The 144,179-nt window shown below is 42.1% G+C and overlaps 1 protein-coding gene, 1 non-coding gene and 1 pseudogene across 2 annotated transcripts; 1 reads left to right on the top strand and 2 right to left on the bottom strand.

Moving 5' to 3' along the window:
- The first annotated feature begins 33,987 nt into the window (after positions 1-33,987).
- On the top strand, positions 33,988-126,673 carry AK4 (adenylate kinase 4). Its single transcript, XM_052637251.1, has 5 exons — positions 33,988-34,132; positions 91,803-91,922; positions 119,392-119,564; positions 122,363-122,481; positions 123,761-126,673. The coding sequence occupies exons 1-5, from the start codon at positions 33,988-33,990 to the stop codon at positions 123,873-123,875; spliced, it is 672 nt and encodes a 223-aa protein (XP_052493211.1). The 3' UTR covers positions 123,876-126,673.
- On the bottom strand, positions 50,285-50,357 carry TRNAE-UUC (transfer RNA glutamic acid (anticodon UUC)). The gene has a single exon. It is a non-coding gene; the product is annotated as a tRNA-Glu (tRNA).
- Positions 52,568-53,166, bottom strand: LOC128044815 (60S ribosomal protein L19-like; annotated as a pseudogene).
- Positions 126,674-144,179: the final 17,506 nt, after the last annotated feature.

The raw sequence follows: 144,179 nt of genomic DNA, 5'->3' as shown, positions 1-144,179 counted from the left end.
ATCTGTATCCTGAGCTATAGCCATACCCGCATCTATCAGTCATACTCATTTTGTCCTCACGTCCATCTTGAGAAGATGCAGAAAATGGTGACTCTTTTCCTTCCTTCCTTCCTTTCTCTCTTTGTTCCTCCCTCTTGCCCTCCATCCCTCCCTCCTCCTTTCTTAGTTCCTCTCTCCCTGACTCCTCTTTCTCTCCTCCCTTTGCTCTCTCTTCTTTATTGTTCTTTGTGTTTAAGTTGGTTATTCACTATAGCTGCTGCTGCTAAGTCACTTCAGTCGTGTCCGACTCCATGTGACCCCACGGACAGCAGCCTACCAGGCCCCTCTGTCCGCAGGATTCCCAGGCAAGAATACTGGAGTGGGTTGCCATTTCCTTCTCCAATTCACTATAGCATCTTTCTCTTAATGAAGCATAGGTTGCAGGTTCAATTCCTATTGTAAGTCATACAGAAAAACTATCTGTTTATTATCTCAGTTTATTCTATTCATCACAGGGGAAGAGAAGCATGAATCTTAAGCATTGAAAATAAACATTATAATATTTGAAAAAATATTGAGTTAAACAAAAGAAAAAAAAGTGGAGATTCAGAAAGCTTAGGTTACTTCTTCAGATTTCACAACTAGTGACAGAGTTGGGATTCCAGCGAGGGCTAAGTAGGATGTGAAGACCCAAACAAGTAGATAGAAGTTAAGAAAAGAGCTCTCAGTGCAGAGGGGAATTCACACATAAATAGGAAATCTGCAGTCCTCATGCAGTGGCAGAGGCTACATTAGTAAATCAGAAGACTGAAAGTCTGGGATCTGAGGATGGTGAGGGCAGGAGCCTAGCGTGCTTAGTGGATTCAGGGAGTAGTGCAATTCCAGATTCTCTGACTCCAGCAAAGCAAAAGCTGAAGCTGGAGGAGCCGCAACTGTCTGGACGGTTAGAGGGTTCCACGGTGAAACCTATGAGAGAAGAAGCCACGGCGGAGAGTGGGGAGGCCTGGTGAAAGGGAATGAGGAGTATTTTATTAACCTGGTTAACGCAAGGATGGGAGAATCTAGAAGGGAAGAAAGAGTCTTGCTTAACTTTTTTTTGGCTGTACTGCACGGCATGTGGATATTAGTTCTCTGACTAGGGATAGAACCTGTGCCCCCTTCAGTGGAATTCTGGACTCTTAACCACTAAATTGCCAGGGAAGTTTCCCCAACTTAACTTCTAACAGTGTTCCTTTCTTTTGTCAAAATTTTTCTGTCCTACCCCAAGGCCACAGGTGCGAGACCTTGTATCAAGGCCACAAAAGCAGAGTCCAGAACCAAGGTCACCTCTGAAGCAGACTGAGTCCCTTTGTGACTGTTGCCAAAAGTCCTCTGCTCATCACTAACAAGCTTCCTGACTGCAAATTAGGCAAAGATGCCCACTCTAGTACTCACCCTACTGTGCCCTCACCAATCACCTAACACCAACCTTCCAGCAGGAATTCTCTTTGTCTTGAGGCTATAAAAATTGGCCACTAACCCATGAAAAGCATTGGCTCTCCCCTGGTCTGTCAGGAAGTCAGCCCCCTGTGCTCACAGTGCCCATATTATCTCTGCTCTTTGTTCTTAATAAGCTCGCTCCCTTCTGAAATGCTCAATGTCTGGAAATTCTTTTCCAGCCTATGCTTGGACTGCCTCAACAATAATAAAATCACAACCTTCTTAAGATGTGTATAGATTCTTTTCAAACTGCACAGTGCAAGGCTCTCTGTACCCATTCATTCATTTAATGTTAAATAGACACTACCCATTGGAGTAGGAAATGGCAACCCACTCCGGTATTCTTGCCTGAAAATTCTATGGACAGAGGCGCCTGACAGGCTACAGTCCATGGGGTTGCAAATGGTCAAACACCGCGGAGTGTGTGTGCACACACACACACACACACACACATACACGCACACACATAGACATTACCCACTTAGTCTCTTCTGGCAACTTTTAACTAAGAAACATTTAAAATATGTTTATTTAGAAATGAAATTGATTCACTTTATTTGTAATGAACTCTGTTATCCCAACCCACTCTGTAATGAGCCATTTAGAACCTTTATCAGAAAAATGGAAGACATATTCAGAAGTCATTTTTTTTTTACACAGTTCTGTATACGTTAGGAACAAGTAGGAATCTCCGAAGTGAACATAAAAATACACTGCCTTTCGTCAAATATCAAAATGACAGCGTTTAGACTGTGATCCGTGCACATGAGCCCTCCCAAGTAGGATATAGAACATGCGAAGTCATGGATGAAGAGACCAGGCTGCTGGAGGAGTCAGATATGTGTATGGATCTCAAGAATGATGATGGAAACTGTGTTGGGGAGGGTCACAGAGAATCAGGAGTCAAGGCAGGGGCCCAGTGTTGGTGGATGACTGCAATCAGAAGGGTATTAGGCAGTGCAGTCTGATGATACGAGATTCACTGCTGGGGCTGATAGGGTTCTTGAAGGATCCTTTAATTCCTTTCACTCAGAGGCTGAAGATAGGAACCTGGTGACAAACAATTGGTGGCTCATATTATAAAGCGTCTGCCTACAGTTCCAGAGACCTGGGTTCGATCCCTGGGTCGGGAAGATCCCCTGGAGAAGGAAATGGCAACCCACTGCAGTACTCTTGTCTGGAAAGTCCTGTGGATGGAGGATCCTGGCAGGCTACAGTCCATGGAGTCACAAAGAGTCAGACATGACTGAGTGACTTCACTTAACCTTAACCTTATTTCATTTTATTTAACAGGTGTATAATGCTTATTATTATTATTTAGAAAGTTAATAGCTTTTTAAAAAATGTACATGTATTTGACTATGCCCAGTCTTAGTTGTGGCACGTGGGATCTTTAGTTTTGGCATTTGAACTCTGCTGCACGTAGAATCTAGTTCCCTGACCAGGGATCGAACTCAGATCTCTCATTGGGAGCACAGAGTCTCAGCCTGTGGACCATCAGAAAAGTCCCTACACTGCTCATTATGAATCAGGCATTGTTCTGAGAACTTTTACAAATATTAAACACGTCCTATAAGACAGCTATTATATACTATTTTACAGACAAGGAAACTTAGACATACAGAGCTCTTAGGGCACTACTTGCACCTTAAGAAACACGTAAACCATTTAACTAAGCCCAAAGAAGTGAAAATATTTGTGCAAAGCCAAAGAGTAACAGGAAAGGATTATAACTCCTCTCTTCTGAGCATCAGCTTACCGCTTTTTAAATACAGCATCTTGTCCACTGTTCACATATAAGATTTTAGGAACAGTTGTGTCATTTCTTTGACAGCCTTTACAGTCCTTTGTGGCTCCACCAGACTTTCAGATACCATTTGTGCACCTACCCCATTGTACTGTGGATATTCATTTTCTTGTCTTTTCCTACCAGACATTTCCTACCAGCAACCACCAGTTGCTGCTGGTGGGCAGCAACTATGTCTTTCTCTTTTCTGAATGGGCAGCACTGAGCGTAGCAACCAGCTAGTGTGAGATGCTCTGTAATATTTATTGAATAAGTGAAAGGATTAAAATCCCAGAAAACCCATCTAATTATTTCCTGCTCTCTTGCATTGGACTTATGTTTCTGTGGGAACCTGGAAGCGTTAGGATGTCACCTGCCTTACCCGATGGCTCTCCGTCCCATCAGTTTCATAACTGCAGATTGTGTGTTGTGTGTTCTTCTAGGCCTGGCACTATGCCAGGGAGGTAGCTCCCTGGTCTTCTGCAGAGCAGTCTTGATCTTCTATTTTCCAGATATTTTGATTCTTGGATCTTGTTTCCTTCACAGAAGCACCAGGAGTGTCTCATATTCGTCTTGGTCTCAGCTTTTCAGACTTTGCCATGTCCCTGAATGATGAAGTTACATATGTAAATATAAGAATTAAGATAGAAAGTAAAATTAAATTAAAAATTAAAATTAGATTAAATTTATTTTAAGTAGATTAACAATCCATCAGGCTTTGTTTTATGTCTTAGGTACTTTGCATCCATTATTTTATTTAATCCTCAGAAAATTTCTGTGGATGAGGTGTTATCATCCTCCTTTTGCAGATGTTGAAAGTGGAGGTTCCAGGGACTTCCTTGGAAGTACATTGGTTAAGATGCAGCGTTTCCATTGCAGGGGGTGTGGGTTTGATCCCTGGTCAGGAAATTAAGATCCTGCACACCTCACAGGGGAGCAAAAAAATAGGGAAAAAAAGGAGGTTCCAAAGTGATGGATCCAAGATTATACGTTCAGTAAATAGTGATGCCCAGATATGTATGTGGCCAAAAATTATGTTCTTTTTGTTATATTGTCCCGGGTGGCATATTGTCCCAGTGGTAAACAATTCACCTGCCAATGCAGGAGTCATAAGAGATACGGGACATGGGTTTGATCCCTGGGTTGGGAAGATCCTCCAGAGAAGGGCATGGCAACCCGCTCCAGAATTATTGCCTGGAAAATGTCATGGACAGAGGAGACTGGTGGGCTCCATGGGGTTGCAAACAGTCGGACACAATTTGGTGACTGAGCACAGAAATGGTAAAGCCTAGATATGTATGTGGCCAAAAACTATGTTCTTTCAGCATATTGTCTCAAGAGGCAAAAAATTAAAGCCTATTTCACAAAAACTGTTTGGGGAAAACCTGCCTGGCTACATACCTGTATTTTTTAACCTCTGTTTTTGGCTGCACCCTGCGGCATATGGGATCTTCCCTGAACCCGCGCCCTCTGCTGCGGAAGCCCAGAGTCTTAACCACTGGACTGCCAGGGAAGTCTGTACCAGTGTTTCTTTCAGAAAGCCTCAGTGATGTGAGGGACAGTGAACTCTGGGTGAGTTGTCAGTTTTGGGGTGGGGGTACTGCTAGTAAAGCTAGCAGTGAGCTTGACTGCATTAGCCAACTTTGACAGCATACAGCATGAGAGTGCTGAGTTGCTCAGTCGTGTCCGACTCCTTGCAACCTGGTGGACAGTAGCCTGCCAGGCTCCTCTGTCCAGTCCATGGGATTTTCCAGACAAGAATACTGGAGTGGGTTGCCATGCGCCCCTCCATGGGATCTTCCCAACCCAGGGATCGAACCCAGGTCACTCACATTACAGGTGGATTCTTTACCGTCGGAGCCCCCAGGGAAGCCCATACAGCATGAGAGTCTTGCTCTATTTGGTGAACAAGACAGACACATTCTCTGCCATCTGGAGTTCTCAGTTGGGTAGTTTTGTTTGTTTGTTTGTTCATTTGTTTGTTTTTCAGCTCTGGCCGTGAAAGTTAAATTAGGAAATTGACAAGCAAGAGATTATACAGAGAAGTAAGGCCAGAATAGTAAGAAACATTCCTGTTGAATAGTTAAAAGCACTAAGAAGAGATAACAGAGAAGACCTACAGATTAGATATATTCTGAGTATGGCCAGCATAAACGAAGACAGCCAGAATTTAAAAAAAAAAAAAAAAAAAAAGAACATCCTCATCATTAGCAATGGACTATTTCTAAAAATAGCAAGCCTCCCATTACTGGAGGTGTTCAAGTAGAGATTGTAATCGTGTTTCAGTGACATCTTTTTAAAGAATATTTATTTATTTATTTTTGGCTACACCAGGTCTTATTGGGACATGTGGGAGGTTTGATCTTAGTTGTGGCATATGGGATCTTTAAGTTGTGCCATGTGGGATCTAGTTCCTTGACCAGGGATTGAATCCAGGCCCCCTGAATTGGGAGCACAGAGTCTTAGCCATTAGACCACCAGGGAAGTCCCCAGTAAGCTGTGTATCTGGGGCAAAGAGCATGGAATCTGGAGGTGGATAGCCTGGTCATAGTATTTATTGACAGTGTGATTTGGAAAGTTTCTTAGCCTATTTCTACTTCTGTCATCTGGAACGATGAAGCCCCTTCTTCCTAGGGATATTGTGGGGATTATATCCAATGACAGGGCTCATAGCTGATAATAAACCCTCAGAAAACGGTGTAAAGTGGTATTAGTGGTAAGTGTATTGATAGCAGGCGGAGTAGATGGCCATTAAGCGCCCTCCAAGTGTACTGATTCTGTGGTTCCATGTTTATTCCAAGTGAAATTTTACAAAAATGATTTCTGAAGGTCCATGATCCCATCCATGCACCGTGGCTGGGAGAGAGCAGAAGAGGTAAGGGGCCAGAACCTCCTGTTGTGGGCTCTCAAGCCCCCCCAAAGCTGCTGACCCAGTTCCTTTAGTGAAGTAACAGAGGAAAATGTCTGGTTCTTTGGGGGATGTGCATTTCCTTGCTGAACCAATAGTTCTTTTGCACTTTATCTATCAATGGTCACGTGCAGCAGTTCTCTATGACATTTGCGTTTTAGAGAGAAACACCTTCTAAATTGGAAGCAAAAAGAGAAGAGAAAGAGAGAAAGAGATAAAGAAAAAGGAAAGAAAAAAAAGAAAAGATTTCTAATTGTGAAAATCAAAGTAAGACCCAATGAACATGCTCCTGTTATGAACAGCAAGGGCCCCGAGATCTTCCTGAATAAATAGGGCTCTCCCTGTAGGAAATGTGATCTGATTTTTCCTCTTCCTTTGCCATGAAAAAATTCCACTCCCACCGCTAGCAGCTCCTTTGGCTAAGAGCCAAGAGGCAATCAGTCTGCCTTTTTCTGCTTTTCTCCTTCCCTAGAACACAGAGTTCTGATGGATGATTCCAGAGCTTGGGCTTCCACAGTCCTCAGCTCAGCAGGCTGGTCAATTAAAAAAAAAAAAGATTTATGCAGCCTAGCCAGAGGGTTTTAGTCTCTTTTTTCTTTCTTCTCCAGGTGTACTGCTTTAACAAGCTAACCAGAGAGACTTTAGGAGAAGTCAAAGGGATCCTGCTTGTTAAACTGTGTTTTAGATTTAAAGCACCAGTTGAGTACTTTCAAGTGTGTGTGCTGGGAAATTTGGGGTTTTCACTTTGAAGTACAAAAGTAATGCCAACTTGAGGCAACAAATCAAACAGTACCACTGTAAAAGAGTCAACAATATCCCCTTCTGCTTAATCTGCCTCTCCCCCACCTCCCATTATAACAAATATGAACATTTTGGTACGCATCTCTTCACATCCTTATCTATGCGTATTATACACACACACTTATATCTATACAAGTAGTTGGAAAAGTGTTAATCGCTCAGTTGTGTCTGAGTCTTTTCGACCCCATGGACTGTAGTCCATGGAATTCTCCAGGCAAGAATACTGGGGTGGGTAGTTAGTCCCACAAACTTGGGTCTCCTGCATTGCAGGCAGATTCTGTACTGTCTGAGCCACCAGGGAAACCTATGTATGTATGTATGCCTATATATATCCACATATTTAGAGATTTTTGTCATACTCTTTCAAAATGGGACTTATAAACTCATAAAAATCACTTGTTTTTTCTCACCTCTATTTCATTCAAACCCCTCCAGGAAATACATAGAGACTTAACGTTATTTTTATACATAATATCCATAGTTTGGATAAACCATATTTTATTTATATATTCTCCTATAATAAATGCCCAAGTGGTTTCTAGTGTTTTGTCTTGTGCCACTTCAAATAACATTTTGTGTTAAATATTCGTGTATCTATCTTCTTACTTATCCATAGTTTAAGTAGAAGAGATTTCGAATTTCAGGGTTCACCTGAGGATTTTAGATATTACCAGACAGAAGGATTCAGTGCCTAGCAAAACACATAGCCCTTTGGCGACAGCTTTTTCCTCTTTGTTGGGAAAGAAGCCTGGAAAAATAATGTCCCTTTCTCTTCCTTCCCCACACCATTATTCTCCTGCAGTAGAATGGGCAGGGATAATATGTCCTTTGTAATTCAGCAAGGAATAAGAATTACCCGCTTGCAGGGCTATTAGAGGATACAAGAGAAGCCCAAATTAAACAACCGCATATTCCTCCAGTAAGTCTTTTGTTCCTTTTTTCTCCTTCATGAAAAGGCAGATCATATGAAAGAGGAGGCAGGGAAAGACTGCATTTCTGGGCTTTAATAGGCAAATAGTTAAATGATGGCACCTGCAAAACCATTGGCTTATTCCTCATTCAGGGTCTGAATATGTCTTTCTTCTCTTTGCAGACCAGAGGAGAGAGGGAGTGAGGTGAACGAGATGAATCACAATCAAAGTCCTCTTTCACTATTATTTTTGAGTTTTCTCATCTCAGACACATCAGAGCTCAAGGTTGGAAGGGGCTTTAGGTCATCTGCTCTGTTCTTCCCATTGTATCTGGACTCATCTTTTCCTAGTTTCTGCATTTCTCCTTAACACAATTGTGTTATTTCTTTCTTCCTCCCTTGGCCCTTCAACAGTATACTTATTGAAAGCTTCCTGTGGGCTAGACCCCAAGCTAGGCTCTGGGGACAAAGAGGAAAGACACTGACCCTGGCTTCAAAGAGCTCACAAATAAGGAGAAGAAAAATCAGTAGGCTTAAAATTGTAAAGGAATGACAGAGATAGGTGCAAGTAGGGCAACACAGAACACGGAGGAGAAGCACTTAGCATAGCTGTAATAGCTCGGACGATGGGCAGTGAAAAGAGGTTGGTAAGATTAAGTTTATGGATTAGAGGTTTGCCAGTGTAAGCAGATAGGAATGACATTCTTGACATAAGAGAATCAATTTTGACCTAAGACATTTGGAGATCTAAGCCTAACCTTAATGCTTACTCTTGAACAGGTCTCAGTAATCAAAGATCTTAAGGGAACAAAGGCATGCAGGAACAGAGAAAAGGCAGTCAAACAATGCAATGATAAAGCAGAGTCCTGGAAACTGCCTGGCAGTCTAGTGGTTAAGACTCTGCTTTCAATGCAGGGGTTGTGTGTTCAATCCCTGGTGAGGGAATTAAGATCCCACATGTGGCATGGCCAAAAAAAGAAAAAGCAGAGTCCTAGTTTCTCCTTAAGGAAGGGCTATACATAATAATATATCTTTGAGTTCTGCAGGAACTAAGGCCCCCACCCAGATGGAGGAGGAAATGATGACATTGACTCTCTAAACTTCAATCAACTGAAGACTTGGACTTTGTGGACCTTTGCCCCAATTCTATGCTGACCTTTCCTCTGCTCAAGTCCCTTAATATGCATGTACCTTTAGCTTAAAACTTCCCCGGTTCTGCTGTGTGGGGAGACACTCCTTTGGGAAAGATCCCTGATGTTCACCTTACTTGCTGCAAGTAATAATAAATTCTTCCTTGAGCCTTCCTTGGTGGTCCAGTGGGTAAGAACCTGCCTGCCAATGCAGGGGACATGGGTTTGATTCCTGGTCTGGGGAGATTCCACATGCTGTGGAGCAACTAAAGCCTGTGCACCACAACTGCTGAGCTTGCACTCTAAAGCCCATGCTCTGCAAAAAGAGAAGTCACAGCAATGAGAAGCCTCACACCAGAGTGAGAGAGTAGCCCCTGTTCCCCGAAACTAGAGAAAGCCTGAGTGCAGCAACAAAGACACAGGGCAGCCACAAATAAATTTAATAATATAAACAGATAAATCTTTGAGGGAACAGTTCCTTCCTTTTCTGGATATTTGGCTTGGTTGTTTCTATTGGCTTGACACCCACCAAGAGGCCAACCAAGTTTCTGGGTAATATTTCTGCTTCAAGAAAAGAAAGATGTGCATCTCACCCATATCAATGTACTTCAGTGCATTACAATGGGGTGTAAAAATATCCAAGCAAAGGGGCAGTTTAAAGTATTGGTGACGATGACTCTACTGACTGAATATCACTTTCTTTTCAAATCAGATGATTTCTAATATTTGTTTTCAGCAAAACTGAAGGAGAAGCTAATCAAGTTGATAGTCAATAGATCATTTTTGATGAAATATAACTATGTGATTCTTGATATGGAACCAAGCAGGACCCTGTGGGCTTCTCCTGGGTACAAATATTTTCCATGTCCCCCATTTCTTGTTTGTAGGAAATAGTCTTTATTCAGACTCCTTGACCTTCCCTGAGTTCCAAAGGGCAGATTCAGTTCAATTCAATTCAATTGCTCAGTTGTGTCTGACTCTTTGCGACCCCATGAATTGCAGCACGCCAGGCCTCCCTGTCCATCACCAACTCCCGGAGTTCACTCAGACTCACGTCCATCGAGTCAGTGATGCCATCCAGCCATCTCATCCTCGGTCGTCCCCTTCTCCTCCTGCCCCCAATCCCTCCCAGCATCAGAGTCTTTTCCAATGAGTCAACTCTTTGCATGAGGTGGCCAAAGTACTGGAGTTTCAGCTTTAGCATCATTCCTTCCAAAGAAATCCCAGGACTGATCTCCTTCAGAATGGACCGGTTGGATCTCCTTGCAGTCCAAGGGGCTCTCAAGAGTCTTCTCCAACACCACAGTTCAAAAGCATCAATTCTTCGGCGCTCAGCCTTCTTCACAGTCCAACTCTCACATCCATACATGACCACTGGAAAAAACATAGCCTTGACTAGATGGACCTTTGTTGGCAAAGTAATGTCTCTGCTTTTGAATATGCTTATCTAGTTTGGTCCTAACTTTTCTTCCAAGGAGTAAGCGTCTTTTAATTTCATGGCTGCAATCACCATCTGCCGTGATTTTGGAGCCCCCCCAAAAAACAGTTTCCACTGTTTCCCCATCTATTTCCCATGAAGTGATGGGACCAGAGGCCATGATCTTCATTTTCTGAATGTTGAGCTTTAAGCCAACTTTTTCACTCTCCTCTTTCACTTTCATCAAGAGGCTTTTTAGCTCCTCTTCACTTTCTGCCATAAGGGTGGTGTCATCTGCATATCTGAGGTGATTGAGATTTCTCCCAGCAATCTTGATTCCAGCTTGTGCTTCTTCCAGCCCAGAGTTTCTCATGATGTACTCTGCATATAAGTTAAATAAGCAGGGTGACAATATACAGCCTTAACGTACTCCTTTTCCTATTTGGAACCAGTCTGTTGTTCCATGTACAGTCCTAACTGTTGCTTCCTGCCCTGCATGTAGGTTTCTCAAGAGGCAGGTCAGGTGGTCTGATATTCCCATCTCTTTCAGAATTTTCCACAGTTTCTTGTGATCCACACAGTCAAAGGCTTTGGCATAGTCAATAAAGCAGAAATAGATGTTTTTCTGGAACTCTCTTGCTTTTTCGATGATCCAGCAGATGTTGGCAATTTGATCTCTGGTTCCTCTGCCTTATCCAAAACCAGCTTGAACATCTGGAAGTTCACGGTTCATGTATTGCTGAAGCTTGGCTTGGAGAATTTTGAGCATTACTTTATTAGTGTGTGAGATGAGTGCAATTGTGCGGTAGTTCAAGCATTCTTTGGCATTGCCTTTCTTTGGGATTGGAATGAAAACTGACCTTTTCCAGTCCTGTGGCCACTGCTGAGTTTTCCAAATTTCCTGGCATATTGAATGCAGCACTTTCACAGTGTCATCTTTCAGGATTTGAAATGGCTAACTTGGAATTCCACCACCTCCACTGGCTTTGTTCGTAGAAAGGGCAGATTCAAACAGTTGCTAATCAGGAAAGGGAGTGACTACAGAAACAAGGGAGAAGTAATAGCGTATCCTTGGCACAGAACTCTGGTTCTTCTTCTGTATATCTTTGCTATATCTTCAAAGATATATAACAACATCCTGAGCTCTTCTGCAGTAACTAAGGCCCTCACCCAGGTTGAGGACCATAACTTCAGGCTGAGTACAAGATTCCTAGAACACTGCCCTGTTACCTCACCACCAGCCAATTAGAAGAAGAAAGTCTGCACATGGTGGAAGATAACGAAGACTCTTGACACCCTCCCCCCAGATGAAAGTGAAAGTGAAAGTGTTAGTCACTCAGTCGTGTCGACTCTTTGTGACCCCATGAACTGTTGCCCACCAGGCTCCTCTGTTCATGGGATTCTCCAGGCAAGAATACCAGAGTGGCTTGCCATTACCTCCTCCAGGGAATCTTCCTGACCCAGGGATCAAACCCAGGTCTTCTGCATTCCAGGCGGATTCTTTACCATTTAAGCCACCAGAGAAACCCCCTAGATGATTCTCCCTTTAAAAACTTTCCTACTTGGGCTTCCTTGGTAGCTCAGTAGTAAAGAATTAGATGGGTTCCATCCCTGGCGCAGGAAGATCCCACACACTGAGGAGCAACTGAGCCTGTGCACCGGAATTATTGAGCCTGTGCTCTAGAGTCTGGGAACCGCAACTACTGAGCCCACGTGCCACAACGGCTGAAGCCCACTTACTCTAGAGCCTGCGTCGCTGTGAGAAGTCCTTGCTTTGTAACTTAGAGTAACACCTGTGGAGAAGACTCTTGAGAGTCCCTTGGACTGAGAGGAGATCCAACCAGTCCATCCTAAAGGAGATCAGTCCTGGGTGTTCATTGGAAGGACTGATAATGAAGCTGAAACTCCAATACTTTGGCCACCTGATGCAAAGAGCTGACTCATTTGAAAAGACCCTGATTCTGGAAAAGATGAGGGCACGAGGAGAAGGGGACGACAGAGGATGAGATGGTTGGATGGCATCACCGACACAATGGACATGGGTTTGGGTGAACTCTGGGAGTTGGTGACGGACAAGGAGGCCTGGCGTGCTGCGGTTCATGGGGTCACAAAGAGTCGGACATGACAGTGACTGAACTGAACTGAACTGAACTGCTTGCTGCAACTAGAGAAAATCCTGAGCAATGCAATGAAGACTCAGTCAAAAATAAATAAGTAATTGAATAAAATTATATATATATAAAACATTCATGGTTTAACAGAATCTTTGAATTGGTTTCACAATGCAAATCTGCTTTATCCCCAAGTTGCCATCCTCCTGAATAAAGCAGCCTTTCCTTTCCAACCAACACTTGTCTCTTGAGCACTGGCTTTGGAGAACGAAACCTGAGTTTGGTAACATATACAACTCAGGAATTCAAAGAACTGAGTGACATGCTCAGTGACACCCACTTCCGTCTACCTATTTATCTATATTTTAATATTTATTTGGCTGTGCCAGGTCTTAGCTGCAGCACATGCGTCTTTATTGCAACATGTGGCATCTAGTTTCCTGACCAGAGATTGAACTCAGGCCTCCTGTATTGAGAGCCTGGAGTCTTAGCTACTGAACCACCAGAAAAGTCCCCCCATCTATATTAGGAATGAAATTGGAATACAGTCTTTATTCTACCAATAGTTTGTATTAATACCTGGATTTAGGAACTAATTGAAAGCACAAAAATTGAACTAGCTCATTGAAAGTTGGATTTCCAATACAATTTGCTTTCAATATGTAATGAATGTTTATCAAAATTTCAACACACTTTTTAAAAATCAATGAAATTGGCTTATTTTTGTTTAACAAGATATTTATGGCTTTTCTGGAACTGGTTATTTTATTAAGATAGAACATCAAACATGAAAATTTTTAAAAGACCCATATGGAAGGGTGATCAACAAATGACTTTCATGCATAAAATAAATCACAGTAGAATACAATTTTGAGGGAGAAATGAAAAAGAGAAATGAGTCCAAGGACAGAAGGGAATAAAGCAAAATTTCTAGCCATTATTCACCTGTTCATGTATTTTTTAAAACAGATAATCTGGATACAAACTCACTTTTGGTTTTAAATTCTATGGGCTATATCTTCAAAAGTGATTCAGCCCTTCCTCTCAGTCCCTCTTCCTCTAACTTGGGTTAGAAGAGGCCAGTTAAGTCTCAAAATGGAAGTCAACCCTCTGCCCAGGTGCCCCACCTGACTCCATCTGCTACTAGAGGGACAGGACCTGTTGGATGTCCCAAAACCTGGTACCCAGCTAACAGTAAAGAAAAAAATGTGTTGGTAGTCTTAAAGAACAAATTTTAAGAAACTATTTTGAAAAGAAGGCTAAGATTGAAACCACAGAAGTTATGGAAGACAAGCAGAGTGAAAGAGGGGTGTGGCAACTTCATGGGTCCTGGAGGGAACTGAAGCCATAGTGGTAACTTCACCGGAGTCAAGTAATAGAGGTGTCAGCCCAGATAGTTATGAAGGGCATAATGGTAGATGCAGATTTGCAGGTGACGGTGGCAACTGTGGCAGATGGTAGCAGAGGGGACTATGGACCAGGATGTGGAGGCCAAGGTGGAGGATAGAATGGTGGCAATGTTAGCTATCGTGGTGGTGGGAACTACGATTTGGGAAATAATAATGGACAATGGCAATGAAATTATAGACCAATGAAGGAGGGCAGCCTCAGTGACGGTGGATCTGGATCTGGATCCAGGGGTAGAAGTAGTGGATATGGGACTAAAGGTTCTAAAAATTTGGCATAAAAGGGCTACATTTTAGCAGGAGAGAGAACTAGAAGCTGTCAGGAAAGTTGCAGAGTACTCTGAGGCAATGTGCTAGAGGAACTACAAAAATCTGCCATGAAAGGGATGATGAATGATGGCCTTCCACAGTCACAAATTTACGCCAGCTTAAATAGGAGACACTGCTTGTTTAGGGTTGTCATAGTCAGTTGGCAAAAAGGGCACTTAATGACTAATGTAATGCAGTGTCAATTAGATGTACATTCTTGAGCTCTTTTAACAGTCACAGCTTTTCCCCTTTTTTTTTTTTATTGCATCAGGCACGTGGCCCTGATTTCCAAATTGTGGTAGCAGTACCAGACATTTTTTTTTTAATTTAAGGAAATTTTAACTACATCCCTACCAAAGAAAGGTAACGAAATGTTTTTAAAATGTCAATATTTATAATACTGAGAAAATTATAGCCTTTGCAATGATTTCAACTCATGGTAAACTGTTCTAGATGTCGACATGGAAAGGTACAAGGGGAACAAAAATATTTAAAGACCACAGGTACAGAGATAAGAGTACAAAGGCTTTGCTTGGAGGAGGCACAGAGACTGTCGGTCAGGTGTGTGTCCTTGGGCAAATGACTTTACCTCTGTTCAGCTTCCTCCTCTATGTAGGTAAGCATAACAGGGATTTGATAGCAGCACACCTCATAGGATTAAGTGAGGCAAGATACATAAAAGAGCATCAAATGTGGTAGATAATAAATAATACTTCCTTCCTCCTCACAACAGAGCTGCAGGAAGGTCAATATCTTGATTCATTTAACAGTTTTTTTAGCTCCCATGTGTCAGTCACTATTCTAGGTATTATAGGACCTACAAGACACTAAGGTAAACAAAGTCCCTTGGACATGGATAAGAGTGAGCTCTTGGAGCCAGATTGTCTGGATTTGAATCTACTCTTTACCAGCTGTATAATCATTGACAACTTGATTTGTCTTGGTTTCATGACCTGCAAAACATGGATCGTGATAGTACCTCAAAGGGTCGTTGTTTTGAATCATAAAGAGCTGACAACGTGCCTGGCCCACAGTGAACCCCTCAGTAAATGTTAGCTGTTAATGTGATTCTCCACACAAAGTTTGCAGGCTCATGTGGAGAGAAGAAGGGTGAGAATACTGGTCTGCATTTTATAGATAAAGAAACTGAGGGTCAGAGAGGTTAAGTAAACTGCCTAAGTCAAATAGATAGCAGGGTGGAGGTGAGGCTTCGTCCTCTGTTCCATCAGACTTCAAAACCTACGTGCTCAGCTATTTCTGTCTGACTGAGTGAACTCTTCCATGGCCTGTCTCCTCCGGGACATTCCCCTTTGCAAATTCCATTGGTGGGGGCAGTAGTTTTAAAGAGTTTTCAATGGAGGACTTAGAAAAATCCAAGAACACAACTTGTAAGCCTCCAGAGCTCTTCATTATCAGATCTGTCCACTGCAAAGTCTAGCTTCTGTCCCTATGGATAAAAGAGCATCAAACAAGTCCTAAGGAAGAAATTCCAGAGTAAGTGTTAGGAAACATGCCATTCTTGGTGGTGGTGATTGCCTGAGATGTGATACTGGTCTCAACTGGTCTTCTGCTTGTCTGTTTTAAATTTTAAAATGGTGCAGGGGAAACCACAAATCCTTACACAAAGTGTTGTCTCCTATGATAAGGATGATGGGAAAGCCAGCAGCAGGACTCCTGAGGAGTGAACTATAGGGCCAGGTGAGACTCCAGAGGAGGCAGCATGTAAACTGGATCTCGAGGCATGATTAGGTTGAAGAAGGGGAAGTATTATAGAATATTCTGGGATCTGAATAAAGATCTGAAGAGAAGGAAGGAGAGTTAGATGAAAGGGGATGAGACACATGGTGCGGGAAGGAATTTGGTGGCAAGGCAAGAGGATGCAGCGCCATGATGGCAGGGGCTGCTCTGGTGTCTCAGATGGTGCTTGATACATGGCTCAGTTCAGTTCAGTTCATTTCAGTCGCTCAGTCGTGTCCGACTCTTTGTGACTCCATGGACTGCAGCACACCAGGCCTCCCTGTCAATCACCAGGTCCCAAAGCTTGCTCAAACTCATGTCCATCAAATTGGTGATGCCATCCAACCATCTCATTCTCTGTCATCCCCTTCTCCTCCTGCCTTCAGTCTTTCCCAGCATGAGGGTCTTTTCCAAGGACACAGTTCTTCACATCAAGTGGCCAAAGTATTGGAGTTTCAGTTTCAGCATCAGTCCTTCCAATAAACATTCAGGATTGATTTTCTTTAGGATGGACTGACTGCATCTCCTTGCAGTCCAAGGGACTCTCAAGAGTCTTCTCCAACACCACAGTTCAAAAGCATCAATTCTTCGGTGCTCAGCTTTCTTTATAGTCCAACTGTCACATTCATACATGACTACTGGAAAAACCACAGCTTTGACTAGATGGACCTTTGCTGGCTAAATAATGTCTCTGCTTTTTAATATGCTGTCTAGGTTGGTCATAGCTTTTCTTCCAAGGAGCAAGCGTCTTTTAATTTCATGGTGGTAGTCACTATCTGCAGTGCTTTTGGAGCCCTGAAAAATAAAGTCTCTCACTGTTTCCTTTGTTTCCCCATCTATTTGCCTTGAAGTGATGTGACCGGATGCCATCATCTTCGTTTTTTGAATGTTGAGTTTTAAGCCAACTTTTTCACTCTCCTCTTTCACTTTCATCAAGAGGCTCCTCAGTTCCTCTTCACTTCCTGGTGGTGTCATCTGCATATCTGAGGTTATTGATATTTCTCCTGGCAATCTTGATTCCAGTTTGTGCCTCATCCAGCCAGGCATTTCACATGATGTGCTCTGCATATAAGTTAAATAAGCAGGGTGACAATATACAGCCTCAAAGTACTCCTTTCCTAATTTGGAACCAGTCTGTTCTTCCATGTCTGGTTCTAACTGTTGCTTCTTGACCTGCATACAGATTTCTCAGGAGGCAGGTAAAGTGGTCTGGTATTCCCAACTCTTTAATAATTTTTCATAGTTTTCTGTGATCCACACAGTCAAAGGCTTTAGCCTAGTTAATGAAGCAGAAGTAGATGTTTTTCTGGAATTGTCTTGGTTTTTCGATGATCCAGTGGATGTTGGCAATTTGATCTCTGGTTCCTCTGCCTTTTCTAAATTCAACTAGAACATCTGGAAGTTCACGGTTCACAAACTATTGAAGCCTTCTTGGGGAATTTTGAGCATTACTTTGCTAGCATGTGAGATGAATGCAATTGTGTCATAGTGTGAACATTCTTTGGCATTGCCTTTCTTTGGGATTGGAATGAAAACTGACCTTTTCCAGTCCTGTGGCCACTGCTGAGTTTTCCAAATTTGCTGACATATTGAGTGCAGCACTTTCATAGCATCTTTTAGCATCTGAAATAGTTCCGCTGGAATTCCATCACCTCCACTAGCTTTGTTCATAGTGATGCTTCCTAAGGCCCACTTGACTTTGTACTCCAGGATGTCTGGCTCTAGATGGGTGATCACATCATCGTGGTTATCTGGGTCATGAAGATCTGTTTTGTATAGTTCTTCTGTGTTATAGTTCTTCTATTCTTGCCATCTCTTCTTAATCTCTTCTACTTCTGTTGAAGTGAAGTGAAGTCGCTCAGTCATGTTAGGTCCATACAATTTCTGTCCTTAATTGTGCCCATCTTTGCATGAAAATTCCCTTGGTAGCTCTAATTTTCTTGAAGAGAAAATAAAGGAATCAAGGTTAGTCAAATGGATCCATATCACCCAGATTGTAAATTGTGGATCTCGGTGTCTAGTTAAGGTTCCTTTGATACTGGACTTCTTTCTTTCCAATTTTTTGTTTTGGCTTTGTTGTATTTTATTGTTGTTGCTGTTATATGTCTGGCTTCTTCATTAGTGGTAAATTGTATTAAAGGTAGCGACCATATTCAACTCTGTAGCCCCATCACCTAGCCTAGAAGATGGAATAAAGTAGGAACTCAGTTATGTTTGTTGAATGAATAAAGTGAATCGTGGCTTATTTATACATATCTATAGTGAGGAAGAAAGGAAAAAGGATGTTTTCTGGATCCAACTGGAGAAAAAACCTTGAGTATAACCTGAGATATCATCTATTTTAAGATAAGGCATTTCTAGGATGCTGCCATTTAAAACACCCCTGAGATTTTTTTTTGAGGGGAGGTCACACGCCATGGCATGGAGAACTTCTTCAACCAGGGATGGAACCTGCCCCCCCTGCAGTGGAAGCAAGAAGTCTTAACCATTAGACCACTGGGAAAGTCCTGCCCTGAGATTGTTGACTCTACCACCAATTCAACTTGGGACTCTGGCTAGTATTTTAAAATATCTTCCTTGGTGAATTTTCCTTCATCTAAGAATTTAAATCATATCTCTTTCTTTCATTTATAAGTTTTCTGGCAGAGGTATTTAAACCATTTCTGACTCTGAATTCCTTGTATCTGATAAACTATAATCAGTGAAAAGGGGACTCTTTTGACCATCATTATATTGAGTGAATGGCATGCAGTTGGCACTCAGTAAATGCTTGTTACATGAATGAATGAAGCAGAAGTAGAGAGTAGAAATCATCTTGTTTCCAGAACCCAGAAAGAACATGCTCCACTCAAAGTCATTCAAAGCCAAACTGTTTAAAAACCTTGTCCTTGGGACTTCCTTGGTGGTCCAGTGGCTGATTCCACACTTCCAATGCAGGGGGCCTGGGTCCCATCCCTGATCAGGAACTGGATCCCACATACTGCAACTAAAGATCCTGAGTATGCCACAGTTAAGACCCAGCGCTGCCAAATAGCTCAGGGCTGGGGCACTGGGATGACCCAGAGGGATGGGATGCAGAGGGAGGTGGGAGGGGGGTTCAGGATGGGGAACACATGGACTCCCATGGCTGATTCATGTCAATGTACAGCAAAACCGCTACAATATTGTAAAGTAATTAGCCTCCAATTAAAATGAACAAATTTATAAAAATAAATAAATAAATGAATAAAATAATAAAATACAACCTCACACTAACCAAACAGAACATGCTTGTGGAACAGATTCATTCTGTGATGCACTTCATTGTGAAGTTTTGTCACTTCTCTAGGTCCTACCTGGGGCTTCTCAGGTGGCTCAGTTGCAAAGAATCTTCCTGCAGATTCAGGACATGCAGTTTAGATCCCTGGGTTGGGAAGATCCCCTGGAGGAGGAAATGGCAACCTTCTCTAGTATTCTTGCCTGGAGAATCCCGTGGACAGGGGAGCCTGGCAGGCTACAGTCCATGGGGTCGCAAAGGGTTGGACACAACTGAGCGACGACTGAGCACGCATGCGTGACCACAGGGCCTAGTTGGGGAAGGGGCGACATACTTCCCTGCATTTGGATCTTCTCCATCTCTCTTTTTTCTTACATCCTCCCTGCTGGGCTCAGTCCTGGGAAGTAAACAGATAGGCAGTTTCCCTTCTTTCTAGGAAATCATTTTCACTTAAATTCTCCTCTGACTCTCATCTTCCTAACCCAGGGGATTTTTCCTAGTTTAGAATACAGAATATAGTAGAAAGCTTTCAACCATTTGCAGACTCCCAAATCAACTGGATTTTTTTCCACTTCTTCTGAGATCCCTGCCCCAAACTCAAAGCCAAGAAAAGACTCTTGATTTCTCTCTTTCTGCTGCGTCACCTTTCTTTCTTTTTTGTCTTAAATGTTATTCATTTTTGGCCGCACTGGGTCTTCATTGCTGAGCGCAGGCATTCTCTAGTTGTGGTGGGCAGGGGCTACTCTTCGTTGCAGTGTTCGGGCTTCTCACTGCAGTGGCTTCTCTTGTTGCAGAGCACAGGCTCCAGGGTGGGCAGCCTCAGTAGCTGTGAAGCACAGGCTCTAGAGCGTGGACCCAGTAGCTGTGGCGCACCGGTGTAATTGCCCCGCTGCAAGTGGGATCTTCCCGTACCAGAGGTTGAACCCATGTCCCCTGCATTGGCAGGTGGATTCTTAACCATTGGGCAACCCATGGTTACCCATGGCAACCCAATCCTGCATTACCTTTCTTAAGGTGATGCATAACATTCCTCAGCTGTTGCATGAAGAAGGAAAGGGATCATGGTAAAATGTTATCCTGCTATGGAAGAAATACAGTGTACAGAACAAGAGAGTGTCATCAGACTACGTGCAGAATGTCTTATTTGTTGCTGTGTATCTCATTTTAGAATATATCCATCCACAGAAGGTGCCAGGGATTCTGAATCACATTATGTAAGTATAATCAATAACACTTTCTGTACAGCATTCAGCATCCACGGCTGAGGATGTAGCACTCAAGATAGATAAGCTTCTGTGTGTGCGTGCGTGCTCATTATGGTAGCTTTTCTTGTTGCAGAGCTTGGGCACATGGTCTTCGAAAGTTGTGGCTCCTGGGCTTAGTTGCTTTGAGGCATATGGCATCTCCCTGGACCAGGGGTCTAATCCATGTCCCCTGCATTGGCAGGGGGATTTTTTTTTTTTTGAAGGATAATTGCTTTACATAATTTTGTTGTTTTCTGTCAAGCCTCAACATGAATCAACCGTAGGTATACATACATCCCCTCCCTTTTGAACCTCCCTCCCATCTGGCAGGAGGATTCTTAACCACAGAAATACCAGAGAAGTCTTATTTTTTAGTTTTTAAAGGTTTAAGTCCAAACTGTTTTCCATAGTTACTGTACCAATTTACATTTCACCAACAGTGTAGGGGGGTTTCCTTTCCTCCACACCCTTTCCAGTTTTTATTATTTGTAGACTTTTTGATGATAGCCACTCTGACCATTGTGAGGTGATACCTCATTGTAGCTTTGATTTGCATTTCTCCAACAATTAGCAACGCTGAGCATCTTTACATGGACCTGTTGGCCATTTGTATCTCTTCTTTGGAGAAATGTCTATTTAAGTCTGCTGACTGTTTTTTATTGGGATGCTTGTTTTTCAATACTGAGTTATATGAGCTATTTGTATATTTTGGAGATTAGTCACTTGTCAGTAGCATCGTTTGCAACTATTTTCTCCCAGTCTATAGATAAGACACCCCTTTTAAATTATACCCTTTTCCTACCCTTTTGGTTTGTCTCTCAGCTGTGTCCATCATGACCTGTCAAATAGATGGGGGTCCATGTCCCTGGCTGGAGATCTGGAAGCCAAGTTTGGGACTGATGTGGTGGAGAGGCTGTGGTGGTGGTGGGGGAGGGCAGCTGGAACTTGATTCCCAAGCTGGTAGGCAGGCCTGTGGTCATGAGATGGAGAGCAAAGTGGAAATGCCACCTGAGAGCCAGATCCACAGTGAGTCAAGCTCCCATCAAAGCATTCTGGCAACAAGATGTGGGACACAGCAATGATCTGGCAACAGGTTGGCAGTGGGAGGCTGACAGGCAGGTTCAGGAGGGAAGATGTAAGTTAAAACCTGTGGTAATTCCTGAGACAGAGGATCTAGTGGGAGGAACCTTTCATAGAACCCAGTTGATCTTACCTGGCTGTTGAGGGAGTGAAGTCAGGTTGAACAGAAGTGACTTTCTCCTGGCTGTTAGCATCTCTCTACTGTAACATCCAGAGAAGCAATCTGGTGAAGATTGCTCCTGACAGAGTAGTAGGACCCTCTTCACTCAAGTACTAGGGAGACTGGGTAGGGTGTAGTGGTTATATGCTTTGACCCATGATGCTGCTGCTGCTAAGTCGCTTCAGTCGTGTCTGACTCTGTGCGACCCCATAGACGGCAGCCCATCAGGCTCCCCCATCCCTGGGATTCTCCAGGCAAGAACACTGGAGTGGGTTGCCATTTCCTTCTCCAATGCATGAAAGTGAAAAGGGAAAGTGAAGTCGCTCAGTCGTGTCCGACTGTTAGCGACCCCATGGACTGCAGCCCACCAGGCTCCTCCATCCATGGAATTTTCCAGGCAAGAGTACTGGAGTAGGGTGCCATTGACCCATGATACCTGGGTTCAAATCCCAGCTTTGGCTCAATGACACCGGGGGATAAACTACCTAACCTCTTAGAGTCTCAGTTTCTTCATCTATAAAATAAAAAGATAACACTATTACTCCAGATGTCTTTGAATCCGCATAGCACAATGATTAAAGAACACTGGTTCTAGAGTCAGGATGCTTGATTTATGTCCTTAAATCTTCTACTTATGTCTATAGGATGTCAGGCAACTTGCCAGATGTCTTGCTTCAGGTTTAAGATCTATAAAGGGGATACAAAATAATAGACTACCTATGGCATAGGGCTGTGGCAAGAATTAATATTGTATATAATATAATATAATATTAACAATTTATATATAATATATATATATAATATATAGATAAGATTGAAGGCAAAAGGAGAAGGGGGAGGCAGAGGATGAAGTGGTTAAATAGCATCACTGACTCAATGGACATGAATTTGAGCAAACTCTGGGAGATAGTAGAGGACAGAGGAACCTGGCATGCTGCAGTTCACGAGGTCACAAAGAGTCAGACATAACTTAGAGACTGAACAACACCAGCAAAACATATTTATATGCACACACATGGAGAGAGAGAGAGAGAAACAGTGGTACATAGCAAATACTCAATAAATGATTATCATAGTCTAGAAATGTTCCTTGGTATCTCTAATTTTCTTGAAGAGATCTCTAGTTTTTCTCCTTCTATTATTTTCCTCTATTTCCTTGCATTGATCCCTGAGGAAGGCTTTCTTATCTCTTCTTGCTATTCTTGGGAACTCTGCATTCAGATGCTTATAGCTTTCTTTTTCTCCTTTGCTTTTCGCTTCTCTTCTTTTCACAGCTATTTGTAAGGCCTCCTCAGACAGCCATTTTGCGTTTTTGTATTTCTTTTCCATGGGGATGGTCTTGATCCCTGTCTCCTGTACAATGTCATGAACCTCCGTTCATAATTCATCAGACATTCTGTCTATCAGATCTAGTCCCTTAAATCTATTTCTCACTTCCACTGTATAATCATAAGGGATTTGATTTAGGTCATGCCTGAATGGTCTAGTGGTTTTCCCTACTTTCTTCAATTTCAGTCTGAATTTGTCAATAAAGAGTTCATGATCTGAGCCACAGTCAGCTCCCAGTCTTGTTTTTGCTGACTGTATAGAGCTTCTCCATCTTTGGCTGCAAAGAATATAATCAATCTGATTTCAGTGTTGACCATCTGGTGATGTCCATGTATAGAGTCTTCTCTTATGTTGTTGGAAGAGTGTGTTTGCTATGACCAGTGCATTTTCTTGGCAAAACTCTACTAGCCTTTGCCCTGCTTCATTCTGTACTCCAAGGCCAAATTTGCCTGCTACCCCAGGTGTTTCTTGACTTCCTACTTTTGCATTCCATTCCCCTATAATGAAAGGGACATCTTTTGTGGGTGTTAGTTCTAAAAGGTCTTGTAGGTCTTCATAGAACTGTTCAACTTCAGCTTCTTCAGCGTTACTGATTGGGGCATAGGCTTGGATTACTGTGATATTGAATGGTTTGCCTTGGAGACGAACAGAGATCATTCTGTCATTTTTGAGATTGCATCCAAGTACTGCATTTTGGACTCTCTTGTTGACCATGATGGCTACTCCATTTCTTCTAAGGGATTCCTGCCCACAGTAGTAGATATAATGGTCATCTGAGTTAAATTCACCCATTCCAGTCCATTTTAGTTCACCGATTCTTAGAATGTCGACATTCACTCTTGCCGTCTCCTGTTTGACCACTTCCAATTTTTCTTGATTCATGGACCTGACATTCCAGGTTCCTATGCAACATTGCTCTTTATAGCATCGGCCCTTGCTTCTATCACCAGTCGCATCCACAAGTGGGTATTGTTTTTGCTTTGGCTCCATCCCTTCATTCTTTCTGGAGTTATTTCTCCACTGATCTCCAGTAGCATATTGGGCACTTACCAACAGAAGATATTAAGAAGAGGTGGCAAGAATACACAGAAGAACTGTACAAAAAAGATCTTCATGACCCAGATAATCACAATCGTGTGATCACTCACCTAGAGCCAAACATCCTGGAATGTGAAGTCAAGTGGGCCTTAGAAAGCATCACTACGAACAAAGCTAATGGAGGTGACAGAATTCCAGTTGTAATGGAGGTGACGGAATTCCAGTTGAGCTATTTCAAATCCTGAAAGATGATGCTGTGAAAGTGCTGCACTCAATATGCCAGCAAATTTGGAAAACTCAGCAGTGGCCACAAGACTGGAAAAGGTCAGTTTTCATTCCCATCCCAAGGAAAGGCAATGCCAAAGAATGCTCAAACTACCACACAGTTGCACTCATCTCACACGCTAGTAAAGTAATGCTCAAAATTCTCCAAGCCAGGCTTCAGCAATATGTGAACTGTGAACTTCCAGATGTTCAACCTGGTTTTAGAAGAGGCAGAGGAACCAGAGATCAAATTGCCAACATCCGCTGGATCAAAATAGGAAAAGGAGTATGTTAAGGCTGTATATTGTCACCCTGCTTATTTAACTTCTATGCAGAGTACATCATGAGAAACTCTGGGCTGGAAGAAGCACAAGCTGGAATCAAGATTGCCAGAAGAAATATCAATAACCTCAGATATGCAGATGACACCACCCTTATGGCAGAAAGTGAAGAGGAACTCAAAAGCCTCTTGATGAAAGTGAAAGAGGAGAGTGAAAAAGTTGGCTTACAGCTCAACATTCAGAAAACGAAGATCATGGCATCTGGTCCCATCGCTTCATGGGAAATAGATGGGGAAACAGTAGAAACAGTGTCAGACTTTATTTTTCTGGGCTCCAAAATCACTGCAGATGGTGACTGCAGCCATGAAATTAAAAGACGCTTACTCCTTGGAAGGAAAGTTATGACCAACCTGCTGCTGCTGCTAAATCGCTTCAGTCATGTCTGACTCTGTGCGACCCCATAGAGAGCAGCCCACCAGCTCCGCCGTCCCTCGGATTCTCCAGACAAGAACACTGGAGTGGGCTGCCATTTCCCTCTCCAGCACATGAAAGTGAAAAGTGAAAGTGAAGTCACTCAGTCGTGTCCAACTCTTAGCAACTCCATGGACTGCAGCCTACCAGGCTCCTCTGTCCATGGGATTTTCCAGGCAAGAGTACTGGAGTGGGGTACCCTTACCTTCTCCAATGACCAACCTGGATAGCATATTCAAAAGCAGAGACATTACTTTACCAACAAAGGTCCGTCTAGTCAGGGCTATAGTTTTTCCAGTGGTCATGTATGGATGTGAGAGTTGGACTGTGAAGAAAGCTGAGCGCCGAAGAATTGATGCTTTTGAACTGTGGTATTGGAGAAGACTCTTGAGAGTCCCTTGGACTGCAAGGAGATCCAACGAGTCCATTCTAAAGGAGATCAGATGTTCACTGGAAGAACTGATGCTGACGCTGAAACTCCAATAGTTTGGCCACCTCATGCGAAGAGTTGACTCATTGGAAAAGACCCTGTTGCTGGGAGGAATTGGGGGAAGGAGGAGAAGGGGACGACAGAGGAAGAGATGGCTAGATGGCATCACCGACTCAATGGACATGAGTTTGGGTAAATTCCAGGAGTTGGTGATGGGCAGGGAGGCCTGACATGCTGCGATTAATGGGGTCACAAAGAGTCGGACATGACTGAGTGACTGAACTGAACTGAACTGATACTGCCCATATCAGAAGACCAAACTTAGAAGGTCCCACAAGCAGGATCCCCTTTACCTATCCAGTCTTGATGAGTAAGACTTGAGCAGAATAAACTCAGTGTTCAGTTCCAGTTCTTTCATCTAGCTGGAGCAGAAAAAAGGTGTACTCCCCCTGGCAGTTAACTCTGCACCGAGAAAGACAGGGTCAAAGGCATCTGGAGTAAAGAGACTTGCCTACTCAGAGACAACTCAGAGGCAACTCAGAGACAGAGTTCTGCTTTTCACTGTGGTTTTAAAGGTGGTGTGAAGAGTGGGAATGACAGAGTCTCGTCCATCTCCACTACCAGATGTGCAAATCAGAGCAAAGTTCTGAGCGAGACATCATCATTAGATCATTATATTTGGAGGGTAGAGCTTAACAGATTCTTACTTTGCTTTTTAGTGTTTCACAGTGGAAAGACCAAGGGTGGGAGTTCAACACCTTCATCTCCTGAGGAAGCACCTCTATCACAGACTCTTACCCCAGGATCAATTTGTAAGTGGTTTGGTGTTGGTGGAGAACGATGGCTTATACCAGGTAAATATGAAGAACGTTGATTTATTTCCTTCCAGTCATTTAAAAAAATTAATTAACTTGGCTATCCCGGCTTTTCTCTAGTTGTGGGGAGCAGGGGCTACTCTTCATTGTGGTGCTCGGGCTTCTCATTGTGGTGGCTTCTCTAGAGCCCAGGCTCAGTATTTGTGGCATACAGGCTTACTTGCTCTGAGGCATGTGGGATTATCCCAGGCCAGTTTGGGAACACTTTTTTTTTGATCTGAGAGCGACCTTGTAAAACAGATAATGCTGCCTCTTTTCATTAACTGTTGAGATGTTATAGTTTAATAACCATGTGAACTAGTAAAATTTGGAAATGACTCGCTTGCAACAATGTGCTGCTGTTACACATAATGCCACGTTAGTCCTCCCTATTTATTCTTCTCTCAATACAACCTTTTGGTGTCCTAAGGTTTTCATGAGTGCCGGCAGGGAGAAAGGAGCCAGGGAATCTGGGGCTAATATCTTGTTCCTTCTTCCATTATTTCACATCTTTCTTTTCTGAAACTTGCTGTATCCAAGTTGCTAGCATTCCTTCTTTCTGTCCCTCCGGGCTTTACCCACTCTGCATTCAGCCATGAGTCAGTCATTTGATAATATTTGCCCTCCAAGTCTGGACTCTATACCTAACTGTGTGGAGGCCCTGACATACAAGATGAAGTCACTATGTAAACAGATATACTGGGGGGCCCTGGAGAAAGAGAACTTCTCTTGACATAAGAGAAGCCATTTTGGCCTGAGCCATTTTTTGATCTAAGCCTAGACATAAAGCTCATCCCTGAACAAGTTGTGGCAAAACTGATCATCTTAAGGAGACAAAGGAATGCAGGAACAGAGAAAAGGCAGTCAAACAATAGTATAGAGATAAAGTAGAGTCCCTGGTGGCTCAGAGGGTAAAGCATCTGCCTGCAATGCGGGAGACCCGGGTTCGATCCCTGGGACGGGATGATCCCCTGGAGAAGGAAATGGCAACCCATTCCAGTATTCTTGCCTGGAGAATCCCATGGACAGAGGAGCCTGGTGGGCTACAGTCCACGGGGTTGCAAAGAGTCGGACATGACTGAGCGACTTCACTCACTCATTCAAAGTAGAGTCCTAGTTCCTCCTTAAGGCTATACATAATAATGTCTGAGTTCTGGAGGAACTAAGGCCCGCCCCCCCAGCCAGGTTCAGGACAGAATGATGCTGACCCTCCAGACTTCAGTCAACTAAGACTTGAACTCTGTGGACCTTTGCCCCATTTCTCCTCTACTCAAGCCTCTTCTTGAATATGCATGTAACCTTAGCTTAAAACTTCTCCATTTTGTTGTGTGGAGAGACACTCCTTTGGGGAAGATCCCTAGTGTTCTCCTTACTTGCTGCAAGCTATAAATTCTTCCTTTTCCGGATCTCTGACTTGGTTATACCTATTGGTTGAACATCCATCATGAGGCAAACTCAGCTTTCATACAACAACTATGTTCAAGGAGCCTACAGTCTTCATCAAATACAACAGAAGGAAGCCTGAATGATGATAGAAAGACAGTGAAGGAGAGTGATAGTGTGAAGAATGGGGGGTGGGGTGGGGACATAGGGGTTAACGTTTGAAATGGGATTGGCATCCTATCTGTGAACTATCCTTGAGGTCACATCATTAAAAAAAATCCTGGTGAGTTATACTAAATTACATTTCAAGGGTACACTTTGAAGTATGTGAAAGCATTCCTGATGAAGCTAGAGATAATTGGATATGGAGATGGAGCTGATTCTAAGTGGTACATGGACCTGGCTTTGGATAATAATAAACTAAAGGTTAAGAAAGTGTTCCCTTTCTAATTCTATTTTGAGCTGTATGTTTGTAGACAAACAGTCCCATTTAGATGCTCCATGTCTTTTTATCTTTTGGCTAACACTTGGTAAACAACATCTTTTTTTTCTTTAAACAAAGATTTTTTTTTTTTTTTTTAATAAAGGTTAAGCTAGAAACTCAACAAGTAGATCTGAGGAATTTGGTAACTTACTTTTATGTTTCTTGCATTTATTTTAGTGTATCCTTTGTATCTATGGTTCAGTTCAGTTCAGTTCAGTCGCTCAGTCGTGTTCGACTCTTTGCAACCCCATGAATCGCAGCACACCAGGCCTCCCTGTCCATCACCAACTCCTGGAGTTCACTCAGACTCACGTCCATCAAGGCAGTGATGCCATCCAGCCATCTCATCCTCTGTCGTCCCCTTTTCCTCCTGCCTCCAATCCCTCGCACCATCAGAGTCTTTTCCAATGAGTCAACTCTTCGCACGAGGTGGCCAAAGTACTGGAGCTTCAGCTTTAGCATCATTCCTTCCAAAGAAATCCCAGGGTTGATCTCCTTCAGAATGGACTAGTTGGATCTCCTTGCAGTCCAAGGGACTCGCAAGAGTCTTCTCCAACACCACAGTTCAAAAGCATCAATTCTTTGGCGCTCAGCCTTCTTCACAGTCCAAGTGAGTTATATATAGTTTCTTTTTCAAATAAATTATTTAAACAAATTGAGTCGATATAAAGAAACATGATAAACAGATTAAGCCAAGATGTTAGAAGATTGTGGCAAAATTGTGAAAGTAGTGTGGAAATTACTGAAGTTTAGTAAATAAGAGCACTATGCCTGGAATGAGAAAATCTGGGTTTGGACCCCACCATGTCACCAGCTAGTTCTGTGATCTTGGGCAGTTCACCTCACCTCTCAGAACCTTGGTTTTTCTCATTTGTAAAACAGGAATGAGAATCTCTGCTCAATCTTCGTTGTAAGCTTGTGAGAATCTGATGAAGGAAGTGTAAAGTATGAACAGGTGTAGTCTTTATATTATGGAAAGTTGCAGAGAGGCCACACAGCTTGATGGTGAGTGTGTTCAGATGAGGGAGGGTGAGATTTGCTAACTTTTACAGATAGCCTACTATGGGCAAAGGGTTATCTACTATCTATATCATTTTTTTTTTTTTTTTTGCCGCACCATGTGGCATGCAGGATCCTCCCCCACGAGGGATTGAACTTGTGCCTCGTGCAGTAGAAGCATGGAGTTTTAACCACTGGACCACCAGGGAAGTCCACTGCTGTATATTTTTGAAGATAGGAAAATAAATTCAATTTGGCTTCAGCCCTCAGAGTTTACAGTTTGTCTACAGACTAACACATAGATGTGAATTATTTTGAAGACTGTTAAAACCCTAGGCAAAGGAAATAGAAGAAGCCAATAGCATGAGTATTTGTGTTAAGAACAGCTACCATTATGGAATATCTTGCAAGGGCCAGGAAGCCTGCTAGGTACTTTGTCATCAGTTCAGTTCAGTTCAGTTGCTCAGTTGTGTCCAACTCTTTGTGACCTCATGAACTGCTGCACACCAATCTTCCCTGGCCATCACTGAGTCCCAGAGTTTGCTCAAACTCATATATATGTAGAGTCGGTGATGCCATCCAACCATCTCATCCTCTGTCGTCCCCTTCTCCTGTATTCAATCTTTCCCAGTGTCAGGATATTTCTCAATGCTGCTGCTGCTGCTGCTGCTAAGTCGCTTCAGTCGTGTCCAACTCTATGTGACCCCAGAGACGGCAGCCCACCAGGCTCCGCCGTCCCTGGGATTCTCCAGGCAAGAACACTGGAGTGGGTTGCCATTTCCTTCTCCAATGCATGAAAGGGAAAAGTGAAAGTGAAGTCACTCAGTCATGTCCAACTCTTAGCGACCCCATGGACTGCAGCCTACCAGGCTCCTCCATCCATGGGATTTTCCAGGCAAGGATACTGGAATGGGTTGCCATTGCCTTCTCTGATTTTCCAATGAGTCAGTTCTTTCTATCAGGTGGCCAACATATTGTATCTTCAGCTTCAGCATCAGTCCTTCCAATGAATATTCAGACTGATTTCCTTTAGGATTGATGGTTTGATCTCTTTGCTGTCCAAGGTTTGATCTCCAACACCACAGTTCCAAAGCATTAATTCTTCGGCACTCAGCTTTCTCTATGGTCCAACTCATCCATACATGACTATGGGAAAAACCATAGTTTTGACTATATGGGCTTTTGTTGGCAACATAATGTCTCTGCTTTTTAATATACTGTCTAGGTTGGTCATAGCTTTTCTTCCAAGGAGCGAATGTCTTTTAATTTCATGGGTGCAGTCACCATCTGCAGTGATTTTGGAGCCCAAGAAATAAAATCTATCACTGTTTCCATTGTTTCCCCATCTATTTGCTATGAAGTGATGGGACTGGGTGCCATGATCTTCATTTTTTGAATGTTGAATTTTAAGCCAGCTTTTATTACTAGCTCATAATCTGGGAACTGAGATCAGAGAGGCTATACAATTCTTTCATGGTTAATCATGATGATGTTCATGAATAAATATTTATTATATGCCCAGTCCTGTGCTAAATTCTCACATACATTATCTCATTTAAGCCTTATCTCACTGCCTGTGAGATAAGTACTATTTCCCTTTTACAGATAAGCAAACTAAGGCTCACAGACATCAGGAGCTTGAAGAGTTGGTGAATGGTGCTGCTGCAATTGAATCCTAGGGTATTTGACTCCCAAGCCCATTTCTTCCAGTTCTCCTGCTTCCAATCAGCAGCTGAATTGTGGGACCCTGAGGATGGCTGAAACATGAAAGGTCCATTAGGGCTCTTGTGAAATGTCAGGTTCTAATCTCAGCCAGGCTTCTCTTAAGTTTACCGATGTCACAACTCCTTTTTTGTTTCATAATATATGTTTGTGCGGGTGGCTAGCAGAGTTGCCTGACACCATAAGGTGATGTTGGTGAAGACATTTCAAAACTAGGCAAAAGAACTGGGTGAGATAGCAAGGTAAGCTATCTACATCTAGTTTGTGGGGGCTAGAAGCTGTCTTTCCTGTGGCAACTTACAGAATCAATTCTTGGTAAATACCAAGGGACCTCTGGCTCCAGCTAAATCCCATCTCATTTTAGAAAGAGGTTAAGGGCCAAAGATCCCACAGCAGGTGGAGGAATCCAGACCACATGTGTCTGAATACTGATTTCCCACTGAGCAGTGGTTTTCAAAGTGACCTCTCGAGATAGGCAGCCCCAGCTCTACTTGGGAACTTGTTAGAAATGTCCACCTCATACCCACAGAATCAGAGACTTTGGGGGTAGGGATCAGCAGCCGGTTTTGATAAGCCTTCCACGCCATTCTGATGCATGCTCAGGCTGGAGAAGGACTGCAGAGTGTCTGCTATATATATCGGACACATGGTAGGAAGAAGAGGGGAGATTTGTCATCCCCTCCAAAGCCCCAGATGCTCTTTCTCCTCTTTGCTTCCAGGAGAAGTGCTAAAAGGGCTCTATATAACAACTCTCTGAGATCCACAGAACTTTGAGATAGTTTTTAATTTTTAATTTATTTTTGGCTGCACTGGGTCTCCATTGCCTTGCTGGGGCTTTCTTTAGTTGCAGGGAGCAGGAGTTAACTCTTAGTTGCAGTGCTGGGCTCAGTAGTTGTGGTACAGGGGCTTAGTTTCTCCAGGGCATTGTGGCATCTTCCCCCATCCGGGAACGAACCTGTGACTCCCTGCATTAGGCGGATTCTTAAACACTGGACCACGAGGGAAATTACTGAGAGAGTTTTGACAGGGGAAGGGGACTTTGGAACAAATACTGGCCTGGGGTTGGCGGCGGGGGGGTTGGCAGCCTGGGGGTGCTGCTGGGTAGCGAGAGACTAGGCTCTGCCTGGCTATCAGTGTGTGGAGGAGAAGGGCTGGGACCTGGGATCCCACGCCAGTCTCTCTCACCGCCTCCCCAGCGCCCCCAACACAGATAGAGCAGCCAGGAAGCTAGAGAAGGCTCTTCTACACGTTGTCCCTCCGGAACCGGTGAGCCACGTGTGGGGGTGCTCAGAATCCTGCAGGGAATTTCTGCAATAGCAGGAGACAGAAGGCCTGTGGAAGGATGGCAGAGGTGTACGGAAGGCCCCTGTGTGCCCCTGCTGACGATTTTTTTTCCTTTATGCTGAAGAGTCGATAATATCTGAGGTGAGGAAATAACGGAAATTGATCACATATGGGCCGCCGGAAGCTGGAGACTTGTGGGCAGGCGGTTATCACACTAAGTCCGAGTGGGATATGAAGGCTGTGTGTGGGGCGGGAACAGATTTAAAGAGAGTGTGGATTGGGATAGTGGGATGCGCTGGGGAGGCGAGGGAGACGAGAGCATCCGTTGGGAATGAGTTGTTAATTTAGTGCCAACGTCCTGGCTTCTTCAGTTCTGGAACCAGTCTATGAGATCCTGAGGGCAGGGTCATTCCTAATTCCTCCCCCCTCCCCGCCCTTTTCCTTCTAACTCAAGAAGCCTGTGCTTTGGAGTCATGCAAATGAGAGTTCAAAAGTCCCGCGGAAATGTAACTTCCACAGGGTAGGAGTCCATCTCTGGTTCGCAGCTATATGCTGAGGGACTAAGAGTGTCTGGCACATAGTAGGCGCTCAATAAACCTTTGTTGAATGACTGACTCAATAAATGAAGGGCCGCACTCCAAGCCTCCTTTTTCCTCCAATGTGCATGTCCTACCTGGAACGGTTGCTGCTTCAAGGAAATCGCCTAGCTCCGAAACTGACGCACAGTAGGCACTCAACAAGTTGTATTTTTCCTTCCTTTCCACAGGAGACCGGCTCCCTAACCTACCGCAAAAGAGCGGTTTCTGGCGCGTGCGTCTTCTCCACGTTCCTTCTGCCCCTCGGGCCCCACGGGGTCTCGGGGAGCAGGATCGCGGAGGAGACGGGTGGGAGCGGAGCGGCAGGGCTGGGGCGGTGTGGGGAGCGCAGGCGGGCGGCTAGCGCGGAGCCGGTCTCCCGGCTTACGTAAGGCGCGAGCCCCGCGCCGCCGGCCGGGGCTCCGAGTGGGGGCGGGCGGAGGCGGCGCCGCCCAGCGGGATCCGGGCTAGAAGCCTCGCAGAGGGCCGCGTCCCGGCCAAGGTGTGTGTTTATTTGACTTCTCCGGGTGGAGAGGCGCCGGACTCTGGCTCCACGGCGAGGAGAGCATCCCTCAGACCTCTGCGGAGGCGGCCGCTGCTACTCCCGGGGATGTGACAGCCGCCGGGGAGAGGAGGAGGCTCGGACCAAACGCTGCCCACGTGCGGGGAGCCGGGTTGGGGCTCAGCCCCCAGGCCGCCGCGGCGTGGGGCTACTGGAGGCGCGCTTGGAGTCACCGCCTGTTCAGGCTGTCTCACTCGGTGGAGATTGCCGTGGGGATGCCCGAGCCTTTCCTCGGACTGGGCGTGGGGCACGAGATCTAGGAAAGGATCGAGGTGGGCCTGGCCGGGCTGACCCCACTCCAAGCTCCCGAGGGCTACCCCCGCCAGGGGCGGGCGCTCGGGAGTTCTCCGGGATCGCAGAGTGGGGGCGTTGAGGGCGGGGAGGTGTAGCGTGGCGCTTACTCCGCCCTCGAGCCGCCCAGGCGCGGGGCGGAGAGGCGGGGTTGTCTCAAAGTCTCTCCTTCCCCTGCAGGGGCGGCGGCGAATCCCCGCGCGAGCGCAGGGTGTCAGAGGCAGGGGCAGAAGAAACAAAGTTCCCGGGGCTTCTCCGAGGCCGCTGTCCCGGTTGTCAGTTCGGCCTCCCCCTCCTCTCCGAGGCAATGGCTTCCAAACTCCTGCGTGCGGTCATCCTTGGGCCGCCGGGCTCGGGCAAGGGCACCGTGTGCCAGAGGATAGCCCAGAACTTTGGCCTTCAGCATCTCTCCAGCGGCCACTTCTTGCGGGAGAACATCAAGGCCAACACGGGTGAGAGGGAGCGGGGGCGAGTGAGCGGACGCGGGATCGGGTGAGGCTGGGAGGCGAAGGGCCAGCCAGGGGCTGAGTCTCTTCGGTCCCCGGGCGCCCTTCCCCCGCCCTCATGTGGTAGTGCAGGCTCCTACGTGCCGGGGCGCATGCAGCTGGTGGCCTGCGGCCGTGCGGCTTAACCGCGCCCGGGAGGAGGCCAAGGCTAGCTGGGCGGAGGGTAGGAGGGGTGCGAGCCCCACTCCCACCCAGCCACGGGCTGCTCTTGCTTTGGCGAAAAGCAGGTCACCAGCCAGCAGATCGGGGCAGCTGAAAACCCCGAGCTTCTCTCTCGCCCGGCTTCCTTAAGGCCAAGCCATCCTACCGCTTGGCCGTCTCCCACCCAGTTCACCGCGTCCCTGGTGACCCGTAGCATCCCCTCTTCTCGCCAGAGCCCCCAGGCCGAGCGCCGCCCACCTGTGGGAGTCGGGCCCTGCCGCGCGCTGGGGAACCTGTGGCGCCGCGGGGCTCGCAGCCGCGCGCCGCTCCAGCCCCTCCGCGCCTCCCGGGGCCTCTGGGCAGAGCCCTGGGTGGCTTTGAAAGGCCTGTCTGTTCCCTGCCGCCTTCTAAGGTAAACTCTCACCACTAACTCCCCCTCCTCCTCAAGCCGGGGCCTGACCATTAGGAGACAAGGAGACTTGATCTGACAAATTACAGTTTGAATCCAGCCTCCTTGGAAATGGCTTCTTGAGAATGCCTCTCTTGGCTTGCCTGGTTAATTTGGGGCTACAGGTCGTCCGCTCTCCTTGGCCTGTCAGTGCGACCCTTCTCCCCTCTGCTCCCACCCCGCATTCACACGAGTTCATAATGAATTGGCGTTAAAAGGCGAGAGGTAGGTAGGTGTGGTGCTGCTGCGAGGTAGTTGGCCCTTCTGGGATGCAGATGCTCACAATTAACAACTCATTTATGAAAACTTGTTATTGCAAACGGGGTGCTTCCCTCTGTCTTCTGTTCTCATCTGGTCCTAGGTGGTTATAGCCTATTACGGTATCTTCATTACCGAAGCACAGATTAGTTTGACAGAGGTGGGTGGAGGACGGTGCTTGGAAAACAGAAAGCCTGAAAGCGGCGGGGAATTAAGAAATATTTTAAAGGCAGAATTTTACTCCTTCTTTCTTAAAGCAGGTTTTAAGAGCAAACTTTTATTTTGATTTTCAATAATCCTGTTCCCCACCCTTCACCATTCAGAAGGCTGCGTCCTGTATACCTCATCGCACCTGGAATAGACCACAACCGGGTCTATTTTAATTTTAATAACACATTCAAATGCATTTTACTCCTTCCCGGTTTGGAATGCAGTTTGGGTGGGGGGAGAACTCTGAAAGGGTAGGCTGGCTCAAGGTGGCCAGGTGGCTTTTGTGGTCAGGTGGGGCTTCTCAGTGGGTATAATGAGGTGAGGAAACTGCTGGGTGGGATTGAGCCCATTTTTCTGCCTTCTCTGTACCTGACTCGGTAACTTGCCTCCTTCTGGCTTGAAGGCTTTGCACCATCCATCTTGGGACTGGATTGGTGGCTCTTTCCTTTTTAAAAAGGTGATTTACTTATTTATTTGTTTGGCTGTGCTGGGTCTTCGTTGCTGCGTGGGCTTTTCTCTAGTTGCAGAGAGTAGGGGGCCACTCTCTAGTTGTGGCACTCAGGCCTCTCATCCTGCCTCTCAAGTTGCAGAGCCCTGGCTCTAGGGCACCCGGGCTTCAGGTAGTTGCCATTCCCTGGCTCTAGAGCACTGGCTGAATAGTCGTGGTATACGGGTTTAGTTGCTCCTTGCCTTTTAGAATTCTCCCGGATCAGGGATTGAACCCATGTCTCCTGCACTGGAAGGAGAATTATCCATCATTGAGCCACCAGGGAAGCCCACGCTGCTTTTTTGAAGAGAATGTGATGGGAAGTCGCTTGTTTCTGCACTTTTTTAGGGGGTTTGAAAACTTTTCCACTAGTTGTTTTCCCTTATTTTGTTCATTTTAACTTTCCTTTGTTCAGAATTTTAGTCTCCGTTCTCTTTCAAGTGCCTTCATTTCCCTGCCAGTGTTTCTCCCTGGAGTAAAAAGTGACTCTGCAATGTTTAAATTATCTTTTTCTGTTGGGAATCAAATAGTTTATGCATGAATCAATTAAAACTTAATCAAGAATGGACTTCCCTGGCAGTCCAATGGTTAAGACTCCGTGCCTCCAGTGTAGGGGATGCAAGTTCGATTCCTGGTCAGGGAACTAGGATCCACTGTGCTGTGGGCCAAAAAACCCCCCAAAACCAAAAGCACTATCAGGGAAAGAAGAAGAGGACAAATAAAGGACAATGACTATTTTGAAAATGGCCTGTTTCTAGTGGACTTGGAGGGTGTTCTTGGGTTATTTTTCTCAGAAGGTATAAGAGTCTTAATAGGCTTGTTGCCTGGTAAATAAGAAAACATTCCGCAGCATTTATTTTTCTGTTACTTGCTGTTTGCTCTTCACTAATTTCCTGGCAGAGAAGCACAATGACCGCTCTGTAGGTACCCCTTTATAGTTGAAGGTTTGAATGAGATGCTAAAGTGCAGCAAAATCCCAGGAAATAAAACCTTGGTAAGAATTTGAATTGGAAAGTAGCTCAGGCCATCTGCTGCAGCCTGCAGGATTGGGGCATACTCCTGTCCACACGGTTTTCCTGCCGTTACTGCCTGGTGAAAAGCTGCTCTTCCAGGAAAGGACTGGCTACTCATTGCATTTGGGCAATTTTCCCTCACCTGCCCTGGCGAAATTCATCTCTTTGCTCTGCACATAGCTTGTGAATTCTATTGCTGCTGTCGCATACACTTCTGATGCAGTGCAGCTAATGTATTCTGATTTATCTAGTAGATATTTACTGAATACCTGCTATATGTCAGGGTTCTAGGTGCTGGGGGCTATAGCAGTATTTTTTCTACCTTCACCATAGTCCAGTTGCCACTGAGACTTAAAGGATGGATCTGACAAATTGCCTAATGAATAAAAGGAGTTCAACAAGCCTGATGAAGACACGGTCATAAATTCTATCTACATCTTTCCCAGAAGAGTCAAACAGCCTGTAGCGATAAGTCCATTCTGCTTAATTAGCTCTGATTTGTGATAAAAGTTTGTGTTTACTATGGATCTCAGATGAGCTTTGTGATATCTGTCACCTGTTGGCTCTGCCTGGTCTGCCTGAAGCTCTGCAGGCTGAGACTTACCAAATACCTTATTTGAAGACCCACCCCCCGATTTTTGGCTTACTTTTTTTTTTGGCATACTGAATGAGTAAATAGATGGGAGAGTTCTCTTAAGTTGCCAGAAGCTGGGACACTGTCATAAAAAATATTAGCTTTTGTGTGTGTGCTTTTGCATACATATGCATGAATGTGTATGTGTGTGCGTGTGCATCACACACAGCTGGCACTCAATAGAGTTCCTTTAAAATCTGGGACTTCCCTGGTAGTCCAGTGGCTAATGTTAATGCAAGTTTATGTGCCGGATTTTGCAGTGAGGCTAAACTGAAACGTCAGAGTTTGGAGCGAAGAAAGGTATATTGCAAGTCCATGCTAGGAGGTGGCTTATGCCCTGAAAATCCTGAGGCTTCCTAAAGGGTTTTTGCAAAGCATTTTTTAAGGACAGGTGAGTGTCTCAGGGTAGAGGATCAGCCAGTGTACAATCTCTGATTGGCTGATGGTGAGGCAGCAGGGTGGTGTCACAGGGGTTAAACTTATTTGTCCTTAGGCTCCAGGAGGCCTGGAGCTGTGTGCTCATAGTCACCAAGTAGTTCTTCCATTTGGTGGAGTGGGGTTTCACATCAGCAAAACAACTCAGGAAATTTGCATCAAATACTATTATCTAGGAGAAGGCAATGGCACCCCACTCCAGTATTCTTGCCTGGAAAATCCCATGGATGGAGGAACCTGGTAGGCTGCAGTCCATGGGGTCTCTAAGGGTCAAATACGACTGAGAGACTTCACTTTCACTTTCCACTTTCATGCATTGGAGAAGGAAATGGCAACATACTCCAGTGTTCTTGCCTGGAGAATCCCAAGGACGGCGGAGCCTGGTGGGCTGCCATCTATGGGGTTGCAGAGTCAGACACAACTGAAGTGACTTAGCTGCAGCAGCAGCAGGTACTTCAGAGAGGAGCTAAAGCAGAGGATATAGGAGAAGGCCTGTGGTTACGCTAAGACTGTGATCCCATCGCAGAGGGCCTGGGTTTGATCCCTGATCAGAGAATTAGAGCATGAATGTGTGTTAGTAACTCAGTTGTGTCCGACTCTTTGTGACCCCATGGGCTATAGCCCACCAGGCTCTTTTGTCTATGGAATTCTCTAGGCAAAAATACTGAAGAGGATTGCCATTCCCTTCTACAGAGCATCTTCCTGACCCAGGATTGAACCTGAGTCTCCCACATTGCGGGCAGATTCTTTATGGTGTGAGCCAAAAGAGTCTGAATGCTGAAACTAAATTAAATAAAAAAAGAAAAAATCCCACATGCCTCAACTAAAAAGCCTCAACGAAGACCTGTCACAGCCAAATAAGAAAATAAATACCCAAAACCACTATCCCCAAATCTTGGGACTTCCCTGGCAGTTCAGTGGTTGAAACTCCATGCTCTCACTTCCACTGCAGGGGTGCAGGTTCAATCCCTGGTCGGAAATGCAAATCCCTCATGCTGCATGGTGTGGCCCAAAACAAACACCCCCCCCCCCCCATTTATATTTAGTGGTACCTTCATTTGCTGAGTGATCAGTGAATGAAACCTCCCTCTAAAAGGTGTGAGACTCCTGTTTTAAGGTTTGTACTGGATCTACTATCTCAAGTGTAGGGAAATTGGAAAGTTTCCATTTGGAAGCATCCTGGACTTGAGAGAAAAGATGTTCAAGAACAAACCTGTTTCTGCTCTTAATTAATATTAACTGCAGCTCTTGCTGAGGTTTGCAGATGGGATTGGCATTTCAAATTAGTCTATGGGCTGAGCCTCTCCTGAAAAAATGATCTAGTTCAGAAGGTTCAGGTTTTTTTTTAAATGCTCATTAAGTATAAATGTGTGTCTTTTCTTATGTAAGAATGAAAACGTCTGACAATTGGAGAAGTTGTATTAAAGAGACTAATGTTCACCAATGTATTTAGAACAACATTAAATATTAATAGTTCGTGTTTTTGGAGATCATGCAAAGTCTTGGCTTAGTCTGCTATTTCTAGAGTATGGGATATTCCATATTTTTTCCTTCGTTTGGTAAGACTCAGGATGTAGGTCAAGGACTCAGGATGCCTAGGTCAAGGACCTGACAAGTTTGGAGGCATCTCTCCTGTCTGCAGGTCCACTTGTACATCCCCCTGTTTTTTCTCATTTCTTTGAGGGTTTTCACGCATACTTTGAGAGAACTGTTAGTTTGACTTGAATAAGGTCCCATGACATTAAGACTGACTTTCACACATGTGTAGTTGAATCTGAGCTTCTTTTCAGTGTGGTCATTTTTTAATGGAAATCCACTTAAAAAATTATTTATTTGGCTGTGCCAGGTCTTATTTGCAGCACACAGGATCTTCAGTCTTCATTGCGGCATGCAGGATCTAGTTCCCTGGCCAGGGATTGAACCTGGGCACCTTGCATTGCGAGCATGGAGCATTAGCCATTGGACCACCAAGGGAAGCCCTGCTCATTTTTTAAAAGTAGTTTTTTCTGACCAAAGTAGAAAATTGTAGAAAATTTCTGACCTTGTAGAAAATTTGAAAAATGCAAAGCTGTGAAAGAAACTGAAAAGGCAAGTGAAAATTACCCACTATTCCACACTGACACTAGGAAATTCTAACAAGTTATTTTTTTCCTGTATATTTGCCCTGCTGTCCCCAGCAAACTAACTTGGCGTCCCACTTGGATATTATGAGCATTTTCCTGTGTTCTTATCACTTCTTCAAAACCATTTAAAGTTTCTATATTATAGTCCATTCAGCAGATAGAAGTGAAAGTGTTAGTCGCTCAGTCATGTCTGACTCTTTGTGACCCTGTGTACTGTAGCCCACCAGGCTCCTCTGTCCATGGGATTCTCCAGGGAAGATTGCTGGAGTGGGTTGCCATTCCATTCTCCAGGGGATCTTCCCAACCCAGGATTCGAATCTGCAAATCCTGTATTGGCAGGGGGACTCTACTGTTGTGCCACCCTGGTGCTGCTTTATTCATGTAAGTTTTTGCTTACTAAATATTTTATTTAATATAGACATAGATACACATACTTTCGTGTATATTTCTGTTTTCCAACATCCCCACCCCCATGCCCCCTCATTTGCACTGCTGCACTTGCAAGATCTTAGTTCCCTGGCTAGGGATTGAATCTGGGCTCTCCACAGTGAAAGTGTGAAGTGCTAACCACTGGGCTGCCAGGAATTCCCTATACTTGTATATTTAAACACTTTCTTTGTTTTTCTTTTCTGTCTTTCTTTTCAGCTTGAAAGCAGCCTCTATTAAGTGAACAGATTACAAAAATAGTGGTAAATACCTTAATTCATCCTTCTAATAAGCCTGTTGATCTGATCTTCCTTGTTGCCAGCATCTCCACCTTCTACAAAATGGGTGGTCCTTTTCTTTACTCCGTCTCATAGAGAAGACAGTTTGAAGGGCCATAGGAGGTTGTTTGCTTCTTTGAAACATTTTTCAGCAGTATAGATCTTATGAATCAGATTCTGCATGTAGATGATGCCATATTTGCCAAGAGATTGAGCATCATGTTATCTGTCAGGGCAATTCTCTTGTTGATTTTGCCATAGCCATACTTGTAGATCAGTTCATTTATTGACTTCAGGTTTGGGTAACACTCATGCAATGTATGGTTCCACAATTCTCAGCATGTTAGCTGAAGCCTTGCTGAGCTTTACAAAGGTGCCTAGGAAGATCTAATGGAGATGAAGAAGCTGCAACACCTTTGATCCTTTGGGCTCACACCAGTGATACCTCCGATCCTGATGACAAAGGCCAGTTTGGGTTCCTCAGTTGCCAGCTTTTCTTGCCATCCTAGCCATTCAAATTTCAGTTCTGTACATCTGCCTGTATTCTTTGTGATACTGCTTAGCTTTTTCATAGATTAACTTCCTCCTTACTTTTTAAAGCATCTTTTGGGCAAAGTTCTTTCTCAGACATTTCATCTTAAGCTCTGCAAAATTCTTTTGCTTTTTTCTTAAGGATTTCTGGCACAGCAGGAACCTTCTTTTTCTTTTCTGTACCCTCCATGGTTCCATCCAGGAAAGAGGCCTTTCATTGATTTTCTGATTGCATAAATAGTTCATGTTAAGTTACCAAAGGTTTAGAAATGCAAGATAGATGAGGAAGTAAGAAATTTGTATTTGCACTAACTAGGAGGAAATAATAACTGTTAATACTTTTCATGTGCAGACTATCTTCCTGACAGTTTTTTAAGAATATATTATGTATTACTGTTTTGAAAATGGCTTGTTTTATTTCACAATGTATCATTTAATATTTTTGAGTGTCATTACGGTCTGTTCTTCAATGTGAGTTTAATGCTTTGTACTATTTCAATATAATTTTTATTACACTGTTGATTTTTTGAAAAAAGTGATACATGTAGAGGGCTTCCTAGGTGGTGCCGTGGTAAAGAATCTGTTGCCAATACAAGAGACGGAAGAGACTTGGGTTCAATCCCTGGGTTGGGAAGATCTCCTGAAGTAGGAAATGGCAACCCATTCCAGCACTTTTGCCTGGAAAATCCCTTGGACAGAGGAGCCTGGAGGGCTGCAGTCCATGGGGTTGCAAAGAGGTGGAGAAGACTGAGTGACTGAGCACACACATAATACATGCAGGTGGTAAAATGTTCAAATACACTAGGAATGGTGTGGAAAATCTCTCCCATCCCTGACCTCGGGTTCCCCAGTTACTTTCCACAAGGATACCTACTTTTTACTTTTCTTGGATGTTCATCCTAAAAATATGTGTATACATATATCATATATGTATGTATAGTGGTACCTCTTTAAAAAATGTACACATATATCAATACTTTGTTTTGCCCTTCTTTCTTTCTTTTTTAAATATTTATTTATTTGATGTGCCATGTCACCTGGGCTTCTGTGGTAGCTCAGTTGGTAAAGAATTCTCTTGCAATGTAGGAGGCCCGGGTTTGATCTCTGGTTTGGGAAGATCCCCTGGAGGAGGGCGTGGGAATCCACTCCAATATTCTTGCCTGGAGAATCCCATGGACAGAGGAGCCTGGCGGGCTGCAGTCCATGAGGTTGCAAAGAGTCAGACGAGACTGAGCAACTAACACACACAGCACATGTCTTAATTACGGCACACAAGATCTTTACTTGCAGCATGGGGACTCTTAGTTGTGACAGATGGGATCTAGTTTCCTGACCAGGGATAGAACCCAGGCCCCCTGCATTAGGAGCACACGTATGGCCACTGGACCACTAGGGAAGTTCCTGTCCTTTTTTAAAAAACTTAGCATTATAGCTTGGACATTGGTTTCTACTAGTGTTTACCAACCTACCATATTCTTTAAAAAAATTGGCTGCATACTCCTATCATACAACTATACCCTTGTTTCTTTAACTGACCCATTCTCAACTGTTTGGGTCTCAGGACCTTTTAGTACATTTAAGAGACATTGAGAACCCCAAAGAGTCTTTGTTTATATAGGTTCTACCTATAGTTATTGACTGTACTAGAAATCAAAACTAAGAAAGTTAAAAAATATTTATAAATTTGTTGAAAGTAAGAGTAACTGGGCTTCTCTGGTCTCAGATGGTAAAGAATCTGCCTGCAATGCAGGAGACCTGGGTTTGATTCCTGGGTTGGGAAGAGCTCCTGGAGAAGGAAATGGCAACCCACTACAGTATTCTTGCCTGGAGAATCCCTTAAGACAGAGGAGCCTGGTGAGCTACAGTCCATGGGGTCTTGAAGAGTCAGACATGATTGAGTGACTAACACACACAAGAGTAACAAACCCATGTTAATCTATTTCTGTTAAAAAAGAACTGTTTCCTAGAACAAACTCCAAAGAAGAGTAGCATATTTGCAGATCTCTTTAATGTTTGGTTTAATAGAAGAAAGCTAGATTCTCACATCTGGTTTCTTAGTCAGTTTGCCATGTTGTCAGGTGAAAGTATTGGAAGAGAATCTGGCTGTACACAAATATGTGGTTAGAGAAAGAGGGGGATTTGCAGACACCAGGAAAGGTCTCATGGACCCTCAGGGATCCTTGGACCACACTTTGAGAATGGTGATTTAACCAGTTGCCTGTGGGTTATTTGCAGTCTTTCAGTATACAAAAAAACGCTTTGCTGACTGTCCCTTGATTATATCTTTCAACAAAGGCTTGAGTGCCAGGCAGTATTGGCTTATGGGATACAAAGAGGTGAGTCAAGGTCTGTTCCCTGAAGGAGATGTAAATTTATTGGGAGAGGCAGGAGAAGGAAATGGCAACCCACTCCAGTGATCTTGCCTGGAGAATCCCAGGGATGGGGAAGCCTGGTGGGCTGCCATCTATGGGGTCACACAGACTATGGGGACACGGCTGAAGTGACTTGGCAGCAGCAGCAGCAGCAGTGAGGCAAACAAGTATGCAGTGGATGAAAGGTTGCAAGGTGTGCATTTGTAGGTGCTGGGCACATAGGGAAGAGGCAGCCTACCCAGCGTTTAGGAGGAAATGGGGTTAAGGAAGAGACTTCCTAGGTGGCAGTAGTGGTAAAGAACCCACCTGCCAATGCAGGAGACATAAGAGACTCGTGTTCAGCCGTAAGAGCTTTATAGTATGTGGTCTCACATTTAGTTCTTTAATCCATTTTGAGTTTATTTTTGTGTATGATGTTAAAGTGTAGAAGGAAATGGCAACCCACTCCAGCACTCTTGCCTGGAAAATCACATGGATGGAGGAGCCTGGTGGGCAACACCCCATGGGGTCGCAAAGAGTTGGACACAACTGAGCGACTAACACACACACATATGGTGTTAAAGGGGGCTTCCTCGGTAGCTCAGATGGTAAAGAATCTGTCTGCCATGCTGAAGACCTGGGTTCAACCCCTGGGTCAGGAAGATTCTCTGGAGGAAGAAACGACATCCCTCTCCACTGTTCTTGCCTGGAGAATTCCACGGACAGAGGAGCCTGGCAAGCTACAGTCCATGGGACTGCACAGAGTCATACATGACTGAATCAACTTAGCATGCTTGCATGGAGTTAAGAAAAGCTTTTCAGAGGATATTTCTGAGCTGAATTTTGACAAGTCAGCTCAACTAAGAGGTGAGGAGAGGTGGATGTTTACATGGAATACCTGGAATTCCTCCTCCAGGGCTTATTTGAAGTCCATGGGATCGTTGCTTTTGTGACTTGATCACACCTTGTATATTATCATTTTAGGCCTCATTCACCTTGTAAATATTGTTGTTCAGCCACTAAGTCATGTCCAGCTCTTTGTGACCCCATGGACTGCAGTATACCAGGCTTCCTTGTCCTTCACTATCTCCTGCAGTTTGCTCAAATTCATGTCCACTGAGTCAGTGATGCTATCTAACCATCTCATCCTCTGCTGCCCCCTTCTCCTTTTGCTTTCAATCTTTCCCAGCTCAGGGTCTTTTCTAACGAGTCTACTCTTCGCATCAGGTGGTCAAAGTATTGAAGCTTCAGCATCAGTCCTTTTAATGAATATTCAGGATTGAGTTCCTGTAAGATTAACTGGTTTGATCTCCTTACAGTCCAAGGGACTTTCAAGAGTCTTCTCCAACACCACAATTTGAAAGCACCAATTCTTCAGCGCTCAGCCTTCTTTATGGTCAAACTCTCACATCTGTTCATGACTGCTAGACAAACCATAGCTTTGACTATATGGACCTTTGCCGGCAAAGTGATATCTCTGCTTTTTAATACACTAAGTTTGTCCTAGCTTTCCTTCCAAGGAGCAAGCATCTTTTCATTTCAAGGCTGCAGTGACTGTTCATAGTGATTTTTGAGCCCAAGAAAAGAAAATCTGTCATTTCTTCCACTTTTTCCACTATTTGCCACGAAGTAATGGGACTAGATGCCATGATCTTCATTTTTTGAATGTTGAGTTTCAAGCCAGCTTTTTCAATCTCCTGTTTTACCCTTTTTATTATGCATATTATCATTCTACTATACATATTCTTTTAATTATACATATTATCAAAGGAAAGGGTTATTATTTTGCTTCATATCACGTTTTCCAGTTTCCATTACTATGCTTACCTTTAAGATCCATACACATATGGTACCAGGAAACTTTTAATCTTCTGTTTCTAACTTCCTGGAACTCAATTCCTGGGTCAGTGATGGCAACTGATCTTGAAACTAGAGTAAATTGGCTCTAGACGATTAGCTATAAATACAGTCATTATGAAGGGCATGAAGAATTGCATATTTAACAATCTACCGGGTAAATTGTTAAATCGTTTTCTATTATGCTAGTCTTCTCTTTAGCACTGTGTGTGGTCCATGTTGTGAGAAGATTTAAGACTTGGAAAATTTTTTTTTTTTTTAAGTTTTAGACAGTATGCTTTTACAGTGAATCAGATATATCAACTGTGTATTGTCTTTTTAGTGAACTAGATATATGTACAAATATATATTTTTAAAATATATTTTAAATCAGGTAATAGAGGCTTTAGATTACTCTGCCTTTTTCCCTCCATCACTTGGTGTTTGGTTCTGATTGGCCTTTAAGACATAGTACAAAAGGTCTCATTTGTAGAGCTTCATGCAGTCCCAATTAGATGGCTGATGTTATATTTTAACAGCTTTACTTCTAAGTTCCAAGGGTTCTTGTACTGGTTAAAGGACAGGTCTGGCAGCAAGCATCTCTTCCTTGGCCAGAGAGACTGATAGTATTGAAATAATGCAAAGTCACTCCTGCTCATCAAATTCCCAAGAAGCTAGAAATCAACTGTTTTCTATTCTAAAGCATTTTTTAGTTGACCAGCAACCTGTGACCCTGGCACTTTGTAATTCTTGTGACTTGATCATCATAACTGACATTTGCAGTGGGTCAAGCACGTGCTAGACTAGCCAATGTAGGCACATTCTCTGTGCAGCACGCTTAGTCGCTCAGTCATGTCTGACTCTTTGCAACCCCATGGACTGTAGCCCGCCAGGCTCCTCTGTCCATGGGATTCTCCAGGCAAGAATGCTGGAGTGGGTTGCCCTGCGCTCCTCCAGGGGATCTTCCCAACCCAGGGATCAAACCCAGGTCCCGTATTACAGGCAGATTCTTTACTGTCTGAGCCACCAGGGAAGCCCATGCATGTTTTCTAGTCCACACACAAATCTGGAGCAGTTGTAAGTAATATCTCATTTTATAAATAAAGAAATGACATCAGAGAGGTTGAGCTGCTTGCCTTACATCAGACAGTCAAATAGAGAAGCTAGCATTCAAACTTGAGACTGCATGGCTGGAATTTAAACTTTCCATTGTGTCCTGCTGCCTTGCAGGTGCTCCAGTAGCCAGTGAATATCTACTTTATGTCTTAGAAATGTCACATTGGGAAGGAGTGGCAGGGAATCTGCAGCTTAGCTCTCCACAAGTCCACTGAGACTGAGCACACCCTTTAATGGTGAGCTGCAGATAATTGGTTTGTTGTTGTTACCACTCTGTCCCTAAAATGTTAAAAAAAAAAAATTCTAAAATAGGAAACACCGACTTCCTCTTTTCTCCCATAAAAATGGGTCAAAAGAGGTCTAAAATAGAAACCATATGTATTTGTGAGTAGGCAGAAATTGTTTCTCATCATAATGGTAAGACTTCTGGAATAATACCTGTACTTTTAAACTTATTAGTCACTTAACATGTTTCTGTGCCTGCGTTAGGTAGGGGGAGGTATGCGCAAGTGTCCTTGAGGCATTTACAGTCAAGGATTCAAGTTCGAGGTTCCATGTTACATTCTCATGAGTCATGGTGGGGTGTATGTGGGTGAAGTGTTGAGGTCATGAACATCGTTGAGGGAGCGTGTTATTCAAATATAACTTTCCCCCTTTCTACCGCAATGCCTTTCACACTTCAGTTAATCTCTCATAGTCTGTTTGCAGTCCCATCATTTCTATGAAGCTTTTCCGCAGCTGTTGTAGATAGATGTCATTTTCTAATCTGGAATTTCTCCCATACCCATCTGTACCTCTAACACGGCATTCATCATCACTTCCCTGTAAGATGATCCATTTCATAACTTAAGTTACAGTCTTTCACTATCTGAAGAGTAAATTCATTAGCTTTAGTTTAGCTCAACAAAAGTTTTGAAATCCTACTAGGGCAGGAGGGAAAAACAACTGAGATAACTGTACACCTTATTCGTTAATAAGTACTATGAAGAAAATATAATAGTGTAGTGACAGAGTGACTGGGAAGACGACTTCAGAATGGGAAGTCGGAGGAGGCCTGTCTGAACAGATGATGTATAAGCTGAGCTCTGAACATGAGCATGGCAGCCAGGTATGTGAAGACTTGGGCAGGGGGATGAACATGTGACTAATTGTAACATAGGAGTGAACGTTCCATCAGTGGAGAAGAGAGGAGATACGTGTCTCGGGAGCATCATGAGTGCAGAGGAGATGGCAGAAGTGGCTGGAAAGGTGTAGGGTGGCCAGAAATTAAGACTTCATTATAACTGGATGCAAGGGAATGGAGTTGTTTTATTTTATTTTATTTTTTAGCTTTACTGAGATATAGCTTTCATATAATAAAGTTTATCCTTTTAGAGGGCATAAGTCAGTGCTTTTTTTTTATAGAGTTGTGCAACCATCATGCGTGTATGCTCAGTTGTGTCTGACTCTTTGCGACCCCATGGACTGTAGCCTGCCAGGATGCTCTGTCCATGGGATTATCCAGACCAGAATACTGGAGTGGGTTGCCGTTTCCCCCTCCAGGGGATCTTTCTGACCCAGTGTCCTGCATCTTCCTGCTTTAGCAAGTGGATTCTATACCACTGAGCCACCTGAGAAGTCCTGTGCAACCACTATATAATTACAGAACATTTTCATTACCCCAGAAAGAAACCCTGGACCTATTAGCAGTCATTCCCCATTCCCCTCCTCCCTCTAGCTCCTAGTAATCACTAACCTACTTTTTGTTTATATGGATTTGCCTCTTTTGATCTTTCATATAAGTTGACTCATAATACATAATTTTCTTTTGCAGATGACTGTTTTAACTTTGCATGTTTTTCAGATTCAACTATCTGGTAATATGTGTCAGAACTTCAATTCTTCTTATTGCCAGTAATACTCTATTAGATGGCTATCCCACACTTTATTCTTTCATTCTTTGATGGACACTTGGGTCATTTCCTGCTATGAACATCAGTATACACATTTTTGTGTGGACATGTTTTCATCTCCCTTGGGTGTATACCTAGAAGTCAAATTGCTAAGTCATGTGGTAACACTATGTTTACCATTTACAGGAACTGCCAAACTATTTTCTAAAGCAGCTTCATCATTTACACATTCCCATCACCAATGAATGAGTTTTCCAATGTCTTCGTTTCCTTGTCAGGTCTTGTTATTGTCTTTTTCTTTTAGCCTCCCCAGTGGGTGTGAAGTGGTATCTCATTGTGGTTTTGAATGGCATTTCCCTAAAGAAAGGCAATGCCAAAGAATGCTTGAACTACCGCACAATTGCACTCATCTCATATGCTAATAAAGTAATGCTCAAAATTCTCCAAGCCAGGCTCAAGTTGGTTTTAGAAAAGGCAGAGGAACCAGAGATCAAATTGCCAACATCTGCTGGATCATCGAAAAAGCAAGAGAGTTCCAGAAAAACATCTATTTCTGCTTTATTGACTATGCCAAAGCCTTTGACTATGTGGATCACAAGAAACTGTGGAAAATTCTGAAAGAGATGGGAATACCAGACCACCTGACCTGTCTCTTGACCTGTCTCTTGTGCAGGTCAGGAAGCAACAGTTAAAACTGGACATGGAACAACAGACTGGTGCCAAATAGGAAAAGGAGTAGGTCAAGGCTGTATATTGTCACCCTGCTTATTTAGCTTATATGCAGATTACATCATGAGAAACGCTGGGCTGGAAGAAGCACAAGCTGGAATCAAGATTGCCAGGAGAAATATCAATAACCTCAGCTATGCAGATGACATCACCCTTATGGCAGAAAGTGAAGAGGAACTCAAAAGCCTCTTGAAAGTGAAAGAGGAGGCTTAAAGGTGAAAAAGTTGGCTTAAAGCTCAACATTCAGAAAACAAAGATCATGGCATGTGGTCCCATCACTTCATGGGAAATAGATGGGGAAACAGTGGAAACAGTGTCAGACTTTTTTGGGGGGGCTTCAAAATCACTGCAGATGGTGACTGCAGCCATGAGATTAAAAGACGCTTACTCCTTGGAAGGAAAGTTATAACCAACCTAGATAGCATATTAAAAAGCAGAGACATTATTTGGCCAACAAAGGTCTGTCTAGTCAAGGCTATGGTTTTTCCAGTAGTCATGTATGGATGTGAGAGTTGGACTGTGAGGAAAGCTGAGCACCGAAGAATTGATGCTTTTGAACTGTGGTGTTGGAGAAGACTCTCGAGAGTCCCTTGGACTGCAAGGAGATCCAACCAGTCCATCCTAAAGGAGACCAGTCCTGGGTGTTCGTTGGAAGGACTGATGCTGAGGCTGAAACTCCAATAGTTTGGCCACCTCATGCGAAGAGCTGACTCATTGGAGGAGACCCTGATGCTGGGAGGGATTGGGGGCAGGAGGAGAAGGGGACGACAGAGGATGAGATGGCTAAATGGCATCACCGACTTGATACACATGAGTTTGGGTGAACTCTGGGAGTTGGTGATGGACAGGGAGGCCTGGCGTGCTGCGGTTCATGGGGTCGCAACGAGTCGGACACAACTGAGCGACTGAACTGAATTGAACTGAAGGATGTTCAACTAATGATGTTGAACATTTTTTTCCCATGTCCTTTTGACCATTTGTATGTTTTCTTTGGAGAGAAATGTCTATTTAAATCCTTTGCCTGTTTTCAAGATTGGCTCATTTGTCCTTTATTGTTGAATTCTTTATATATTTTGGATATAAGTCCCTTATTAGATATATGATTTGCATATATTGTCTCCCATTCTGTGAATTGTCTTCTTGTTTGTTTATATTTTTTTGCCCATGTTCTATGGCTTGTGGGACTTTAGTTCCCCAACCAGGGATTGAACCTGGGCCCTTGGCAGTGAAAATGCCAAGTTCTAACCACTGGTCCACTAGGGAATTCCCTGTGAATTGTCTCTTTACTCTCTTCATGGTGTCTATGGAAAGTTTTTAATTTTGATGAAGTCCAATTTATCTGTTTTTTTTTTTTCTTCTTTTACTGTTTATGTTTTTAGTGATGTGGCTAAGACACCATCACCTAATCTAAGGTGAAGCCATTGTTTTTAAATAGGAAATTGACAGTTTGATTCACATTTTTAATAGGTCATTCAGGCTGTTTGTATACTGGATTGGATGGTTCTAAAGTGAAACTTCCAAGGTCGTTTAAGAGGTTGTTATAGTATCCACAGACAAATGGTTAGACTTTAAACTTCAGTAAGCACTTGTTAAATCAAGATATTCCAATGGCATCTTGTTATTAGGAATAAAAAAAATGGTCTCCACCTTTAAGAAATTCACAAGGTAAAACATACAGCCAATTAATTATCAGGGAGATTATACTGAATACTATAAAAAGGCATGAAAATTTTATTATAAGAACAGTGGAGGGAGTTCATTTTTTTTATCACCACTATCTAACACAGGCAGTGTGTAATAGTTGTTTGTTATACTTTGGGATGACAGAGTAACTGAAAGCTATGGGAGAGATGGCGTTAGAGCTGGGCCTTTACAGATGGGTTAGGTACTGGCAGGTGGAAAAATGGGAGCAGGATGTTTTGTTTAACTTTTTAGTTTTTTGTCACACCATGCAGCATGTGGGGATCTTAGTTCTCTGATGGGGAATTGAACCCATATCTCCTCCATTGAAAGTGCAGAGTCTTAACCACTAGACCTCCAGGGAGGTCCTGAGAAGGGTGTTTTTGAAGGATCATGTCTGGGAGTAGGTGATTAACATTAAGGGTATTTTGATTAAAACCTAGAGTTGGGGATTATAGGCAATAGGCTGGAAATGTTCCTGGTGGGGGCGGGAGAGGGGCTGTCTGTAATCCCAGATGGAGTTTGTAAATAGGAAAACTATGGGGAGTGCCTTCCTCAAATTGCTTTAGTGGTGTGACTGTGACCGGTGGACTGGTGGGAAGGAAGGGCAGCTAGGGTAGTGTCACCACGGTTTAGATCATAGTGGGAAGTTTAGAAATAGTGGGAAGAAGTGTTCGGGAGAAGTTGAAGTGGTGACATTAGATGTGACTGTATGGGAATGGTGGGCCAGGGCAGATCCAATTGCAGCCCTTTGAAGTGTGAAACTTCAGCGATTGTCAGGGACAGTGGGGTCCCATTTAACAGAGGGGTGCAGTCCATACCTGTGGGAAGTTCCAGTTGACAAGAACCCTTGTGGGTTTGGCCTAGCAAGTGGCTGGCATTGAAGCTGGCCCCATGGCATAGTGGAAATACCGTTGAGGTTTGGAGTCACGCATACCTCAGGCCCAACGTCTTATTGACTTTGTAAATTTGGGAAGAGTTAATGAACTTGATTTCCTCCTTTGTAAGGGCTATTTCCTCCTATTTCACAGGGCTTTGGGGAGGGTCAGAGGAGGTTATTTATGTCAAATACCTGGCAAGTAAGAGGAGTCTCTGGTTTGTTCTCCTCCTCTCTGGAGTTACATATTTTCATTTCATTTAAAATCTTCCTCAGTGAATGTGCTGTTTTGAATGGAATCAGTGACATAATCCAGTGGTGTTTGGGAGATGTGTTTGGGTGTATGTATGTGTGTGTGTATATGTTCACCACTCAACCATTCTCTGTTCTGCAGAGGTTATAAGCATTTGCTCATTGTTTTAATTGTGTTGTCCTATTTTGCTTTGAATTTGTCTTATTTCTGTTTCTTTTTTTTATTTTAAATTTATTTATTTGGCTGAGTTGGGTCTTTGTTGCGGTACTCAGAAGCTTTTGTTGTGGTGTCTAATTGTGTGACAGGGGCTCCTGAGCTCTTGGACTAAAGTAGTTACAGCCCGCAGGCTTAGTTTCTCTGAGATGTGCTAGATCTTAGTTCCTGGACCAGGGATCAAACCCACGCCCCTTGCATTGCAAGGGCAGATTCTTAACCCCTGGACCATCAGGGAAACCCCTTGTTTCCACTCTTATCCAAACAAAGCTACTTACATGTATGCCTCTTTTGGAAGGCAGGGGAAATTGCTTTTTAAAAATTGAGTCATCATTAAAAGGACAGTTTTCTTTCTTTCTTTTCTTTAAAAAAAGAATAAGGTTTGTTTTTATTGAATGTGTGATTTATACAATTGCTGAGGCTACTATGTACAGAGAGAGGGGGAGAACTTTATTTCTTGGTCACTTCCTCCTTGGATAGAATCTTGATGATTTCCTCCTGCTTGGCCTGAAGCTGCTCTTCATGGTGCTTGAGGGCTTCCTCGGTCTTAGACCTGCAGGCCTTAGCCTGGTCCGCCAGAAGCTTCTTGCGGGCCTTGTCTGCCTTCAGCTTGTATATTCCCTGGATATATATCCAGCTAGTGGATATAATCCACTTGTTTTTGAACGCGTTACCCTTCACCTCCAGGTACAGGCTGTGATACACGTGGTGGTCAGTCTTCCTAGATTCATGGTATCTTCTGAGCAGCCAGCGCAGTTCTCATCCTCTGCTTCCAGGTTACCTTTTCGTGCATTCGAGCACTGGCAGTACCCTTTCGCTTATCTATGCCCATATGCCTGCCCTTCCAGCGAGCCAGGGTGTTTTTCCACCATTGAGTCCAAGAAGTCATAGGCTTCCAGGTGATCAGCCCATCTTTGATTGGCTTCCGGATCTGCTGATGGGAATTGGCCTTGGCGATTTCATTAGTCTCCTTGGGGTCCAACCAGACCGGTTTGCCACAGCAGGGGGACCCTGGAGGCAAGCCTCTTCTGCAGCCTGAGCATACTCATGGCTGTGGCCACAGCAGTGAAAGGAAAAGGAGTTTTCTTAACTTTACCTCTTTATCTGATAGGTTAGATTTTCTCAAGGTCTTTTAATAAACAGAGTAGCTGACATAACTGAAATTCAACTTTTGCTTTGCTTGGTTTTCCTAAATTTTAACACAGCTGCTTCTGTATTTTTCTTCTACATGACCCCTATAGGTCTTGGTAAAAATAGCCAATGTAGTTTGTAGGAGAGCTATAAAATATTGATTGCATGTATGAGTAGTTTCCCAGTTTTCTTAAATGGTAACTATAAATAGCATCTCAGGACATAATTTAATTTTTCAAAGAGGGAGATTGACTTTCAACTTGCATTACTTCATTGGCTTAGCTTTTTTAAAAAAAATCAAGAATGCAGCTTGGAATAAGATGAAAGTGCAAAACCTTTTCATTGAACTCAGTTTTGTTTCAGTTTTCTAGGGTTCTTAGGAGCTAAACACTATGCATAACAATGACTGTGTTAAGTTTAATTATTTGTTCCATTTCTTAACATCTTAGAATTGGAAGGGATTTTAAGTCCTTCTGTCCAAGTGACCATTCTGTGTTAGATCCCTTCTACAGCAGCTGACAGCCAACTTGCCTCCTCTGGAGGCAGGCTCTTTCATTGCTGGACAGGTCTAATTGTTGGAAGATTTTTTTCTCCCCTCATACTGAGATGAAAGCCAACTCCTTGAAACTGTCATCCATAAACTGTCATCCACTTATCCAACTTCAGTCTTTTGTTGTCACATAAATTAAATTCACTAGCTCTTCAGATAATTGAAAATAGTTGCTAGGCACCACTTCTCTGACTTCAGTTGTCGTTTTTTTTCCCCCAAGAAAAATAGCCCTTGTTTCCCCAGCCATTCTTCCCATGATATCATTTCTAGGTTCTTTTGCAGCCTGATTTCACTGTGGCCCTTTTAATCTGCAGTGGCCATCCCTCCTGACAGCTAGCTAAATGTGGCAGGATCATTGCACCTAAGTTACCAGAAAGCCACGTTCACCTCTTGGTGGATGTTGAGCCAATAGACACAACCAAGCCAAAGTATGGTAGAATGAAGGACTTATTATTACTTGCAGCAAGTACTTTGTGATCTTTCTCAAGGCAGCATACACAAACAGCAAAATCAGCGAAGTTTAAGCTAAGGCTACATGCATATTCATGAAGGGGCTTGAGCCAGGAGAGTTCAGCCTAGAATTGGGGCAAAGGTCAACAATCTAAGTCTTGGTTGATTGTAGTCTGGAGGGCAGCATCCTTATCCTGTCTTCCATCTGGGTTGGGGTCTTAGTTCCTACAGAACTCAAAGATATATTATTATGTGTATCCTTTGAGGAGTAACTAGGACTCTTACTTTATCACTGAACTGTTGTTTGACTGCCTTTTCTCTATTCCAGCATTCATTTGTTCCCTTAAGATCATTATTATTGAGACCTGTTCAAGGGCAAGCATCCTGATCAGGGTTAGATCACAAAATGTCTTAGGCCAAAATGAGTTCTCTCATGTCAAGAAAGCCATTCCTGGTTCTCTTTCTCCAGGGACCTCCTACCCTATCTGCTTAGAGTTATAGTGGATTTACTTCTATGTTCTACTTCCTAAGTGAATACATTATTTGGGAGTATTTCTGAACATTGTCCTGCAATGCAGTGTAGCTCATGTAGCCTCATAAAGCTGACAGTATTTGAAGATTAGTGCGAAGACCTAAGTTCAGACACCAGCTACTCCAGATGATTCAGCTCTGTAGTGCTGTCCTTGAGTGAGCATTCAGAGATCTTGCTTTCTTGGTTCCCTCTGAGAATTAGGGACAAATTAGAAAGATTCCAGGAGAAATTCCGGATGGAATTAATCAGCCTAAATATTGCAGGACACAGATCAGCAATGAAAAACTCATGACTGAATTTACCCAGATTGTCATTAATTATAGCTTATTTGGATTGTTCCCCACATATTATTTTATGAAACCCAGGATTGTAGTGACTTAGGTTACCAAAGGAGAGATGAGGCCAAATCAATTGAAAAATCTGAGCTTGGAGCAAAGTTTTATTGCAGGGTCAAGCAAGCACAGTGGCTTGTGCTCAAAACCCCATGAACTCCCTGATGGCTTTTGCGGAAGAGTTTCTATAGATAAAATTTGGGGTCAGGGCTACAGGATGTGTGACTTTTCTTCTGATTTATTGGTGGTGAGGTAACAGAGTGGTTCTCCAAAATTACCACCCCTCACCTGGGTAGAGCCTTAGTTCCTACAGAAGAACTCAAACATACTCTTAATGTATTCCCTTGAGGAACCAGGATGCTGCTTTAATCACTGTACTAAGTTTCTTGTTTGTTCCTCCTTTGTTTCTGCATCCCTTATGTCCCTGATTGGTAGCTGTTTGAATTTGCCCTTTAGATCTCTGGGAAGATTTAGGAAGGAGGCTGAAGCCTTTATCCTTTAAATAAGAAATGGAGGTGACTTCACTGGGCTTCCCTTGTGGCTCAGCTGGTAAAGAATCTGCCTGCAATGCAGGAGACCTGGGTTCAATCCCTGGGTTGGTAAGATCCCCTGGAAAAGGGAAAGGCTACCCACTCCAGTATTCTGGCCTGGAGAATTCCATGGACTGTATAGTTCATGGGGTCAGAAAGAGTTGGACATGACTCAGCGACTTTCACTGGTGGTTTAGTGACTAAGACTCTGGGCTCCCAATGCAGGGTGCCCAGGTTTGATCCCTGGTCAGGGGACTAGATCCCACATGCTGCAACTAAAGATCCCACAGGATGCAATGGAGATCAAAGATCCTGTGTGCTGCAACTAACCTAATAAATAAATAAAAGAAATAGGGGACCCAGAAAGACTTTGTGTCCAGCGGGGCCCCACAGGATCCTGATCAGTTTCACCCATGCCAGGTACTTTAGTGATGCAAAGCTCTGAGAGTTGCCTTTAATAAGAGTTTGTGCTATGACCCACATAGCTGGGTTTGGAGTCTGACTTGGCCATGAACTGTAGGAATTTGGGCAAAGCATCAATGGCTAACCTTTTTGTGTTTATTCATTTATAAATGAGAGTCATGATAGAGCTGTCTCATCAAGTTTCCTTGTGTGAAATAAGTTAATATGTTTTGGCAGAGCTGAGGCTAAGTTTAAAAGAGCGAGCAAGTCACCCTCCTTAAGTAAAAAATTTAAAGGGCTGCCAAAAAAATCAGTCATCAAGATAAATAGTTTAATGGAGTAAAATAAGCCAAAAGTCAATATTTTAAAAATTGTTGTTTTAAAGATTTATTTTTGTTTATTAATGGCTGGTGCTGGGTCTTCGTTGCTGCATGTGGGCTTTCTTTAGTTGCAGCGAGCAGGGGGCTACTCTCCAGCTGTGGTGCTCGGGCTTCTCATCGCAGTGGCTTCTCTTGTCGTGGAGCATGGGCTGTAGGGCTCGTGGCCTTCAGTAGTTTCGGCACGTGGGCTCAGCAGTTGTGGCTTCCAGGCTCTGGAGCACAGGCTCAATAGTTGTGTTGCACAGGCCCAGTTGCTCCTTGTCATGTGGGCTCCTCCTGGATCAGGGACTGAACCTGTGACCCCTATATTGGCAGGCAAGTTCTTCACCATTGAGCTACCAGGCAAGTGCCAAAATACCAACGTTTTAAATAGAGACCAAATCTGAAAGGACTGAGATTGGGGTGAAGTGAGTGAGTTGTACAATTGCAGGATAGGATCCTGTCTTTATTTAAAATTTTCATAATTTTTCATCACGGATTTTTTTTGCCTTGAGAAATGAAATATTTCCTGCCGTATCAGTAAACAAAGGATGTCATAGTCCTCAGCAATTGCAGACACCACGGATGGTGAGCTGGTGAGCCCTGTGGAACTCGGGAAGAAAAGAATACCTGCCATTTAGCAGCCATCAGACTGTAGCCGCTGCCTATGTTGAGCCCTGAAGAAACTCAGGATGTGACAACACAGGATACAGGCCCCAGATATCATATCCTTCATATCAAAGGAATGATTTCAGTGAGCCAGGACTTTTGTATTTTTCTGTACATAGAAAAGTGCAAAATTCCTTAACTTGGGATATCTTTAATTTCTTTAATCAATGATAATCATTTGATGTTCATACTACCTGCCCTTTCTTGTAAAACTCTACCTGGCTCCTCCCCTCGCCTCCTTAGTGGTTCTCCAGGGTTACTTGAGATGCTGTCTCCTAGACTTGAAATACTAAAAATTCTCTTAACTTTTAAGTTGTGAATATCTTTTAAATCCATGGCCTTAATTTTGATACTTTAAAACATTGGATAATATTTTAAAATATTATTTATCTTGGTTACTAGAGCTTGTTTTCTTTTATATCCTCTCCAATTTTTGGCCCAAAGTGAGTGCCTCACTAATCTCACCCCGGTTGCAGACAGATGTGTTGTGTGTTGCTTGTAGTTATCACAGGATGTTAGTCTTGTGAAGGAAATGCGTTCTAAAAGCCTCATGTAAGGATTTCTTTCCCCAGCATAGATGTTTCTGTTAGGTTATCTCAGAGTGCCAGTCCAAATCTCATCAAGGTCAGCTTTAGGTTTCGAAATGTCGTGTTTCAAATACTGCTAAAGTTCACAGCCAGATAATTAAAAATGCATGTACTGAGCTTATGTCTAGAGGAATCTAGCCAAACCAAATAGCACTGCAACATTGCTTCTCCTCGATGGTAGGGATTGTGAAAGATGGACACAGATGGTGGCTGAGCCGGAGCTGGAACTACTGTTAGTTGGCAGGAGATCTTCTAAGTGACAGAAGCCAGGCCACACTGGGGATTAGGAAGCAGTGTTTCTAGAAGTTAAATTATGATCATAGAATCTTTCTTTAATTCTGGTTCTTCTCCAGTTTGCCTTTAGTTATACAGACCTGATTATAAGCATGTCTTGGAAATCTTTTTCATAGTTAATGACCAGTGAAAGGCAAAAAAAAAAAAAAAGCTACAGAATCCGATGTTTCAAAGCTTTCTTCTTGAAAGTCCAGGTGTTGCACAGGCAAGGCAGGTTGTTAGGGCATTGCTCTGTTGCAGTGGTCGTTCCCCCTTTCCCTCATTCCTTTCTTCTACAGATTCATCCAGTGTTGCTTTTTGGACAAAGTAAGAGACAGAGTCCTTCTTAAAAGGTGGTCCAGTGGTTAAGAATCTGCCTGCCTATGTAGGGGACATAGGTTTGATCCCTGATCTGGGAAGATTCCGCATGCCTCAACTACTGTGCCCAAGTGCCCTTGAGCCCGTGCTCTGCAACAAGAGAAGCCAGTGAAGTGAGAAGCCCGAGGAGTAGTGCCACCTGCTGCAACTAGAGGAAGCCCATGCACAGCAACGAAGACCTCGTGTACCTCCCCCTCAAAAAAGTCACAGAAACGGGATGTTGTTGATGCTTTGCATAAAATACGTCAAGCTAAATAAACTAGTAATCACCATAGCAGTTGTCATTGGCTTTCATTAGGTTTAAATTTACCTGCAGTTTTTATCATTTTGTTTTTAGATTCTAAAAAGGTGGAATCCAATTGTTGCAGTAGAATGAATTAAAAACGTAACTTCATTTTGTTGACTGTTGCCAGACCATGCTGCCTTGCCATGGCAAGGTGGGTCTACTGCCTGAATTTGATCATTTATAGAGACTCCAGGTGTTTTTTGGCTTAGTGTTAAAAAAAGAAAAAAAGAACGGGAAATTCTTGTCTTGCGTGTATGTCACCTTCTTTGTCGCCGTTTTTAGAGAACAGCTGTGGCAGCTGCTAAACTATACATGTCTGCTTTGTTTTCCTTCTTTCATTTAGCAGGTGGAAAAAGTGTGCAAGTTTAAAATTGAGTGTAAAATTGTATATCTGGTGGAGCATTCAAATTTCATGTATATGCATAGCTAGCAGAGAAAGATGGAGAGACTTGAGTGTAGAATAACTGTAGAGGTTGGAATCACTAGTATACTACTGGTACTTTGATTTATAAGGGGGACATCCTCAGATATCCAGGAACTCTTCTTGAAATAGAGGCAACTCTGGGAATAATTATCTTAGCCTGAAAGCCAACCCTTGCTTTAATGTGCAGAGTTTAATGTTTCCTGTTGGGTAATTTATCAGCTCGTTTTCTAATTAGTTAGTGAGGTAAGACTTCTAGAGTCAGAGGATGATATCCAGTGCTTTCTTTTCTTGATTACTTCTGCTTCTGGGCCAGTTCAGACTGAGTTCTAAACGGATTTGCAAACCACAAATCCTGGTTGTTAGCGTTGAGTCATTGTGATGGGTGACCTGGGAGTGACTGTGACATGCTGTCACAGTCAGGGTGATGGGTGACACTGGGGAACAGTCTGTGGCAGTTGACCAGTACTCCGGCATTATCTGTTGAATTTGGAAGACTCAGCTTCCCATCCTGTGTCCTTGATAGCTCAGTTGGTAAAGAATCCACCTGCAATGCCAGAGACCCTGGTTCAATCCCTGGCTTGGGAAGATCCGCTGGAGAAGGGAAAGGCTACCCACTCCAGCATTCTGGCCTAGAGAATTCCATGGGCTGTATAGTTCATGGAGTTGCAAAGAGTCAGACACGACTGAGCGACTTTCACTTTTAGATTCCCATCACCTGCTTAGTGGGTACACAGCACTTCACTCCACCATCCATAGTTCTGACCATTTTCTAATCACTCTTTTTTTTAAGATTAGACTTGGTTTATTTGAAAAAAAAAAAATTTATCTGGCTGCAGCAAGTTTTAGTTGCAGCAGGGATCTTCTGTCTTCTTTGTAGCATGCAGGATCTTTAGTTGCAGCATGTGAACCCTTAGTTGGAGCATACGGGATCTAGGTCCCTGACCAGGGATTGAACCCGGGTCCCCTGAATTGGTAGCATGATGTCTTGGCCACTGGACTGCCAGGGAAGTCCCAATATTTCATTCTTTTCAATGGCTTAGTAGTATTCTCTGTGTGTGTGTGTGTATGTATCACTCACATTTTCTTTATCCATTCATCTACTGATGGACGTTTAGGTTGTTTGCATATCTTGGCTATTGAACTGCAGTGAACATTGTTGTTGTCTAGTGGCTGAGTTATCTCCTGCCTTTTCTGCAACCCCATGGACTGTAGCCTGACAGCCTTCTCTGTCCATGGCATTTTTCAGGCAAGAATACTGGGAGTGGGTTGCTATTTCCTTCTCCAGGGGATCTTCTCAACCCAGGGATCAAACCCGCGTATCTTGTGTCTCTTGCATTGGCAGGTAGATTGTTTACCACCGAGCCCACTGGGAAGTCCCACAGTGTACAAAAAGCTACATAAATCTTTTCAAGTTGGTGTTTTCATTTTCTTTGGATAAATACCCTGAGTGGAATTGCTGGATCATATGGTAATTTTTTTTTTTTAATTTTATTTATTTATTTTTGGCTGTGCTGAGTCTTCATTGCTGAGCACTGGCCTTCTCTAGTTGGGTAAGTGGGCGCTACTCTATAGTTGCGGTGTATGGGCTTCTCCTTGTGTTGGCTTCTCTTGTTGTGGAGCATGGAATTAGCTGCTCTGTGGCATGCAGAATCTTCCCAGACCAGGTTTCGAACCTGTGTTCCCTGCATTAGCAGATGGATTCTCTACCACTGGACCACCCAGGGAAGCCCCAGGTGATTCTATTTTTGATTTTTTGCAGAACCTCTGTACTGTTTTTTATATGGTTGCCCTCTGGTATTATTATTATTGTTGTCCTTGCTGGTGTTAAAGGATGATTGCATGTCGGCCTTCTCAGTGGACCATATACCCCACTGGGAGCCCTAGAGGAAAAAAGAGGTACCATCAGCTGTTTCCCTCCTTTTCTTTTCCTTTGTTTGCAGGACTGTCTGCTACCAGCCCTGGGAGGCTGGTGAACGTGTACATCTTCAGTGTTCTTGGAGTAGTTCTCCATCAGAGTATTGCCAGAAAGCTATGGCAGAGGGAGGGAGATGAGGGAGAGAGAGAGAGGACCCTTCCCCCCCAACCCCCACCGTGGGCAGCAGTAGCAATCCATCCTGTTTGAGCAGATGGCTCTGGAGGAAACAGCAGCTTCCCTTGTGCAGATCTGCAGCCAAGATCCTGCACAGAAAGGCAGCTGACAAGGTGCCTGGCACAGCCAGATCCATATCCAGGCCTTCTGCAATGGGAAGGAATTCCTTTTATCTTGCTTTAAAAGTGAAAATCTCCTCTGTCCTCTGCATGGGGCTAATAGTTGGGTTGTGGTCAGGTCACAAGGGAGGCAGAGAAAATCTAGAGAGCTTGTGAGATATAAAGTATGATCCTGCTCCTTGGGGCTGGAAGTGTCTGTATCGTGGATGCCAAGGCAGACTTGCGGCACTTGAGCTTGAAGAGATGGCTGAACACTGTGGGTCTAAAACTCAGCCTTGATTTTGGCAAACCTTACAGATTCCTTGCCTTTTCCCATTTGTTCCCTTGCCCAGATTCTGTTGCCTTCATCCCAGTCTGCTTTTTCTCCTGCTGCTTATGTAAGGCGGCATGTGGTCCTTCACCAGATGTTCATGGTGCGTCTATAAATGCATGTGTTCCTATTCTGGGCCAAGAAAATATTCCAAAATTTTTTTGGCTTAATGAAATTTACAGTATCTTTTTCCTTTCATGATTTATTTAAAAGTCTTAAAATGAAGTCACTGTGCAGTTTTCTTCTTTGAATCGGTATGTTGGTGGGGGGGGTCACATAATTAACCTGCTGATGGGATGAGAAAGCTTAAAGATATTCTTTGTGCTGAGACATTCGATCACCTTCTTTCTTAGTAATGCAAGCCCCTCCCCTACCCAAAGTCATGGCTTTTGTCCATGCATATTTTTATCTTGACTATTATAGAAAACACACCCACTGCCAACACATTTCTGGACCTAGGGTACAAAATTAGACTAAGTGAATGTAAATATCCAGTCTGGCTAGAGAGGTAAAAAGAAAAGAGGCCAAACAAAGCATTTGCCCTTATTCCCAGGCACATGGGTCAGGCCTGAGTTCTGGTCCAGACCCCACTTGTCATGTCTAGAATGGGTATAGTGGTCAACACCTTGGCGGTGCGTGAAGGCAGGGAGACTCTCCTTCGTCTCACCTGTCCTCACTTTAGAAGTAGAGTCTAGGTGGGTGAAAGGATCCTGCTGTGGTTTCAGATGTGCTAAGCAGCCTGAAAGCCCAAGTCAAAAGCCAGGAATACTTATACCTGCACTCATCTCACATGCTAGCCAAGTAATGCTCAAAATTCTCTAAGCCAGGCCTCAATAGTACACGAACCCAGAACTACCAGATGTTCAAAATGGATTTAGAAAAGGCAGAGGAACCAGAGATCAAATTGACAACATCCATTGGATCATAGAAAAGCAAGAGAGTTCCAGAAAAACATCTAATTCTGCTTCATTGACTATGCTAAAGCCTTTGATTGTGTGGATCACAACAAACTGGAAAATTCTGAAAGAGATGGGAATACCAGACCACCTTACCTGTCTCCTGAGATATCTGTATGCAGGTCAAGAAGCAATAGTTAGAACCTGACATGGAACAATGGACTGCTTCCAAATTGGGAAAGGAGTACGTAAAGGCTGTATATTGTCACCGTTCTTGTTTAACTTATATGCAGAGTACATCATGCGAAATGCTGGGCTGTGTGAAGCACAAGCTGGAATCAAGATTGCTGGATGAAATATCAACCTCAGATATGCAGATGACACCACCTTTATGGCAGAAAGCGAAGAGGAACTAAAGAGCCTCTTGATAAAAGTGAAAGAGGAGAGTGAAAAAGCTGGCTTAAAACTCAACATTCAGAAAACGAAGGTCGTGGCATCCAGTCCCATCACTTAGATGGGAAAACAAGGGAAACAGTGTCAGACTTTATTTTTTTGGACTCCAAAATCACTGCAGATGGTGATTGCAGCCATGAAATTAAGATACTTGCTCCTTGGAAGAAAAGCTATGATCAACCTAGACAGCATATTATAGAGCAGAGACATTACTTTGCGGACAGAGGTCCATCTAGTCAAAGCTACGGTTTTTCCAGTAGTCATGTATGTGCATGTGAGAGTTGGACCATAGAGAAAGAAGGCTGAGTGCAGAAGAACTGATGCTTTTGAACTGTGGTGTTGGAGAAGACTCTTGAGAGTCCCTTGGACTGCAAGGAGATCAATCCAATCAATCCTAAGGGAAATCAACTCTGAACATTCACTGGAAGGACTGACGCTGAAGCTCCAATACTTTGGCCACCTGATGTGAAGAACTGACTAAGTGGAAAAGACCCTGATGATGGGAAAGACTGAAGGCAGGAGGAGAAGGGGACGATAGACGATGAGATGGTTGAATGGCATCACTGACTCGATGGACATGAGTTTGAGCAAGCTCCAGGAGTTGGTGATGGACAGGGAAGCCTCGCATGCTGCAGTCCTTGGGGTCGCAAAGAGTTGGGCACGACTGAGTGAATGAGCTGAACTGAGGTATACAAAATTGAAATTCTGCCTCTGAGATTACAGAGGAAGAAGAGTTCACCTCCCTCACACAAATGAGAAAACTTGGGGCTGCAATCAGTGAAGGACACTGATGTGTTCAGGCCATGGGCAGTGACTTGGAGACAAACTTAAAAGAGTCAAGACTCCAGATTCCCACTCTTGTGGTAATTCATTGTATCATGTTGGCTCTTTGCTTCATTATGAAGCCAGTTCTGTGTTTTTAAAAGGATATATTGTCCCTTGATTAAAAATATAGATATTAGTAATAAATCAACTGAATGATCTCATTTAAATGTGGAATCTAAGAAACAAACAAAACAAACAAACCTTGAGCTCATAGATACAGAGAACAGATTGGTGATTGCCAGAGGTGGGGGTTTAGCCTATCAAAAAGTCCAAACTAAAGTATGAGAGCCCTTGGGATGCACATATAGTGTGGTGGTTATATTTAATAATATTTTATTATGTATTTGAAAATTGCCAAGAGAATAGATCTTTTTTTTCCCCCCTCAAAAGTAATTATTTGTTTATTGGATTTCTGTTTTATCTTCTTTTTTTTGGGGTCATGTTTTGCAGCATGTGGAATTTTAGTTACCAACCAGGGATTGAACCCATGCCCCCAGCACTGAGAACACAGAGTCTTAACTACTGGACTACCAGGGAGGTCCCTTCTTTTCTATTTTGAATATAGAAATATTTATGTGTGTACATACTAATGAGAATAGATCTTTAAGATTCTCTTCATAAGAAAAAAGTTTGTGACTATGTATGTTGACAGAAGTTAACTGGGTTTATTGTGGCAATCATTTCTCAATATATACAAATATCAAATCATTATGTTGTAGACCAGAAACTAATGTTATATGAGTTAGAGCTCAATAGAAAAAAAGAAATCACACTATAAATTCTTTCATTTTAATCTCAGAATTAGTGGTAAAGAGAAACATTTGTACTTTATATTTGGGTTCAAATCTAAAAAGAAGAAATAATTTTTTTGCTATTAACCTCCTTTTAACCTTGGGAGTAGCGATTGATCATATAAATCACAAGTAATTTTCAAATATTTATTCAAACTATTTTCACCACAATTTCTTTCGGTTAAAACACCAATAATAATAATGACCTTGTGCTGTGCTAAGTTGCAGCCTGCCAGGTTCCTCTGTCCATGAGATTCTTCAGGCAAGAATACTGGAGTGGGTTGCCATGCCCTCTCCAGGAGATCTTCCCAACCCAGGGACTGAACCCATGTCTCCTGCAGCTTCCACTTTGTAGGCAGATTCTTATTGCTGAGCCACCGGGGAAGCCCCAGTAATGACCTCATGATGAGCTAAACATTTTATCCTGAGACTAAATGGCAGAGGAAAGGTTTTGAAGACAGGAGTGCCTTGTGTGAAGTTAGGAGAGATGTGGTCAGTGATTTGATCCCAGGGGGAGCTTAGTCTGATGATGTCAAAAGGAACAAAGAGTGGATTGAATAAAGTCTTTATAGTTTCAAAATTTTGCATTGTTTTACATTAAATAGGTTATATATTTATCTCTGGTACCGTTTTTTTTTTTTTTTTTCCCTTGCTGTGTTGCTTGTACGATCTTAGTTCCCTGACCAGGGATTGAACCCGAGGCCTCAGCAATCAAAGTGTGGAGTCCTAACCACCAAACCACCAGGGAATTTCCTCTGGTCTTACTTAGTCTTGGTTTACGATTCCTAGTATCTTGTGATTTATCAGGAAACCACTGGGTAAAACCTAACTTGTGACACATAGACACCCAGAAGAGGAGATAGCTCAGAGAGGCAGCAGGTTTTTGACAGTGGAACCTAGTACAAACTCTGACTTGGGGTGACTTCCAAGCAAGCACCTGCATGTTAGTTTGGAAATGATAAGTTGTTTCCTTAACACTAAACTCTCCGCTTATTCTGTTAGATAATATTTTGGAGTTGCACTCTCAGAATCTTTAAGAGGTGACTCATGCACCTCTTGTGGGTGTTGGAGAATGTCAGGTGGCTTCGGGAGGGGCAGGCATCCACTTGCAGGAACAGATCCTTTCTTGTGAAGAGCTCCAGTTTGGGATCCAAAGACAACCTGTGGTGACTGTCTTTCTGCACCAGCCTGAATAGACTGAAGCAATTGTTGTGAGACCCATTAACAAACTACACTGTGTCCATTTATAATGGTTTGCTTATTAATCCAGTAATTTATTTTACTCAATTATTCAAGGCTTGCCAAAGAATTAGAAAAGATAATATTTAAAGGAAATGTTTCTCTACATAATTCTTACTGTGATTAAGAAGGTCTTTCTAAGCCTTAATTGCCTTAAAGTGTTGACTTTATCAGGACTGCTGAACAATATGATATAAGATATTGTGTGTGTAGTGATAATAAAGTTCATCTGATATGTAGGACCTTAGCGGTGGAAGGATGGAGATTTTAAAGATAGGGTAGCTCTTGATCTCAAGTAGAGTGGCTCTTGCTGTTGTTAAGTCCCTAAATTATGTCCGACTCTGAGATCCCGTGGACTGTAACCTGCTAAGCTCCTCTGCCCATGACATTTTTCCAGGTGAGAATACTGGAGGGGGTTACCATTTCCTTCTCCAGGGTATCTTCCCAACCCAAGGATTGAACCTGCGTCTCCTGCATTGCCAGGCACATTGTTTACTACTGAGCTACTGGGAATCCCATAATGTGTAGCCTCAAGGGGATTATAATCTGGTGTGGAGGATTTCTGAACAGCCGCCATTGAACACAATGAACGGCGTGCAGGTAGATGTGCAACCACATATAGTGGTTCGGGCTGTGAAACTGCATAGGGAGTGGGAGGGTACTTGGCTGGGGAGTGCTGGGGGTGGGCTTACAGTCCAGCTTAGGTTCTGTCCACCGAGCTCTGTTCCCTGGTTTACAGCTAAGCCAGCTTTGAGAAATGGGCATCTTCCAAAGGCAATATCTTTTTTTCTAATGTCTGAAGACACATCATGTACTAGCTTCAGCCCAGGTGCTGGTGGAGTACAGGAGAGAGGATTACTCCTTTGAAGGGAGTAGTAAATACATGGCTGTGAGGTGGCTGGTACATGAAGTCCTTGGAAGGTGATTCTTCCAGGCAACCTCTGTCAGCCCTTGAAAGCCCAGTTCTAGGGAGGCAAGTGTTCTGGGACCTAAGGTCAGAGGGCGGTGACCACTTGTGTGTCCCTGTGTCTCAGGCACATGTCTGCCAGAGCTGTCTTTCTCTCCTGTCTCGCCCTTTCCCCCCTGAGTCTGTGGATCGCTCGAGGGAAGAGACCTTGAGGGAAGGATTTGTGTGGGAGGTCAAGTTTGAGGAATAGTTCCAGGTGGATCAGAAAGATTTTGATTACCATCCTGAGGAGTTTCCACGAGTGCATTCTTAGTGTTGGAGGAGGAAGCGACTTGTGCCAACTATGTTTTCTTTTTTTTTTGGAAAGCCTCTCTGTGAGTTGTGTAGACATGAATCAGAGGAGAGAAGGGGCCATGTGGAGAGGTTGGAGGTATAGGGTTGCAGGGTGCTAAAGAGCTTGGTAGGAAGCAGCTGCACAGAAAGAGTTGCTGTAAGTTTTTATTTAGTTGAAGACATGTATTTCCCACAAGGCGTACTATCACCATTAATGCATATATATACTACACACACACAGACACACACACATACACTTCCCAGGTGCCTCTAGTGGTAAGGAACCTGCCTGCCTAATCCAGGAGACATAAGAGGCATGGGTTCGATCCCTGGGTCAGGAAGATCCCTTGGAGGAGGGCATGGCAACCAACTTCAGTATTCTTGCCTGGAGAATCCCATAGACAGAGGAACTGGCAGGCTACAGTCCATAGGAACTCAAAGAGTCAGACATGACTGAAGTGACTTAGCATGCATGCATATATGACAGAAATGTATGTTCCTGTCCCTTTTGTTAGAGATTTGCTTCACCCTTCCAGGAGAATGTACTCTAACATCCAAAGTGCCGTTATTCAAGGAAATACTCTCAAACACTGGAGAGACAGTATAGTAAAGTGGTTAAGGAAATGGAGACTACTTGAGTTTGATTCCTGGCTCTGTTACTTATTATTAGCTGAGTTACTTTCGGAGAATTACTTACTCTTTCTGTATTTCAGTTTACTTGTTTGTGAAATGGGGAAAACACTAGCATCGACCTCATAGATATTTGTGAGGATTAAATGGGTTCATATGTATTAACTGCTTAGGACAACACCTGGCATATAGTAACATATATTGATTATCTCTGTGCCCTTGAATGAAATTTGCAAAGTAGCATTATTCCAATTCCTTTATACATATGTATTAATCACATACAATTTTTAGCACATTCCTATGTGGTAATATTTCTATTTTATAGATGAAGAAGTGGATGTACAAACATACAAAGTGATCAAGTTGTAAAACCTTTAAGTGGGGTGCCAGAATGTGAACCAAGGCAGTCTAGTGTTAAAGTACATGTTCTTGACTGTGACATTAGGTTCAGAATTGCCTTCATAGCTACAAATAGCAAGTGTCAGGGAGTGATTTAAAACCACTGTCTTTTTGGTGTAAAGGGAGGGAAAGCTTGGTTTTGAGCAAGGGCACTTGACAGATGGATCCTGGACATCTGAAATGAGTCATTTAAATGCCTAAGTTTCTTAAATTCAGAAGTTTCTCCCGTAATTTCTGCCTCCTCAGACTTTGATATCAATTTCTTAACCAAACTTTTTTCTTTTTTTAAAAAAGCTTATTTTACTATTAGGAGAAGTTTATCAAAGTGGTATCAAGGATAAACAGTTCATAGAATAAAGTTTTTGTTTATCTTATTTTTTCCAAGTAACCACTTCAGTACCAAAATGTTCTTCCAAGTGAGTGGGCAGGGGATACAGAACTTGTTTGCAGAATCACAAAGCTATAGTTCATCTCTGAATATTCCTTGTGGTGTGCCCTGACCTGCTTCTTGAGAAACCAGTATGCAGGTTAGGAAGCAACAGTTAGAATTGGACATGGAACAACAGACTGGTTCCAAATAGGAAAAGGAGTACGTCAAGGCTGTATATTGTCACCCTGTTTATTTAATTTATATGCAGAGTACATCATGAGAAACACTGGGCTGGATGAAGCACTAGCTGAAGTCAGGATTGCTGAGAGAAATATCAATAACCTCAGATATGCAGATGACACCACCCTTATGGCAGAAAGTGAAGAAGAACTAAAGAACCTCTTGATGAAAGTGAAAGAGCAGAGTGAAAAAGTTGGCTTAAAGCTCAACATTCAGAAAACAAAGATCATGGCATCTGATCCCATTACTTCATGGGAAATAGATGGGGAAACAGTGGAAACAGTGTCAGACTTTATTTTTGGGGGGATCCAAAATCACTGCAGATGGTGACTGCAGCCATGAAATTAAAAGATGCTTACTCCTTGGAAGGAAAGTTATGACCAACCTAGGCAGTATATTAAAAAGCAGAGACGTTACTTTGTCAACTAAGGTCTGTAAGGCTATGGTTTTTCCAGTGGTCATGTATGGATGTGAGAGTTGGACTATAAAGAAAGCTGAGTGCATAATTGATGCTTTTGAACTGTGGTGTTGGAGAAGACTTTTGAGAGTCCCTTGGACTGCAAGGCGATCCAACCAGTCCATCCTAAAGGAGATTAGTCCTGGCTATTCATTGGAAGGACTGATGTTGCAGCTGAAACTCCAATACTTTGGCCACCTCATGCGAAGAGCTGACTCATTTGAAAAGACCCTGATGTTGGGAAAGATTGAGGGCAGGAGGGGAAGGGGACGACAGAGGATGAGATGGTTGGATGGCATCACTAACTCAATGGACATGAGTTTGGGTGAAATCCTGCCGGGGTCCAGCCCCAGTGGATCCAGGGAATTCGAAGAGGGGACAGCGTTGGCGAGGAGAACTTATTTATTTATTAATATAGAAATATAAGATTAGATTAGGAAGAAATAATGTAGTAGGAAAATTAAGTGGAGAAAGAAGGCTGAATAACTTAGCTTACGGGGAAGGCCAATAAAGTTCCAGACAAGGAGCTTGCACTATCTACGTTGGGCCACCGGCGCCCACTTGAATATCTAAGGGTGCCCCTCCTTAGGCTCCCTTTCGCACAGGTCTTAAAAGCCGGGACAAGTAAGTAGACTTAGTGAGCCGCCCCACTCCAGATGGGAATTCAGCTTGAAATTGGAGTAAAGAGGGGAGACGGGGGAAACCAGTCCAGCGACTGGCTCCGTCCTCTATTGTTCAGAAGGCCTTTTATACTTTTGATAAAACATGGAGATCAATGGGTAACACAAAGTTATGCAGTGTTAGCAGTCCAGACTCTTATTAAAACCAGGCTTTTTTCTCTGCATACGTAATTGTATGCACAAGTCTTAGGTGATTTACATCATCTTCTGGCCAAAAGGACCAATTAACATTTTACAGCCTTTTTTCAGATAAGGGTTTGTCAACCAGAAGACTTATTTGTGTTGATCTTCCCAAAGTCTGGTGCCATTATCAGAAAGCACTAAATAAAGTTACATTCTTACATAGCAAGGACACAAGAGGAGTGCAGTGATATATAACAAAGAGAAAAGTAATTAACTCAAAAGTCTAGTGTTGCTAACATCAAAACTACTATAGATCTTTTTCCATATCCCATTTACATTGATTAACATCCTCCCAGGTGCCTAAAAGATAAAGAATATGGAGGCCTGGCAGCAGTCATTGAGTCAACAGTGAAAACCCTCTACCAATATGATTTTTAACTCTTTAGAAAAGGCTCTGTATCTTTAAGATGCTTTTAAGCTTTGTGCCTCTCCTGGTTGGGGGGCTGTAAGCAATTCACAAGCTGTAAGAGGTCCGGGGGAACCTGTTAGGCAAGCTAGAGAGCTATCAGAGGGGTTTTAAGCTGAAACATCCCTTTCAAAATGCAGAAGACTAAAGCCCTGATTTGACTTTTTCCAGAGAATATAGAAGAGTGGAAAAGCAGGCAGATTCTTATTTTTTGTGGAGGTGGATGCTCAGGAAATTCCAGGGGGAAAACCTGAGGTCTGATTAGCCTTGCCATCAGAGCTCTGCCACATGACCTTGTCACGGGTGGAATTCCTCACGCTGGCTCCCGGCAAAATCTGGCAATTGGTGATGGACAGGGAGGCCTGGTGTGCTGTGGTTCATGGAGTTGCAAAGAGTCGGACACGACTGAGCGACTGAACTGTAGTGTGTGTGTGTATGGGAGAGCGAGAGATAGACAAAGTTGGCCTTCTCAGTGATGTCCTGAGGGATCTCTGTGAAGGGATGATACTGAGAGGGGGCAATGGTTTATCCTACTTTAGGCATCCTTAGGGGATATCAAGCTCTTTTACAGTGGTCTCTTTCACTGTTTTCTAACTTGAACAATGAAGAGAACACAGAGTTGTTACGTGTTTCTGGTGATTTAGCCAGGCATCTTGGCAATTTGCTGCTTTGTGGACATTTGTCCAGCTCTGTCTTCTGTATTCAGTTTGCCATCGCTTTATAGGCAGTCAGACAAAAAGAAGATGAACACGGTGTGTATGATGTAAAGGATAACCATTGTGTATCCACCACTCAACCTAAGGCATAAAACGTCACAAGTACCTTGGAAGCCCCTATATGTTCTTTCTCTATGACCCCAGCTGCTACCCTGCCTCTTGTAATTATCCTCTTGCTTTTCCATACACTTTTGCCATAGTTGTATGGACCCCTCAAAACATCTATGGTAAAAGTGTATGACAAAATAAGAGGATAATTAATAACAAGATGCAGGGTCCCTCAATGGGGCTTCCCTGGTGGCTCAGGCAGTAAAGAATCTGCCTGCAATTATATTTCTTCAGAATAAAATTTTTAGGCACTTTTCTAATAGAAACTCTCTTTAAAATCTGTGACTAATTACAAGCCTTATTTTGCCTTTTGGAGAAGGAAATGGCAACCCATTCCAATATTCTTGCCTGGAGAATCCTAGGGATGGAGGAGCCTGGTTGGCTGCCATCTATGGGGTCGCACAGAGTCGGACACGACTGAGGTGACTTAGCATACATGCATGCAATGTGGGAGACTAGAGTTTGATCCCTGGGCAGGATGATCCCTTGGAGAAGGAAATGGCAACACAGTCCAGTATTCTTGCTTGAAAAATCCCACGGATAGAGGAGCCCGGTGGACTATTGTACATGGATTTGCAAAGAGTCAGACACGATTTGGTGACTAACACACACACACACACGAGTCCTTCAATAGTACTTTGAATAATACAGTGTAATTTAATCTGTTTTAGACTCTTATATAAATGAGAAGATTTTAGGACAACAAAAAATATTCTTATCTCTCGGTCATGCCAGTGAAATATAGGAGACTATTCTCATAACTTGATTTTGTTTTGAAATAGGCCAAGTTGTCAACTTGATCCCTGACCAAACCATCAGTGGCCTGTAACAACTTGTGGTCCTTGTGGCTCCTAAAACAATGGTCCTTTCATTTTTTCCCTGTAGTGAAATGAGCTATGCCTGGCACAGACTAGTTGCTCAGTAAAATTTCTGAATGAATGAATTGTAATAGCAAGGTCAGTGAACTTCACTTGTTACAACTTCCATGTAGTTTGTTTTTGACATCTCTTTGCAACTGAACTGAATGTGGGAGTCCTAGCTGGGAAAGCTATATCCCTGTGTAAATTCTTAATCTAGCATACAGATTAGTGGTTGAAGTGTTTACACATCTGTCTGGTTCTGTCAGAAGTAGCTACACCTGTTATGAAAGGTGCAGTTAGCCCTGCTCCTCTAGGGACTGAAAAGAGCTGCAGGGACTAGCTGGTCTTCAGGTGAGTATCAAGCATCTGCTTTGTATCAGGTGCTGTTCATGGGCCATTAGAGACAGTGGTGTACCAGACAGACACGATCTTCTGTTGTATGCTGGGGAGGACTGACATGAGAAGTAAAATGCAGATGTGATGAGTGCTGTAAGGAGGGAGGACAGGATGCCACGGGACCATATACTGGGGGCCTAGCTTGTTTTGGAGACAGGACCTGGGACTGGAGAGTAGAGATGATGTGGGATGGCCACATGTGGGTGATGGGAGAAAATCTTCAAGGCCACTGAGGCAGGCAGGGGGCAGATCTTGGAGGGACTTGAAAGCCACTGCAGTAGAATCCCTTTGAAGTGTTTTTTTTTTTTTTTTTTTTCCCAACACATTCAAATTTTTAGTTATTTTTGATTGCTCTGGGTCTTTCTTCCTTTGCGAGGGCTGCGAGGGCTACTCTTCAGTGATGTGCTCAGGCTTCTCATTGTGTTGACTTCTCTTGTTGTGGAGCGTGAGTTCTAGGGCAAGTGGGCTCAGTAGTTGTGGCTCCTGGGCTCTAGGGCACAGGTACTCGGGCTTCGCTGTCCAGAGCATGTGGGATCTTCCCCGACCAGTGATGAAACCTTGTGTCCCCTGCGTTGGCAGGCAGAGTCTCATCCACTATGCCACCAGGGAAGCCCTGGCATGTTTTTAACAGGGATGTAACATGCTCAGATGTGCAATTTGTACCAGTCCAGCTGTAGGGTAGAAAACAGTGGCATGAGAGGGTGGGATGTGGAGGAGCTTAGTGTTAGGAGGAACCTATTCAATATCATGGTAATCCAAGCCTATTCCCCAACCAGTAACGCTGAAGAAGCTGAAGTTGAACAGTTCTATGAAGACATACAAGACCTTTTAGAACTAACACCCCAAAAAGATGTCCTTTTCATTATAGGGGACTGGAATGCAAAAGTAAGAAGTCAAGAAACACCTGGAGTAACAGGCAAATTTGGCCTTGGAATGCGGAATGAAGCAGGGCAAAGGCTAATAGCGTTTTGCCAAGAAAACACACTGGTCATAGCAAACACCCTCTTCCAACAACATAAGAGAAGACTACACATGGACATCACCAGATGGTCAACACCAAAATCAGACTGATTATAGTCTTTGCAGCCAAAGATGGAGAAGCTCTATACAGCCAGCAAAAAACAAGACCAGGAGCTGACTGTGGCTCAGATCATGAACTCCTTATTGCCAAATTCAGACTGAAATTGAAGAAAGTAGGGAAAACCACTAGACCATTCAGGTAAGACCTAAATCAAATCCCTTATGATTATACAGTGGAAGTGAGAAATAGATTTAAGGGACTAGATCTGATAGATAGAGTGCCTGATGAACTATGGACAGAGGTTCGTGACATTGTACAGGAGACAGGGATCAAGACCATCCCCATGGAAAAGAAATGCAAAAAAGCAAAATGGCTGTCTGAGGAGGCCTTACAAATAGCTGTGAAAAGAAGAGAAGCAAAAAGCAAACGAGAAAAGGAAAGATATAAGCATCTGAATGCAGAGTTCCAAAGAATAGCAAGGAGAGATAACAAAGCCTTCCTCAGGGATCAATGCAAAGAAATAGAGGAAAACAACAGAATGGGAAAGACTAGAGATCTCTTCAAGAAAATGAGAGATACCAAGGGAACATTTCATGCAAAGATGGGCTCGATAAAGGACAGAAATGGTATGGACCTAACAGAAGCAGAAGATATTAAGAAGACGTGGCAAGAATACACGGAAGAACTGTACAAAAAAGATCTTCACGACCCAGATAATCATGATGGTGTGATCACTCATCTAGAGCCAGACATCCTGGAATGTGAAGTCAAGTGGGCCTTAGAAAGCATCACTACAAACAAAGCTAGTGGAGGTGATGGAATTCTAGTTGAGCTATTTCAAATCCTGAAAGATGATGCTGTGAAAGTGCTGCCCTCAATATGCCAGCAAATTTGGAAAACTCAGCAGTGGCCACAGGACTGGAAAAGGTCAGTTTTCATTCCAATCCCAAAGAAAGGCAATGCCAAAGAATGCTTGAACTACCACACAATTGCACTCATCTCACATGCTCATAAAGTAATGCTCAAAATTCTCCAAGCCAGGCTTCAGCAATACATGAACCATGAACTTCCAGATGTTCAAGCTTGTTTTAGAAGAGACAGAGGAACCAGAGATCAAATTGCCAACATCTGCTGGATCATGGAAAAAGCAAGAGAGTTCCAGAAAAACATCTATTTCTGCTTTATTGACTATGCCAAAGCCTTTGACTGTGTGGATCACAAGAAACTGTGGAAAATTCTGAACGAGATGGGAATACCAGACCACCTGACCTGCCTCTTGAGAAACCTTTATGCAGGTCAGGAAGCAACAGTCAGAACTGGACATGGAACAACAGACTGGTTCCAAATAGGAAAAGGAGTACTTCAAGGCTGTATATTGTCACCCTGCTTGTTTAACTTCTGTGCAGAGAAACGCTGGGCTGGAAGAAGCACAAGCTGGAATCAAGGTTGCCAGGAGAAATATCAATAACCTCAGCTATGCAGATGACACCACCCTTATGGCAGAAAGTGAAGAGGCACTCAAAAGCCTCTTGATGAAAGTGAAAGAGAAGAGTGAAAAAGTTGGCTTAAAGCTCAACATTTAGAAAACGAAGATCATGGCATCTGGTCCCATTGCTCCATGGGAAAAAGATGGCGAAACAGTGTCAGACTTGACTTTTTTGGGCTCCAAAATCACTGCAGATGATGATTACAGCCATGAAATTAAAACAGTTGGAAGAAAATTTATGACCAACCTAGATAGCATATTTAAAAGCAAAGACATTACTTTAACAAAGGTCCGTCTAGTCCAGGCTATGGTTTTTCCAGTGGTCACGTATGGATGTGAGAGTTGGACTGTGAAGAAAGCTGAGCGCCGAAGAATTGATGCTTTTGAACTTTGGTGTTGGAGAAGACTCTCAAGAGTCCCTTGGACTGCAAGAAGATCCAACCAGTTCATCGTAAAGATCAGTCCTGGGTGTTCATTGGAAGAACTGATGTTGCAGCTGAAACTCCAATACTTTGGCCACCTCATGCAAAGATTGACCCACTGAAAAAGACCCTAATGCTAGGAAGGATTGGGGGCAGGAGGAGAAGGGGACAACAGAGGATGAGATGGCTGGATGGCATCACTGACTCGATAGACATGGGCTTGGGTAGACTCTGGGAGTTGGTGATAGACAGGGAGTCCTGGGATGGTGCAATTCATGCAGTCTCAAAGAGTTGGACCCGACTGAGTAACTGAACTGAACTGAACTGAATATTAAATCCAATCTTTTGAGGCCTATCTGTAAATGGGAAATAAAATCGGTTTGAGATTTGTAACCAGGGCAAGATGATAATTTAGAATTTTATAATCATGAAGCTTGTGTTTGAAACTGTTTATTTTCCAAAGTGAGATTGAAGGTTAAATGTAGCATCCTCCCCCTACTCCAGTACTTTTGCCTGGAAAATGCCATGGATGGAGGAGCCTGATAGGCTGCAGTCCATGGGGTCGCTAGAGTCAGACACGACTGAGCGACTTCACTTTCACTTTTCACTTTCATGCATTGGAGGAGGAAATGGCAACCCAGTCCAGTGTTCTTGCCTGCAGAATCCCAGGGACGGGGGAGCCTGGTGGGCTGCCGTCTGTGGGGTCGCACAGAGTCGGACATGACTGAAGCGACTTAGCAGCAACAGCAGCAGCAGCATCCTCAGCATCCTCCTTGGTGAAACCACACCCTTTCACCTCCATGTGCTTGGAATTGCTAAGAAGAACCAAGTGCTCTGGTTATTTTTAAATGGTTCCCTTCCCCCTCACCCTGCCAGAAGCCTGAGGGGATTTTTCTTGATACTTACTGTGGCAACTGGGTAGAGCGTCTGGAGGAAAATCTTATAATATTACGGGGTTCCACCTTTGATTGGGTCCTCCCTGAGTTTTTGTCCACATAGAGCCTTCAGCAGCTTGTCAATTACAGTTCACGTTTTCCTTCCTGGCACTGGCTGTGAGTTCATGTCCAGTTAAGCTGTGGCCCCATGTATTTACCCAACTGTCTCTCCATCCTTGGGGACAGTGGTTTTGCCTGGTGTCCTCCCCTCTCTTATGGAATCAAGAAGAATTGTTGATTTTTCGGTCTGTGCAGGTTCCCACTTGAGAATACAGTTTTCAGTAATTACATTTGTTCATGAGTCTGTCCCTCTCCTCTCATTCTTTGAGGTGGTCTTATATTTGTCACTCTTGTGCTTGCGTGGTACTTGGCTAGTAGTGGTCGTTTTTAGTTACTAAGTTTTGTCCAACTCTTTCGACCCCATGGACTGTAGCCCTTCAGGCTCCTCTGTCCATGGAATTTCCCAGGCAAGAATACTGGTTTGGGTTGCCATTTCCTTCTCCAAGGGGTCTTCCTGACCCAGTGATTGAACCTGCATCTCCTGCATTGGCAGGCAGATTCTTTACCACTGAGCCACCAGGGAAGCCCAAAGTGATAATTGCTGACTATTAAAATTTTTTTTGCCTAACAGTGTAAAATTCCATGAAATTTTGCTGTTGAACACTTTTGTGGGGCTAGGACCTGATCCCAGTGTTCAGGTTCTAAGCTGTTGGACAGGCCTCCTCTTAAGTTGGTACAGAGCCTGGTACATAGTTGATTTGGAATAAATATGGACTGAGTGAATATTAAGTGGATTCAGAGAGTATTTAAGGCCACAAAATCAGCTACATTCCATATTCTCCAGTTTTCCCTTAGTGAACAGTGTTTACCACCCTCTCCCCAAACTCAGTAATCTTTCTTTCACATTTTGGATCTTTATGCGTTTGTTTCTTTTTGGAAGTCATTTAGTCTCTGGAATGTTTGAGCTGGCAGTCGTGAATATTTAGGGTGGCTATAGAATGGATTTTGTGCTGACTACAAATCTGTATGTGTGTTTCTATGGTTTTTCTAAAGAAATGTGATTTTCTTAGTAACTCTCCTAGTTATTTAGACTAAGATATTTTCTTTTTAATTAACATAATTCACAATGTGTGTCCAAAACCCCCTTTTAGCAGTGGACAGTATTTTGCCATATTTGCTGCCCTGAATACAATGATCTATGTGAATATGGACAACTTTAATGTGAAAGAATTGAAGGCAATAAAAAATCTTCCATATCTTGGAAGCATGAATTTTGGAGAAGGGACCAAGTTAATAGGTACACTAAGTTCTGTGTTATCTTAAATTTTTTATTTAAAAAATTTTATATTTATATATTTAATATACATTTAATATATTTAATATTTATATATTATCTTAAATATATAACCTAATGCATGTGTACTCAGTCACTCAGTCATGTCCGACTTGTTGTAACCTCATGGACTGTAATCCACCAGACTCCTCTTTCCATGGAGTTTTCCAGGCAAGAATATTGGAGTGGGTTGCTGTTTACTGCTCCAGGGATCTTCCTGACTCAGGGATCAAACCTCTGTCTCCTGCGTCTCCTGCATTGGCAGGCAGATTCTTTACCATTGAACCACCTGGGAAGTCTTATACAACTTAATAGATAACATTAAATTCTTAAAATGTATTTGTTGTCTGATTTGATCAGAAACTGAAAAAATATATTTCTCAAGGTAACCAAGGCCATGTCTGTTTTAATTTATATTTAATAGCAATTAAATGAAATAGGTTTTTTAGCTGCATTGCCATAAATTTTATATTTTAAAAGAGTGAAACATTGTTATAATACATTTAACATTGAGGATGGTGATATATGTCTGTGCACATACATACATAATTTATAATACATACCATTTTGTATTCTGACACTTAATCTTTCCCTTTCTGAAGACAGTTTTTCCAAATGTGGCCTTAATCAGTGGTGTTGTTGCAGGAAAGGGGACCCCTTTCCAGCGCTAAAAACTGGGCTCTTGTCTAACACTTGGAAATGAATTGTCCAAGGAGACACATGTGCTGACAAAGCAAGAGATTTCATTGGGAAAGGGCATCCGGGTGGAGAGCAGTAGGGTAAGGGAACCCAGGAGAACAGCTATGTCACATGGCTTGCAGTCTTGGTTTTATGGTGATGGGGTTAGTTTCCGGGTTGTCTTTAGCCAGTCACTGTGACTCAGTCCTTCCTGGTGATGCACACTTTGTTCAGTCAAGATGGACACCAGAGAGAAGGATTCTGGGAGGTGGTCAGACATGTGTCTCCTTTTGATCTTTCCAGAACTCTTCTGGTTGGTGGTGGCTTATTAGTTCCGTGTTCCTTACAGGACCTCCTGCCATAAAACAACTCATGCAAATGGTTACTATGGTGCCTGGCCAGGGTGGGTGGTATCAATCAGTGTGCCTCCCCTAACAACTCTCCTCTGAGAGACTTCATACTCAAGATACTTCTTGGGAATTGGGGCAGAGGTCTTTCTTCTGTAACTTTTTCCTGCTGTGCATGGGCGTAGGCCTGCCTAGCAGAGCAGAAGTCTCTCTCTACCTGATCTAAGTCAAGGTATTTTTTTGCCTGAAACCAGCATTCACCCTTGTAATAACAGCAATTTAGTTTGAAACTTCTGGCTCCTCTCAGAAATGAAATAGACAGGGGCCAAACAGGAAACCTAACAGGATGGTCATCACTGGTCTCCAGAAACAGCAGGCAACATTTAGGGTGAGGGCTGCAGGGGACTTTTTTTTTTTTTTTTAATTGGTTGGTGGTGAGGCTACAGAGCTGTGCTCCAGGAATCTTGTGTTTAGTCTGAAGTTACCATCCTCCACCTGGGTGGGGGCTCCAGTTTTGTAGAACTCAAAGACATTGTTATGCATATTTCTTTGAGTAGGAAACAGGACCCTATCTGGAGGCTGTACAACCATTTGATTGTTTCTCCTCTGTTTCTGTATCCCCTCCCTTCCCTGATTAGCAATTGTTTGAATCCACCCTTTGGAACTCAGGGAAGGTCAAGGAGGCTGAATGAAGCCTATATCCTACAGACCATAAATGGAGAACACAGAACAGATCTGTACTCCAGAGCCCCACAGAGTTCTGCTCAGTTTTAATTTAGGGAACTAGGCAACTATGACTGTGATAACTTCCTGTCAAAATGGGGCATAGGACTGCCTCAGCTTGGAGAATGACAGTGAATTGGAAATATTCCTGAGCTCCAAGTTCTAGACCTGAGTCTTGTATGATTAAAATCTCAATCCCTTGGTCTGCCATTTTAGTGTAACAGACCCAATTAGAAGTAGTTGGAGGAGTGACAAACTGGAATTTTAATAGACAAAATAAATCTCATTTCTTTTTAGAAGAATAGGCCTGAAACCCAGTCTGGACCTGGCACTTTGGGGAGACTTGTAGCCAGGTAGCCAGTTGCCTAGTTTTATAAAAAGTAAGATTGCAGTTATTAGCTTCCAGCAGACATTGTTTTGAGAATGGTAGCATCCAAGCCTGACACAACTCAGAAAATGCAAGTGTTTAACAATACAAGGTCTAGTCTGAAAGTACTCCCGTAGCATCACCTAGTTATGTTCCAGGATGTCTGAACCAGCTACTCTATTTTGACTTTTAATTGTAACATTTTCCTTAATAGCCAAAGCAGATGTCACCATTAATGACGTCAGTGTTTCTCTAGGTGTGAGAAGATGCAAGAATTGGAACTCATAAAATATTCTCCTGAAAAGATACAACAATCTGAAGGCCTGTTCTGCTGGTTTTCCCAGAGGGCAGAGTACCTCATTCCTGATTTTCACCCTGAACTCCTTTCAGGGGAGTTGAAGGTCAGCAGTTGCAGTGACCATGATTTAATCTTTGTAGATGTAGGTGGAAAGTGTCAGTTTTCAGTTGGCAGAGCACGTTTTTGCTCATAAACTTGACCATGATTTTGAGGGGGGCATTTCATGACCATTCTATCCCATGGTGCTTTCCATTCTCAGGTTTGGCAAAGATTTGGTGGACAAGCCACTCAATGTGCTGTTACTGGACTAGGCCATAAAACAGTATCCAGAATTCTCTGGACCACCTGTCTTACTAGCCTCTTGGTCCAGGAAAACATTCCTTCTTGTTGCTTCTTCCCATATCTAGAGTTACACTGTTATCATCATCAATCTCATATGAAACTATTATTCTATCAGAGGCCTCAATCACACATTTGGCAGTGTGAGAAACAGCAATTTTGTAAAACAGGTGAAATACAAATAACATAGCCAACAGTATTAGTAAAGTCACAAGTAAGTCTTAAGAGCTTCCATTAGATGTAGCTCAGTATATCCCAGGTCATCTGACTTAGTCTACTCTGTAGAACGTTTATCTTCCAGGGAAATTATATATTGGCACTGTCTATAAGGCACATAGCCCAGTTTTCTAGTGCTACTAGACTGATTATCCTTAGTATGATTTAATTGTTTCCAACATAGAGGAGACTTTAAACCGAAATTACCATAGCCTGGTGTTATCTATATAAATCCATCCCATAATTGTGGGAGATTTTTTCCTCCTTTGCTGAAACTTTACTTGTTGCTCTGACTGAACTTGAGTAATAGAAGAAAACTCAAATTTATGGCCAGAGTCAGAGCAGGCATTATTAATTGGCCCCGTGAGGGGAATATCTAGTAATATCACAATGACCTGAATATGACTATAATTTTTTTTTAAGTAAATTTTCTCAGGGCCAACCAGTTAGAGTTTTATAGTGGAGAATTTTACCAAGATAACTCAGAACTACACACAGGTAATTGGCCACAAACCCAACAATTGGACTGATTTCTAAAACTAGCATAGGATCAGGTCTATTATAGAAAAGCATTTGATTTATATGCAAAGGTCTAAGAAGTCAAGAAAACATTATAAATGATCATATGAATCAGGTCCAGCATCTTGGGCAAGCTGTCTACCTCTGATGTCATTGTCTTCTCATCTGGTGTAGTGTAGTTTCTCCTCTGTTTGAGTATCATTTTAAGGTGAGATCGGTTCAGCTGTCTTCTCTATAGACAATCCAGTGTAGGGGCCTTTGGAAGTGGGAATTAATCTAAGAGTTAATTTCCCTTCAGTTTCATTTTGCATGAGCTAGTTAAGAGTACCTGATAAAAAAAAGTCCTTCCACCCAGGTTGGAGATAGTCCCTGAAATTATGTCTTTTTCCAGTCATGGTTGCAGGTCATGAGGCGGCATCTGATCTTCATCCAAAGATAGATTACTGAGATAAGCTTCAGAAACAAATTTGGGGTGTTCTTTAAGAATTCAATTAAATTTTACATTAATATCACATAACAGCAAAGAACTATTCAAGAAATGAGTCTTACTAGATGCAGACCTCCATTAACAAACTGGGATTTAACATTTATTGAAATGTCTTTTTCTCTATAAAGTTACCCTCATTTTTATCAAATATAACCAAATTAAGGCTAGTTTGTTTGCAAAATAGGCCTGTTCACACAAATTTTGGTCTGATGATTTATATAACTATAATTGATCATAGACTTTTTATTTTGCTGAAACATTTATAGAGTCTCAGACTAAACTTTTAAAATAAAACAGGACTGGGAAACTCACACCAAAGGCTTATCACAGATTTTGCCTAACAAATCTAGGTGAATTCTTCCCTTTTTAAGGTCTCCAAAATTCCTTGAGATTTTTATACCTGTTAGTGAGTTAACCTTCCTAACTCATTTGATAAACTTACTGGAAACCTAAGAGTTTCCAAATTCTGGAGGAGTCAGATAGAAAATATAATTGTTTTGTTTATAATGTGTAACTTTACCAAAGTATTGTCATAATTAGTTTGAGAGAAAGGTTTTCCCTACTCCTGGAAAACAGAAGATTCAAACCTGTAGTTTTTCAGACAGAAACTATAAAAGTTATAAGCATATTCACTGGTTCATTCAGTCCTTTGTTCACTTTTGTGAAGTAATCAGGTTTTTCATTAGAATACCAGGACATATCAGAATGTTAAGAGCTCAATATAATTTCTAGGATATCTATATTAGTAATATTTACTATACATTGTAACATGAGAGAATTTAGTACTCATTTGATAATATTTTTCATGTAATTTAACCAACCAAATAAATACAGTTTAATATCTCTCTTTGGGCTGTTTCAGGGGCCCTCTGAAGCACCCCAAAGTTAGCTAGAGGTCAAAGGAACTTCAAAAGAATTCGATTTAGGAAGTTTTGTCAAAAAAATCAATTAAAAGGGTTTAGAACATTTGGTCAGATTTAGTCAGTGTTGATGGGTGTATCATTTAGCTTGTTGATATGTCACAGTGGTGTATATACCTGAAGGTCTAGTGAAAGTCATCTCCGCCATCTTGGACCTAGTTGGCTCTAACCAGTTTTCCCATGGCTGTGTCATTCCTAACAAAATCCGCGTATCTAACTAATTGTAATCCGATTTTAAAAAAATCCTGATCATGCATAACTCTTTTTGGTATTTTTTTTAAACCTTTTTTTTTTTTTTTTTTTACTGAAACACACTTCCTACTTTCCTTTAGCAGCCAAGAACTAACTTGCATATTAGCATTTTATAGATTGGTGAGCATAAATACCAGTGATAATTTCTAAAACCCTCGCTTTCTTAAAACATTTTAGGATGGCACCAAACATTATTCATTTATAGTCCCAAACTCTTTAGTTTTTCTGTAAAAAGAAATCAGTGTTTAGTAGTAAATGTTTCAAAATCTTATTTTATTTGGATTTCAATAGACTTCCAACACTTAGTTTAGCACAATCCTTAGAAATTCAAGTTACCCCAATCTTGAGAGATTGTTTTAAACAGATATTCCTAAAGCATAATTATTATTAATAGAGCTTATCTGAAAGCTAATATCTCATTTACAATTTTTTAGAAGTTTCTTCACTCGAGGTAATTTCCTTGTTGACAAACTTGTAACAGATATGATAATATTTAACTTATATTAAACCTAAGTACAATGAAAACATTCTACTTAATGTTAATTATTCTAAGACATGTATATATTAGATCAACAAACATACATTAATATCAGGTATTTAATACTGAATATTTACCAGTTCACATGAACCTGGAATTTATTGTTTAATTTAGAATTATTTTATTTGTAAGTGCTTACCTTTCTTTAAGCCAATTAAAAAGAGCTCATTTACAAGTTAATCTCAAAAATATTATCCAGAGACAAAGACATACTGAGACATATTTAGACAGACACAACACAAGATCTAGCTTCATTTTCTAATTTTAGTCATGAATTAGATAGGACAATATAAAATTTAGTAGTTTATAAAAAACAGTTGGAATAAATAAAAATTTTAAAGCCTTTTTCCCATTTTTCCTCTGTCTCAGGAGTTAGAGATGGTTTAAATAAGTATTCCTGAGAGCCCTGGTCCCAAGGCACAGGGAAAGAAAACCAAGTTTTAACAAAATGGTGGCAGGCCTAAACCAAATGGTGGCCAGACAAAGCAAAATGGCCATCAAAAATCACAACACAGAACACAGAGTTAAAACACACATATAAACCTGGCAGTCCTCATCAGACACTCCCTTAAATATAAGAATACAATCTCTCAGAAAACCCATAGACATAGAACTTCAGATCCAAGTACTAACCGAGTAAAGGAAAATATCTCAGGTCTTCAAAGATTTCAAGGGAGGAAAGGAAGCCAGGTTGAAAGAAGAAGGGGGAGGAGGTGGGAGAGGGGGTGGCGAAAGGGGTGGCCTTACAGACGTCTCCTGCCACCTACAGATGCCCAGGCATCATGGGACTTTTCCCTGGGCCTCCAGAGAAGGGAGGACTAGAACTCGGCCCTACTAGAAACCAGACAGAACAGAACCAGAATTCGAGTTCTCTGCCAAGAGGTGATCAGTCTCCAATCCTCAGCTCAGGCTGAGGCTCTTCAACCAGATTCCTGTGTCCAGGACCAGGGGACTAGAAAAAAGGGGAAGGATAGGAAGTGTTAGGGAGAGGAAAGAGAGAGGGAATGGGAGAGAGGTCAATAAAGTCTCTTGTTCCATACCGGTCGGGGCACTCTGGCCAGTTGTCCACGTCAGGAGGAGACCAGGGACCAAAGGGTCCCAGTTGCGGCCGCTGGGTCTGGTCCATTGGCAGGCAAGCTGGCCCCTGAGTACCCCGAGTGGTCAGGATGTCAGTCGCAGTGAAGAAGAGTCCCACCAGAGTCGCCATTTGTTCCAGGAAGAGGGACCCCTTCCAGGGCCCAAAACTGGGCTCTTGTCTAACACTTGGAAATGAATTGTCCAAGGAGACACATGTGCTGACAAAGCTTATTGGGAAAGGGCACCTGGGTGGAGAGCAGTAGGGTAAGGGAACCCAAGAGAATAGCTCTATCACATGGCTCACAGTCTCGGGTTTTATGGTGATGGGGTTGTCTTTAGCCAATCATTCTGACTCAGAGTCCTTCCTGGTGGTGCACACCTTGTTCAGTCAAGATGGATGCCAGAGAGAAGGATTCTGGGGGGTGGTCAGACATGTGGTGTCTCCTTTTGACCTTTTCCGAACTCTGCTGGTTGGTGGTGGCTTATTACTTCCGTGTTCCTTACCAGGACCTCCTACCGTAAAACAACTCATGCAAATGGTTACTATGGTGCCTGGCCAGGGTGGGTGGTTTCAATCAGCATGCTTCCCTTAACAGTGTTATGGTCAATCTCATAAACACATAATTGGGTGTCCCCCTTTTTTTTTTTTGGTTGTTGTGACACTTAAAAAATGCAAAGCTGTTGGCCTTCATTTATAAAGTTCATTTTTAAAACCTTCCTGGTGGTTTATGGTTTATTACTGTAGTGAGCATGTGTGTGCATGGGTACTCACAAAGGATGCAAAAACTGTAAGAGGGCATATGTGTATCTACAGCTTTTCTTTGAAATATGCTTGAGAAATTGGCTCATGTCTATGTTTTAGCCAAACATGCTGCGTTAGCGTTTAATGATACTGCTTTCTCTTCCAAGTGAACTGACAAGGGCAGATGAAGGTCCTGTTTTCTGGAATGGGCCTGTCTTCTGACCTGTGTTTTATTTCAGATTGCTGTTGTAGGGAGGTCTTCATTCAGATGCAAATTCGTTGTTAAGTTTGTTTTGCTTTGGCTGCTGTTGGCTTTTCCTGGTTTTTCAGGAGGCCGAGGAGGGGGATTGAGAAAGTCAGAGGAAGTTTGATTTTGTAACAGGTTAGAGGGCCAAGGATGCCAAAAATACTTGGGAAGGGATGCTGCCCTTAGAGCTTTCTCTTCATTAGTAAATTGGATTAAGATGGTTCTGGAAGTCTTCCACAGAGTTATTTTGAACTTGAGTTGCACAGTTGATGATGGGTCAGCTCATGTGACCAGGCCAGAATGTCATCTAATGTTGCTTCTGCAGGCCTGTCTGTGCTGGATTATTGCCACAGCCTCCTTTGCTTTCATCATGCCAACCCCATCCACATTTCACAGAGCTGTGGGCATGTGACTTGTGTCACGTGACAAAAGGCCCTGCACTTGGTGCAATGCTCTGCTGTCACCATCTTGTAATTTTGTTGAACCAGGAGGTTCCATGTTTTCATTTTGTCCTGGGCCCTTGGTAATTGCTTTTAGCTATGAGAATGCCACTTCTGAAGCTACCTGTTTCCTTTAATCCTTCAAAGCCCATGCTCCTTTTCTGGCCTGTCTAGTGCTCTCTGTCCAATGATGTGCATATTTTCAGATGTTACTAACTGAAGTTCCTCCAGGTATGCCAAGCAGCTCCATGCCTCTGCAACCTTGGCTCCTAGTATTTCCTTCTCATTTTCCCTCCTGTACGTGGCTCTTCTCTATTCATAGTTTGAAATGCTGAGGAAATGAGACTGAGCTGTGAAACCCTACGTGGTCATCTCACCTAGTTAGTACTGATCCCACTTTGTCTCATATCTCCCTTGAAAACGTTCATACCTGGCAAGGTTGGGCTATATTTGACATTGGAGTAATGGTTCTGTAATAACTGTAAGGCAGATCAGATTGATTCTTGCCTGGGGAAAAGACTCTATAATCTTCAATGTATTCATTCATTCATGCAACAAATTTTAATGGAGTATCTATGCATGCCAGACCATATTGTAAACACTCAGGATATGGCAGTGAGCAAAGTATTATTATTTTTTCCAATGAGCTAACTATATTCTAGTCTGGGGGGGGGGAGCAGAAAGTGAATTCACTGATACATCAGTATATAATGTGTAAAGCCTATATAGTTTTGGGAAAGAATGCACAGGAGGATAAGGGAGTAGGGGGGGATTGGGACTTTTATGTTTGTGCTTGTGCCATTTGGGTAGGGTGGGAGACCTATCTGAGGTGATACTCAGAGACCTGAATGCTGAGAGGACTTGACCTTTTGAAATTCTGGGGGAAGGAGTCTTCCTAACAGAGGGCAGAACAAATGCAGAGGTCCTGCAGTGGACACATGCTTGTGATCTTCAGGAAAGTGCAAGGAGACTGTTGTGTCTGGACTAGGATGGGTAGTGAGGAGAGAAGTGGGAGATGGGGTCAGAGAACTTGGAGACCAAGGGGAGGACTTGGCTTATACTCTCAATGATATGGGAAGTCATAGGAGGGGCATAATGGGCTTTAAAGGGGTCACTCTGTATTTATGCACAGGAGTCACATCACATGCTGCTGAAAAGTCAAGTAAGCAAAGAATTGAGAATTGGCTGCTTAGTGAAGTGAAGTCTCTCAGTCATGCCCGACTCTTTGTGACCCCATGGATAGTAGCCTGCACCAAGCTCCTCCATCTGTGGGATTTTCAAGGCAAGAGTACTGGAGTGGGTTGCCATTTCCTTCTCCAGGGAATCTTCCCAACCCAGGGATTGAACCCAGGTCTCTCACACTGTAGACAGATGCTTTACTGTCTGAGCCACCAGGGAAGTATTCTTTAGATTGACTCATGTGCAAGAACCTAAAAGCACTCTTGTTTTGTAGCCAGTCAAGGAATGGTCTAGGTAAAGGACTCGCTTTGATCTCAGCTATGGGATCCTTTATCAGTTCTCTCCTCTTCACTATATAAAGATTTCTTAGGCTTTGGAGTTTGTCTCACTGCTTCCTTCCCTTTCTCTCCACTTTCTGATAAGCCACGAGCTCTTATTAACTACCAGGGCAGTCCAGGGCCTTCAGTGTGTGTTTCACAGTGGCACAGACTGTTCTGCAGGACCGCAACTTGTTCTAGTTTGTTCAGCAGCTAGTGTTGTGCTGTGTTTTGATCAGTTGTCCTGGATATGAGAGACATGTGGAAGTATAATGTTAAGATTTTCGTGTTCAGCTAGGTGTAGAGAATGGGAGAGGAACTTCCTTGGTAGTCCAGTGACTGACTCAACACTCCCAATGCAGGGAGCCCAGGTTCGAGCCCTGGTCAGGGAACTGCTGCTGCTGCTAAGTCACATCAGTTGTGTCTGACTCTGTGCGACCCCAGAGATGGCAGCCCACCAGTCTCCCCCGTCCCTGGGATTCTCCAGGCAAGAACACTGAAGTGGGTTGCTATTTCCTTCTCCAATGCATGAAAGTGAAAAGTCAAAGTGAAGTCGCTCAGTCATGTCCGACTCTTAGCGACCCCATGGACTGCAGCCCACCAGGTTCCTCCATCCATGGGATTTTCCAGGCAAGAGTACTGGAGTGGGTTGCCATTTCCTTCTCTGGGTCAAGGAACTAGATCCCACTATTTGGCAAAGCCAAATAAATACATATTTTTTAAAACCCACAACAACAAGAGAAATCAAGAAAATCAAGACAGTTGGTGCTTAATCTTAGATGATATCTGAGGAGAGTACAGTAGTGCCCCCCTGTCTGTGGGGAATGCATTCCAGGGTCCCCAGTTGATGCCTGAAACCAAAGTACTGAAAGCTATATATACTATGTTTTTTCCCTATACATACATACCTAGGATAAAGTAATTTTGATAAAGTAATGGTAATTAATAAATTAGGCATCATAGGAGATTAATAGCAATAACTAATAATAAGATATCAAACCAGTAAATCCAAAAGGAAATCAGTCCTGAATATTCGTTAGAAGCACTGATGCAGAAACTACAGCTCCAATACTTTGGCCACCTAATGTGAAGAACTGACTTGTTAGAAAAGACCCTGATGTTGGCAAAGATTGAAGGCAAGAAGAGAAGGGGATGACAATTAGATGATTGGATGGCATCACCGACTCGATGGACATGAGTTTGAGCAAGCTCCAGGAATTGTGATGGACAGGGAGGCCTGGTGTGCTGCAGTCCATGGGATTGTAAAGAGTCGGACATGATTGAGCAACTGAACTGAACTGAATAAGACAGAACAATTATAACAACATACTCTAGTTAGGTGAATGTGACCTCTCCGATTTAGTGCTTTTTTCATCTTAACTGTGCCCTTATGCACTGTGTTCATTACTTCTGAAGTTTGAGGTGCAGCAGCAAAACTGGGGAGTGAATTTCCTTTTTCTTCTTTACAACTTCATGGATAGGTTTGCTCTTACCATATATCTCAGCAGCCTTAACTGTATTTTTCTTTCCTCCTAAGTTGAACTTTTACCTTTTTACTTAAAAGAAGCACTGTTTATGGTTTCTCTTTGGCACATCTGAATGGCCGGCATCACTGTTCTTGCACTTTGGGTTATTATTATGTAAAATAAAGTCACTGCACGACAGTATGTACCAAGATAGCTACTAAGTGACTAACAGATGGGATACTGTAGATGAAAGGATGATTTATGTCCCAGGCAGGGTGGAGCAGAATGGCAAGAGAGGTCATCGTGCTGCTCAGAACGGTGCCCAATTTAAAACTTATCAGTTGCTTATTTCTGGTATTTTCCATTTAATATTTTTCAGACCATGATTGACTTTGGATAATTGAATCCAAGGAATCTGTTGATAGGGGAGGACTCTGTTACTGATGAGGCAGGAAGCATCCAAGACAAGAACAGAGTGGGAGGGTAATGTGATTTTGGACAGGATAGGTTTGAGGTGTCAGCGGAGGTACATTTTGAGCCATTTAGGAGATAATCAGAGGTCTTAGAGGTATCATTTTGGACATTGTTCACTAAATTACTGAATTCAAATGTGCCACAGTACCATAACTCTTCCATCTGTAGGGACCTGAAACGTGAATTAAGCCCAATCCAGTTTGCAAAATCCCTCTATAATATCCTTTCTCTGAGTCTCCATTCAAATATTTCCTCAAGCAACTCTTCCTGTCCATTTGCAATTCCCACTAGTACTAATTCTAAGCCCTGGGGGATTAAGTAAGGTAATGCCTTTTCCATCTGTCCAGAATCAGGTTTGGGTCAGTTGTTATCATGTCCTCTGGGTCTTCTCTTTTCTGTACAAGACCATTCCTCCTCATTAACCATTTCCTCATGGGATGTTTCAAACCAGGTCATATCTTGGTCTCTCACCTCGGAAGATGTATATTTGTTGTTTGCATGTACCTTGAAGTTTGGTGGATGAGACTGAGAACAGGACTCGGGGGCTGGTCTGACCATCACAGAGTAAGCTTCTCAGTTGCTCTGAGTGTTCTGTCTGACAGTGATTTTTCAGATGTACATGTTTCTTACAGGTATTACCCAAGAAAACTGAAAGCATAAATTCACACAGAAACTTGTACATGAGTGTATATTGCAGCATTATTCAAAATAGCCCCAAAGTGAGAACAACCCCAGTGCCTGATAACTGATGTATGTATAAACAACATGTGCTATGTCCACACAAAAGAATTATAATATTCAGGCTTGATAATGGTACAACATGGATGATCCTTGAAAACATGCTGAGGAACCAGACACAAAAAACTACATCGTGTACATAAATGTGAAATGTGCAGTATAGGCAAACTATAAAGACCAAAAGTAGATTAGTAGTTGCCAGTACCTAGGGGGAGGAGGGGATGGGAGAGTGACCGCTAGTAGGTATGGAGTTTCTTCCTGGGGTAATAGAAATGTTCTGAAATTAGGTAGTGGTGATGCTTGCACAACGTGGAGAAGGTATTAAAAGCCACTCAACTGCACACTTTAAAATGGTGAATGTTATGATGTGTGACTTGTAATGTTATGATGTGTGACTTGTATCTCAATAAAGCTGTCCTAAAAAACATACAAGTTTTACCTCCTCTCTAAAGGTGAGGATCTTATGAAGAATCAATGAAATAACACAAATAAAATGTTTAAAGCATAGCACCTGCTAGTTTGTATTCCCAGTTAAAGAGTCTTACTGTTGCTCTCAGGTAAAGCCATACTGCTTAAATATTGGTAAGCTGCAACTTTCAGTCACTGCTACATTTGTAGAATATTACCTGTTAAGTAGTATGCGGTCAGTAAATCCTTATTGAATGAATGTGTTTTGTTCACATTCATACCTAGCCACGCATTTGTTCTTTTTCTCGCAGTGCATTTCTGAATCATATCACTGGGCCTGACTCTGGGCTTTTTGCCCAGTGGTAGTCATCGAGTGATGGGGAAGTCTTCACAGCCCATGTTTCAGTGTGGAAGGTGAAGTTGGGAGTATAGATTCAGTCTGTGAAAGGAAGGCCTCTACCTTATTAAGTTCAAGCAGAAGGTGGGGGCAAATGGTTTTTAACCTTTTTTCGGCCGGTAATATAATTCTGCTCTGTGTTTTTATAAGAACTTAATTGGCCTGTCAAGAATGTGTTTCTAATGGTTCATGATCAGATTGCTAGAGAGCTGAGGACTTCATCTGGATTAAAAAAAAATCAGTTCCTAGAAATTTAACAGATGTTCTCTTGAACCCAACTGACAATTTCCATGTATAGCAAATTGTTATTTTAAATTATGATAGGAGCATTTCTTTCTTTGAAAAAAAATTGAAATTCACGTCTTTTCACGAACTTGGCATTCCACTAAAAATACTTGAGTTGCTTCTACAACTGCGTCAGCAAGGTGCCATCTGCTTAACTAAGGCTCATGAAAAGAAAGAAACCCATTGTTGTTTGTATCATCCAGCCCTTTTTCTAGAAGAGTAGTGGAAATTTTTGAGGTTTCTGAGGAATGGTTGAGTCTCTCAGCTTCCTTTAGTCTTCCCTGTACCGTGAACTGTGAGGTCGATCCTTTTTCCTTGTTACCGGAAACTGGTGGGAGGCTTGGGTCCAGAGTGTGGCTCACTGCTAGCAACCAGACTGGACTTTACTCCTTTCCTGGCCTTTATTGTGTGCCACTCTCCATCTAGACTCCAGCTTTATTTCCTACTCTGATTTTCCCTTTGCCCTAATTTATATTTCCTTTCATTTTTATTTCTGTCTGTGTGTATCTTCAAGAGATGCTCTTCTAATTCTTTGGCAGACAACTGGGAGACAGGGTCGCCATTATTGAAGCCAATTTTAAAAATATGACTCTTTAAAAATCTTTCCCCCCAGGACATCAGGCAGGAATGGAAAAAAAAGCAAAACTGTCAGGAGAGAGTTGGTAAGCATTTTTTTTCCCCCAGAAGCTTTTTTGAGTGTCTCTTTTTCCTGTCTTTTTAATAGAAGTTGGTGATATGGCAAAGCAATACATAGAGAAAGGCCTTTTGGTTCCCGATCATGTGATCACACGCCTCATGCTGCTGGAGTTGGAGAACAGGCGCGGCGAGCACTGGCTACTCGATGGTGAGTTGAACCTGGGGATCCACCGGGCTTCTGCTAGTAGTGGGTCATGGTTCCTTGAACACTTCCATAATTTCTTACAGATTGCAAAGTGCCTTTTTTCCCCAGTCATTTCTTTAGACAGATTCCAATTTGGCAACATAATTAAAAAACCCATGTGGGTGAAGCCTTTTAATTCCTTTGTCTGCATACTACCATCCCTAAAGCCATCAACTTGAAGCAAACCTTAATTGAATTCCCAGTATTGTTCCAGTTTTGATGGTGCTTTTTGTTTCCATGACTAGGTCATCATAAGTATGACTCATCTTAAATCAGAGTTTCTTTCATTCAAACTAAGCCACATAAGTTAAAAGCATCTGTTATCATTTTTTACCTGTCAGGTTTAAAAAAGAGAGAAAATCTGAAAATATTTTATTATTGAGGGTGTAAGAAATAAGTATTCTTGAGAATAAAATGGGTAACCTTTGGAGGGCAATTTAGTAGTCTTTAGCAATTCCCTGCTTCATTTCTTGCCTAAAAATATATATTCAAGGATGTTTATTTTCAGCAGTCTTTGCAAGACACTATTTGTTGTTCAGTCCCTCCACTCTTTGTAACCCTATGGACTGTAGCACGCCAGGCTTCCTGGTCCTTCACCATCTCCCGGAGTTTGCTCAAACTCATGTCCATTGAGTTCGTGATGCCATCCAACCATCTCGTCCTCCATCATCCCCTTCTCCTTCTGCCTTCAATCTTTCCCAATATGACGGTCTTTTCTAATGAGCCAGCTCTTCGATCAGGGGACCAAAAGTATTGGAGCTTCAGCATCAGTCCTTCCAATGAATATAAAGGGTTGATTTCCTTTAAGATTAAGTGTTTTGATCTTGCTGTCCAAGGGACTCTCAAGAGTCTTCTCCAGCACAGCACAGTTCAAAAGCATCAATTCTACTGTGCTCAGCCTGTTTTATGGTCCAACTGGCACATCCATACATGACTATTGACAAAGCAATTGCTTTGACCTTTGTTACAAGACACTGGTAACAACCTAAATATTTATCTTATGCTCAGTCCCTCAGTCAGAGCACATCCAGCTCTGCAGCCCCATGGACTGTAGCCCACCAGGCTCCTTTGTATGGGATTTCTCAGGCAAGAATACTGGAGTAGGTTGCCATTTCCTTCTCCATGGGATCTTTCTGACCCAGGGATTGAACCCAAGTCTCTTGTATCTCCTGTATTGGCAGGCGGATTCTTTACCACTAGTGCCACCTGGGAAGCCAAGTATCTTATCATAGGGTTGCTTTAAATTTTAGTATGCCTATTAAATATCTATATCTATATATTGATATAGATAGTGCTCTAAGATAAACTGCCAAGTGAAAAAAACTAGTTGCAATATAGTATATATCATATACTATTATCTTTGTAAAAATGAACATACATATTACTGTATGTACTTATACACACATATATAATCTGTCTTAGGAAGGATATAAAAAACTAATAACAGTGGTTGGCTTTGGATAAGGATTAGGGTTGGGAGAGAGATTTACCTTTCATTGTATACACCTTTGCAACTGTTTGATTTTTAATATCTAAATAATACATAAGCCTAATTTTTCAAAAAAACTCAGGCAAATATCATATGATATCATATGGACTCTTAAAAATATCAGCCTTATTTATAAAACAGAAATAGATGCACAGACATAGAAAACAAACTTGTGGTTACCTAAGGGGCTAACAGTTGAGAGGAGATAAAGTAGGAGTTTAAGACTAACATATACACTTTCAGTTCAGTTCACTTCAGTCGCTCAGTCATGTCCGACTCTTTGCGACCCCATCAATCGCAGCACGCCAGGCCTCCCTGTCCATCACCAACTCCCAGAGTTCACTCAGACTCACGTCCATCGAGTCAGTGATGCCATCCAGCCATCTCATCCTCTGTCGTCCCCTTCTCCTCCTGCCCCCAATCCCTCCCAGCATCAAAGTCTTTTCCAATGAGTCAACTCTTCGCATGAGGTGGCCAAAGTCCTGGAGTTTCAGCTTTAGCATCATTCCTTCCCAAGAAATCCCAGGACTAATCTCCTTTAGGATGGACTGGTTGGATCTCCTTGCAGTCCAAGGGACTCTCAAGAGTCTTCTCCAACACCACAGTTCAAAAGCATCAATTCTTCGGCGCTCAGCCTTCTTCACAGTCCAACTCTCACATCCATACATGACCACAGGAAAAACCATAGCCTTGACTAGACGGACCTTAGTCGGCAAGGTAATGTCTGTGCTTTTCAATATGCTATCTAGGTTGGCCATAACTTTTCTTCCAAGGAGTAAGCGTCTTTTAATTTCATGGCTGCAGTCACCATCTGCAGTGATTTTGGAGCCCAAAAAAATAAAGTCTGACACTGTTTCCACTGTTTCTCCATCTATTTCCCATGGAGTGATGGGACCGGATACCATGATCTTTGTTTTCTGAATGTTGAGCTTTAAGCCAACTTTTTCACATTATTATATATAAAATGGGCTTCCCAGGTGACTCAGTGTTAAAAAATCCACCTGCCAGTGCAGCAAATGCAGGAGACATAGGTGTGATCCCTGGATCAGGAAGCTCCTCTGAAGTAGGAAGGAAATGGCAACCCACTCTAATATTCTTGCCTGGAAAATTCCGTGGACAGAGGAGCCTGGTGGGTTATAATCCATGGGGTGGCAAAGACTTGGAGGTGACTGAGCATATATATTACTATATATAAAATAGGTAAACAACATAGATGTACTGTTTAGCATTAGGAACTATATTCAATATATTATACTTATAATGGAAAAGTGGAGAAGGCAATGGCACCTCACTCCAGTACTCTTGCCTGGAAAATCTCATGGATGGAGGAGCCTGGTAGGCTGCAGTCCATGGGGTCGCAAAGAGTCGGACACAACTGAGGGACTTCACTTTCACTTTTCACTTTCATGCATTGGAGAAGGAAATGGCAACCCACTCCAGTGTTCTTGCCTGGAGAATCCCAGGCATGGCTGAGCCTGATGGGCTGTTGCCTATGGGGTCACACAGAGTTGGACACAACTGAAGCGACTTAGCAGCAGCAGCATAATGGAAAAGAATGTGAAAAATAATATATATATATATTCAATTATGTATATATATAACTGATTCACTTTACTGTATACTTGAAACAGCATTGTAAATTAACTATACTTCAATTTTATAACAATGGTTTGAAAAAAAACAGCTCAGTGGTTCCTATGATATGTTACCTAGGAAAATGCATACAGATGCTCATACATGAACTACTACAGTTTTGTACTTCAGGAAGCTGGAATTAAGAATCATCTACTTTAAGTAGATGATTCTTTAAGCCCAGTATAAATCTTTTGATTTATTAATTGAAAAAAAAATGGACTGTGTGGATTATTTGTCTTACTCTTAAATAGCAAGATTCCTCGGCAGTGAAAATAGAAACTTGATGAATATATTGCTTTCTAGGAATGAAAGGATAGTGAGATTTATATATAAGAAACTTCTTTCCATTGCAGAGTAGTTTTCCTTTAGTTCACTCAGTGTATTCTTTCCTGTCTTACTTTGGAGAACCAAAGCCTCAGCAAGTTGTGATAATGTGAACTTTAATGTTTGTTAGCCAAAGAGAAGCCAGAGTGACTTGTCCTACATTTTAACTATCAGATTGCCTATTTTTCCTAAAGTCTGGAGCTGTGAATCTCCCAAATGACTAATATGTTGTAGAGTAGTTATTCTGTATCAGTGTTTCTCAAAGTGTGTAGTGTTGGTAGTGGATTGATGAGAAAACAGACTGTAGTTTAGAAAATGTTAGTTTAAATATTAAAGATTGCTTGAATTTATTGAGTACTCACTGTGTGCCAAGTAGTGATCTAAGCTTTAGATATTTATTATCTCATTCAGTCCCTACAGTGATCATATGAAGGTAGAGATTGTTATTTCCATTTAATAGATGAGAAAATGGAGGCAAAGTAGGGTTCACTTACCTATTCAAAGTTAGTAAATCCAGATTAACCAACTTCTTAGGACTTTAACGCACCTTTACTATGATAGTGTGATTTAACTCTTCATAGAAAGTGATATCATGAGGCATTTTCTGAATTTATTTAACCCTAGAATCTCCTACCCTATGGAGAACCTGTGTGTTTGGTTCTATGGACCATTCTTTGTGAACTCTACTGTTCAACATCTATTCTTCAGTGTGTAGGTGTCCTGAAAAGTTGACTATAGCATAGATCATATCTTTCTAGAATGCCTTCCATTAAAAATATTGGGAACTGCAGGGGGCTGCAGGGAACCAACAGACTGAACTGAAAAGCTCTGTCAAGAGAGAGGCTATAATGGTCTGTGGAAAGTATATGTTTATTTATTAGTAATGAATAAAGCTCCTACTGTGAGTCAGGAACTATTAGGTGCTGTTGATAAAATGACAAGACACTTTCTCTGTTAAGGGGACTTATATTACAGTAGGGGAGTCAGGTGTGTAAACAATTATGACAGTGTAATGAAATCAATACCTATGTGGGTACACTGAGGACCCAAAGGAGAAAATTATCTCTTCTCATGGTAGAAAGTGGGATTGGCTACTTTATGGTAAAAGAGATGAATAGAGTGAGGTCCTGCAGGTTGATGAATGGGGTTGGAAGGAGAATTTTTTCATCAAAGGGGTAATGTGAACTAAGTAAGAGAGGAGTGACTTAGCCTAGTGTTTTCCTGTGCCTGCAGACAGAGGCAGAGGAAATCCTGGGGTGATAGACTTTGATTCTATACAGAGATGGTGGAACTGGAAATTGGTGACACGGACCACTGAAGATGTGTGTGCGTTCTCAGTCGCTTCAGTCGTGTCTGACTCTTTGTGATCCTATGGACTGTAGCCCATCAGGCTCCTCTGTCCATGGGATTCTCCAGGCATGAATACTGGAGTGGGTTGCCATGCCCTCCTCCAAAGGATCTTCCCAATCCAGGCATTGAACTCACTTCTCTTGCATCTCCTGCATTGGCAGATGGATTCTTTACCACTAGTGCCACCTGGGAAGCTCACTGAAGACTTAAGGGGAATAGCATGATCAAATCTGTTGATGTTTCAGAAAGACTATTCTGTTAGCAACAGAGCAATTAGATGCTGGGGTAGGGGAGGAGGTGGTGACCTGAAGCTGGGGAAGAGATTGTTAGCACAATTGGACCAAGAGATGTTGAAGGCCTGAATTTAAGCATCAACAGTGATGTGGCCAGGAGGCACCATTCCTGAAAGATTGCCTTGATGAGGAAAAAAAATTGACAGGAGTGTTGACTGATGTTAGGCACTGTAGACCTGGGGTTCTCTATGATTGCCTTCCTAGCTTTTGGAGTTTCTTGGCTATCAGTACCTTACCTATACTTCTCCAGTTTTGTTAATTTCTCCAGACTCTTAATATTTAAGTCACAAAAATTAACCCCCGACTTTCTTTCTTATGTTGGTATTTTCCATGACTGATAACTTGAACTTTGCTACCATCTAACGGTAATTTATATTTCTCTAGTTTGGATTCTTTAATCGTTAAGTTTTCTCACCTTATAAAATGAACTTGTATAGTTTTAAGTAAACTTAACTGTTAAAAAAGGATCATGTGTCTTAAACTCCTTTGGGAAGGTGGTTAGTGTAATCACCACTAATCCCAGTAGTACCGGTGCTTTTAATCCCAGCTCTGCCATTTACCGGCAATGTCAGTGACCTTGGGCAAAGTAAATTATTAGCTTTCTGCATTTTATTCCTCATGGAAAACAGGGATTACAGAAAGGATGAAGTAAGTGAATATATGTAAAGGGCTTAGAAGAATTCTTGCCGTTATAGAAAGTACTATATGAGATTTTGTGATTTGTTGTACATGAGGTGCAGGTCAGGAATTTTTTTTTTTGGTGATTATGTGAAGCATTAAGTTCAAAAATAGTTTAAAAACATCTTCAGCTATGTGAAGTTAAAAAGTCAGTTTCAGTTGTGAAATGTTTTATGTATGTTTTCACTGCTTTGCTTTTGCCATAACTTTTCCTCTCAGTGAATGAATAAGTGAAATTCTTTTATATCATAGGCCTGCTTTTAGTAAAGGACGTCAGTCTCCTCACTGATTTAGTTTATAGCTTTCTCCTTGAAAACCCATCTGGTCACGGTTTTGGTTGTGATTTTCCTTTAAAGCTCTGGAAGAAATCCTTTTGGCAAAGTGGGGACCGTCAGGAATGCTAAGTTCTATGTTCAGCTTGAAACCCCTTATGTTCCAGGGCATGTGCTCTGCGGAGGACGTGCCGGTTGAGTGTGCTAAAGGTGATTGAATGTGGAAAGGTCAGGAGAAGAATTTTGAATGACAGATGACTCATCATCTTGGTCCATATGGCAGTGGAGAGGCATCCTGCAAATGGTGGGTGGAAAACAAGCAGTGTGGATGCATGCCAAGGAAACACCAGGGGTGGCTGTGAATGGGCTTGCTGAGTGCCCTGTGTCTTGGTCAGCCATGTACTTGCTAAAAACAGTCCAGTACCACCTTGTCTTCGCCGTATGATTTTTAGTTGGATAAGAAATACTCTTTTTTGTATTAATATGTGTATACAGGTGTGGCTTTCCCCCTCTTTCTTTAACTTCCTTAGACGTTCCATGAGTGAGAGCAGTTTTATAAAAATAATTTTTATATTTTCTAAAATATTCAGCCAGTGGAATGTCACGTATGTCTTCTAATTTTGCTATGAAACTCTGGTTTTGTTTTTTGCTTTTTTCTTTAAGATGTTTACTGCTTACTAGGTGATATTAAGGTGAAATAGCAACTAAGGCACAGTAACCAACTCTTACAAATAACCAGCTCAAATACAAATTCTTCATTTAAAAAGAAAAAAAGCTGGCCGTGAGATAGGGCCTGTTGGGAGGTGTGTTAGGTAATAGATTTCTTTCCCCCTATTTCTAAGCATGGCTGCCAAAACCTGTACATTTAAACAGTAACATGCTCTTAGGCTCAGTCCTAATTTATCTCAAGTTGTAACAGAATTGTCTGCCAGGTGACTTTATGTGTAGGTATTGAAATATTTTGTATTTGCTGTCAAAGTTTGGTTTCATGGGAAAAAATCTTAAATTTTGGAATTATAAGTGGAATATAATTTAAACCTTTTTATTGGAGATAAAGATACCTTTACAAGGAGAGTCATCGTTCAGTCATGTTCCGTTTGTATATGCCATTTGATTTTGTTCTGAGCGCTAATGGGTGCTCTCTGTGGGTAATTCTGGGAATTTTTTTTTTTTTAGTAGAAGTCAGAGCCACTTGAATGTGTGCAGTGTTTGTATGTGTTTGCTCTGACCTTATCCCAACTTTGTGTTTTTCTTTCTGAATCAGACCTTTGAAGGGTGTGACATCCCGCTGGGCAACATATGCCTACAGAGAAAAAGCCAACAATCACATATCTTCTCAATCACATCTTTTAAGAAAATGCCAAGGGCAATTTTTTTTTGTTGTTGCCCTTGGGAATGTAGGGTATGTCAAAAATAAAATTTGTGGTACATTTTTTGGAAGGTCACTGAAGACATTCTCTGTGAAGAAAAAAGAATCAGGCTTTCTCCTTGTATGTGTATGAGTTGCATGTATTCAAGAGGGTAATACCCATTTACCTTCAGATGTTTAGTCCTTGGGCTTCCCTGATAGCTCACTTGGTAAAGAATCCACCTGCAATGCAGGAGACCCTGATTTAATTCCTGGGTTGGGAAGGGATAGGCTACCCACTCTGGTATTCTGGCCTGGAGAATTCCGTGGACTGTATAGTCCATGGAGTCGCAAAGAACCTCTTTGTATCTTCGATCACTATTAAGGCAGTATGTATACTCTCCTAACCTTGAAAAGAAGGTGTGAAGCAATTGGAGTGACTGCTGAAGAGTGGAGAGTCACAGACTTGAAGGAACTCTGCTGGGCATGGTGGTGGTTCTCAGGCCTGCCGAGCATGGATTGAACAGTCATAATCTCTGGCATCTCACCAGGCTCATCCTTCTTGACATACTCATGTGTATAGGAATGAATATGAAAATGAAAAAGATACATGTATATGTACAGAAATCAATATAGTTGTTAGACATTAGCATTTCAATAATAAACTGCAGAGAAACCTAAAGTTAAGTCTTTGTGAGGGTCTTTGGTTTAATTCACAGTATAAGAACTTGTTTTTTTTTGTTGTTGTTAACTTTTTATTTTATATTGGAGTATAGTTGGTTAACAGTGTTGTGTTAGCTTCAGGTATACAGCAAAGTGATTCAGTTATACATGTACATGTATCTTTTTCAAACTTTCTCATTTAAGTTGTTACATAAAATACTGAGTAGAGTTCTCGATACAGTAGGACCTTGTTGGTTATCTATTTTAAATATAGCAATGTGTATGTGTCTGTAAACTCTCTAGCTATCCCTTCCCCATTGTAACCATATATTAAAGGAATTTGATTTTTATTCCACGACCCTTCCTTGTTCAGTGTCTTTGGTGTCTGTCTGAACTCAGAGTATCTGACTGAAAAACACTGTAAAACTCTGGATCTCGTCTTCATTTCATTGGATTCTCTCCTGAGACTCTGTCTCTGTGTCTATTTCTGGTGTGTTTCTTCTAATTGATCTGACTGTTGCCTCAGGATGAGGAACAATCTTAATATAGTAGACAATCCTGACTTTGTTTATTCCATTTGTGTTTTCAGGGAATGACTAGATTTTAACATAGAAGCATTAAGGACCATATGGAAAACAAACATTTGAACACATCCTAGAAAAACTTGGTTCAGAGATCAAGAAACAAATTGAGTATGCATTATTTGTGTATCGCATCAATCCATCTGAGGAGGGAATAGCATTAGTTCCTGACCTTACAGTCCAGGAGGAGCAAATGCTACTTAAATAATCATAGTGTAGGACCTTGAGAACACCAGTGAACTGGGTAGGAGGGGAGAGCTGGCACAGAGGAGAAAGTGACTGGCCCTCCTGAGGCTGAGGGAGGCCTCCAGGAGGAGGGGACACAAAATTTTGAAATTGGGATTAAAGCACAATCTAGACAGAGAAGATCATGCACAAAAGGTATAGAAGTGTGAAACAACATGTGTGTTCTGAAAGCTACAAGTAGTTGGATAATTTGAGAGCCAAAAATTATGAGCAGATGAGGCTATAAAAGTGGGTGGGGGCAAAAGTTAAACACTTCTTGACAGGCAAAACAAGGACTTGAATAAGCGTCGAAGTTAATATTAAAAATGAGTTGGAAGGAAGTTAAAAATAAAAATTTAAAATTGAGTTTGGAAGAGTGAATAATTTATTTTTAACTTTCTTTCCAACTAACATTTAAAAATTAGCTAAATTAAACAATTTTTAGAGGGAGAGTGGGGGGAAGGTTCAAAAGGGAGGTTCAATATATATAATGTATTTATAGCTGATTCGCATTGTTGTACAGCAGAAAACAACACAACGTCATAAAGCAGTTGTTGTTGGTTCGACTCCCATCGACCTCTGCAGGCCAGGCTTCCCTGTCCCTCACCATCTCCTAGAGTTTGCCCAAGTTCATGTCCATTGAGTCGGTAATGCTCTCCAACCATCTCATCCTCTGCTGCCCTCTTCTCCTTTTGTCTTCAGTCTTTCCTAGCATCAGGGTCTTTTCCAGTGAGTCCGCTCTTCACATCAGGTGGCCAAGGTATTGGAGCTTCAGCTTCAGCATCAATCCTTCCAATGAATATTAAGGGTTGATTTCCTTTAGGATTGATGGATTTGATCTTCTTGCTGTCCAAGGGGCTCTCAAGAGTCTTCTCCAGGACCACAATTTGAAAGCAATTATCCTCCAATTAAAAATTTTTTTAAAATTCAGACATACTTTAATATTAAGGCATGGTTTCTCTGTATTTGTGCCTTTCTTCTCATACACTTTCAGATGTGTTATCTCATTTGTTTATGCTACTTACTTAAAAGTCTATAAAGTAAGGCTAATTTTAGATGTTAGGGGAGCTTGCTTCACTAACTTATGAACTAGGCATCTTGGGAATTTGGTGAACTAAGACAATTCATTGCAAAATTCCATCCAAAGCATATGATTTATAATTTATAGTTTGCTGCTGCTGCTGCTAAGTTGCGTCAATCGTGTCTGACTCTGTGCGACCCCATAGATGGCAGCCCAACAGGCTCCTCTGTCCCTGGGATTCTCTAGGCCAGAATACTGGAGTGGGTTGTCATTTCCTTCTCCAATGCATGAAAGTGAAAAGTGAAAGTGAAGTCACTCAGTTGTGTCCGACTCTTAGCGACCCCATGGACCGCAGCCTACCAGGCTCCTCCATCCATGGGATTCTCCAGGCAAGAGTACTGGAGTGGGGTGCCATTGCCTTCTCTGTATAGTTCACTAGTTTAATTAATAATAAAACAATTATTGTACACTTACTTTGAACGTGGAAGAAGCATGAACTTGAGAGTCAGGTCTGAATAAATAGTTTGTAGTCTTCAGTAAGCAAAATTACCTTTCCTGGATTCTTTTTTCTCATCTGTACAATAGGAGTATGTATGGCATAGGTTTGCAAGGACTGATTAACAAATGTCAAACTTGTAGTAGAGTTCTGGAACATAGTAGGTGGTCAAGTGGTAGATATGTGTTCTTATTTTCAGTGGAAAGATAGTTTGATTATTATTAATGTAAATATACATAGGCAAACAATGATATAGATGTTAGAACTTAAGTGTGGAGAAAATGAAAATATTGTCATTCTATTAAGGATCAGCATATTTACCCCTCATTAAGTACACCTGGGGAAAGCCTAAGTAAATAAAATCACTCATCTTCCATTAAACCTTATCTAGTAATCTAAAACAAAACAGTATAAAAAGCTGTTTATTTTCTTATTACTAACAAGAAAACTCAGATTTTGGAAAGATGAATAAGTTGATTAGGGTTAAAATTAGAAGGTGGTATTGAGAAAAGCAGACAGTTTATTTTATTATTTTTTCTCAGGGCTGCACTGTGAATCTAGCAGGATCTTAGTTCCCCAAACAGGCCCTTGGTAGTGAAAGCACCAAGTCCCAACTACTGGACCAACAGGGAATTCTCATAGATGATTTAATTTTACTTTTTTCACATTGTTCTTGTAGAAATTATTCATGACCACCATAAAACATTCAGGCCATATGAAAAAATGGAAAGTAAAAGCAACAAAATTTGCCTGAAATCCCATTAGCCAGAAATAACAAGGGTTAGCAGTTGCACACCACCATTTTAGACACCTCTCCATGCACATAATGCAGGTAAAACTCTGTAAGAATAACACCATACTTTAAATACTTTAAAAAAAAAAAGGCTTTCAGTTTTACTCAAATTTATCTATAGCAAAAGCTAAAGTGAACCCTAAGGAATTAATATTGAATTTCAGATAAAAACCTTCTTCATCACGAGGGATATTAATTCCCATGGAAGCCTCTTAAGATTATGAAAAGATGGGATTGACATATTTGTGTTTTTCTCAATCTCACGTTTCAAATTTAAACAATATACTTACATTTTCTCTCGTCTCCTCTCCCTTTCCTCCCAATTTTTTTAGCATTTGATGTGAAAATTTATTATAAACTTCTCTAACTTGTCATTTTACAGTCCTACAGTTAAGAAATTTTAATGAATTCTGTGCACTCATTTTTTCCCCCATACCACTCCTCTGTTTATTTTATTTCGATTAATCTTAGTTATATCACTGAATATACTAGAAACTATTGAATTATACACTTTAAACAAGTGACTTGTATATGAATAAAACTGAACTACTCAAAAAAATTTTTATTGGAGTATATAGTTGATTTAAGATGTTTCTGCCATGCAGCAAAGTGAACCAGTTATAAATATACATGTGTCTACTCTTTTGAAAATTCTTTTCCCACATAGGTCATTACAGAGTATGAGTAGAGTTCCCTGTGCTATACAGTAGGTCATTGTTAGTTATCCATTTTATGTATAGTAGTGTGTATATGTCAATCCCAATCTCCCAATGTATTCCTCCCCCGTTATGCTTCCCCCTGGTAACCATAAGTTTGTTCTCTACATCTGTAACTTTATTTCTGTTTTGTAAATAAGTTTATTTGCATTATTTTTAACACAGCTTTCCCATTCATCACATGGTTTACTGGATTTTATTGAATGCCTCTCTTCTCTCCCTCTCTTCCCTTCTCCGCTGCCCTCCTGGCAGAACAGCTCCTGAGGTGCTATATTCCGTGAATTTTCATGTTTGAAAACATCTCCTTATTGTTTAATGGTTCAGCTGACTGTGATATTCTGAAGTGGTCCTTGTGTCCCTTGCAGTCGTGTTTCATTGTCTTCTGGCCTGGATTATTGCTCTGTAGAAGCCCAAGGCCAATTTGACTGTTTTCCCTTTTGTGAATACGGTTTCTTTTCTTGGTATAGATTTTCTGAAGAATTATTTCTTCATCAGTTCAGTTCAGTCAGTCAGTCATGTCGGACCTTGTGACCCCATGAATCACAGCAGGCCAGGCCTCCCTGTCCATCACCAACTCCCAGAGTTCACTCAAACTCATGTCCATCGAGTCGGTGATGTCATCCAGCCATCTCATCCTCTGTCGTCCCCTTTTCCTCCAGCCCTCAATCCCTCCCAGCATCAGGGTCTTTTCCAATGAGTCAGCTCTTTGCATGAGGTAGCCAAAGTATTGGAGTTTCAGCTTCTGCATCAGTTCTTCCAATGAACACCCAGGACTAATCTCCTTTAGGATGGACTGGTTGGATCTCCTTGCAGTCCAAGGGACTCTCAAGAGTCTTCTCCAACACCACAGTTCAAAAGCATCAATTCTTCGACACTCAGCTTTCTTCACAGTTCAACTCTCACATCCATACATGACCACAGGAAAAACCATAGCCTTGACTAGATGGACCTTTGTTGGCAAAGTAATGTCTCTGCTTTTCAATATGCTATCTAGGGTGGTCATAACTTTTCTTCCAAGGAGTAAGCGTCTTTTAATTTCATGTCTGCATTCACGATCTGCAGTGATTTTGAAGCCCCCCTCAAAAAGTCTGACACTGTTTCCACTGTTTCCCCATCTATTTCCCATGAAGTGATGGGACCTGATGCCATGATCTTCGTTTTCTGAATGTTGAGCTTTAAGCCAACTTTTTCAATCTGTTCTTTCACTTTCATCAGAAGGCTCTTTAGTTCCTCTTCACTTTCTGCCATAAGGGTGATGTCATCTGCATAGCTGAGGTTATTGATATTTCTCCTGACAATCTTGATTCCAGCTTGTGCTTCTTCCAGCCCAGCGTTTCTCATGATGTACTCTGCATATAAGTTAAATAAGCAGGGTGACAATATACAGCCTTGATGGACTCCTTTTCCTATTTGGAACCAGTCTGTTGTTCCATGTCCAGTTCTAACTGTTGCTTCCTGCCCTGCATATCGGTTTCTCAAGAGGCAGGTCAGGTGGTCTGGTATTCCCATCTCTTTCAGAATTTTCCACAGTTTCTTGTGATCCACACAGTCAAAGGCTTTGGCATAGTCAAGAAAGCAGAAATAGATGTTTTTCTGGAACTCTCTTGCTTTTTCCATGATCCAGCAGATATTGGCAGTTTGATCTCTGGTTCCTCTGCCTTTTCTAAAACCAGCTTGAACATCTGGAAGTTCACGGTTCATGTATTGCTGAAGCCTGGCTTAGAGAACTTTTTAGCATTACTTTACTAGCGTGTGAGATGAGTGCAATTGTGCAGGAGTTGGAGCATTCTTTGGCATTGCCTTTCTTTGGGATTGGAACGAAAACTGACCTTTTCCAGTCCTGTGGCCACTGCTCAGTTCTCCAAATGTGCTGGCATACTGAGTGCAGCACTTTCACAGCATCATCTTTCAGGATTTGAAATAGCTCCCCTGGAATTCCATCACCTCCACTAGCTTTGTTCGTAGTGATGCTTTCTAAGGCCCACTTGACTTCACATTCCAGGATGTCTGGCTCTAGGTGAGTGATCACATCATCATGATTATCTGGGTCATGAAGATCTTTTTTGTACAGTTCTTCTGTGTATTCTTGCCACCTCTTCTTAATATCTTCTGCTTATGTTAGGTCCATACCATTTCTGTCCTTTATCGAGCCCATCTTTGCATGAAATGTTCCCTTGGTATCTCTCATTTTCTTGAAGAGATCTCTAGTCTTTCCCATTCTATTGTTTTCCGCTATTTCTTTGCATTGATCGCTGAGGAAGGCTTTCTTCTCTCTTGCTATTCTTTGGAACTCTGCATTCAGATGCTTATATCTTTCCTTTTCTCCTTTGCTTTTCACCTCTCTTCTTTTCACAGCTATTTGTAAGGCCTCCTCAGACAGCCATTTTGCTTTTTTGCATTTCTTTTCCATGGGGATGGTCTTAATCCCTGTCTCCTGTACAATGTCACGAACCTCCGTCCCTAGTTCATCAGGCACTCTATCAGATCTAGTCCCTTAAATCTATTTCTCACTTCCACTGTATAATCATAAGGGATTTGATTTAGGTCATACCTGAATGGTCTAGTGGTTTTCCCTACTTTCTTCAATTTAAGTTTGAATTTGGCAATAAGGAGTTCATGATCTGAGCCACAGTCAGGTCCCGGTCTTGTTTTTGTTGACTGTATAGAGCTTCTCCATCTTTGCCTGCAAAGAATATAATCAATCTGATTTTGGTGTTGACCATTTGGTGATGTCCATGTGTAGAGTCTTCTGTTGTGTTGTTGGAAGAGGGTGTTTGCTATGACTAGTGCATACTCTTGGGAAAACTCTATTAGCCTTTGCCCTGCTTCATTCCATACTCCAAGGCCAAATTTGCCTGTTACTCCAGGTGTTTCTTGACTTCCTACTTTTGCATTCCAGTCCCCTATAATGAAAAGGACATCTTTTTTGGGTGTTAGTTCTAAAAGGTTTTGTAGGTCTTCATAGAACGGTTCAACTTAAGCTTCTTCAGCATTACTGGTTGGGGAATAGGCTTGGATTACCATGATATTGAATGATTTGCCTTGGAAACAAACAGAGATCATTGTGTCGTTTTTGAGATTGTATCCAGGTACTGCATTTCAGACTCTCTTGTTGACCGTGATGGCTACTTCATTTCTTTTAAGGGATTCCTGCCCACAATAGTAGATATAATGGTCATCTGAGTTAAATTCCCCCATTCCAGTCCATTTTAGTTCTCTGATTCCTAAAATGTTGATGTTTATTCTTGCCATCTCCTGTTTGACCAATTCCAATTTGCCTTGATTCATGGAGCTGACATTCCAGGTTCCTATGCAATATTGCTCTTTACAGCACCGGCCCTTGCTTCTATCACCAGTCGCATCCACAACTGGGTATTGTTTTTGCTTTGGCTCCATCCCTTCATTCTTTCTGGAGTTGTTTCTCCACTGATATCCAGTAGCATATTGGGCACCTACAGACCCGGGGAGTTCCCCTTTCAGTGTCCTATCATTTTGCCTTTTCATACTGTTCATGGGGTTCTCAAGGCAAGAATACTGAAGTGGTTTGCCATTCCCTTCTCCAGTGGACCACATTCTGTCAGACCTCTCCACCATGACCCGTCCATCTTGGGTGGGCCCACATGGCATGGCTTAGTTTCACTGAGTTAGACGAGACTGTGGTCCGTGTGATCAGATTGGCTAGTTTTCCCTGATTATGGTTTCAGTGTGTCTGCCCTCTGATGCCCTCTTGCAACACCTACTGTCTTACTTGGGTTTTTCTTACCTTGGACGTGGGGTATCTCTTCACAGCTGCTCCAGCAAAGCCCAGCCGCTGCTCCTTACCTTGGAGGAGGGGTATCTCCTCACCGCCGCCCCTCCTGACCTTGGACGCTGGAGTAGCTCCTCTGGGCCCTCCTGTGCCCGCGTAGCCGCCACTCCTTTGACATGGGGTTGCTCTTCTAGGCCGCCTCCCCTGGGCTCGGGTGGGGGGTAGCTCCTCTCGGCCGCCTCCCCTGACCTCGGGTGTAGGGTAGCTCCTCTTGGCCGAAGCCCCTGACATTGGACATGGGGTAGCTCGTCTCGGCTGCCGCCCCTGACCTCGAGCGAGTGGTAGCTCATGTCAGCCGCCGCCCCTGACATCGGACTAGGGGGTAGCTCCTCTCAGCCGCCACCCTTACCTCAGGCGGGTGGTAGCTCGTCTCGGCCGCCGCCCCTGACCTCGGGCGTGTGATAGCTCCTCTGGGCCGCCGCCCTGACCTCGGGCGTGCTGTAGCTCCTCTCGGCCGACGCCCCTGACCTTGGACGTGGGGTTGCTCCTCTCGGCCGACGCCCCTGATGTAAGGCGTGTTGTAGCTCCTCTTGGCCACCACCCTGACCTCGGCCGCGTGGTAGCTCCTCTCGGCCGCCGCCCCTGACCTCGGGCGTGGGGTAGCTCCTCTCGGCCACCACCCCGACCTCGGGGGTGGGGTAGCTCCTCTGGGCCGCCGCCCTGACCTTGGGTGTAGGGTAGCTCCTCGGACGGGGTGGGTAGCTCCTCTAGGCCGCTCCTGTGCAGATGCAGCCTGCACTCTTGGTCGCCGCCCCGACCTTGGGCAAGGGGGGTAGCTCCTCTCGGTGGCGCTTCTGCGCAGTCTGTCGCAGCTGCCTCGCTTCTTTATTTTTTTTATTTTTTCATGCCTTAAGTAAATAGAATCTCTCAATATTGACTTTGGTTTTCCTCTTATATAGTGTGTGTCCTTTTGATCTCCAGTTCAGTTCTTTCCTTTCTGGAAAGCTCTCCTGTATTATGGGCATCCCTGGTGGCTCGGTGGTAAAGAATCTACCTGCCAAACAGGAGACATGGGTTCACTCCCTGGATCTGGAAGATCGCCTGGGAAAGGAAATGGCAACCCACTCCAGTATTCTTGCCTGAGAAACCTCATGGACAGAGGAGCCTGGTGGGCTACAGTCCATGGGTTCACAAAGAGTTGAATACGACTTAACAACTAAACAACACAATTCCAGTATTATATCTTTTCGTTGGTCCATCTGTTCAGTTTTTCTATTATATTGGATGCTATATTCTTTGTCTTTATTGTGTTTTGTTTACATTTTTCTTGCTGCCATGTTTCCTTTTGCTTTCATACCTGTTTAGGGCAGAGGAGAACAGATCTGCTTATATTCCATAAGTGTCTTATAATTTCTCACCCTTTTGGTTCCGTGCATGCTATGCTCCAGGGACTTTGTATTCAATATGCCCTCTGCCTGCGATTCCCTGCCCTCCACCCTCCCCAAACATGTGCGTCGCTGCATTCACATCTCTACTCTGATATCCCCTCCTCAGTGGATTCTTCGTGTACCATCCTATCTATCCACGTCACTCTTCCTTCTTACCTTATAATCATGTGATGTTAGACATATATCTGTATTTTGGTGCTTTATACTTCGTTATGCCCCCACCCCAGGTGTATGGCTCAGAAAGCAGAGATTATATTTGTGTCCTTCATGGTTGCATTGCCAGTGCCCTCCACTGTATTTGCCCATAGAAAAGGTTAATAAGTATCTGCGATTATAGAAAGTCTGGCCTGCAGCCTACAGTTAAGCCTGTGTAGGGGATACTTGGGGCAAAAATGTGGGCTGTGGTGAAATAATTTACAAATTCCTTTTGTTTCAACTGAGACACAATGGGACCAATTTTCCCCTAATTTGGTTCTAGAGAATGAGGAAGCAGAATTCTTAAACAGAAGAGCCTTTAAGCAAAAGTTTTGCAGATGCAGCACCTTCCTCAGTGCAGTATACATCTTCCCTTACTGGGAAGAGGGCTTAGTGCTTTTAGAATAGCTTGTTTAAGAACAGGGATTTCAAGTTAGTTGTTGTCAGCTACGTCCTTAAACAGGACAGATCCTTCCACTGATGCCAGAAGATGTCCATGCCATCTGGGAATTTCCCCACGAATGCCTGCCTACTCGGAATTCTTTAATTTCAATAAGCCATTTCCAAGATCCAAACTTGTGATTCAAAACCAAATTTTCTGTATCCTGTATTTATCAGTAGATCACTCAGTAATGATTATAGCCTATCTAGGTTTTTAAATCATTTACTACTAACCTATAAGCTCTTTGAGAGCAGTACCGACGTCTTACAAATTTCTAAAACTCGAGGATATATAACAAGAGTCCAAGTGTCCCTGGAAGATCTCAGTGAGCAGGAAGCATGCCCTCGAGCACTCCTGTTGCAGAGGGAACTGTGAGCTCACAGAGTGATCGGAGGTAGCATAAGCCCCCTTCGCCAACATCTGGAGCACAGCTGCTTCTTAATCTTTTCACCATCTGTTAATTCAAATTGGCTGAAATAGAATATGGGGGTCTCAGATATGCATACAAATTAATATTGTGTAAACAAATAAGATACGAGAGAGAAAAATCCTTCACAAAACAGATTTTGATGGTGATTAGTTTTAAGTTAATACAAAGTGGGTGGTGTGAATGCCCCACTGGGTTAGGGGAAACCATGGAGGAATAACTGACTTCTTTCAGCTTTAATCCTTCAGTGATTAATTGTAATGAACAGTCTGTAACCTGGTCCTTATTTTCCCAACAACTGGGAAGAGATGGGTGGTCAGAAGCCTCCACGTTGGCTCCAGATCTTACTGGAGGTAGGAAGGGGCCCTGAGGTTGCTTGACCTTTTTGCAAGCTGCTGATCCCAGGCAGATGTTGGAAGTTGCCCTTCAGAAGTCCCCTTTTATTTCCATTAAGTGGAGGGCTTTCTTTTCTGCCTGGGAACGTGGTGGTGGACTCTGGCTCTGTGCCCTTCCTCTGGAGTGAATGCACTCCAGATTAGAAAAACAGAAATGTCCTAGTTCCTCTAGCTCTCCGCTGCCTCGGCTTGTTGCTGTGACCCCTCCTGCTCCAGCTGCCCTCCCCCAGGCTCTTGGTGTGGCTGAGAGGGGCTGGGGTCAAGGCCCAGTGGCCAGCACTGCTGGGAACATATTACCAGTCCGGAATTTAGTGACATCTCCCTGCACCTAGTACATCTTTTGGGGAGGTCTAAAAAACAACCTGTGAGGCACTGTAAGCAGTGATGCAACACGATTGCTTCTGGGAGACATTTAACTGCATAACATATCTGCTTTCAGCATGGGCAGGCTGTTTGAACAGGACAGAGCAGCTTTTCCAGGCCGGGTTTTGAGATGAGGAAATCCCATTGGGTTTCCTGGATGGTGCAGTGGTGAAGAATCCACCTGCCAATGCAGCAGACGCAAGACACGGGGGTTCGATCCCTGGGTTGGAAAGATCTCCTGGAAAAGGAAATGGCAATCTACTTTAGTATTCTTGCCTGGAGAATCCCATGGACAGAGGAGCCTGGTGGGCTACAGTTGGGTTCACAAAGAGTAAAACATGACTGAGTGACTGAGGACGCACTCAGCCAAGGATCCCATGGGGTCGGTTTTTCGTTCTCCTAATCAGAAACCAGGCAGCAGAACAGTCTCATGAGTAGTTAGAGGGAGGAAAGCAAGCTTTCTGTGCTTGAATATGATGCTATTTTATTTGATCTGTTGGACTTTCTGGTTTCCTCAACAGTGGAATATATTCACTTGGAATAGCCTGATAAGGAGCTGGAATACTGCTAGTCATTTAAAAGCATGTCTTTGAGGATTACTTTTAGTAAAAAATAAAAGCATACCACAGTTGCTGTTCTTTCTAAGTGGAAAAATTATTAATGCTGCCACCTGTTGACAGAACTTGAGTGTGCATCAGTCCATTTGGTCAGTAATCCTTGCCTGCCTGGAATACCATATCCACGTGGGACTGTATCCTGGGCCTTTCAGGAATAAACACAGCCCCAGCCCTCAGGGATCTTGTAATTTTAATAGGCACCATGAGCCAGCATATTTAAAGAATAATGAATATCCATAGCTAGAGTGGCAAGTTCTCCTTGGGCCTGCCTAGTCTAAATCACGTATGTGTTTAAAGATTTTATGTATGCATTGAAATACTTTCTGAACTATTTCATTGAAATAGGAATAACTATTCCTATTTAGATTCAGTTTTTCTCTTACAAGACTTCTAAGGGATCATGGTCTAACATAATCTAATTGGTTAATTATTTGTTTCCTTTCAAATCCCAATATCTTAGCAATTCAAAATACTGAATTGAATCTCATATGAAGAGTAGCTTTCTAGAAGAGAATTTGGATGAGTGGATATCAAATGATAACTAAATGTATTCTAAAGTAAGTGCCCACATTTACCCCACCTCCCAAGTCAACATGACCATCTCATGTTCTGATACAGGGACATCTTGCTTGACAGGTTTCAGATAGTCTTCATTCTACCCCTCTGACTTCATGTTCTTATTAAAAGATGTGTATGGATGCATAATGATGTCCTTTTAAAAATGGCTTGAAATGTTCTGGTCACGTTGCACCTCTTCTGACATTCTCTTCTGAGAATTACAAATGAATTACTTTAAGGATTTGCTCAGCCCACCTTGGAGACACTGATGTAAATCAATTCAAGGGATTCTGGAGCTACCATGCTGCCTTTTAGAATACTATTTCCTGTTTTATGGCCTGAAGTCTTTTATTTATTTACCCAATCCATTGATTAATGTATTTGGCTGCATTGGGCCTTCTAAGTTGCGGCATGTGGGATCTTTTGTTGCGACATGCAGGCTTCTCTTTATTTGTGGCGTGGGGGCTTCAGAGCGCGCCGGCTCAGTAGTTGCCCTGTGGCATGTGGGATCTAGATCCCCGATCAGGGATCAGACCTGCATAGCCCAGAAAAACAGGCTGAGAAGGCTCAAGATTGAAAGTGACTTAAAGGGTGATATTGGAGAGAATTGTAACCAGGCATGTTGACTCTTTTCATTGTTGCCATTGGACTAAATCTCAGGAGCTTGACTGATGGAGCCATTGATATACAAAATGCTCAGGACCATGTAATATTAAGGCTTCATTTCAATGCTCCCATAAGTGTGAAGTGCACATATTTAAATTTTTCACTTATCACAGGGAAATTTAAAATTGATTCATTAAAAAAAATCATCTTTTTCAATAGATCAAAAGGTATGGAAATTTGTAAAGTATAACATTTTAATTCTTAAATGCCATTTTTCCTATTAATGAAATTTTGTGTGCCTCCTCTTGGGCTTTTTGATCAACTAACACTCAAGTCATTTTTGGAGTCTGTATATACTAGCTACAGATTTTCTATGCAGTAAACATGGTTTATGTATAAATTGTAAATTTATAAGACAACAAAAACAGCCATGCATTCACTGCATTGGGAGGCAGATCCTTAACCACTGGACCACCAGGGAACTCCCTGTCCTAAAGCCTTAAAGTTAGGATCTGTAGATTGAAGGATATTCATATTTTAATTATCTTGTAGACAGATGAACACAGTTCCCCTACTCCATGGAGAGTTTGTTCTTTTGGCTAACTAGAGTGACAGACAGGACCTGTGACCTGGGCTGTCAGCTGTGGCTGAGTTGAGCTCCCTGGTGCCTGGGTAGGGACCAGAATGCGGAGTCTGTGTGCTGAGCTGTAGTATGGCAGAGTGCAAGCAACCAGCAACCCCCCAAAGTGTTAGAAAGTCTCAGAAGAGGAATTAAATATGGGTCTGAATGTGAGAGCCCAGTAGGTTGGCACTGTCCAACGTGTTTTTGAAATCTGTTCCTGGTGAATCCAGCTTATTTTGTACACTATTCCATTTCCCACCAATTCCTCTAGAGGCCCTCAAAAAACTCAGAAATAGTTCTAGGGGAGCTGAGCAGACTGCCTTCTACTCTCATTAGACAAGGAAAGTTTAACCAAGATGTGAGTTTTTATTTGTTGGGGGAACTGCTCTTCTTAGAGCTGCCTGTTCTTTCCTAGGGCTTTTTTCAGCTCTACCCAAAGGATAAAGAGCAATGTTTTCTTGTCAGGGTAGTAGCTAAGTGATGCTGGAAAATGAGGCCCCAGGGACTGTGACTGAGAATTCAGGTCTTTAAATGATCTTTAAAATTCTGTACACACTCCTCAATTAAAATGTTGCTTACATCTTCAATATAAGGGCATGTGTGTGTGCTCAGTTGTGTCTGACTCTTTGCAACCCCATGGATTAGTGGCCTGCCCAGGCTCCTCTGTCCATGGGATTCTCCAAGCAAGAATACTAGAGTGAGTTGCCATTTTTACTCCAGAGGATCTTCCCAACCCAGGGACTGAACCTGTGTCTCTTGTGTCTCCTGCACTGGCAGGCAAATTCTTTACTGTCTGAGCCACCAGGGAAGTCCGCACCCACATGCTGTGAAACCCCAATTCAGAAAGTCGGTTTGTTTTTGAACTTAATCAAAAGAGAAGTTGCTTAATGCATTGATTTTAAAGTCATCAAGCCCTTAACAGAAAGAGGACTACATATTTAATTTACAGAGCTCAAGAGAGTCATATAATTTCATGGAATTATTTACAAATAAGGAAGACTAATTAAAGAAATATGCCACTGTGCGCCAGGCAGTGCTACCTTCCAGGGCTAAGGCCAAGGTGTCCACATTGTACTTGGTCTTAGGCAGATATGATTTGATCTTTTACTTCCTAAAATACCAGGTAGTAATAATCTGATCGAACAGAAATTATGAGAGTCGGAAAAAATGTAGTTAGCAGTTTATTTAAAGGCAATATATATATTTTTCTATTTTGAAAACACTTTATCTCAGTTCCCGTTGCAGAAGCACCATGAACATATTTCCAGTCGTAATTTCCCAGCAGGTGGGTGCCTTTATTTGAAGGGGATGCTTAGCCAGAGAGTCAGTGTGGGAGGATGGAGAGGATATAGCTGGGTGGCTATTGGCACAGGAGCCTAGAATTCAAGATTAGAAGTACCTATTTCTCTGCTGAAGCCAGCCTGAATGCTAGATGACAAGAGGACAGCAAATGAGGGTGGGAAAGCAGTCTCTTTTGATGCTATCTCTAGTATTGGAAAGGCTCTTGTGCCTGATGGGAGCATGTGTTTACCTTGGGTTCGGCTCATGATAGCCGAAGGACTGAGACGTGCTCTGCAAGATAAGTCTGTCCTTGCCTCTGCATGAACTTGCGCTTTCCTTGTCATAAGAACAGAGTTGAAATGTGCCCTGGGTTTGGGTCTCTCTGTTCCTGTGTCCCTTTGCGAAGAGATACCACTTAATCCCATAAGAGATTCTGTAATAAACAATGTCAAATTTAAGAAAAGAAAGTTGGGCCATTGGATAATTTCCTTTACTGGAGAAATTAGAGAAGAAGCCCCAGGGAAAGCCTAGAATAAACTCTGTTGTGAAACTCCAGTTTTGTTTTCCCAGTCCACTGCAGAACAATTCTCTTGCCAAATACAATAGAAACAAATTACTAGAAAAATTGAAAGGAAAAAACCACCAAATTCAAGCCCAAATTTTAGATTCAACAGCCTTAAAATTACTCCATGGAATTCCTATAAAATTTCTAAGTATTTTTTCTCATTTCTCTACTTACTGTGACCAAAGCTTACACTGGACTGCAGACCAGATGTTGAGTTTAGTAAGATGTAGGTAATAGATAATTTCTCATGGAACTTGAAAAATACTGTAAGCAAGTTCATCAGGGCATAAACTTTGGAAATAATTCAAGGCCCTGTACTAAGTTGCTCATCAGTGTTAATTTTTTAGGAGCAAAAGGGTACAGAATGATCAAGACAGAAAAGTCCCATTTCTCAGAGAGTGAGTGAGAAAGGGATAGAAAATGAACATGAATACTTGGAAATTATTCATAGTAATAAGTAATAGAAAAATTGAAGAGAATAAGATAGATAATGAGAGGGAAGTGGGACTATTTTAAATATACTAGTGTAAGAAGTCTCCCCAAGGAAGTTTTATTTATGCAAATATCTCAAATGATAAACAGTCATGTTCAGAGATCTGTAGGAAGAACATTCTAGGCCGAGGACAGCCAGTGCAAAGGCCCTGAGGCAAAGGTATCTTTGACCCAAAGGTAGTGAGGCCTGAGGAGAGCAATACTGAATGCAAGTTGATATGGCCAAAGTCAACTGTAGGGAAGTGTAGATAAGGAAAATGGTGTCATGGGCAGCCCAGAGGTGAAGCTGTGCAAACAGGTGAGTTGGATTATAGCTGGGGAACATGCAAGAACAAGGAATCAGGAATCTCATCCATGACTTAGCTCAGACTCCTGGTAATGGAATATGCAGAAGATGATGGATGAGGAGCCTGGGAGGAATGGGCTTTGGAGAAAGGGGCCGGGCCTTTTAGACGGGCAATAAGGAAGGCTTTGAAGGGAGCATTGGAGAGAGTTTTCTGCAGAGATTGTTACCTGGAGCAGGGGCATAGAGACAACTTTGGGTGGGTTTTGTCATCTTCAACTGAACAAACACTCTGATATCACCTTGGCATTCATACAACTTGGGGATTGTAACACAGGATGTGGCATGCTCATGTTTGAATAACTGACTTCCTATAATAGGAAAAGGAGTTCATTGATGGTTAAGTGTTTTAGGGCCATGAAGACCCTTCTTTACAAAGTTCTCTTGTTACTTCTAGTGATGAAAAGGTAGAGATGAGATGGTGTCCTTTTTGAAGGGATTTAAGTTTTTCTTCTGAATATTGCAACTTCTGTTATACTTTCTTTCCTGTTCTTCATCCATTTGGGTCTTTTACCTAACTAAGACTTAAAGGACACTTTTTTTTTTAAGTGATATTGGATACAGTCAGGTTTTTAACAACAGATCAACCTGACAAACTGTTTAGAAACAAGATACTACTGTGTAGTTCTATCCCACCCAAACCTGGAGTGAAATTTAAAGCAGGTCAATCCCTGGAGGGGGAATTGTTCAGTGGCTAAGTCATGTCCAACCCTTTGCAACCCCATGGACTGCAGCACACCAGGCTTCTCTATCCTTCACTATCTCCTGGAGTTTGCTCAAATTCATGTCCATTAAATCAATGATGTTATCTAACCATCTCATCCTCTGCCACCCCATTCTCCTTTTGCCTTCAGTCTGAACCAGCATCAGGGTCTTTTCCAATAAGTCAGCTCTTCATTTCAGGTGGCCAAAGTGTTGGAGATTCAGCATCAGTCCTAAGAATATTCAGGGTTGATTTCCTTTAGGATTGACTGGTTTGTTCTCCTTGCAGTCCAAGGGACTCTCAAGAGTCTTCTCTAGCATCACAATTCAAGAGCATCTCTTCTTTGGCACTCAGCCTTCTTTGAGAGTGGTCCAACTCATATCTGTACATTACTACTGGGAAAACCATAGCTTTGACTAGATGGAGCTTTGTTGGCAAAGTGATGTCTCTGTTTTTTAATACACTGTCTAGGTTTTTGTCATAGCTTTTATTCCAAGGAAAAAAGTGTATTTTATTTTATTTTTTCCTATCAATACTTTAAATTTTTATTTTTATTTTATTTTACTTTACAATACTGTATTGGTTTTGCCATACATTGACATGAATCCACCACGGGTGTACATGCATTCCCAAACATGAACCCCCCTCCCACCTCCCTCCCCATAACATCTCTCTGGGTCATCTGCATGCACCAGCCCCAAGCATGCTGTATCCTGCGTCGGACATAGACTGGCGATTCAATTCTTACATGATAGTATACATGTTACAATGCCATTCTCCCAAATCATCCCACCCTCTCCCTCTCCCTCTGAGTCCAAAAGTCCATTATACACATCTGTGTCTTTTTTGCTGTCTTGCATACAGGGTCGTCATTGCCATCTTTCTAAATTCCATATATATGTGTTAGTATACTGTATTGGTGGTTTTCTTTCTGGCTTACTTCACTCTGTATAATTGGCTCCAGTTTCATCCATCTCATCAGAACTGATTCAAATGTATTCTTTTTAACGGCTGAGTAATACTCCATTGTGTATATGTACCACAGCTTTCTTATCCATTCATCTGCTGATGGACATCTAGGTTGTTTCCATGTCCTGGCTATTATAAACAGTGCTGCGATGAACCTTGGGATACATGTGTCTCTTTCAATTCTGGTTTCCTCGGTGTGTATGCCCAGCAGTGGGATTGCTGGGTCATAAGGGAGTTCTATTTGCAATTTTTTAAGGAATCTCCACACTGTTCTCCATAGTGGCTGTACTAGTTTGCATTCCCACCAACAGTGTAGGAGGGTTCCCTTTTCTCCACACCCTCTCCAGCATTTATTGCTTGCAGATTTTTGGATCGCAGCCATTCTGACTGGTGTGAAGTGGTACCTCATTGTGGTTTTGATTTGCATTTCTCTGATAATGAGTGATGTTGAGCATCTTTTCATGTGTTTGTTAGCCATCCGTATGTCTTCTTTGGAGAAATGTCTATTTAGTTCTTTGGCCCATTTTTTGATTGGGTCGTTTATTAAAAGTGTATTTTAATTTCATGGCTGCACTCACCATTTGCATTGATTTTGGAGCCCAAGAAAATAAAATCTGTCATTGAGGGTGAAAGAGGAGAGTAAAAAAGCTGACTTAAAACTCAACATTAAAAACACTAAGGTCATGGCATCTGGTCCCATCACTTTATAACAAATAGAAGGGGAAAAGTGGATGGGGAAAAAATATATATAATTTGGGATCAGCTACCTGCAAAAAAGAAAGTAATACCTGTGAGTACAAATTTCAATTGCAGTTTATTTCCCCATGTTTAGCAAAGTAGGGTGAATTTATAAGTTTTGCAGTATCCATATGGTTTCAAAAGTATCAGTTCTTTTTGAGACTGGAATTTTGCCCATCTTACTGTTAAGGTGCAGCTCAAATGAAGGTCTGAGTGAAGGGCTGAACTTTAATTGATTTGGATTTTGAAAATGTGTGTGTGTGTGTGTGTGTGTGTGTGTGTGTGTTCAGTGGTAACCTAAGAATAATATACTCCAGGGATGGGGGAGCCTGGTGGGCTGCCGTCTATGGGGTTGCACAGAGTCGGACACGACTGAAGTGATTTAGCAGCAGCAGCAGCAAGCTATTACAAGGACTTTCCAGGTGGTGCTAGTGGTAACGGGCCTGCCAGCCAATGCAGAGGATGTAAGGGATGTGGGTTCAATCCCTGGGTCAGGAAGATCCCCTGGAGAAGGGCGTGGCAACCCACTCCAATATTCTTGCCTAGAGAATCCCATGGACAGAGGAGCCTGGTGGACTATGGTCCATAGGGTTGCAAAGAGTTGGACACAACTGAAGTTAGTTAGTACATACACACACACACAAGCTATTACAACTGAAAGGACACAAATATAAATTTGTCCCTTTGGTTCTTTAACAGAACAGGAAATGGAGGTGTTACAACTTGCCCAAAGTCACACAGGTAGTTAAGAGCAGAGCTTACACCAGAGGTGGGACCAGTCTAGTTTTTAGTACTTTTTGCTTTTATCATGTGACTCCCTTAACGTTTTATATTCCAAATGCTGAAGCTAGGTTATAAAGTAGCATAGTTTCTGCTAATATTCAATTTATTGAAGTCGATATAAATTCCTGATTTTTAAAGTTCCTTTCTGGGTAGTATTTGTGCAGATTTGATTATTCTGTCTCTGAAAATAATTCCAACAGCTAATTAGATTTGGTACGTGTCTTGCATTTGATATATTTTGTTTTGGCATTTAGGTTTTCCTCGAACATTAGTTCAGGCTGAAGCCTTGGACAGAATATGTGACCTGGATCTAGTGATCACTTTGAACATTCCATTTGAAACGCTCAAAGATCGTCTCAGCCGACGTTGGATTCACCCTCCCAGTGGAAGGGTATATAACCTGGACTTCAACCCACCTCATGTACATGTAAGAGTATACAAAGTACTTTCACACATTGGCAAGGAGGTAAAACATTTCAGTTGAAAAGTGGGGGAACAATATGAATAGGCTATTCCAAAAAGAGCAAATATACATAGCCAACAAATATTTTAAAATTATCATTCACTTGTAATGAAGGAATGTAAATTAACACTTTTATTGCTGGCTAGGATCTGGGAACACAGTACTGTTGTCTGTATTAGGTATATGAAATGTTAATCATCTTTTAGAGAAGCAACCTAGCAATGTACATTAAAAATTTTAAATACATATTTCATTCGACCCACTTCTGGGAGTACAGTCTATGAAAATGTAAGCACTAGCAGGTAAGGTCATGTACACAGTGAGGCTTATTTTGGTGCTGTTTGTAATGGGAAAAATAAAACTTGAAAACAATACAAACGTTCATCTCTAGGGGTGGCTAAAGAAAATTGGCAATAATCACATTTTGGAATATTATGTAGTCAGTAGAAAGAAAATTGAGTTAGTACTATATTCATTGGGAAGATTTCCCAGAGAAGGAAATGGCAACCCACTCCAGTATTCTTGCCTGGAGAGTTCCATGGACAGAGGAGCCTGGTGGGCTACAGTCTATGGTGTTGCAAAGTGTTGGACGCAACTGAGTGACTAGTGCTTTACTTACTATATTCTTTGGCCTAGAGTAATATTTTTCCCTGGGTATTGTTAAATGACAAATGCAAACAGCAGAATGATTCCATTTTTGTAAAACCATGACCATCCTTGTTTATACATATCTGTTTACATGATTATGAGTGCTCTCTAGCTTCATAAAAGTAGGGATAAAGATACAAAGGCTCTATCCTGGGCTGCCAGTGTTTGGGGCTGGGACAGAGTAAGGCACAGGGTTAGAGTGAGTGGGGTCCTGTGAGCAGTGAGCATGAGGATGTACACGGATGAGAGAGAGCCAAAGGCATAGAAGATTGCCCTTTAAAAGAACTTCACAATATAATAACTATGTGTCTGCGTAAAGTTAAGTACATGTAAAGGTATATGGTTGAAGAAACTTTTGGCAAACTCACTTAAAGAGTTACTGTTCTTCCTGGTAAAGGCATGGATTAGTTCAATCTGATCATTCTTATTTGCTAATATATAGTATTACTTGCTCCTATCTAAATGTGAAAGGTGTGGCTATTGCGTCTTACTGGTTTAATGTTTATGGACTAGGATAGACTTAAATATAGTCAATAACAACTATAGAAAACTACTTCAAGGGGTTATGGATGGATGCCATCTAGTTCCTTAAGTCATCATTAGGTTCTTATAAGTCCTTTTCATATAGGTTAAGCAGTAGTCTCCTTTTGAAGTCTTCTTTTAAAAATATATGTTATTCTGGAATTCTTTTGTAGAGCCCTTCCATCATTCCATCCCAAAAAACAAGTATGGGGGAAAAATGGTTAAGGAGGAAAAGAGGGTTCTGAGTTGGCATTGGAATCTAACACAAATACATCGTATTTTGGCTCTCCTCAGACTTGCTGATGTGGAGAGTCTTGTAGAATTTGAGTTGCTTTCCAAAGCCTGGGTACCCCTAAAAGAGCACTGCAGTTGCAGTGCTATTTCCAAAGACAGCAGTGGAAGTGCCAGTTTGGGCCAAGTCAGCCAGCTGCTATGACCAAGCTCCCCTGGGAGAGATGCTGTTGTCCTAGCATCCTTCTGCTCTTTCTGGAAGCAGTGTTGTATTTCTGGGTGCTCTGAAGTCCTGGAGATGATTCCTGAGCTTTGCAGCAATAAGTAAAATAAAGGAGAGGAATGAGTGATGGATCTCCTTCTCCCACCCGTCATCTCTCCTGTTCCATCAGGGTAATAGCCCTGTATTACACACATGATAATTATGTGGCTCACCAGTAAATTCTGAGTGTCGGTTATATACTTAAGGCTTTGTGCTGTATTGGAATTTTAGTGCATTTCAAACTTACAGGCAATTTTGGGTTATCCAGTTGAATGCCCGAGCCTTCTGCTCTATGCCTAAGTTCTGCTCTCTTCTGCCTTTTGACAGATTGATTTCCTGTGACTATCTGCCTTGGTAGTCCAATAGCCATGGACATGGGAGGTGAAATTCTGAGGTGTCCATTTTGGTTTTGTATGCAGATATGGCTCCTGGGGAAGTTAAAGTACACCCAAAAATCAGATTTTCTAAAATTACAGTTTTTCAGTTGCCAGAATGTTTGTTCGTGGTTATCATGGGTATATGATTCATGCCTATTTTGTTCTAACTTTAGATGTCATTGTTTGATTTGCTAAAATAACCTGAGTAAGTTTAATCTTGGAAGAACTACATGATAGAATATGAAAGCAGCAAAAACAGGACTGGCATACCTTCTCTTTGATTAGCGTTTTTCCTAAGGAAGCCATTTGGTTCTTTGAGACATTCATTTTCCATTTTTAGAACTCAAGCTTTAGAAAGAAGCTAGTTTTAGGAATATTTAGAGGACCAGAGTGACATTGTCTTGTCTAGTGGCTGTTTTGTTGGGTGAAGTAAGATGGAATTTTGAACTATGGATTAAAGGTGTCATTTATCAAGCAGTGGAATATGTTTGGAAATATCAGAAGTTTTAAAGATTTAATGTTTCATCTCTTATGAAAAAAGCTTAACATACTTATTAATGCTGTTTGTTTTTCAACCACCTTCATCATTCTTATTGTCCCCTGGGGCTAACTCATCAGCTGGTGGGAATCAAAGGTGAATGTACAGTTTTGCCCAGGAAAGTTTTTACGTATGGAATGGCTTAAGTGTTGGCCACACTAGCTGCTGTCTCTGCTATTTGTAGGGGATTGATGACGTCACTGGTGAACCATTGGTCCAGCAGGAGGATGACAAACCTGAAGCAGTTGCTGCCAGACTAAGACAGTACAAGGATGTGGCAAAACCAGTCATCGAATTATACAAGTGAGTGTGCTTCAGTGTTTCCATGCCACTTGGCCAACTGAAAAGGTGTGGCTCCTCATGGGAAGGACAGTGGGTTGCAGTTTCTTTAAGCCTGGTAAACCTGAAAGGCCAAATACCTCTCAGATGAAATCAGATGAAATGCTGGTGTGTACATGGGAAAGAGTGTCTGGTATTTTTATGCTTAAACTCTTATAAGGACCACAGCCTGATCATCTCTGTGTGATTAGAAATTAGCATCTAGACATTTTCATTTTCTTAAGGGACTGAAATATTGGTTTACATTTTGATACACCCACGTGTAAATATATGACTTGGCCAGAAGATTAGAAGGGACTTTTTGGCTTAGATATGTCTGGAGGGAGTTTAATAAAGAAAAACTAAAGCTATAAACTACAGGTTGCAAATTCAGATAACTACAGGGGCTAGGCAGGTGATGGAAATGAGTGTCAAACCTGGTGGGGGGCATGTCAAGCTGGGCAGTTGAGTGACAGTTGAACTAGGCAGCTCCTCTGTTGCTCAAGCCAATTATAACCATGGAAGCACTCAGGCTAAGTGTGGCCAGTGAGCCTGTTTCTCAAAAGAAGCAGAAGTCAGGCTTTCTCTGCAGAAGAAAATCCCATATTTTATAATATATTGGCAAAAAAGTGAAAAAAAATCTTTTTGGCTATGTTGCAGTTTGTGGTATCTCATTTCCCCATCCAAGGATTGAACCTGGACCCCTGGCAGTAATAGCAGCGAGTCCTAACCACTGGACCACCAGGCAGTTCCCTAAAAAATTTTTAATAGCTTGGATGCCAAACAAAGCCCATGTATGGACTGCATTCAGGACAGCAGTGTACAGCCTCTGCTGTAATCATTGTCTGATCTTGTAGCCCCCAAATAATTTAGCCAGCCTTTAGATATGAAATTCTTGACCATTTATTAGGATACATCTTGTGTTTCATCATCTATAACAAGGGTTTTAGAGTAGCAAGGTTTGTCACTGACTTGCTTTTCACTGTGTGTATTGAGGCAGATTTGGGGTTGTCCCTATAATGTTATCATGTTTTTAAAGGGGAGAAGAAGAGGTGGCATGACATCAAGCTTTTCAGCATTGCAGAGGATAGGGCTTTATTTAGTTGTACTGGACTGGGGGTGTTGATACATTGGTTTTGGGACTCAGTGATGTGTGACGTAGACCAGGAGATTGTGTTTACATTATACCCAGGATCTTCATCTGCACTGATATCATGTCAAAAGGAAACCTAAAATGCCCTGTATGTCGGACTTTGTTTTTCAGGAGCCGAGGAGTGCTCCATCAGTTTTCGGGAACCGAGACTAACAAAATCTGGCCCTATGTTTACACGCTTTTCTCGAACAAGATCACACCTGTTCAGTCCAAAGAAGCCTACTGAGCCTGCGCAGTGGAAGAACCAGGAAGATATGGTCATTCGTTCAACTGTGTGTGTAGTGTTGGTGCCATGCCCCAGTTAGCAGCTAGCTGAGATAGCTTGCAGTGTCTTTTCTAGTTTTAATGGTGAACAGACATGAAAACTAATGAATAGAGTGAGTTAATGACGAGGCTCTTCTCTGCCTTTCTAAAAGAGGGGCCACCTACACGTGTTTAAGATGTCCCTGCACATGTCTCAAGTTCTCTATAAGAAAGGAAGCAACACAGGCTGGATTCCAAGCGGTGTATCACCCAAGCTCTAGTTGATTTTCCATGGCCAGGTTGTTGCCATAATAGCTTTTCCACACGTGACGGTGGTGCTCCCTGGCTCTCCCCAGCCCCTAAAGGCTGTTGAAACATAGCACCAGGAGGCCTGAGAATGCCAGGGGCTAAGCTGCCTCTGTCCCTGGCTCTCTGGCATGTGCCTTCCTGGTGACAGTGGGATTGAAACAGTAGCTCTCAGTGATTGCTTCTCTGGCCTTGAGTGACTGCCCGCAGTTCATTTTCTTTCCGTTAGGAATGCCGCCTTCTCTGCATCCGTACTCCACTGAGTCTCTTCTTCAGACATCCTAGAATGGAAGGACTTGGCTTCTACTGCTTTCATTAGACATCTGTTTTCTCCCTCCCTAGACTATTAAGTAATATTGTTCCTGCTTTTATCCCTCTCAAATTCCTGTCTGAGAGCTGGGGGACAACGTTCAGTCTCTTTATGCACCAGGAACTGAACTGTGTGGAGGACCTACTTAAACTGTTGGTCTGACTCTCATGAGTTGACACCGCTCCTTTCTTTTATTGTGGCAAAATAAAACCCTATGAGTCTTTGGGGAACTCTCAAAAACTGGGAAATATTCACCTGCATAAATGTTAAAAGATTGTACCTTATGTAGAGAAGTAAATGAGACCATATGGAATTACTGGACTGAAAGAATAGTTTAGCCTATAGTGAAGACAAAAAATATATATATTTTGAAATGCTGCTAAATATTGATGCTGACAGTGTTTTTCTCATGTGAGTGACCCAAACATATTATAAATAGTTGGTAAAGGGAATGGAGCCTGTGGGGTCAAGGAAAATGTTGCACTAGCTGTGCCTAGACTCATAATGACAGCTTTATGATTATGGGATTTGATAAAATTGTAATTTTTTATTCTATTCCAAAGATGCTTTCTATAGGATGGCCATGAAGTCTAGAAATATAGATCACACTATTTTGTCATTCATTAGAATGTAGTATCAATAAATGATTTATTAAGGATTTGCCTGGTTTCCAGACTTGGTGGCCACTAATGCTCGCCCTCCTCTGGGAAAGACAATGAAAGTTGCCTTAAAAATAGATATTCCTCTTCATGCATCGTGCTTGTACCAGCGAGGGTCCTTTACTATTTCCAGGAGTGACTTCTGTCTAACTCCTGATACTGCTGAGAAAACAAAAGCCTTTCAGCATAGGTGATGTTGGAACACATTATTTATTTTCTGAAGATGTCACAATGAATTTCCAGTCATTCACTGACCCATGGATTCTGTATGGTAGCCAAGCATCTTCTCTACAAACACTACCCCAACTCTGGCCAGTCCCTCTTACTTTGTCCCTTCATGTGAATGTTCTTTGGCTACCTTAGTGGAAACACAGACCAGTTTCCTCCTCATCCTCTGAATCCAAGTGAAGTAAGATTATTTACTTTCTAGGTTTATGCAGTTAAAATGCCCAGTTCAGATTTGTGAAATATCAGTGCATGATAGTGACTTTTGAGAAGAGTTGTGTTTGAATGCCAGTTGATGGGGATAGGGTGAAAATTAGACATGCAGATACAGCTCAGGTTTCCAGGGGAACCAGGCATAGAGAAAAACAAGTCTTATTTGAGGAAAATTGCACAATTTAGAGTAGTTTTGCCATGGAGACAATTTCCATAAAGTAGGAAAAGTAGAAAGTTAAGGTTATTATCGGGATCATTCAGGAGAGGAAAGTGTGTGCTTTTTTGGAAGCAGAAAAATCTTCAAAACTTTCCTCCCTTCTGTTGATGTTTATCAGATGCTCCAGTGTAATCATGGGCTTTGGAGTTTTGGGGAAGAGGTAGGGGAAATAGCCTAGGTGATCCCTGACTCAATACTCTGCTCCTTCATCCTTCCCTCCCTTCTCCCTTCCAGCAAAATAGACACTTAAAGCCAGTGTCAGTCGCTCAATGCATCTCAATAGTGTGTGCTATTTCTGAGGTTGCCCTGCAGTAGAGCGCAGTCACCTTTGCTAGGTGAGACCATAATGAAAGCCAAACACTGTTTCCACGGGCTTTTGAAAGATGATGCTTGTTTGATGATGTTCGATAACCTAAAAAAAAAGTTTCTGGTTTTCTTCAACAAAGTCTAGCTTTTCCTTCAATGATTTTGCACTAAAATAAATAAAATTTTCTTGAAAATATTTTGACCAAGATAAAATTAAAGAGATCTGTTTAGTTTTCCTTCTACTGCCACACGTGAGGTTCCATCAAAGCTAGGCACAAAGAGTAGTTTGGGTGGTTTCTAAAATTCCTACATATCCCTTCCTGCTCTGATTCTAGCCAGCTCTGCTTTCATTTTGCTTTCTCTTATCCCCACCAGCTTCCTGCTTATTTAGAACTTGAAAACACTGCTGTGTTTCATATGCTCTAACACTAAAGCAAGCATATAATAGGTACCATGTATTGAAGGCCTGCTCAGTGTCATGTGTGTATAGTTTTAGGACATTTGCAAACATCTCATTTAATCTTGCCAGTGTCCTTTGAGACAGGCGTGATCCCATGTTTATAAACAACGCGAGGGTCGGTGGAGTAAAGCATCTTGACCTGGCTTCTGCTGCCAACGTGCAGTGTAGACACCCTTGAATGCAGGTTTTCTGGCTCTGCTCCTAGATGGTAACTACCTGCATCCTGTCCCAAGCAACACAGGGCTCTGAGCTTGCTTGTATTTCCAAGTGGCCTCACATCCAGAATGGCAGGGTTCACTCTGCTGACATCCACCTCTGTATGAGAGTGTTCCTTTTCCTTTTTCCCTTTTGCTTAAGCAAAGGAAGCTGCTAGAGGAGAGTCTGAGCCTTTGATCATCCATAACTGCTCACTTATAAGTAAAATGAGGGCTTCCCTGGTAAAGAATCTACCTGCTTTGCAGGAGACCTGGGTTCGATCTCTGGGTTGGGAAGATCCCCTAGAGAAGGGAATGGCTACCCACTCCAGTATTCTGGCCTGGAGAATTCCATGGACTATATAGTCCACGGGAGAAGCAAAGAGTGGGACATGATTGAGCGACTTTTACTTTTGTACGTAAGTAAAATGAAAGGCTGTCAAAGTAGGCCTGGCTTGGGTCCAGGCTACTCTGTGGCAGCGGCAAGCTCACGGTCCTCCCTTGTTCTCTTGGTGTCCATGGTTTTGTGTCCCTGAAGGGACCCTGATGCTTGCGCCACCCCAGCCATGGTGCTTACAAACTCCCCTAGACTCCTGGGAGCACTCCAGACACTAAATACTTGGTTTCCCTGACATCAGAACAAATGACTCCCTTGCCTCCACCCCCAAACAAGGCCCCCATAGTAACTGATCTTTCCTATAGTGCTAGCCAGTGAACAAATGGCGATTGAGCTCCTAATCCAGGGTCACCCTAGACTTTAATATCATCCTCCCTGTGTGACATTGCACATTAACATGGTCCTGAACGCCAAATCCACGTCTTTGCCTGCCCTCTGGTGTGGTGGCCCTGCTTATCACTCACAATTCTGGCGGAAATGGCTTCCCATCTCACCTGCCTTCTCCAGGGTGGCTCTCAAAACCTTCCAATAGCTCAGCTCACGTGAGCTCCAGCTTCATCCAGGGTGTGCTCCTCTCGTTGGTAGGGAAGGGGCAAAGGTAAGAATAGGCACAGGCGATGGAAGATTCTTGGGAGACAGGTGATGCTGTGGCGTCTCCTGCCATTTCTAGGTTGAGTTTTTTCTTTTCTGGCCACACCATGAAGCATGCAGAACTTACCCAGCCAGGAATCGAACCTGTGCCCTCTGAAGTGGAAGTGCAGAGTCTTAATCACTGGACTGCCAGGGAAGCCCTACAGGTTGTTGACAGGATAAATTTTGATAGAAAGATGCCCATGTAAACCCATAAATAGAGTTTTTATACTTTTTAAATCACTGGAAACTGAGCTCAATATCTGATTTTGGTTATTTGTTTAAAGAAGTTTTAACTACCTGCTTGTGGTGTGTGTGGGGGGCAGGAGGGGAGGGAGAAGTCTTGGCTTAAATCATAAAGACAGCAAATTTCCAAGTATGTTCAGGTATCAAAAGGGCTTGGTAGTCACTGTTTATTGGTGCTATGTGCACTCCATCCATTATCTAATTAAATCCTCAACAATTAGCCTATGTAATAGTATTATCTCAATTATCTTGCCTCCTTGTGTTTTAAAACTGAAGTACTCCTGTTTACTTAACCTTTTCCTATATGTATAGGGATTAATCAGGAATTCAAAAAGGCTTTTTTTATGTTTCTCTAGTTTGAGCTCCCTATTCTCATGAATAGGTAAAACAAGGTATTTGCTCCCACCTGGAATCTTTGCTTTTGGCTCTAGTGCCAAGACAGGAAATGGGCATCAGTGGGTCCTGGCGGTAGCCGCACACTGTATATACAGAGGACGGTGTTTCGTCTGTCCCCTGCTGGGTCACGGGATCTCGGGAGGCATTCATATCTACCTGATGGATTTCATGTATTGCTTTTCACTTAACAGACAATATCTTTTCTTGCTGCAGTAATTTGGCCAGAAAGGCAATTCGTAAGACAGAGTTATGTCTATAGTATGAATTGCGCTCTATTCCCTGCCATCTTCAGCAGCTTCCTCGTCTGTTTGGTGTTTCAGAAGAGGAACCCAGAAACAGACACCTTTTAATGTGGGAATGTGGTCTGGTCATAAGGTCCCTTTCCTTATATAACTGACCCAGTCTGGTTTCCAGAGGCAACGTGTGCAAGACCCAGATGACGGGGGAACTGTGAAGCTGTATTTCAACTGTGAGGAAAATTTGCTTCCTGCGTCTGTTGAGACATAATTACAGTTGCTGATAAATGCCATACCTTATCTTTCTTTTAACAAATTGCACAGTTCTTGCCAAAATAAATGTCATTATCTGTATGCTTCAGGAAATTCCCTAAATTGGTGTGTGTGTGTGTGCGTGAGAGAGAGAGAGAGAGAGAGACAGGTAGTGTGTGTTTTGGGAGGGGTAGTGTTGGGTATATTGATTCCTTCTTTGGTGATAATTAGGCTATTCTAGAAAGCACAGTGTCATTGTTGAAATAAAAGATTTCCTGTTTAAGCACATGTCAAAAGAGCATTGCACCTTGAAGATTCTCACTGGAGTTGATGTGTGTCTAATTTCATTTCATAAAACCTTTCTCTTGAGACAGAAATGTGCTAAATAAAAACAAAGTTTTGTGTTTAATTTAGAGAAGAATAAAGGGAAGAAAAATGAAAACTCAGTCATTACGTCAGCTCCAAGGTGTCAGGGAGCAGAGGGCTTTCCTAGTTTTATGAGAATTTGTACTACTGATTTTTATATATTCTTGTTTTTGAGATGAGTAGATCTCGGGAAATTGTTGCATTACAATGGCATTTCACTGTGATTCCTCTCAAGCTCAAATCAGTTCTCTAACCTAATGACAACTTGCCTCTGGTTTACTCTCCTGTGAAATGTCAGCTCCATTTTCCCAGAAGTTGTGTGTTTACGATGAGCCAGTGCTTTCCCTCAGTGTGAAGTTATCAGCCCTCTTGATTTTGGTGTATGTGCTTAATTCAAAGTATCTAAACCTGTAGTCTAATCTGTACATGCTCTGTTAATTGTGTTATTGATGATTTTATCTGGCTTGAAGATGGATTCATACTTCTTAATTTGATAGAAATAAAGTTTTTTCTGCTTATAACTAGTGAATTCATTTAACATTTCTATATAGCCTTTTATGCTTGGCAGTACACACCTTCACAAATACTCTCATTTATGCCACTCTGCCACCTTCCCATTATCAACAGTGTTTTCTCCACTTTGAAGATGGGGAAAACTGAGAATATAGTGTTCCCTGGATAATGTGATAGTAGGTGGCAGAACGAGACCCCAATCCAAGATTTATGACCCCCCCCAGTCTCATTTTTGCTATACTATGTTGCCTCACTTTGTTTACCTTCAAACTCCTTTATTTTCCTGCACTTTATTCTTTACCTATTTCCTTGGACATTCTTTATTTTTGAAGCAACTGGGTGATGTAAGTAGATCCCATCCTACAGGTAAGGAGACTGGGTCAGAGTGCCTGACTCTAAGGTCATCCCGTCCAGGCTTACTCAACAGAAAGCAGTACTCCAGCAGACATCTCTGGTGGGAGCTTGAGGTGTAGAGGAAACAGAGCCTCTGAAGGAGAGTCTTCCTGTGACAGGGACGGGGGCGCATGCCCTGGCTTCTCCCAACCTCGCCCTCTCCTATCTCCTGCAGGGACTTTCCGTTAGCTGGAGTCAGACTCCAGCTGACACAGCGACTTGTTCTCCAGGCTTCCGTGTCCCTGAAAGGTGAACTGGACCTAATGGCAATGTGTGACATTGTTTTAAAGTTCAAACCATTCACTTTTTAGGAGGATTTTATATCTTGGCCCCAATGGCTTAAAGTTTGGGTATATAATGTGCTTTAACCACTGGAGGTGAGCAGAAATGAAGGTGTTGCTTCTGAGTAGAAGCCTTAGGACCAGAGGATGGGTACCTATCTCTCCATCTGCATTGAAACTTGGCAGCTTTATGGGGCTTTTCTTTTACCTAAATCCTAAAGTGAAGAAGCAGAGACATTAGTTTGCCAACAAAGGTCCGTCTAGTCAAGGCTATGGTTTTTCCAGTAGTCATGTATGGATATGAGAGTTGGACTATAAAGAAAGCTGAGTACCAAAGAATTGATGCTTTTGAACTGTGGTGTTGGAGAAGACTCTTGAGAGTCCCTTGGACTGCAAGGAGATCCAACCACTCCATCCTAAAGGAGATCAGTCCTGAGTATTCATTGGAAGGACTGATGGTGAAGCTGAAACTCCAATACTTTGGCCACCTGATGCGAAGAGCTGACTCATTTGAAAAGACCCTGATGCTGGGAAAGATTGAAGGCAGGAGGAGAAGGGGATGCAGAGGATGAGATGGTTGGATGGTATCACCGACTCAATGGACGTGAGTTTGGGTAAACTCTGGGAGTTGGCAATGGACATGGAGGCCTGGCGTACTGCAGTCCATGGGGTCACAGAGTCAGACACAACTGAGCAACTGAACTGAACTGAAAGTAAAGATGTGGAGCAGGGATGTGGCCAGTCCATGATGGACACTCGAGTAGTGTGCATGAAAAACAAAACCTTTGGTTTTATAAGCCACTAAGATTTGGGTGGAGCCGGTATCACAGACAGCATGATTTAGCCGAAGCTGACTGATAGAAATGGGTCCAAGGTGGGTATGTCATTCAGTTACAACTTTCACTTGTCAAATACTATTAGGCTCTGGGGCTACAAAGATGAGTAAGACCCAGTTTTTGTCCTTGACTTCCTTACAGTTTCCTGGAGGGGATGGACATATGATTAAATAACTCTTTATGTAACTGTTGGAGTTAAATCACTGGATTATACTTGAAAGAACACAGGAGTGACTCTTGGCTAACCAAGCAGAGAAGAAGGGAGAGCTAATATTTGAGTTGAGTGATGCTGGAAAAGAGAACCCAGGCCAAGGGAATAGGATGTATATAGAAATACAAGCACATATGCCAGACGGATGCCAGAACCATGTGAGGCAGGGCTGGGGAGATAAAGGTAAGACCAACTTGAATTGGGAAGTTGTAATGACCTGGTCTCAAAATTCACAGCAGACTTTATGCTGAGAAGAGCCTCATCTGATTTGCATGATGTAATTGTACTACAGGCCTGAACTAAGATGTGATAGTAGAGTTCAACAAAAAGGGGTGGTTGTATTATATTTTTCTGAAAGGGGAGCCACTGTGTGAAATCTGATTTTTAAATATTGGCAATTTAAACTTTTTAAAAACGCTGCACATGCCGAAGAGCGTATCTGTTTAAGCTGATGTGGGACTTCTGGATGAGAAGAATACAGGAGGTAGAAAAGAGGGTCTCAGCGGCTGGATGTCCATGAAGTGAGGGCGTAGCGCATACAAGAGCAAAGGGGTATGAAGGAGAGGATTTCTAATTTTGATGACCAAATAAAATCTTATTTATGTAGAATTCTGATTTATCAGAGAACACTACCTGTTTAAATAACTTGAGGTTTTCTCCCCAGGGTTCAATTTGGTTTAATTTCCCCCATATTCATTTCAGACAGTGAATTTGTAAGCAACTAATAATTAAATGAAAACCTTGCCCATACTTGAGGGAACCTACCTAAACTAGATATGTTGTATATGTATTTTATATATGTGCATATAAATATGTGTATTATGTAGTCATTTAGTTGTGTCCAACTCATTTGTGACCCCATGGACTGTAGCCTGCCAGGCTCCTCTGTCCATGGGATTTTCCAGGCAAGAATACTGGAGTGGGTTGCCATTCCTACTCCAGGGGATCTTCCCAACCCAGGGACTGAATCCCTGACCCCTGCATTGACAGGTGGATTCTTTCCTATTGAGTCACCACAGAAGCACACACACACATGTACATGTATATGTAAATATATGTGTGTGTACATATATGCACGTGTAACAGAAGATTGCAGTTACTGAAGATATACTCTGGTGTCACACAATGGGCCAAGCATTATACACCAGTTACAGATGATGAACCTCAGGATTAGAGAAAGGGAGGCTTCAACTCCAGTGCTCACATATGATTATTCAGCTGACTCTCACTAGCCAAAGATCCAGAGAGACCTAAAAATTTATACATGTTGACATTTATCAATTGAAGTTAGATGGTGAGGACTCTGAAGATGACAGTTGCCTAAGTCTTACCCTTTCCCTATATCTTCCCCAAACTATACAGATCAAGGAAAGCAAATAAAATCACAATGAACTCACTATATAACACAATTATATCTACCACATAAACAGTTAAGGGCCCTGCAGTCAAGGCTCCTTTGGCCTTGGGCAGGATTTGCAAGAGTCAGGGTGGAGAGCCTTGCCACTTGGGGGTGTCTAGGACCTGAGCAGTGTTGAGTCCTTCCTGTGGCCAGCTTTTCTCCCAGCCAGGATCCTAGCATCAGTCCCTTTACAAGGCAGAAAGAGCTCCCATGGAGGGATTAAATCTTCTATCCCATCAGGAGTTGCCATCTTGCACACCCCCATTCTAAGTCTATGCACCCTGAGAAAGTGACTTCCTGTCAAGGAAGAATCAGGGATACAAAAAGGAACGGTCTGTGTCCAGATTAGTCAAGACGGATCAGTCATTCTCTTCACAGTAATGGCCCCAATACACTGACCACCCTATATCCACTGACAGTGTTATATTACATCAACCACCCTTGGTCCAGCAGTAGGGGAGAAGGGGGTACAGGCTAGCATTCCTTAAAGACCTGAATGAATCATCTGTATTTTATCTGTATTAAACTGTTATGTTCCCCCTGTATTAAGCCAGTGTGCTGTGCTTAGTTGCTCAGTTGTGTCCAACTCTGCGACCCCAAGGACTATATGTAGCCTGCCAGGTACCTCTGTCAACCGGGATTCTCCAGGCAAGAATACTGGAGTGGGTTGCCATGCCCTCCTCCAGGGGATCTTCCCAACCCAGGGATTGAACCGATGTGTCTTGCATTGCAGGTGGATTCTTCACCATCTAAGCCACCAGGGAAGCCCATATTAAGCCAATAAAACAACTCAATTTAGTCCTCATGAAAACCTTGGTCTTCCCAGGCGGCGCTAATGGTAAAGAACCTGCCTGTCAATGCAGGAGACATAAGAGATGCAGGTTCAATCTTTGGTTTGGCAAAATCCCCTGGAGGAAGCATGGCAACCCTCTCCATTATTCTTCCTTGGAGAATCCCAAGGACAGAGGAGCCTGGCAGGGTATAGTCCACAGAGTTGCAGAGTTGGGCATGACTGAAGTGACTTTGCATGCATGCATGCACGCATGAAAACATTATCTAAAAATTTATGCCTGTTGGCATTTATCAATTGAAGTTAGATGGTGAGGACTCTGAAGATGACAGTTGCCTAAGTCTTACCCTTTCTATACATCTTCCCCAAACTGTGCAGATCAAGGAAAGCAAATAAAATCACAATTAACTCACTACATAACACAATTATATCTACCACATAATGAGAAAACAAACTCTTATTGTATTTGAGTGGAGAAATATCTCTAATTAAGAGCACTGCCTATGGAGCCCATTTGAAAATGGAGAGTGAGGCTGGGATTATTTGGAAAACGGAGAGTGCAGTGACATTTAGAGAGTCCCAAACATTTAGAGTTTCCACAACTCAGTGGAAAAATACTGAGACTAGCCATGCTGGATTAGGGCTCCCACTAATGGGGGAAGAAAGAGTCTGAAAAACATGTATGAAGAAGTGCAGCTTCTACTGTATGGGATACTGTATCAACATATAAGGGATACTGTATGTTGAAAGTTACACCGTGGAATTTTGAAAATTGACTCAGAAAACAAGGAACTTAGAAGGAGGAGACATCTCTTGGAGATACAGTAACAAGTGGGAAAAATAAAGAAGTTGGTAGAAATGACGGTTTCTAGAGAAATGAGAGTTTCGTTAAATTTCATCTTACTAAACTCTCCCTAATCCTCCTCCCCTATCCTCCAGAAGGCTAGTCATTAAAGAAATTGTATTTCACTGTACCAACTGAAGAGGGCACTCTTGAACTAAGAAACTAGTAAGTCACTCAAATCCTTCAACCCTATCCATGGAAACATCTGGTCCAGGAAAATCCAGAAGTCTTGAAAATGAACAGGTGAAAGCAGCCAATATCCACAGAAAGTTAGTCTCAACAGGAAATCAATTGAGAATCAAAATTCTTCAGCTGATGAAAGCATTCAAGGCCCAATCTAAAAGCAGAAGCTGTAGCGCAACACTCCAACCTGAATCAAATATTGTTAGACAAGCCAAAAAAGATATGAAAAACATCACAAATCAGTAACCCGTAAATGCAGACGAGAAGTGGGCACAAAGCAAAAAGGTGTGAAATAAGAATTGACTGAACCCAGAAAAGAAAGTGAATGAAATGACCACCATCTCCAAAATTAGGACTAAATTACAAGATGCACAAGAAGGAATAGATTCATCAAAGTATACAAAGGAGATGTGGAAAAGTGAGATGAAATTTTCCATGACAATGAAACAAAAAAAGAAAAAGTAAGAAACTCAGAAAAAAAAATGGCTGTAGAAGTCTGACAAAGAAGATCTAATATACCTATAACTGAGTCTGTAAAGAAGAAAAAAAATAAAGCCAACATTTAAAGCTGTGATGCAAAACTTACCAATAAATAAGCAAACCCTGAATCTATATATTGAAAGGGGTACTGTATGTTGAAGGTTACACCGGGAATTCTGGAAATTGACTCGGAATAGTCAGTGTTAAGACATACTCTTTATGGTTGTGGTTGTGCTGCGGGGGCTTCTCTGCAGTTGCTGTGAGTTGGGGGCTCCTCTCTAGTGGTGATCGGGCTTCTCACTGCTGTGGTTTTTCTCATTGTGGAGCTCGGGCTCTAGGGCACAGTCTCGATAGTTGTGGCTCATGGGCTTAATTACTCCTCGGCATGTGGGATCTTCCAGGATCAGGGATCAAACCTGTGTGTCCTGCCTTAATGGGCAGATTCTTTACCACTGAGCCAGCAGAAAGCCTAAGACATATTCTTACATGTCCAGAAAAACTCCTCTAAACTTTAGGTCAAAAAGACCCAGTGATTCAGTATACAAATCAAACCAACAATTGAGTAATATTTTCAAGGAAAAAAAGTGTGAACCAAGGATTTTATATCTAGCCAAGCTCATTTTCAGTTATTGAGCAAATGTGGCAAAAAAAAGAAAAAAAGGATATAGTTTTTGACTGGGTGAAAGGCATCAGGAGTAGTATTCTTTTATCTTTTATTTAGTTGGGAAATACTTTAATTACTAAGTTGCTACATTAAAAAACATTTTAAAATGTACTTTCTGTTTTGAATATTTATTGATTTCTTAATTTCTTCCTCTCCCCAGCCCCTGGTAACCACTCATCTACTTTCTGTCTATGAATTTGACTATTCTGGGCATTCTTTGTAAATGGAACTGCGTAAGAGGCCTTTTTATGCCTGGCTTTTTCATTTAAATTTGTTTTTTTTAAGGTTCATCCATGTTGTAGTATGAATAAGTGCTTAATTCTTTTTTTGTGGGGGAAAATATTCTATTAATATAGGATGTACCACATTTTGTTCATTCATCACTTGGGTAGTTTCCATCTTTTGGTTATAAAGAATAATGCTGCAATGAACACTTGTGTATAAGTTTTTGTGTGGATGGATGTTTTCAATTCACTTGGCTATATATTAATACTTAAGAATTAAGTTCCTGGGGCATATGGTAATCTTATGTTTAACTTTTTAACGAATGGTCAAACTGTTTTCAAAGGTAAGAATTTTACATTCTCACCAGCAGTGCGTTCCAGTGGGTTCCAATGTCTTCATGCTATTACCAACATTTGCTATTGTGTCTTTTTTTTTTTTAATTTATTCTTGTTGAAGAATAATTGCTTTACAGAATATTGTTGCTTTCTGTCAAACCTCAACATGAATCAGCCATAGGTATACAAACCTCCCTCCCATCTCCCTCCCCATCCTACCCCTCTAGGTTGATACAGAGCCTCTGGTTGAGTTTCTTGAGCCATACAGCAAATTCCTGTTGACTACCTATTTTACATATGGTAATGTGAGTTTCCATGTTACTCTTTCCATACATCTCACCCTCTCCTCCCCTGTCCCCATGTCCATAAGTCTATTCTCTGTGTCTGTTTCTCCATTGCTGCCCTGTAAATAAATTCTTCAGTACCATTTTTCTAGATTCTGTATATGTGCATTAGAATACTATTTCTCTTACTCTTCCTGATTCACTTCACTCTGTATAATAGGGTCTAGGTTCATCCACCTCATCAGAACTGACTCTAATGTGTTCCTTTTTATGGCTGAGTAATATTCCATTGTGTATATACAGCACAACTTCTTTATCCATTCATCTGGCGATGGACATCTAGGTTGCTTCCATGCTCAGCTATTGTAAATAGTGCTGCAAGGAGCAATGAGATACATGTGTCTTTTTGAATTTTGGTTTCCTGAGGGTATATGTCTAGGAATGGGATTGCTGAGTCATATGGTGGTTTTATTCCTAGTTTTTAAAGGAATCTCCACACCATCTTCCATAGTGGCTCTATCAATTTGCATTCCCACCAACAGTGTAAGAATGTTCATTTCTCCGCATCATCTCCAGCATTTATTTTTTGTAGACTTTTTGATGATGGCCATTCTAACTGGTGTGAGGTGGCTTTGATTTGCATTTCTCTAATACTGATGTTGAACATCTTTTTATGGGTTTGTTAGCCATCTGTATGTCTTCTTTGGAGAAATGTCTGTTTAGATCTTTTTCCCACTTTTAAATTGGGTTATTTTTTTGGCATTGAGTTATATGAGCTGCTTGTATATTTTGGAAATTAATCCTTTGTCAGTTGTTTCATTTGCTATTATTTTTTTCCCATTCTGAGGGTTGTCTTTTCACCTTGCTTATAGTTTCCTTTGCTGTGCAAAAGCTTTTAAGTTTAATCAGGTCCCACTTGTTTACTTTTGTTTTTATTTCCATTACTCTAGGAGGTGGGTCATAGAGGACCTTGATTTGATTTATGTCATTGAGTGTTCTGCCTATGTTTTCCTTCTAAGAGTTTTATAGTTTCTAGTCTTACATTAGGTCTTTAATCCAGTTTGAGATTATCTTTGTGTATGATGTTAGGAAGTGTTCTAATTTCATTCTTCTACATGTAGCTGTCCAGTTTTCCCAGCACCATTTATTGAAGAGGCTGTCTTTGCCCCATTGTATATTCCTGCTTCCTTTGTCAAAAATAAGGTACCTATAGGCACATGGGTTTATTTCTGGGCTTTCTATCTTGTTCCATTGATCTATATTTCTGTTTTTGTGCCAGTACTATACTGTCTTGATGCCTGTAGCTTTGTAGTATAATCTGGAGTTAAGAAGGCTGATTCCTCTGGCTCCATTTTTCTTTCTCAAGACTGCTTTGGCTATTTGGGGCTTTTGTGTTTCCATGTGAATTGTGAAATGTTTTTTTTCCAGTTCTGTGAAAAATACCATTGGTAATTTGATAGGGATCACATTGAATCTGTGGATTGCATTTGGTAGCATAGTCATTTTCACAATATTGATTCTTCCTACCCAGGAACATGGACTATCTCTCCATCTGTTTATATCATCTTTGGTTTCTTTCATTAGTGTTCTTATAATTTTCTGTGTATAGTTCTTTTGTCTCTTTAGGTAAGTTTAGTCCTAGACATTTAATTCTTTTTGTTTGCAATGGTGAATGGGATTGATTCCTTAATTTCTCTTTCTGATTTTTCATTGTTAGTATATAGAAATGCAAGTGATTTCTGTGTATTGACTTTGTATCCTGCAACTTTGCTAAATTCACTGATTAGCTCTAGTAATTTTCTGATACTATCTTTAGGGTTTTCTATGTACAGTATCATGTTATCTGCAAACAGTGAGAGCTTTACTTCTTTTCTGATCTGTATTCATTTTATTTCTTTTTTTTCTCTGATTGAGATAGCTAGGACTTCCAAAACTATGTTGAATAATAGTGGTGAAAGTGGACACCCTTGTCTTGTTTCTGATCTTAGGGGGAATGCTTTCAGTTTTTCACCATTGAGAATGTTTGCCATAGGCTTATCATATATGGCCCTTACTGTGTTGAGGTAGGTTCCTTCTATGCCCATTTTTTGAAGGGTTTTAATCATAAATGGGTGCTGAATTTTGTTAAAGGCTTTTTCTGCATCTATTGAGATTATCATATGACTTTTATCTTTCAATTTGTTAATATGGTGTATCACATTGATTGATTTGCATTTATTGGAGAATCCTTGCAGTCCTGGAATAAACTCAACTTGATCATGGTGTGGAGAAGGCAATGGCAACCCACTCCACTACTCTTGCCTGGAAAATCCCATGGATGTAGGAGCCTGGTGAGCTACAGTCCATAGGGTCGCTAAGCGTCGGCCACAACTGGGCGACTTCACTTTCAGTTTTCACTTTCATGCATTGGAGAAGGCAATGGCAACCCACTCCAGTGTTCTTGCCTGGAGAATCCCAGGGACGGGGGAGCCTGGTTGGCTGCCGTCTCTGGGGTCGCACAGAGTCGGACACGACTGAAGTGACTTAACAGCAGATCATGGTGTATGAGCTTTTTGATGTGTTGCTGAATTCTGTTTGCTAAAATTTTGTTGAGGATTTTTGCATCTATGTTCTTCAGTGATATTGGCCTGTAGTTTTCATTTTTTGTGTTGTCTTTGTCTTGTTTTGGTATGAGGGTGATGGTGGAGTCATAGAATGAGTTTGGAAGTGTTCCGTCCTCTGCAATTTTTTGAAAGAATTTTAGAAGGATAGGCATTAGCTCTTCTCTAAATGCTTGATAGAATTCTCCTGTGAAGCCATCTGGTCCTGGACTTTTGTTTCTTGGAAGATTTTTGATCACAGCTTCAATTTCAGTGCTTGTAATTGGGTTGTTCATAATTTCTATTTCTTCCTGGTTTAGTCTTGGAAGTTTGAACTTTTCTAAGAACCTGTCCATTTCTTCCAGGTGATCCATTTTATTGCCATAGAGTTGTTCATTACAGTCTCTTCTATTCCTTTGTATTTCTGCATTGTCTGTTGTAACCTCTCCTTTTTCGTTTCTAATTTTGTTGAAATGATTCTTCTCTCTTTTTTTCTTGATGAGTCTGGCTAAAGGTTTGTCAATTTTGTTTATCTTCTCAAAGAACCAGCTTTTAGTTTTATTAATCTTTACTATTGTTTCTTTCATTTCTTTTTCATTTATTTCTGCTCAGATCTTTATAATTTCTTTCCTTCTATTAATTTTGTTATTTTTTCTTCTTTTTCAAGTTGTTTTAGATGTAAAGTTAGGTTGTCTATTCAATGTTTTTCTTGTTTCTTGAGGTAGGATTGTATTGCTATAAACTTCCCTCTAGAACTGCTTTTGCTGCATTCTATAGGTTTTGAGTTGTCGTGTTTTCATTGTCATTTGTTTCTAGAAATTTTTTGATTTCCCTTTTGATTTCTTCAGTAGCCTGTTGGTTATCTAGAAACATGCTATTTAATCTTCATGTGTTTCTTACAGTTTTTTTTTTTCCTGTAATTGATATCTAGTCTCATAACATTGTGGTCAGAGAATATGCTTGATATGATTTCAATTTTCTTAAATTTACTGAGGTTTGATTTGGGACCCAAGATGAGGTCTATCTTGGAGAATGTTCCATGTGCACTTGAGAAGAAGGTGTATTCTTCTGCATTTGGATGGAATGTCCTGAAGATATCAATGAGATCCATCTCCTCTAATGTATCATTTAAGACATGTGTTTCCTTATTAATTTTCTGTTTTGATGATCTGTCCATGGGGTGAGTGGGGTGTTAAAGTCTCCTACTCTCATTGTGTTACTGTCAATCTCTCCTTTTATATCTGTCTTATGTATTGAGGTGCTCCTATGTTGGGTGCATGCTGCTGCTGCTGCTAAGTCACTATTTACAATTGTTGTCTCCCTCTTGGATTGATCCCTTGATCATTATGTAGTGTCCTTCCTTATCGCTTGTAATATTTTTTATTTTAAGGTCTATTTTGTATGATATGAGGATTGCTACTCCAGCATTCTTTTGCTACCCATTTGCATGGAATATATTTTTCCATCCTCTCACTTTCAGTCTATATGTGACTTTAGGTCTGAAGTGGGTTTCTTGTAGACAGCATATATATGGGTCTTGTTTTTGTATCTATTCAGCCAGTCTGTATCTTTTGGTTGGAGGAGTTTATCCATTTACATTGAAAGTAATTATTGATATATATGTTCCTATTGCCATTTTCTTAACTGTTTGGGGTTGATTTTGTAGATCTTTTTTCTTCTCCTGTGTTTCTTGATTGTATAAGTCCCTTTAAGATTTGTTGTAAAGCTAATTTGGTGGTCCTAAATTCTCTTAACTTTGGCTTGTCTGAAAAGCTTTTTATTTCTCCATCAATTTTGAATGAGATCCTTGCCAGGTACAGTAATCTTGGTTGTAGATTTTTCCCTTTCAGTATTTTAAATATATCCTGTCATTCCCTTCTGGCCTGCAGAGTTTCTGCTGAAAGATCAGCTGTTAAGCATATGGGGTTTCCCTTGTATATTACTTATTGCTTCTCCCTTGCTGCGTTTAATATTCTTTCTTTGTGTTTAGTCTTTGTTAGTTTGATTAGTATGTGTCTTTGGTGTTTTCTCCTTGTATTTATCCTCTTTGTGCCTCTTGGACTTGATTAACTATTTCCTTTTCCATGTTGGGGAAATTTTCAACTATAATCTCTTCAAAAATTTTCTCATACCCTTTCTTTTTCTCTCCTTCTGGGACCCCTATAATTCTAATGTTGGTATGTTTGATATTGTCCCAGAGGTCTCTGAGACTATCCTCAGTTCTTTTCATTCTTTTTGTTTTATTCTGCTCTTCAAAAGTTATTTCTACTTTTTTGTCTTCCAGCTCACTGATTTGTTCTGCTTCAGATATTCTGCTATTGATTCCTGCTAGAGTATTTTTAATTTCAGTAGTTGTGTTGTTTGTCTCTGTACGTTTACTCTTTAATTCTTCTAGGTCTTTATTAATTGATTCTTGCATTTTCTCCATTTTGTTTTCAAGGTTTTTGGTCATCTTTACTATCATTATTCTGAATTCTTTTTCAGGTAGTTTGCCTATTTCTTCTTCATTTATTTGGACTTTTGTGTTTGTAGTTTGTTCCTTCATTTGTGTAGTACTCCTCTGTCTTTTTGCTATTTTTTATTAACTTATTGTGGTTGAGGTCTCCTTTTCCCAGGCTTCAAGTGTCTGCCCTCCTAAGGTTGGTCCAGTGGTTTGTGTAAGCTTGGTATAGGGTGAGATTTGTGCTAAGTATTTGTTTTTCCTTTGATGGGCAAGGCTGAGTGAGGTGGTAATCGTGTCTGCTGATGATTGGGTTTGTATTTTTGTTTTGTTTGTTGTTTAGTAGCACCACAGGGTGTTACTGGTGGTTGGGTGATGCTGGGTCTTGTATTCAACTGGATTGCTTTGCATGAGTTCTCACTATGTGATACTCCCTAGGGTTAGTTCTCCAGTAGTCCAGGGTCTTGGAGCCAATGCTCCCACTCCAAAGGCTCGGGGCTTGATCTCTGGTCAGGAATGAAGATACCACAAGTGATTTGATATGGCATTAAGTGAGATTAAAACAAATATCCAAAGATGAGAAACCAAAGATGAACCCGAGACAAAAGTTACAAAATCAGGCAAATAATAATTAAAATAATGGAATATACACATATACATATATACCCATGAGTAAGGTCAAAACAGCCCAACAAAAATAAAGTACAGTAGATTGACCCAGTGAACAAAGGAAATAAAAAATTATATTTACCAGTTAAGAACAAAGCTAACTAAAGCACAAACCAGAAAACAAAACTAAAGCAAGGTGGGGAATAAAGCCATGAAAATAAAACTAACAAATATGTTAAGAGGAAAAGAAAGAAAGAATAGTAGATCAGTTTAGTTCAGTTCAGTTGCTCAGGCAGTCGTGTCCAACTCTTTGCAACCCCATGGACTGCAGCACGCCAGGCTTCCCTGCCTTCACCAACTCACAGAGCTTGTTCAAACTCATGTCCATTGAGCTGGTGATGACATCCAACCATCTCATCCTCTGCCATCCCCTTCTCCTTCCACCTTCAGTCTTTCCTAGCACCAGGGTCTTTTCCAATGAATCAGTTCTTCACATCAGGTAGCCAAAGTATTGGAGTCTCAGGACTGATTTCCTTTAGGATTGACTGGTTGGATCTCCTTGAAGTCCAAGAGACTCTCAAGAGTCTTCTTCAACATCACAGTTCAAAAGCATCAATTCTTTACCATTCAGCTTTCTTTATAGTCCAACTCTCACATCCATACATGACTACTGGAAAAACCATAGCATTGACTAGATGAACCTTGGTTGGCAAAGTAATGGCTCTGCTTTTGAATATGCTATCTAGGTTGATCATAACTTTTCTTCCAAGAAGCAAGTGTCTTTTAATTTCATGGCTGCAGTTACCATCTGCAGTGATTTTGCAACCCAAAAAAATAGTCTCTCACTGTTCCCATTATTTCCCCAACTATTTGCCATGAAGTGATGGTACTGGATGCCATGATCTTCATTTTTTGAATGTTGAGTTTTAAGCCAGCTTTTTCACTCTCCTCTTTCACTTTCTATCAAGAGGCTCTAATTTAGTTCTTCACTTTCTGCCATAAAGGTGGTATCATCTGCATATCTGAGGTGATTGATATTTCTCCCAGCAATCTTAATTCCAGCTTGTGCTTCATCCAGCCTGGCATTTTGCAAAAACAGGGTAACAATATACAGCCTTGATGTACTCCTTTCCCAATTTGGAACCAGTCTATTGTTCCATGTCCAGTTCTAACTGTTGCTTCTTGACCTGAATACAGATTTCTCAGGAGGCAGGTAAGGTGCTCTAGTATTACCATCTCTTTCAGAATTTTCCACAGTTTGTTGTGATCCACACAGTCAAAGGCTTTGGCTTAGTCAATAAAGCAGAAGTAGATGTTTTCTGGAACTCTCTTGCTTTTCGATGCCAGTGGATGTTGGCAATTTGATCTCTGGTTCCTCTGCTTCTTCTAAAGGCAGCTTGACCTGCCTTTTCTAAGTTCAGCTTGAACATCTGGAAATTCACAGTTCACATACTGTTGAAGCCGGCTTGGAGAATTTTAAGCATTACTTTACTAGCGTGTGAGATGATTGCAATTGTGCAGTAGTTTGAATATTCTTTGGCATTGCCTTTCTTTGGGATTGGGAGGAAAACTGATCTTTTCCAGTCCTGTGGCCACTGCTGAGTTTTAAATTTGCTGGCATATTGAGTGCAGCACTTTCACAGCATCATCTTTAGGATTTAGAAATAGCTCAACTGGAATTCCATCACCTCCACTAGTTTTATTCATAGTGATGCTTCCTAAGTTCCACTTGACTTCACATTCCAGGATGACTGGCTCTTGGTGAGTGATCACACCATCATGGTAATCTGGTTCATGAAGATCTGTTT

This window comes from Budorcas taxicolor, chromosome 3, assembly GCF_023091745.1.
Source record: "Budorcas taxicolor isolate Tak-1 chromosome 3, Takin1.1, whole genome shotgun sequence".
Lineage (NCBI taxonomy): Eukaryota > Metazoa > Chordata > Mammalia > Artiodactyla > Bovidae > Budorcas > Budorcas taxicolor.
This window is presented reverse-complemented; position numbering and strand designations above follow the sequence as displayed.

Excerpts from the sequence above, each read along its gene's own strand:
- AK4 (XM_052637251.1), top strand. The coding sequence starts at position 33,988 with ATGGCTTCCAAACTCCTGCGTGCGGTCATCCTTGGGCCGCCGGGCTCG. Across the intron at positions 34,133-91,802 it reads GAACATCAAGGCCAACACGG|AAGTTGGTGATATGGCAAAG; the intron begins GTGAGAGGGAGC and ends TCTTTTTAATAG. Across the intron at positions 122,482-123,760 it reads CCAGTCATCGAATTATACAA|GAGCCGAGGAGTGCTCCATC; the intron begins GTGAGTGTGCTT and ends TTTGTTTTTCAG.